This window comes from Danio rerio, chromosome 7 (genome assembly GCF_049306965.1).
Source record: "Danio rerio strain Tuebingen ecotype United States chromosome 7, GRCz12tu, whole genome shotgun sequence".
In the NCBI taxonomy this organism is placed as follows: Eukaryota; Metazoa; Chordata; class Actinopteri; order Cypriniformes; family Danionidae; genus Danio; species Danio rerio.
Genome location: NC_133182.1, coordinates 51842429 through 51986607, shown reverse-complemented (window position 1 = coordinate 51986607; position 144179 = coordinate 51842429). Strand labels below are relative to the sequence as shown.

Sequence of the window (144179 nt, the reverse complement as noted above, 5' to 3'; positions counted from 1 at the left end):
TCATGTATCAACGCTGCATATGCACAAAAACTTTGCGTACGCCCAAAAACTTTGCATACGCCAGTTTTCACGCTCACGTTTGGATTTACTAACGATGAAATTAACATGGGAATGTGCGCAGGTCCACACTAACCTCATGCCTGGCGTACGCACATTTGTTTTGCGTTTCTGTTTTATTTCCATTGACAACTCCTAGAGGCAGTTGTGTTAAATTGCACTCTACAAAGCGTCTTTGAGCCGTGCAATGGCAGCTGTATGAGACTGGTTTATCCGCATGTCTAGCAGGTATATAAGGTTTCCATACCATGCAGTTGACCAGCCAAACATTAAAGCGTAATTTGCAGAGGTCGCCATTTTTCCCAATGTAATCAGAGCAATCTACTGCACACACAGTGCTATAAAGGCACCATCTGAAGACGAATTTGCACACGTGAATCAGAAACATTTCCTTTCAATAAATGTGCAAATAAATTATGATGCACAGACTTATTAATGATTCCTACTTGTCTTCCTCGTGATGAAAGTATAGGCAAAATGTGATATGTAGCGGGGAAAAAAAAGAATGAGTTCATCAGACGCTGGATTCGAACCAGCGAGTTCATGCTTGAAAGGTCAAAACATGTTGCCATGCTTCTAATGCTGAGTTCAGACTGCATGATTTTCAAAGTAGTCGTGTCACAGATGTTTTCACACTGCATGACTATCTGGGCTAGCGCTTCGTCGCTGCTTTGTTTACACTGCAAGATGGATCGGTGACAGGGGGTTTCACACTGCATGACTTTACTATAGGAAGAATCGCCGACAACGTCGTCCAAACTACGTCTCACTGCCAAAAACACGCATTATATCTTTTGTTATTAACTACATAATGAGAAAGAAGCCTTTAATGGGGTAGAACATGTACATATTTGCTCGCCTGGGTTTAAAGGGAATTAGCCATTTCTCCTTAACGTTGATAATAAACTAATTTCTTTCTGTATTAAACGTCAAACAGACACGGTTGCTCCTGTGTCCTGTCAAACCTCCACTGGTTTTTCCTCCATTTCGTGGGTCCAAATAAACCGAAAAAGAGCGCTTTTAACTTCTCCCCCAGCCTCCCGCTGGCCTGCAGCAGTTATACACACACACACACACACACACACACACACACACAAGTGAATGCCGCTCTTTCATTGGCTGTAGGCGATGGCTGATGTTATTTTCAGTCAAAACTCAATTCACACGGCATGATTTGAATCGCCGACAGCTCCAGATATTTAGCACGCCAAATATCTCGCAGGCATCGGCGACTCATCGGCGATTCTCTCAGATCGCGTCGTTGATAGTTTATACTGTGTGATTGTCACTCACGTGCACGAGCACCGATTTGCCTGTGATTTCAGGCATTTGTCGGCGATTTCTAAAAACCTGTCGGCGAGCCGAAATCGGGGCTAAAATCACGCAGTCTGAACTAGGCATTACGCGCTACGACACTCATCCTATCAATGAAGATTCAAAAATGTTCACCTTTACATCACATTTTTTTTATTCTACTCAGTGCGATGTTCAGACCTAACTGTGTTAACGCATCAGCTAAACTCTCCCACTCTATTTTTTTCCTTTGTTAGTAAATTCCAGAGAACAAACTTGCAAATAACACCGTTTTTCTCTGGTCTAACTCCAAAAGCAGCACCTCTAATTTACATTCTGTTCAAAGTTTCTCTTTTGCCATTGCTTTTTCGTTGGGTTTTGCCAAAGTAGAGTCATTAGCATATTCATACTGGGGAGGAGGCAGGGAGGGGTTTTGCGCTCTTACATGTTGCGCTCAGTTTCAAGTTCATCTGGATGTACAAAGAAAATATGCGTGTGATTCGGCGTACACATTGTTTCATACATCTAAATTTTTTACTGCGTACACAATGTTTTAGTGTGATTTCAACGCAAGTCTTCGTACATGAGGCCCCTGGTGTCCTGCAGATTTTAGCTCCAATCCTAATCAAACACACCTGAACAAGCTAATCAAGGTCTTACTTGATTACTTGAAACACCCAGGCAGGTGTGTTGAGGCAAGTTGGAGCAAAACCCTGCTGGACACTAGACCTCCAGGAATGAGATTGGTGACCCCGGCTTTATAACAACAAAGGTTCATTTTAAATAACATAGTCGCATACTAGGTTTAACTCAAATGTTCCTGCATGTGTTGCATATGGAGCTGACATGTTATGTTATTGAATTACATTTATTAATAAGTATTCTTTGATAAATGTTTCATTTAACAAAACATAGGGTTTCTTTGGTGGAGGCCCCATCTATAGCTTGATTCGGAAGCTTTTAGATCCAGCTATGTCTGCCGAGGATAAAGGCAGGGGCAGAACCTTCCCCACTGGTGTCAGGGTTCGGGAAGGATGAGGGAGCGAGGACTCAATTGCAACATAAGATGATTATTAATTAAAATAAAACAAAAAGGACAACAAAAACCACCCGAGGTGGAAAAACATAACTATAGCACAAACAGACAAACAAACTTGGCTGTGCTGGCGAGACAAGACTGGAGCATGAACACAGGGGAAGTATAGACGACGAACTAGCGCAGGACAGCAGACATGAGGAGAATATAAGCAGAAGTAAATTAACACACACACAAACAAATGAACTTAATTAACTAATAATGGGTTAACAAGGAGGGTGGGACTAGACAATAGACGGGAGAGCACATGACACAAAGACACAACATAAGCCATGTGCTCACATAAAACGAGACTAGAACACGCAGCCAATGAGAGAACACAATAACCGCATGTTCGTATAACAAGACAAACACAACACTGAAGCACACAAAAAAAGCACGCGGCCACAATGTAAACACAGAGCCACGTGCTTGGACAACAGACGCAAGACACAAGCACACAATAAATGAAAACACCTTTCCGTCCGCTCATACATATGCAATGCGCATGTTTTATCTCAGCACCAACCTAAACCGAAACCAACTAGATGGAGACGCTGAGAATGAAACAACGCGATGCCGACAGAACAAAACACAAACACGAGTACAAGACCACGTGTCCCAGGCACGCACAGAGCCCACGCGCCCACCACCAAAACAAGAATTTTCCAGACCAGAGTGGCAGAACCCTGACAACTGAACAGGGCCAACCTGGTGGTGGTGGGGAGGATAATGGGTGAACATCTGCATTGGTACCTGCAACCAAATATATGGACAGCTTATATATTTCTTGTGTCTCTTGGCTATTGGTTGGAACTGATTGTGATGAGCAACGAGACATTAGGTCTTCCTGGTAGAACTAGCGCTAAAAGTCACATATTCTAGAAGAAAATGGAGTGAGGATCCCTGATCTGTTGATGTAGGAGGTTCTGGAGCTACAGTGCAGTACATACAGTAGAATAGTCGAAAGAGCACCTTTCTCTTTCCAAAACCCTGCTCACATTGACTACATTTACATGGCATTGGTAATCAAATTGGTTTCCTTAATCTGAACTAGACAATAATATGATTGTGTTTACATGAGTTGCTTTTTGAATGTTCCTTTCATGATCTTGTTTTACATGTTATAGCACATAGATTGATTAACGTCATTGCCTCACCACACTATGCACATTTCCTCCAGAGTTTCATGTAGTTTCAGGTGTTTCATTCTTAATTTGTCTACTTTAACTGCAGGAACTTTCATTCAGGAACATTTTATTCATGCTCCCATGACAAACGAGATATTGGATGTGAGTATGAACTGCTGGAAGTGTCGTTTTAATGGAATTTAATGCCACATGCCATATGGGAAAAAAAACTCCTTCACTGACTCGGTAGGTGCAGAGAATATTGTCAAAGAGCCATGTGTGTATAAACTATCCTGTCACAAAATGAAACACAACGTGAAAATCCTACATGACGGTAATAGTTTGATTGCGGTGTTTACATGTCTGTACTGCACTTTAATAATGCCACTAAAATTAGCACACTCCACATGTCTTAATCTGACTTCCGTTTAGTACGATAATGACCTTAATCTGATTAAATTAATCGGAAATCACTGTTTACATGGAAGACTCTTAATCAAAGGATTGTCTTATTAAAATTGTATTATTGGTGTCCATGTAAATGTACTCATTGTGTGATTTCAACCTTGATTTGGACATCTGAATTTGTATATGCAAAAAACACCTACAATCCTAGGATAAATATGTGGTCTTTGATTGTTGCGTTGGCATATTCACTGACTGCTTAATGACCTTTGCGATCAAATCTTTCCTACATTGAAGGTCTTTCCTGCTGTCTGACTTCAGCTACGACAAAAATCGAACCAAGAACCAATAAGAGCACCAAATTCCATGAGGCTAAGAGTCAACTTCAAATCACTGTGGGGAAATGTAAAACTAGCTTTTTTTCTGGTTTTATTGTCATAGCGTGCTGTGAGAAAAATCAACGCTACAGATTGTTTATGTTTGCTGTGAGGAGTAATTTCAGAATGCAGAATAATAAAAGTGTCACGCATGAATGATGATGTTTGGCGGGTCTTGATTGTCATTCAGTCTGACGCTATGACAGTTTAGATTTTACAGTGCGACATGGGAGTCATGTTCATGCAGTCTAATAAGCTCCAATCATATAGGATTATTAAAAATAGCAGTGTGAGCTGGGCTTAAGTCATCAATGACAAGATTCCAGAGAAGAAAAGGCTGATCTGTGAACCACTGAGAACAGACATGCTAGTACACCAAAGATCTCAAGCCTCATCTATGATAGGAGTATCTGTCCTTTTATTACAAGGAGAAGCTCTCCTTGATAAGAACCCATAGCCACTGAGGCAGGAGGTGCTGGAGCTATAACAGAAGCTTTGAGACTGTAGTCTGAAAGATTGCTGGTTTGAGCCTCAGCCGGGTCAATTGGCATTTCTGTGTGGAGTTTGTATGTTCTCCCCGTGATCTTGTGGGTTTCTTCTGGGTGCTCTGGTTTCCATCACAAGTCCAAAGACATGTGGTATAGGTTAATTGGTTTAGCTAAAATGTCCATAGTGTGTGTGTGTGACTGAGTGTGTATGGATGTTTCCCAGAGAGGGTTGCAGCTGGAAGGGTATCGGTTGTGTAACACATATGGTGGATAAGTTGGCGGTTCAATCCGGTGTGGCGACCCCAGATTAATAAAGGGATTAAGCCGAAAAGAAAATTATTGAATGAATGAATACTTGTAGAAATTCTCCTCGATTTTTTTTTTGTTACATCATTCTATAACATACTGTACTTTTTAGCTTATTCCTCACATCTTCTTCCAAAAACTACATTGAGCCATTTGCATCCTCACATGGCTGGCTTGGACGAATAGCTCATGTGTCTCATACAGTAGATGTGATCTCTTTAATGACGATGACACTACATGCCTGCACACATACACATTCTTCTACAGAATGGGGAATGCAAACAGCCAAGATGGCTAACGCAAGTCATTTTGACAGTTTTTTTTTGGTCTCAGTAACTTGATCTGCAGATACTCTGTTGTTGTTGTTCAGGCTGTCAAGAACTCATGCATTCTTTGAAAGTTTACATGTGGAAATGGCATCTTTGGCACAATAATAGTATTGTTTTCAAAATAGAATCATTTTCTAAAATTGGTGCTATTTTCAAAAACGTGCACTTCGAAAACACTTTGAGATTTTAAAAGTTTGCTTTCCCAAGCTCTCAAAGTGCCACTGTGGTGTAGAAGTTAACTTTATTTCTATCGTTTTTCATATAAAACCGATTGTGTCAAAGATAAACTGGCAATAACAGAAAATCAAGTACAAAGTTTCATCAACATGAAACAAGCTCAGTACATCAGGCAGATACACAGAAATTGTTTTTAAACCGAAACGCCAAAATGCATAAAATGTTTTTAGCTGAAAAATGTGCTGTGTGAATGTCACCCAATTTTGCATTGCTTCTGTGATAAACAGAGCAGATTAAACCAACGTGCAGATGTACAAGTGCTCTCTACTAGTGCTATTCTCGCTGGGTACAGCAGAACAGTCACCCACTCAATGAGCTACTGACAAATTACTGTATGGAAGGGAAATCTAAGATTTGTTCCAAAAAATAAATGACAGTCTGACTGCATGGTACAGTGCATTTTTCCACACTGCGCATCTTTTTTTCTCGTCTGCAGTCATAAAGCAAAAACACATTGGCTGAGCTAACTAAACTTATGTTAGGGGGATCCTAAAACTTAATTGCGCAGCTATTTTTTAATGCAGATTAAAGAAAATGGACATTTCTTCTTCCATATAAGCGTATCAAGGCAGCTGTTGTTTATTCTCGTTCATTAGCCCCTGATGAATAGTTAATTATTTCTCATAAGGAGCAAGTAACCTTGCTTTATATTTCATTGAATATCATAAGAATTGCTATGATGAACTCTGGGAGTAAGTGAACTTCTATACAATCCAGCAAACCAGTGCTTGGGGCTTGAGGATCGTTTCACTCAGTGAAATGGCCTTTCTCTCAGGTCTCTGAGGGCTTATTTACATTCTCTTTTCTTGCCTCGGACGAGTTGAACTGTGATCCCAAGTGTAGATGGATATTAATGATCTCGCAGCATGAAATCCAAAACACGACGGAAAATGATAACAAGACCCAACAAAAGACGCGGCAATGCATAGGGTAATTCAGCTTGGATGTCAACGATAAACATTATTGGTTTTTGCGTGTCAGAAGACGGGTGAATGAGATATGACAGCCGCTGTGGAGGGGTGGATTTTGTCATTTGCATTTATGTTGTGATTCATTATGACTCTCAACGTGAATGTAAATGGCAGTAGCAGGTGCCAGAATCTTAGCAGTGTGAAAAAACAGTTTGCATAGAGATTAATGACATGCAGTACATAATATCAGCCTCACCCTGTGCTCCCCGAACAAGCACAGGTGATAAATGCTTCGAGCGCCAACCTCCATTACTCACGGCAGTATCAGATGTCCATCTCTTCCACTGTGAGAGATGTCATTGTTGACAGCGCCACCATTGTATCTATGTCAGGCACCTCTCTTTGAACCGCCAAATCTTAGTGCAAAGGTGGATCTGTGTCCCACTCCTCTCCTCAAATTGGATTTCGTATACCCCTACTTTGTTCCTATTTAAGCAGCAGGGGTTGATGTCAGATTTCAGGCCTGCTGTTGAAATAAATTCCTTGTCAGCGGAGCTTTTACACCCTGTCATTTGCAAGGATTTATGACGGAAGCTGTTTTGTTGCATGATACATACATTTCTGTTCTGTATCAGGGCACTTAGTGCTTAAGGAGCTTTACAGTTATGGCCTCATACATATTCTATGTAGCGCATGTGTTTTGCTGTTCATTTTCAAACGTCACACAGAGAATGGATTTGTGTATGTTTAAGCAATAAACAATCATAAGCAAGAATGGTGTTGTCATTCTAAAATCATAGGATTTTGATTTAGCTATGCTAATGTTAAGTACATGGGCACTACTGGGTTATATACAGTATATTATGTAATGACAGTTCATATTATTATAGCTTGTTTTGCAGTATATAGGAATCAGCTTATGGCTCGTTTCCACTGACTGATACAGTACGGTACGGTTTGCGTCGGTCACCGTTATCAGGCTTGCATGTCCACTACCAAGGGTTCCCTTTTGGTGGGCGTGATGTTTGACAGAAAGTTTCAGTCGACGTCATTTTTGCGCAAGAAAATGTCTACAGTAAAGCTGTACTGGTCGCATATCATATGAGAAGCACTTCTCACAAAACAGATACACAGAGGGGCACAGAAAAAAATCTGCTTTTCTTTTTGGCTTTGTGGCTGTTCATTAAGACGACAATGAGGTTTGTTTGAGCTCGGGTCGACCATGGCTCGTTATTATATGTATATATAATTGTTCTGTAATTTCTCTGCTCGTTGATTGTGTATTTTAAAAATGGCGGATCCTTTGTTTTCATTCTGGCTTGTTGTGTAAGCGAATGACGTATCTCTGTAAACCAATAGCGTTCAGCTGCATGTCTAGCTCTGCCTTTTTGTACCTTTTCTTATGTTTGGTACACTTTTAAAAGGGTGCTGAAAAAGTGGTATGGTATGGTTCGGTTCGGTAAGCCTTTTGACAGTGGAAACGGCCATAAAAGCGTACTGAGCATAACCGTACCGTACCGTACCACTCAGAGGAAACCAGCCATTATATTGTAATAAAAAAAGGGCACCTATTTTGCACCTTTTTCAAGATTTACGTTAAGTATTTTGTTTCTCCAGAATGTGTCTGTAAAGTTTCAGCTCAAAACATCCATCAGATTATTTATTAGACCTTTTAAAATATAGAATTTTCTTCTCTGAACGCAATGTAGCTGTTTTTTTGTTGCCTGTGCCTTTATTGCAAACGGGCTAGTTCTTCCCACCAACTGTTCCCAAGTGCTTGATAAAGTGTTTCCCCATCTCCTGCAGCGTCAGATAAACAGCACAGTAACAGACATAAAAGAAGCAGATCTCATGTAACATTTGTGAGAAATACTCCTGTAAGAACATTCCCAATGATTATTTGATGTATTTGTTGTGGAGTTAATTCAAGTCTTTCTGCAACCATGAGTCACACACAATGTTGTTACAAATTTCAGGCATACACACAGTGGACACACACACACACACACACACACACACACACACACACACACACACACACACACACACACACACACACACACACACACACACAGAGCGCTTGTTTAACTTTGCACTGCTTTTGCATGGCAAATGGGATACATGGTAATTTCAGCAGATCTTTTAATCCCAGTTGCTTTATGCGCGTCCTGTCTTGTTGATATGATTGTATGTGTTACTACAGAGACATGTTAATACGAAGCTGTCGATCAGTTCGGTGTGTGGGGAAACTGCATTCCTATGTCACGTTGCGGTGAGCCTCAAAATGGGAGAAGTTTGGATCCTAGTTTACGTTAGGAAATTAAAAAAGACTAATTGTTTTTATATCACCCCAGTAAGTGAGCACACTATACCTACACACAGTTCTATCCAAACAGCTTATAAAAGATGATTTTCATCATAGGTGCCTTTAAGTCATAATTAGGTTAACTAGGCAAGTTTGGTATGCAGCCAGACCCTTCTCAAAAATATTTTGGTTTTCATCTACAGTAAAGTACAGTTCAAAGCACTGATGCATGCACACACACAGACACACACAAAGGCTACAGTAATAGAAATAAACATGCAAGCTAATAAGCAGCTAATGAAGCAAGATCTGGTCCAGAAGTGTTCTGTCAAAACTAGTACACTGCTTATTATGATCTTTTGATGACAACTATTTCAAGAGTGTTTATTAATGGTAGTGAGTGTTAATTTAAGATTGTACTAATTCTCAAAGAATTCAAATCAAAATTTACACTAACGAGACACGGTTTGGGTCTAGTGTGGTGGTAAATAAACAAAACAATGTTTACTTTATAAATGACTTCAAGTCGTATGCTTATAAATGTCATTGCTTTGGCCAAGTGAGATGCATGACAAGTGTATATTTTAAAAGGCAAATTTGATTTGTATTGACTGACTCGCTTTCCTGCGGCTTATTCCCTTATTTATTAGGAGTCATTACAGCGGAATGAACCACCAATTACTCTGGCATATGTTTTACACAGCAGATGCCCTTCAACTGACTGAGGGTACAACCCTTAGTGCTGCGAAAATCAGTTCATCAATAGCGCATGTCTTTGAACATGACTGAACATGCAAACTACAAACAGAAATGACATCTGGCCTAGTCAGGATTCAAACCAGCAACCTTCTTGCTATGAGATGACAGTGCTAACCACTGAGCCATCTTAAAAAGATCAGCATAAATACATAATTGTTAATACAGTAGATGCTTTTATAACAGCATTTGCATGGATGCAGAATTTCTACCTTTTCCCCCAGCCTTCCTGTATGTTAGCATTACTCATTTACTCATTACTCAGGCCTGTGCACTTTGCTAAATATTTGTCCCACACAAAATGGTTTCATAATAAATACTTCATTATCTCAGGAAACACTTGTACCAAAGCACGTAGTGCACACTTTCATTGAACAAATACTGTAAGTTTTCCTATCGCCATTGTCTTTACTGCACGCAGAAGTTCGCAGAATGATATTCCCAAACAAAGAGGATGAGGCAATCAGAGGCAGAAATGGAAGCTTAAATGATGTTATATTCATACCTGACATTTACAAATGAATGCAATGGAGAAGTTCCTCTGTAATCTGGAGTGCACAGCAGGTGTTTCTATCTACACAGATGGCAAACACCCACTGTTGTCTCCGTAGTAAAGCCTGGAACAAAAACACTCACAAAGAATGCCAATTCCGGAGGCAACACATCATCAAGAAGCCTTAAAGACACAATATGTGCCAGATAGTCAAAAGAGTCTCCCAGTAGTGCTGGAACTCCTTCTGTAGTCACAAGATTGTCTTTTTCTTTTCCTTTCTTCTTTTTATTTCATAATTCTTTGTCTTAAAACGTCTCAAGTATGGCACATTGCTATATTTGTTGTTCCTTGTGAACTGTTTTCAACCATAAAAAAAGCATATATTCTGTACTGTGGCTGTATGCTGATGTTTGCCATCTGTGACCCAGAAAAAGTGATTGGACTCTGGTTGCAATTAGAGGAGTGAAACTATGAATTAAGCAAAGGACACGGGCCCATTCAGAATGCAAAACTGCTAAACTGAAACTGATACAAATCAATTGTTAGAGCTACACAGCGACCTGTTTTACAGATATGAAGTGGAAATCTTAAATGGGAATGCATAGAGTGTCTAAACTGGGGCATTAGATCAGTTTTTTTAAGACATTTATAAAACTTAAGTGTCCTTTTATACTATTTTACGCTGCTAATAAAATATCTGTTAATTAAAAGGTTGGATATTTTGTGACACGTGGGACATTTTCTCTGCTTTGTTGACTTTTAATTTTGAAAATACAACTGCAATTTGACTTTCATTTACATTATAGTAATTTGAAACTATATAATGTAAAAGAAACAATATATAGAGAATTAACACTGTAAAATAATAGAAAAAGTACTGGCAGTTTATTTTACAACACCATCCCAGACTATATATAACTTCAAACTATTAAAAATATCTATAAAACACACTTTTTCTATCTTTTCAACATCAAAAGGAAATATTAAGGTCCCATAATGTAATTTAAAATTACAAATAATAATAATAATAATAATAATAATAATAATAATAATAATAATAATAATAATAATAATAATAAATAACACAAAATTAAAAATAAACATTAATTTAAATATTCAGGAAATGGGGCAAAAAAAGGACACTTTTAGCCTGGTATATACTGTTTCTTATTAACTGTATAAACATCACATTGTGGGATCTCAGCTACTGTATCAGTCAAGACTTATTAAAAACTTAATGTGTGTAAAACTGCTTCCTAACTACTATATAGTGCACTAAATCAGGTGTCAGTCATTTGTAGTGGTCTAAATTCTGAGTCAACTACGTTATGTTCACAAGATTTTGTCACTTATATCCACTATATATCAAGTTATATATACAGTAAAGTCAGAATTATTAGCCCCCCTGAATTATTAGCCCCCTGTATATTTCTTTCCCCAATTTCTGTTTAATGGAGAAAAGATTTTTTTCAACACATTTCTAAACATAATAGTTTTAATAACTCATCTCTAATAACTGATTTATTTTATCTTTGCCATGATGACAGTAAATAATATTTGACTAGATATTTTTCAAGACACTTCTATACAGCTTATAGTGACATTTAAAGGCCTAACTAGGTATTTAGATTACCTAGACAGGTTAGGGTAATACAGCAAGTTATTGTATGACAATGGTTTGTTCTGTAGACAATTATAAAAAAAATCAAATAAAATAAATAAATAAAAAAACAACAGTGAAAGGGGCTAATAATTTTGACCTTAAAATGGTTTACATTTTTTTTAACTGTTTTTATTCTAGCCGAAATAAAATAAATAAGACTTTCTTCAGAAGAAAAAAATATTATCAGACATACTGTGAAAAATGTCCTTGCTCTGTTAAATATAATTTAAGAAATATTTAAAAAAGAAGAAAAATCAAAAAGGGGGCTAATAATTCTGACTTCAACTGTATATTTTTATGAATTTGAATAATACTTTGTGCATTATTGTATTTATGATTTATAATCATTACTACTACTACTACTACTACTAATAATAATAAATGGGCTTTACTGTTTTTCTTTATTTATAAAAAAAATAAACAAGATAAGCAGGTATTTATTCCCTTCTAAACATTTGAGTTTAGATACAGACAAACAGGATATATTATAGAGAGAGGTTAGTGAATGAGTGAACAAGTAAATGAGAAAGCAGTTTTATAAATATAACTCAGTGTACACAAGCAGACTCGTCCAGTAACATTTTCACAGAGCTGCTGTACATTATATACCAGTGGTCTCAAACTCCTGGAGGGCCACAGATCTGCAGGTTTTTAGCACCAATCACCTCCAACTCATACCTGCTTAATAGTCTCTAGTAGTCTTAAACACCTTGATTAGTTGGATCAGCTGTGATTAAGGTTGGAACAAAACTGTGTATAGCTATGGCCCACCAAGAATTGAGTTTGAGACCTATGTTATATACTGTACATTCATATGTAGAACAGAAATGGTGACTATAGACACTGAAACATTGTGATAAGTGTGCTAAACACACTCTTTCCTCTATCCATCTGACACTTTTTTATAAACACTGCATGTAACAAAGACTCAAGATTCACTTATTTTCTTTTCGGCTTAGTCCCTTTATTAATCAGGGGTCACCTCAGCGGAATGAACCACCAACTTATCTAGCATATGTTTTACACAGTGGATGCCCTTCTAGCTGCAACCCAATACTAGGAAACACCCATACACTCTCACATGCACGCACACACACACTACAATCAGTTTAGCTGGACTGTGGGGGAAACCGGAGTACCCAGAGGAAACCCATACAAACACTGGTAGAACATGTAAACTTCACACAGAAATGCCAACTGACCCAGCCGGGGTTCGAACCAGCAACCTTCTTGCTGTAAGGCAATCGTGCTACCCACTGCGCCACAGTTAAGCCCAGACTCAATAAGATAACTAACTAAAAAAATACATATCACCATTTTGAAATGTATGTTATATCATACAACTTTAAATTAATTATATAGGACTACACTCGACAAGTGTACTGTCCACCCTACTCACACTCTAACTTTTTCTGATTTTGATTGCAGTGTAATAACTTGTACATTTTGTAAAGCTGCTTTGAAATAATAATAATTGTGAAAAGCAAAAAAATACAAATTTTGAAATTGAAATTGAACTAGACAATCACAGTGTTAATTTTTATTATAACTTGTCTAGTAAAAGAAACAAAAAAGAAATTAAAAACAACCATGTGTAAAGTTTCATTGTTTTTAAATTAGCACCATCATGTTCTATGCTCCTATTGTTTATTCAATTGATTGTCATTGTGGGAGAAGCCCCACTGCAGCCCCAAACACTTCTGACACTGGCAAAATATCACTGGAGGTCCAATTTTACCAGCATAATAGTCATTATTATTAGCTGTTTTTGAACATGACTAAAGATAGCAGATTTTGGCCTAGGATTAGAGGAATCACATAGGATTTGCATTATTATTCTAAACACCAACAACATTAATTCTGAAAAAAATGCTGACGTCCTGGACTGACCGGGTCAGATTGAGCCTAATAGACTTTAATGCATATTGGCTCATTCTGAAAACGTAGCCCTATATACTTTTCTGAAGATCGCAAAATATGTAGCCAGAAGTACGTATGGCTGCATTTTGTGATTAAAACAAATGCTACTGGCGCTGTATGACGCCGCTCCTTTTTGCACTTGCCAGTTAACTGCTTACCTCCCACTGTTGCCAGTTTGTCCAGTAGCTCACCATCTACATTGGCGGACTGGAGACACAGAGAGGAGTTAACCATGATGACGAGGTTTGATTCCGGCAAAGAACAGTTCCTGAAAGCAGGTAAGACAAAAACAAAAGCCTAAAAACTAAATTATGTAAAAAAAGGGTGAGAATGTGGTAAAATCTGAAAATGTGTTAATAATCAGGCGACGACTTTTCTTTCTGTGGATTGATTATTAAAACGGTCAGTTGGGTTTAAGGAAGTGGGTTGGCAGGTCAATCAGTGCTTTTGAAAACACTATTGTTTGGGTTTAGGCAGGGCCGGAGCAAGCTGAACTGCCGCTCTAGGCAGAGGACGATCACGCCGCCCTCAACCCCAATGTGAAAACGAAAGTGACCGGTTATGAAAATGAAGTGAAGTGTCGTGGACCTATATTCTGCCGCCCTATGCTCGGATATAACTGAGGACGCGCAGTTGCTGAGGGAGGGAGGTAGGGAGATGTCTCGGATGCTGCCCTCTCTATTCTGCCGCCCTATGCGCGGAAATAACTGAGGACGCGCGGGTGCTCATGGAGGTGTCGCTGACGCTGCCCTCTCTATTCTGTCGCCTATGCGGAAATATATCTGAGGATGCGGGTGGTGAGAGAGGTGTCGCGGACATAACTGAGGACGCCGGTGGTAAGGGGGGTGTTGCGGACACCGCCCTCTCTATACTGCCGCCCTAGGCGGCCGCCTAGGTCGCCTCCATGGACGCGCCGGCTCTGGGTTTAGGGAAGGAGGAGGCCAGGTAGGTTGATGGGCAGTCAGTCAGTCAGTCATTCAGTCAGTCGACTGTTGCCTTTGGTGGATTTACGCGAGAAGAGCAGCACAAATGGCACTCGCAAGAGATTTGGCGATCATATGAATTACAAAAGCTGTAATTGAAAACAAAACAGTACTTTGACTTTTTTTGTTTTTGCACTTTTGTTTTATTTTGTTTATCATTGAACTACTTAATTTTTTTTTTCTCCAGAAAATCTCATACTTTGTTCTAAATTCTTACTGCAAAAATGAGCAAACAGAAACATGCTTACCACATACAACTTTGCTAAACACGGTGCTGCTTTTTGGTCTTGTCTGAATGGGCACAAATCACATGCGTGTGAAACCAGACATAACAAAATCTTGCATCAAAGAATTTTTGGTAAATAAAAAAGTAAATAAAAGTGGTAAATAAAAGTTCATTTATAGACTTTTTAAAAACAAATTCTCGATTTTGCAACTCTAAATATTGTGATATTGTGATTCTTTTATATGATTTCTTTTAAGGGGGCGGCACAGTGGTGCAGTGGGAAGAAGGTGGCTGGTTCGAGCCCCAGCTGGGTCAGTTGACATTTCTGTGTGGAGTTTGCATTTCTCCCCATGTTTGCGTGGGTTTCCTCCACAGTCCAAAGACATACGATATAGGTGAATTGGTTAAGCTAAATTGTCCATAGTGTATGAGTGTGTGTCCTGGTCATCCAAGGGTGCATTTCCCAAACAACAACGTAACTTGCGGCTGAACTATTATAGTATGATGCATCATGAGTGTCATGTAGTGACGAGTGTTTCCCAAAAGCCGTAGCTTCTCTGTTGCAGATCCATCGCTTGAACCACGTTAGTTATGATGTAAAATGTCCATAATGATGCTCTACGGGGTGGTAACAGCTTCTTTAGAGAAGAACCCGATAATTTATTTGTGCAAATTGTTTTTTATACTTACAAGCATTAAAAACAAAAAACAAAACCATGCACTCGTTTTCCATATTTGAAATATATGTAAATGGTGCATTTATCTAATATCATATATAAATAAATAAATAATGAAGTTATTTGTTAGCAAATTTAAAAAATCCTACTTTAATAATATTATTAATAATAATTATGATGAAGATGATGATGATGATTATATTATTATTATTATTATTATTATTATTATTATTATTATTATTATTATTATTATTAAGTAGGATATTGCTTATTTTTTTGAAAAGTCTACTTTTACAATTTGACACATGCAAACCACTGCAGAAATGTTCTAACCATTTGGCCCATTTAATATACAGTATAAATAATTAATAAATAACCTTCTATAAATTAAAAGCATTAATGTATGCTATGTTTTTTGTTTTCACAAGCTTTGGAGACGTAATGTAAATTCAGCTTTTAAGTAATATTGGTTTCATCATAAGCCACGGCTGTGTTCAAAATGGCATCAATGTTTTCAAAGTGCACTGCAAAGGGAGTGCAATTGTAAACATGAAGACATGAAAATACTTGACAAGCAAATTATACCAAAGAGAGATGACTTCGATGTTTTTTTAAAAAATAATTCCAAGTTTAAATGTTAGAATGTTCTAAACAGATAGGTATACTAGGGGCAACTGCAATAGAACGCAGCCAGGAACTATGTTTCTAACTCCAGCTCCAGAGGTGCAAGCATAGAAGTAAGTAAGTAAGTAAGTAAGTAAGTAAGTAAAAGTAAGTAAAAGTAAGTAAAAGTAAGTAAGTAAGTAAGTAAGTAAAAGTAAGTAAGTAAGTAAGTAAGATTTCCTTTTTGAATAGCAGGCTATGTAGGTCAAATTGAATATTGACTAAAAAAATCTGTGTGTGCTTTTCACAACAGATTGATGTGTTGATTCTTTGCATGCATGCTCATGACCTTAAATGAGCTGGTCACAACATGTCAAGAAAAAACATACATTTATTTGTATTTCAGATAGATTGTACAAAGAAATGATCATCTGTGAATGAGAAAATTTATTTCTGTATTGAAATTAATGGGGAAAAACTACTTTTTAGTCTTATATTCTAGTGAAAAGTAAAACAACAACTCGAAACAAAGATATGTTACTATTTAGGGTCCGTAGAGTTGCTGTAGAACATTATGAATGAACATAAAAAAAAAAAAAAAAAAAAATATATATATATATATATATATATATATATATATATATATTTGGCAACATTTTATTTTGATGGTCCATTTGAGTATTAGTAGACTGTCTGCTTAATATCTGCTGATACTGCTCCTTCAACAGACATTTAACTGACTAAGAAACTTTGCAAGTACATGTCAACTTACACTAACCCTTAATCTACATCCAACCTAACATTATACTTATAAGCTAATAAGAAATAGTTGGCATGTAGATGCAGTGTAACTTCAATTCAACAATCAGATGTTTCAAATAAAGTGTGACCATATATATATATATATATATATATATATATATATATATATATATATATATATATATATATATATATATATATATATATATATATATTACATTTCAAAACACATCACCAAGTTAATACTTTGCATGCATGATCATGGCACAAAATGAGAAAAAAAGTCAAGAAATTTCAAGAAAAAGAAACAACTTGAAAATCAAAATCAGGTCAATCTGACCCTGACAGAAAATGCAAGGAATATTACACCTTTTACATAATAATACATTAATAATAACAGATACGGATACTAAAATTTCACAGCTTGTATAAAAGCTGCAAATTATGGTAATTATTGCTTGATGTGCATGATTTCCTGTGTTCAAAAGCATACTTTTTTTTTTTTTTGAAGATGGCTTCATCTCTCTCAAACTAAAGCACTTATCTCTTATAGTAGTTACTTGTATTTATGACCATCATCCTCTCCAGGAGAAATAAAAAGGGCTTTTAGCAGACTGAAGATGCAACTAACACTATCAATGAAACGATTTTGACTAAAGAACTATCATTTTACGTAGCGGCAGCATCAGTGAGTAATTCAGTTTAGATCAAAGCGGGTAAACATGGAGCAAATCTCCCCTTAAAGTTTAGTGGTTGCAGTATTTTGCATACATCTTGAGGACGTAACGCCATCAAATTGAATGAAATGCTCTCATCTTACTTTTCAGACTGCTGTATGAGAAATGCTAATTGCTTTGAACGCCCCCTTGGAGTAATGGGACTTGTAATTACAGTTTAGCACCAGACAGACTCTTCGTGCTAGCTGTTAATTACTCTCTGCTAAAGATGAAGAGACTGAAGATAAGCATTATAATCATAGCCGCTGTTTGAAGAAGGATGTTGTGACTTCAGAGAGCTGGGAACATCAGTTGCCCAAAATGTCTGCCCCCCGGGGTCGCAGAGCAATCTCTGTGGATGTTCCAGGGTGACCCTGGCCACAAAACCCTAGGCGCTCCATAGCAAGCTGCTCAGCAGGAGACCTACAGAATTGTTCACATCAAATAATGCACAAATTGGCATGTCAGTTCCTTAATGAAAGAGGTGGAAAACAGAGCTTGGAATTTATGCGGCTGCAACTCCGAGTTGCTTTGGTTCTCTGGCATCGAGGCTGCCTTTTCTCATTAAATAATAATGCCAAATAAAGTAAAACAAAGCATTCAGGAAGTTGCCTACAAAATGGATCCAGTAAATTGATTTGTTTATTTACCTTGGAATGCTTGATTTTTATTGCTTAGCCACCTTATATTTACTGCTTATTTTTTTCCCGTAGGGAAATAACAATAGGTGCATAACTTTTTAAAGACAGACATGTTGTGAGTTTTTAGGTTGTTTATCAATTGTAGCCGTCAGTTTGCATGACTTCAACTTAGTTTTAAAATCATTGTTTATGGCATAATTTAAGCAGAATAACTTTAAACTTGATTCTGTGTAGAAAATTTCATATAGTGAGAAACACCTGCCCTACAATCAATCTCCCTATACCCAAGTACTTTTACAATTGTGTGTATATCCATATTTTGCAATGAGCTTGAAATAAATGGCAGAATTTCCAGTTTTTTTTTTTATTATTTTACATAACTTACAGTAGTGCTTGAGATGTTTTAAATGACATATTAACATCACAGTCACTTACAGTATCTGCAGAACAGGAAAGTGGTTGCCATTTACACTCAAAAAAATTACGTTGCTGCTTGTTCAAACTGCTTACTTAAAATGAGTTAAAACAATCCAATTCTTAAGTTTTTTTAGGGGACAACTAAATTGTTTTATTTGAATCCAGTTAAACCAAACAATAAAGTTAACTTAATTGATTTGTGTTGGAAAACATTGAGGAATTGTGTGGAACACCTGCAGTTTTACAGTTTACAAAGGACCTTCTGAGGATTTAGAACAAAATAAAATGATGCCTTTTTAAATGTCATAATCATATCTAACATTTTTAATCTGCAGAGTGTGCCTTTACACTAAAAACTTGAATACAATAAAAAGATAATGCATGTAAAAGATGCACTAAAAGATAATAATCAAATAAATAAATAAATAAATAAATAAATAAATAAAATGCCCCTAGCATCATTGTATTGTGCTTTAAATACTCAGCAAGTAATATACAGTATAGTTGTTTCTTCCCTTGGGACATGTAAAAAAAAAAAAAAAAAAAATGCAGCCCGTGTGTTAACACTGTAAAAAAAAAAAACAGCTCTTTAAGTTAAAGTCTTTAGACATAGTTTTGGCTTTAAACCATCATCAGCATCAGCTAAAATAATAAAAGACAGTATTCATTCTGCAGTCCAATGTAGTTTGTCAGTTATCTTTTAAGCAAGGCTTAAAGTCAGCTTAAAGTTTTCCTTTTTTCCTTTAAAGTTTTCCTTTTTTTCCCCTTATCGTGACATTCTGTACATCTGATTGAAAGGGTTTCTCAAATGAGAAAAAATAAATAAAATAAAAATAAAAATTAAACCATTGTCTCCTGTGAATGCAAGGCACAAATGACCCAGCAGGCAAAGGATGTCAGCATAACGTCAGATTGATGTTGTAACCCAGTGGTCACCAACCTTTTGGAAACCCAACTACTTCTTGGGTACCGATTAGTGTGAAGGGCTACCAGTTATTAAATAACACATTTTTCTTAATTTACTTTTAATTATATGTTATTATTAATAATTAATAATATTAATCTATGTGAAGACATTGATCATGTTAATGATTTCTCACAGTAGTTGTCAACAATGATTTAACAAGATAGATAAATATCAATATGCAACACTTCATTTTTCTAAAATAGTTTTTAATTTTTTTTTTAAATATATAACTTAAAGTAATTTTCAAATTTACACCAATGCAAGTGTGATTTAAAAAGAATACCTATAAAAATATAAGATGCAGCTTACTCATATGTGGTGCTATAGTGAGCTATGTTTAGAACAGGCCCATGGGCAACTCATGTGAACCTGGCGGGCTACCTGGTTGGTGACCCCTGTTGTAACCCAACGTTGTTGGGACGATGCAGTTTGTTTCAAGATGAAAATTGGGTTGACATCAGAACTCGATGTCCAACAAACAACCTAATAAACTAAAAATCAACCAAATATTAACGCTTTATGATGTTACAGCTTGATGTTGTGTGGACGCTACCACCATGACATCTATCAGATTTCTATCAGACGTTTTACTTGCCATACCTGATGAATAAATGTCAGTATTTGACATCAATATGATGTTGGTTTAAGATGTTGGATTTTGGTCACTTTCCAACACAATCTAAAATCAACCAAATATCAATGTCATTTTACGTTGCTATTAGACCTCAAAATAACATTGTCCTTATGCTAGACATAGAATTTTGGTCACCTGACGTCACAACCTAACCTAACCTAACCTATAACCTAACCTATAACCTAACCTATAACCTAACCTAACCTAACCTAACCAATCCTAATCTAATATTAAAGTCTTATGATGTTGTGTGCCTGCTGGGGAGAAGCATACTGATAGCCTCAGCATAAAGGTATTCCATGTGACAAGAAGTGAAGAAAAGTCATTTTGAAATTGAAGAAGAAATTTTAAGTTTAAAGATTTAAAGAGTAAAGATTAAGTGGCACAGTAGGTAGTGCTGTTGCCTCACAGCAAGAACGTCGCTGGGTCGCTGGTTCGAGCCTCAGCTGGGTCAGTTGGCGTTTCTGTGTGGAGTTTGCATGTTCTCCCTGCGTTCGGGTGGGTTTACTCCGGGTGTTTTGGTTTCCCCCACAGTCTAAAGACATGCGGTACAGATGAAGTGGGTAGGCTAAATTGTCCGTAGTGTATGAGTGTGAATGTGTGTGTGTGGATGTTTCCCAGAGATGAGTTGCGGCTGAAAGGGCATCCACTGCGTAAAAAAATTAGCTGGATAGGTTGGCGGTTTATTCCGCTGTGGCGGCCCCAGATTAACAAATGGCCTAAGCCGACAAGAAAATGAATGAATGAATGACGTGCACAGGCGGCATGGTGGTTCAGTGGTTAGCACTGTCACTTCTCTGCAAGAAGGTCACTTATTTGAGTCCTTGCTAGGCCATTTGGCATTTCTGTGTGGAGTTTGCATGTTTTCCCTTTGTTCGCTTTGGGTTTCCACCAGGTGAAATTGGCCATAGTGTGTGAATGAGTGTGTATGGATATTTCTCAGTACTGGGTTGTGGCTGGAAGAGCATCAGCTGTGTAAAACAAATGCCAGAATAGTTGGTGGTTCATTCTGCTTTGGCGACACTGATAAACAATGGGCTAGGCCGAAGGAAAATGTATGAATAAATAAAGTGCACAGATTCATTGTTTATAACAAGCATTACTATATAAAAATAAGATGACATGTCTGTTTGCCTGTCTGTCCATCTGCCTGTCTTTAGCATGTATGTTCCTGGTCCCATTGAACTGCAAAAAAGAGAAAATTATCATTTATTAAGTTATCGTACACATTGATGAATTTGGAGTATACCTGCATTTGAGTTGAGTACTGTACATGCAAAGCAACACGAGACTTTTAGTTATCTCTTTAACTTTATAGAGGAATTACCAATCTACGTCACACATGACATCACACGGGTTACTGTTTGCAAAAAAAAGATCGGTTGCAATAGCAAACATATCGTGTTGTGCAGTAGGATGCCAAATTCGTTTTTGATGGCAGCAATGATTTCAGCAAAAACAGTTAAATATGGTGAATTAAACTGCAGACACTGAATGCTTAGAATGAAATGTAAAAATGTTCACCTACCCTGCCTTACAGGTGCAGTTTGCTGTCAGAATGCAGTTGTTTTGCTTGTTGATGGTTACCCAGGCCTTGTATTACCCAGGCCTTGTCCATACCTCAGTTTTTAGCACTACATGGTTTTAAATCATTTCTTGCACATGACCACACAGAACAAAATTGTTGGCATCTAAAGACTTGTAGGTCTTCAACTTCTCTCTTGTAAAATCACAATGAGTTGTATATTTGCGTCTGGATGCTTGGCTATTTAATTTTATCCAATATCCATTGGTAAAGTGCTATTGCAAATAGGCCTGTCAGGCGAACACTGCTCACTTTAACATTATTTTGGCAAATAATTGTGCTTATCACTGGGTGACAAGCTGTTATAATATGCTGAAAGCAATATGTAAATAATATATATTATGTAATCAATATAACTTATTTCTAAGACAACAACAAACTGTACCGCATTGGATGTCATTCCCTCGCTGTAAATAGCTCTCCTGTTTTTTTCTACAACCTCGCTGCACGCCTATCCTGAATGTTTAAAAACCGGTAATTCGTCTATAAGTTAAGATGAGTGTGCCTATTTTCATTTGCACTAGTGAGATCATTAAACATGGTTTAAGTTGCATTAATTGTATCTCCCAGTCTTTCAGTCTCCACCTTGGGTGCACAATTATTTTTGATCAACAACCCATCACCAATTATTTCTTACTTATAACAGAATAAATAGATAAACATATACAACAGGCTTAGATAGGTCTGTAAGTATATTTTATTTAGGATAAACCATGGCTATGACTGCTTCACTGTGTATCACTACACAATATCTTTTGCAACCTTGAAAATCTTCCATGTATTTGCTTATTTGAGAAGGAATACAATGTGTATATATGAAGCTTAGCTATATAAAGAAGTATGTGCTTGTGTGATCTTTAAACGGGAACACATCCTTCCACCTTCAAGAAAAGCAAATGTTCTCATGGCACAGAATAAATGTTTTCTCATTAAAAGACATGTATATATCTGTGTGTGAGGATATATCATATACTGTGCTAAAAATAAATGCCACAGCACATGAGAACAGCTCCAGTCTCTGTTTGCATTCAAGTTCTGTCACACAAGACATTATAGGAACATAAGTTATATGGTCTTGCACTGATACTGGCAGATGTATGAGATTATGGATTTTTGTTTTATTTCAAATAGAGTGCAGGCTTCAGTGTTGTGGTAACAATTGCATAAAGTTCAAGTCAGAATTATTAGCCCCCTTTGATTTTTTTCTTTTCAAAATATTTCCCAAATAATGTTTAACAGGGCAGGGAAATGTTCACAGTATGTCTGATAATATTTTTTTCTTCTGGAGAAATTCTTATTTGTTTTATTTTGGCTAGAATAAACATATATCATAACATTTATGGTCAAAATTATTAGCCCCTTCAAGCTAAATTTTTTTCAATAGTCTACAGAACAAACCATCGTTATACAATAACTTGCCTAATTACCCTAAGCTGCCTAGTCAACCTAGTTAACCTATTTAAGCCTTTAAATGTCACTTTAGGCTGTATAGAAGTGTCTTTAAAAATATCTTGTCAAATATTATTTACTGTCATCATGGCAAAGATAAAAGAAATCAGTTATTAGAAATTAGTTATTAAAACTTTTATGTTTAGAAATGTGCTGAAAATAACTTCAAGTTAAACATAAATTGGGGGAAAAAACGGTGGGGGGGGGGTTAATAATTCTGACTGTTTTTTTTTGTATTTTGCGTAATGAAGCATTCAGCTGTGATTGTATTCAAATTATCGCACTACTTATCATACCTTATTGCTCAAGTTTTTTAAATTATCTATAATGTTATTTCAAAATAGTATATAGATTACTTCATTGATTGGGGATGAGACGGTTCATTAAAAAAAAAAAAAACCCTTAGTTTCTCTTTCTCTTTAGTTGTTTTTTTTTTTTAAAGTCATTTGTTGGGAAAGCGAAGGTTTGGAGTCTTTTGGTATCTGACTGGAATATATGACCACACAGTATGGACATCTGCTGGGTGCAGTGGTCTCTTTCTCTCTGCAATGTAGGCGGAATACATGTAACAACACCAGAATGCCTATATTTTAACAATCAGCTTAGTTTGAGTCTAAAGTGAAAGTACACAAGTGTGGAAGAATTACTTAAGTGACAGTACCTAAAGGTAATGTGATGTCTTATTTACGTCATTTACAGTATTTAAAAAACAAGTTATTCTCAAGGCCATGTATCTAACTTTTGTTGATTAATGATATTTTATGCGGATATTTCTAAATGGTATAAGAGTTACAATTTATTTATAAGTATATTTACATTTATAAAACAATTCTGTCTGGTTCTCGAATCTGATTGGCTGATAGCAGTGCAATATTCTGCAATATGAGAACTTATATTCACTCTGGTGTATTACTCCGCCCAAATACAGTGACAGCAGATCAATAAATTCCCTACGGTTTTACAATTATTGCAGCTATTGGACAACATCGTGTACTTTTGAGACTCTTTTTTAGGTGAGAATGTAGTTGTTTAGATTGCAACTATGCAGTTTATTTATGAGGACAGTGCCTATTTTAAATATTTATAATTTCAAAGATACAGCACATCGGCGGGCATTAGCCTGTCATTGGGCAGAGCAAAAACAGTTGACATTCCGCCAGAAGATTGCGACAGAGACCACATAATAAGAGCTTAAAAGAAAAACAAAACTCAGTGTAATTTCCAACTACAGTACAGCTGATCAAATTTGGTAAGTTACTTTCTAAGTTAACCTTTCTCTTTTGTATGTTGCAGTGTTGTATTTATATCAAAGTAATTGTAGTGTATTAAGTGTAAGATGTTACTCACATACTGTATCAGTAATGTATGCATTTTGTGTTGGTAACTTTTTGTATAACCCTAAGTTACTTTTTGGTTGGCCACAGGTTTTGTTTATAATTTCTCCTGTGCTTATTACTGTGGACTAGAAAAAAAAGAAAGAAAAAATGCCTGCATGTGTTCAGTGTTTTTCCTTATTGTAAACACAACAAAAATCTCGGTTAATTATCGTGATATCCTGATTGCAGAAGAAAAATACTGGGAAATGTCTCTAGACTGATGGCATTTCATGCCGTTCAGCCTTATAATCTTAAAATGTGAGCAAAATCACCTGTTTTGTTATCACTTTAGATATTACCTTAGTTCTGACGTCAGCTGCAGATGCATGAATGGCAGAAGAAAGTAGTTCCTAATACAGAAGGAAGAAAGTAGTTCCTAATACAGAAGGGTTTTTAGACTTTCCGTGTTTGATTTTCTTTATTATATAAACAATAATGCAGAATCAAACCAAACATCATGACAACAGAACCATGATATAAACTGAAGCAGCAATTTTGTCAACCCCCCTACCCCTATGATTAATTATGGAATCATTTCAGATCCAAAATGGGATTAAAACTCCTTGGAAAAAATAAAAATCTTTAAAAAACCAAACAAAAAACAAAAACAACATTTTTGGATTTACTTTATTCGATAAATCTTTAATAACTGTATTTTAATTTCCCAGATTGTTCTTGGTGTTTTTAGGTTGATGAAACCACACCAGTGGACCGAAGTTGTAAAATCTTTCAATCTGAATTAAATGTTTTTGACCACACTTTGTTGTTAGTGTTATTATATTCCTTTGCTGGAAATTAGAACTGAATTCAGAAATAGTTTTGAAACAAATCTTTGCGCTTAACATGCAAAATAATAAAAATAAATATCCAATGCAAATTTGCATTTTTTAGTGAAATACATCTACCACCATTTCCCGAATCTACAGTTGAATGAAAGAGGCTTGTTTGTACAGTATGTAACCTTGTGCAAATGGTCACTCACCAGAAATCATTTTCTGGTGAGTGAGTCATTCAGTTTTTCCATTTACAAAACCTGTCATGTAAGCAAATGCACCCTGGCACAACAAAATGGACTCCTAAAGGGAATGGGAAATGAGACTCTGATTTGTTTAATGTTGTTAATGTTTAATTTATGTTCAAATCACACCCTAACTCATCAAATAAGGACAACCCTGTTAGACCTGAATGCGCCTGGCATGACAACTGTTTTTGCTGTCCTTAAAATAGCAAGATAGATTTAGACCCTCCCTGAGTGCTTGTGCACCATGTGCTTTAGACTTTGGGCTTAGATTGTTAAAATAAGGCACCATTGTTTTTTGTTTTATGTGCAGACAAAAGTATTCTCATACCTTGATAATATTTTCAATAGAAAACTGAAGGCATACGGTTGGCCTGTTTTAAGGATTTATTGTACCCTTCTTTGGTACCTTTCTGGACTTTCTGAACAAGTCGAGCATCTTGCTGTCTATGGAGAACGAGAGAGCTCCGAGATTTAAGTATCTTTATTTGTGTTATGAAGACAAAGGAAGGTCTTGGGGGTTTGGAACAACATGAGAGTAATTAATATTTTTTGGTGAACTAACTCTTTAAATGAATGCTTTATTCAGTTAATGTTCTCTATATGGTTTCAGTTGTTATTTTACATTTGGAAAGTGCTTTGTCAGATTCCTCTATTCATAACAGTTCGCCCCTAGCATAAGCATAAGAATATGAGATGAAGATGAATTGACGTCTAAATGTGTTTGCTAAGGGAGGAGTAAGTGGACTTTCTGGCAGAAGCTAAGCTCTCCGTATTTCATCCCCTCTTTGCTGCCAATCCACCAGAATAGATCATAACGGCAGATAACTATCTCAGCACTATTTAAAAGATAAAGATGCCAAAGTCTGCACAGTGTCTTTTTCAGAAGAACCAGCCATCGCTCAAATGATATGTTTTTGTAATTGATCCATGCAGTAATTGCGGTGATGGGAGATACCGCTACCTGTAAATGTGACGACAGCTTGTGTGAATCACTGAACAGATTAATTATTACAGTTGGCGCTGTGGGCAGACACGCAGACTGCACCTGTATTCATACCCGTCCTCTTCCTGTGCGCTTAATGGCGTTGTCCTGGCAGAATTAATTAACTGATGTACTTCCGTCTGTCAGGAGGCTCCGCACAATTAATCACGTGGCAAACGAGACAATGCTGGGCGCCTATAAATTCAGTTCACAAGTTTCAAGCGCTGCGAGGACCTCAGTCTCAACCCTATGTATAAGATGTCAAGTGGATCATAATTCAGCAGAAGGTGTTGTAAAATCACGTCCGTCTTAAACCAAAATATGCCTCCGGATGTCTGGGGGTCAGTCATCTCTCAATTTGATATCATAGGGTTGTAAAGTGTTCAGTGTGAGACTGCAGCTTTGCTTAATGCAGACCTTTACTTATATCAATAAATTAATGCATTGCAAAGGTCTCTTTTTGGCATCAGAAACAATGACTCAGAGGTTTTTTGGATCCATTAGTGATAAAAAAAAAACTAATTTATTGTGTGTAGAATATATATATATATACATATGCATATTTGTAAATATATATATATATATATATATATATATATATATATATATATATATATATATTTACAAATATGCATATTTTTTGTGCATATGTTTGTCAATAGATGTGGTATATCTATACTGTGCGTCTCTCTTTGAATATCTCTCTATTAATACACTGTAAAACTTTATTAAACGAAATGAATGTAGTTAACTCAAAATTACTGAAAGTTAATTCTACTCATTTGAAAACAGTTTTGAACTGTGTTGAAGGTAATGAGTTAATTAAGTACCTTTTTAACGGGAATAAGTTCACAGTACTCATATGCGTAGGTTTGTTTTTTAACTCAAATGGTTTGCTGCAATAAGTTTCCTCAAGGGTTTGAGTTGCCTTAACTTATTGGGTTTTACAGTACTCGGTTGGTTTGAGTTCTCTCATACTACAACCCAGTACTGGGAAACTCCCATACATTCTCATATTTATTTATTGAAACATATCTCTCATAACATAAAATAATAAAAATTTCAATAAAAATTTCATATATTGAATTATTTATTATTTTATGTTATGAGAGATTTGTTTCAACCGGGGAGATTCTAAAAAAATCGTATATTCTTCACAATTTCTTCTTTCAATTGTGAGTTTACATCTCACAATTCTGTAAAAAAAAAACTTTTCTAAGAATTTTTCACAGTCAGTCAGAATTATTAGCCTCTTCTGAATTATTAGCCCCTTGTTTATTTTTTCCCCCAATTTCTGTTTAACGGAGAACAGTTTTTTTAAACTCATTTCTAAACATAATAGTTTTAATAACTTTTTTCTAATAACTGATTTATTTTATATTTGCCATGATGACAGTAAATAATATTTGACTAGATATTTTTCAAGACACTTCAATACAGCTTAAGTGACATTTAAAGGCGTAACTAGGTTAATTAAGTTAACTAGGCAGGTTAGGGTAATTAGGCAAGTTATTGTATAATGATGGTCTGTTCTGTAGGCTATCGAAAAAAAAAATAGCTTAAAGGGGCTAATATTTTTTTTTATTATTAAAACTGCTTTTATTCAAGCCAAAATAAGACTTTCTCCAGAAGAAAAAATATTATCAGACTTACTGTAAGAATTTCATTGCTCTGTTAAACATAATTTGGGAAAGATAAAAAAAAACATCAAAGGGGGGCTAATAATTCTTATATATATATATATATATATATATATATATATATATATATATATATATATATATATATATATATATATATATATATATATATATATATATATATATATATATGTACTTGAATTAGCCAAGTGCAGTTTAACAGACAACAAGACATTAACACAATATTCATTCATTCATTTTCCTTTAGCTTGGTCCCCGGATACCCTTCCAGCTACAACCCAGTACTGGAAAAGTCCCATACATTCTCATATTAATACACACACTCACAGCAAGTTTTGTTTTTCTAATTCCTCTATACCGTCTTTGGACTGTAGGGGAAACAGGAGCACCTAGAGATAATGCACACTAACACAGGGAGTACATGCTATCCACTGAGCCACTGTACCACCCCACAACCTTACTTTTAGTTTGGCTAGAGTATAAGCAGTTTTAATTTTTTCCAAACAATTTTAAGGTCAATATTATAAGCTCTCTTAATTTTTTTTCTGACGCTGCAGAACAAACCACCTAAATACACTAACTTAACAATTTATGTCTTTAATTTGCTCTTTTCTGTATAAACCTTAATGAATCTCATTGCTAGATTTATTTAAATACTTTTTAAAGAGAAACTCCTACAATGAAATATGCATTATGCATTAAATGTTAGTAATAAAAATACCTGTCAATGTACTTAAAGAAGGGGTTGCATGGGCATAATCTTTTAGTAGATCTGGCAATTAGTTTCTGGAAATGTATCTTGATTTAAGAATGATTAGATTTTTGCACAGAAAATACCGTACAGAAAATAAGTAGAAATAGGCAAAAGGAGATTTTCTTTTTCATTTTAATCCCTGACACCGCACTCGCAAATCTGTTTAAATAAAAGCAAAAGGTCATAGCAGATGTAGTAGAGTACTTCTAAAAATGATTAGTAGTAGCATTATTCTAAATACTGTAGGTTTTCACGAACATGTCTTAATTACAGTAGGTCTTTCTTAACCAGTCTTAAGGCAAGTAAAAGTTCAGTCATATTTCTAACACCCACAAGCAGCTATTTCTAGCTATATAGGTTTTGCTTATATTTGCTTTAAAGGGGAAAGAAAAACATCTATGCAACAGTGACATTACGTGGAAGACATTTCATCTGGAATTAGCAGCATGGTAGCTCAGTGGTTAGCGCTGTCATCTCACAGCAAGAAGGTCACTGGTTCGAGTCCTGGCTGGGCCAGCTGTCATTTCAGTGTGGAGTTTACATGTTCTCCCTGTGTTGATGTGGGCTTCCTCCAGGTGTTCCGGTTTCCTCCAAAGTCCAAACACATGCGCTATAGGTGAATTGAATAGGCTAAATTGTCCGTAGTGCATGAGTGTGTGAATGGAGAGTATAAGGGTGTTTCCCAGTACCGGGTCGCAGCTGGAAGGGCATCTGCTGCATAAAACATATGCTGGATAAGTTGGTGGTTCATTCCGCTGTGGCGACCTCTGATAAATAAGACACTAAGCTGAAGGAAAATTAATAAATGAATGAATTCTAGATAGAATACTTCTAGGTATTATTTAATTTGCTATTTTGAAACATATATATGTATTTTAAACATTTAGCACATTAGCACTTATCAATAAAAAATCTATTTGTTCCCTCGTGAGAATAATACAACACTTGTTGAGTGTCACAGTTGTCACGATCACCAGCGGTCTTTACTCAGATCGCTTGTAAACATGCACAATCGGACTACAAAACAGCCATTTCATGGACTACAACTTCATACATGCACTCCACTCACACACACATGTTCCACATTCTGTCTGCTTGCACACACACCACCAGAGGATGGTCAAAGACTGAATACACACACTATTTAAGCAGCACATACACTCACTCCAGTCACCGAGTTTTGTTAACACTTAGTGACATTACAACGCATATACTTTGTCTTGTTTTCCTGTGGTTTTACTTTCGCCTTCTTAATCTGTTCATCCCTGCCTGCCGCCAGCTATCTGACCTATTGCCTGTTACTTTGACTGTTTATGGATTGCCTGTATACATCTGTTTGCCCCTGTATAGACCACTGCTTACCTGACCTTGCTATTAAACCTGCATGTGGATCCACACCTCTGTTGTCAGTGTCACTTCCCCTGGTTTCAGAAGTAATGAAAAAATGAAAAGTGTTTTTTTTTTTTTTTTAATCAGGGATTTTTGAAAATAGAGGTGGAGGCTCAACTTTATTTGCTAACATTTGTGTAATACATGCATCTGTGAAACAATTCATTCATTTTCTTTTCGGTGTTTATTAATCTGGGGTCGCCACAGCGGAATGAACCACCAACTTATCCAGCATATGCTTTACGCAGCAGATGCCCTTCCAGCTGCAACCCATCTCTGGAAAACATTTATAGACACACATACACTACGGACAATTTAGCTTACCACTTGTCTTTGGACTGTGGGGGAAACCGGAGATCCCAGAGGAATCCCATGCAAACACAGGGAGAACATACAAACTCCACACTGACCCAGCCGAGGCTCATATCAGCGACCTTCTTGCTGTAAGGTGACAGCACTACCTACTGCTTGATTCAATTACATCTAAATTATTAATCAAAATCATTTAAGTTTTCAGTGTTTGAAGGATTTTGAGTGCAATGTATTCTCCTCTACAGTAATCTCTGATTGCATTAACAATGGTATGAACCAATATAGGGGTGGTCAAATGTGGTGTTAATAAAAGTGGTGCTAGTGAGGCCACCAGGAGGTGCTCAACCTGCGGTCTGTGTAGGTTCTAACGCTCCAGTACATTGATGAGGACTCTATGCTGCTCCGATTTTCAGATAAGACTCCTAAATAAAGTCCTGACTCTCTGTGGTTGTTAAAAAAACCCAGGATGTTCTTCGAAAAAGAGTAGGTTTAACCTCGGCATCCTGGCCAAATTTGTCCACTGGCCTCTGTCCATTTAACCATCCCCACATCATAACTGACGTCACCACTCTGTCTTCTCTCCACCAATCAGCTGGTGTGCGGTCTGGCACAAGATGGCTGCTGTCACATCATCCAGGTTGATGCTGCACACTGGTGGTGGATGAGGAGATCCCCCCCAAAAACGTGTAAAGCGCTTTGAGTGTCGAGAAATATGAATGCTACTATAAATGTATATTTATATGAAGTGTTTTATTGATTTTTATTATTATGCAATATACAAATCAGAACAAACTATTTTTCACTCTTTAGATGTGGTGGTCTTACCTCTCCATACATCTTGTTTTTACATCCTTTAGGGGAGATCAAGTGTGAATAATTAATTAACCCTCCTGTAAATCACACCCTGGTTTAAATAAATTTTAATCTAAGGAAACAATAAGTTTCATACATCATTCATTCATTTTCTTATTGGCTTAGTCCTTTTATTTATTAGGAGTCGCCCCAGCGCAATGAACCAACAACTTATCCAGCATGTTTTACACTGCGGATGCCCTTCCAGCCGCAACCTGTACTGGAAAACACTCTCACATTCACACGTACACACTACGGACAATTTAGCTTATTCAATTCACCTATAGCGCATGTCATTGTTTGGTCTGTGGGGGTTTCATACATCATATGAATGTAATATTTAAACAATGAAAACTTTAAGTTGAAGAAAAGGAAGCACAGGTCCATTTTTACAGTATATCTCACACTTTCTATAAAAGCTTGAGCCACAAGGAAGACATGTATTTTAATGATGAAGCATGTTATTATATCTAATAACATATAGGGTATAAAATGTAAGGCTTCCAATGAGGTTAACATATACCTTGAGAACTAATGGCTCTGCTTGACTGTACTCAGTGTGATTCACCAGCTGTTATTTATAGCTTTCTGTATAGAGAATACTGGAATTGCACATTCTGTACTTTAAAAATGAGCATTCATTCAGATCATTTTAAATACTTGGGGGGGAAAAAAAGTCCCAGACTTCACACTTTAGAAAAAAAAAACATTTTATTTACATTTACAGCATGTACCGTATGAACTACAATCTCTGGTGTTTTTTTTTTTCATGGTTAACGCTTAGTTAGCTGTATCCCCATAGCATTATGAATTGATCAGCAAATATGTAGTTTGACAGAAATATTATTGGTTATTTTCAGTAACAGTTCTTGTAGAAATATGTCAATAAAGAGACATTCTCTTGCCAAAAAATCACTTCAGTTCAGCATAGAAATCTAAAATGAGTTACCAGTAACAAACAAATCACAAGAAGAAAAGAAACGAGAATCTGCTTAGTCCAACACTGATTTTCTAGGATTCAATGATCTAGCCTCTGTAACCGGTGCAGTGCTCAGGAACACTGAAGCAGATTGGAACAAGCTATAGCATTCATGTACAGTACAGACCTTCCTCTGAAAACAGAGATTTTCATCATTCTTTTTTTTCCTAACAGCACAATGCTGTTTTTTTTTTTCTTCTAGCGTCCCAATTTATCCCACCTAATATGTACAATAAAAAGGGCAGGATTCTTTTTTTAATTGCATACAAAAAATAATTAATAAAAAAAACACATATGCTGGGAAGCAACAGTTCATCATTTATGAAATGCTTAACATAAGGTTATAATTCATCTTCCATATATGAATGAGGCGAACATAAAAGGCTGGGGTCATAGAATTAAATGTAAAAATAATCACATGAGACTGACTTTGATTTGAAATTTGTCACATTCAGTAGACGACTCGGTTTACTCAATGCGAAAATCTAAGATTACAAGCTTACGTACAAAATGCTGTTTGATGAATTCTTTGCTGGCAAACACATCCATTTCAAATGAAGCTTGTCAGCACGTGTGATGAATTAGAGGTATATTCTTCGTGTACCTTTCTGATGCCTTTGACATATGAACCTATTAGGTTTACTTCAGCAGTTGACTGGTGAGACCAGTATCACATCTTCTTATCATGCTGTCCGAAATGATTAAAACGGGGAGGAGAGAGAGAGAGAGAGACATCACACATCAGGTTTTATCAACTCTGAGAAACAGTTTGAGAAAGCAATACACAAGCCTGGGTGAAAAACAGAGTTTCCTGCTAGAGCATATAAACATATAGAAACACACAATGCATCACGCACATGGACGCACATTCATCATCATAATCATGTTAGGTGAGGTATGCAGTTGCCGGTCCAATGAAACCATTCCAGAAATACGCAACAGAATCGACAAAACACTCAATGATGATGGTAAAATAATTACTGGTATTATGTGGTAGATAAGACTCAAACATACAAAAGCACATGTTCACAGCAAGAACCTGTGGTTTACAAATCACTTCTATTGGAGATACAAATGCAGCTCTCAAAAAAAAAAAAATAAAAAAATAAATAAATAAATAAAAAGGCATGTTTTAAGCACTGGGTTGCACTCTGATTTTGCTCGGTGTGTTTTCCACTAGGTCACTGGTTTCCATGGTGACATTAGCAGGCTATTTTTTTATTTCATTATTCATTTCCTCATAGTCATTTTTTGTAAGAAACCCGCACAGCGTGCAATCTTAGAAATCATATTCCCTCAGCCATTCTGGGTTATTTCAAACAGTATCTTGCGTGTCATGAAAACCGCCCAGTTATATCCAACACACATGTGGCACCCCGACTGTAATTGTGCTACCTTAATGCTCATTGATGTATAAAATCCATCTAATATGTTGGCATTTGCAGCTATAAATAGATTTACAGATTTTTGTGAATAATGCTGAATGCCGAAATGCCATAGAGTATTTTAGATAATGACTTGACTCGAGAACCGTAATTCAAGGCAATTATGCAAACCAATTTTCTGAATGGAAGTCGTGTGTTCAGAACAGTCGCTTCTATAAATACAGGGAATATTTCCTTTCCCACAAGCTGCATTTGGAGAATAATCCAGGCCCTGACAATGAAAGCTTTTCCTTTTTTTGTTGGCTAACAGGATTTTTCATGGGGAAATGTAACCATTTATACACCTCTCTAGAGTTGCCGTATCCATCAGGCCCACCATTCACATCTTAAGAGCTCCATGTGATTTAACGCCTGCTGTTTTCGGGGGCCGGGTTTTGTTTGCAGTCTCCAAAATTGAAAACACACTGGAGAAATGGATGTAATATGCCACGACTAAAAATAAAATCTCATTGATAAGAACGGCAGTTGAACTTAATTCTATACCAGCAGATGGAAATAAACCATTCATTCCCCAGTTTAGAAATAATAAAAAGAGATAACCTTTCTCATGATTTCATAACTTCACATATCTTTAAATAAATAAGATTTGTAAAGACACTTGTTAAAATAATGATACATACACCCTGGCTCTCAATGACGCTGCTGAATGTCTTAATCCACACTGTCATCTTCAAAACTGACAAAGCATTAGTAGAGTTCGTTTCACCCAACGTGGTCAAATTTGCGTCTCCTGTACGTTATCCTTTGAGCTGGCTTGGATTAGTAAAGGTTCATGCACTGAACTATGCAGCGAGCTGAGAGCAGACACGTGGTTATACGCAGTTTTGTAGGAGTTATAGTGGTTGTAATGGTCATGCTCCAGGGGTGGAAGAGTCAGGTGACTCTCCATGGCAGGAACCCTGGTCAGGTCCTCGTGTACGCTGATGATCTCCATGCTGCGACTCGGCCCGTCGTGATCCTGCTGGTGGTGCTGCTTGCGCATCTTGTAGAATATTATGAGCATGACGGCCGCCATGAGCGTGATGGCCACAAAGCAGCCGATGATGATCTTGGTAGTCTTCATCACCTCCTCCAAACCGTTGAGAGCACCATCAATGTCTATTTCCGTCACGGGGATGGTGTACGCTCTCTCGGTGGCAATGGGCGTTCCCCTTGTGGTCGAGGAGGATGCCCAGCCAAAAGAAGGCTGGACGGGTGTCCTGCTCTCCCCATCGATTGGGGTTTCAATTGTCTCTACGGTGACTGTTGTGAAGTAGCTAAAGCCGCTGTTGTCAACTGACGTCACATTGAGGATTGCCGAGGCCGAAGTGTTGCCTAGCATGTTGCTTACATAGCAAGTGTAGGTTCCTGTGTCCTGAAGAGTAACGTTAGTGAAGTTTAGCGTTCCGTCATTTTGGACGTTGATGCGCATCTTGAGTGTCCCATGTGTTATGATGGAGCCATTTGGTGTTAGCCAGCTGACTGAAGTCACTGAATTCGTCCGGCATTTGAGCTCTGCTGCCATTCCTTCAGTCAAATTGAGGTCGACAGGTGGCTCGATGATGACAGGCGCGTAGCACTGAAAGTAGCTCTGGTCTAGCTCGCCGATGTAGCGGCCCTTGAGGCTGGGAGGGGAATTACAGCGGGCGCAGCAGCTGGTGTTGGTCGGTACGGTCTCTCTCAGCCACCAGCTCAGCCAAAGAATATCACAGTTGCAGTTCCAGGGATTGTGATGCAAGTGCACTCTTTGCAGGTGGTGCAAAGGCGTATAGAGATCATGGGGTAAAAAGGTAAGGTTGTTATGAGCCAGGTTGAGCTCCCGCAAAGAGTGCAGGTCGTCAAAGGAGTTGCGCTCTATGGTTTGGACTTGGGCGTGCATCATCCACAGCTTCTGGAGATGAACAAGACCCTTAAAAGAGCTGGGCTGGATGACAGTGAGTTGATTCCCGGACATCTCCAGCTCATCCAGGCGAATCAAGGGCTGTATGTTTGGGACCTCTTTGAGGTTACACATGCCCAGATTTAGGTAGCGAAGGTTACTCAAGCCCTGAAATGCTCCACTCGAGATGTAGGAGAGACGCTTTAGCTCCCCCAAGTCCAGCCGGCGAAGGGAGGGCAAGCGACTGAAGGCATCAGACGGTATGCTCTCGATAGGGTTATTCCTAAGCCACAGCTCTTTTAGTTTAGATAGGTACTCAAAGGCGCCATTGGGGATGGTCGTAAGACGATTGTCAAATAGCTCCAGTGTGTTAAGGCTGGTCAGCCCATTGAAGGCGCCAATCTCAATGTTGCGGATGTGGTTTCTGCTAAGCTGCAGGATCTCAAGGTGCCGTAGATGCTTGAAACTGTCCACTTTGATGACCTGGATTTGATTGTCCTGGAGGTTTAGATACCGTGTGTTAGTGGAAACGCCATCGGGGACATCTTTTAGCCCTCTGCGTGTGCAGATGACCTTGCTAAACTGATTACTGCAGGAACATACGGATGGACAGGTTTGGGCTCGCACCAGTCCAGCGACAACAAGCAACTGCAGGGCTAAAAGCAGGAGAAACAAGGGGTCAAACCAAGCCCCTTTCCATCTAGGACCTCTCAACATCTGGCGCTGATGGAAAGAGGTCATCTTGTTCAACATTCATAATTTAATGCCTGCTGATTTTCTCTCCCCAAACATTTACAGGCAGTCTGAAAAAAAAGAAGAGAAAAATACATCTGTTAGCAAAATATGTCATGTTGAAGTGTCAGCGTAGCATGATGGCAGTCAAACAGAACATCAAATTCTGCTGATCTTCTGCAGTTTATCATAACAAAAAGGAACAAATCCTTCCGTCAAATGGGGCTGTGCGTACATTTCTGATGATGCCGAACAAAAACAAGTATTGCTGTTTAGGCAATTTACATGCAAAATGTACTTTTACAATTTGACTGATGAATTGAGCCTCATTACTGCTATTTAATGCTGTGTAATGAGTCTGCACAATGAAGCACAAACAACAATTCATAGGAATAAGTGATTGAAAGCACTATATTTGTAGCACTATATCTAACAGAGCTTAGTCAGGTATATCTCTTCGGCAAAGCCTAATTTTCTGTCCCTGCTTTCTTGGCTTAATCGAGACATCTTGCAATTAACAGGGGAATTAATACCATTAATTTGAATAGAGAATGATAAAGTTGCTTTATTATTCTAACATATTTTTATATTAAAAAGGTTAAACAATTCCAGTGGAAAACTCTTATTCTAATGCTTAAAATATTATATTTGTATTTATTATGATAAGTGCCATGAGTGTGAAAGTCTCAAAACCGCTCTTTTATGGGATGCACTAAAATGAGATATATGGAAATCTTGTCACAGCAAGCTGTCAGAGGGATGGATTAAGCTGCAGACAGGTCCGTTACAGGGCATATCTGGGAGATAAGGACGTGTGTTTGGCTTGTATATTTGGCGCCATATGCTTGCACATGCTATGAAGATACACGGAAACCGAATTGTCAAAGCTCACAAGAAAAGTGCCATTGCTAGAGCACACACTAAATTAAAAATTCCTTCAGCTTCCAAGTCTCTGCTTTCATTACCTGCTGACGTGTTCTTATGAAAAATAAAATGTCTTATTACCTGCTCTGTTTGCAAATAGTTTTCTATAATCAGTATTCTTATAAATAATGACAGGAAAATAAGGAGAGAGAAAATCTGGATACCTAGATCATTTATAAACTCACTTTTAAACTTTCAGTGTCTCATAAAATTGCTTGTGATAATTTTAAATAAGGGTACATGAATAACCATGTACTAATAGAGATAATTAGTGAAGGCAGGAAAAAAATATGATTAATGAAGAGCTAAACTTAGCTGCGACTGCAAATGGAGTTACTGTACATATGAAGTAACCTTTACTACATATTAGTGCATGCTTGCGCTCTGTATTAATATTCATGTCCATGCATTAATTAATTAATAAAGAAGTTTTTAAAGAGTTTTTAACAAAGTTGAGTTTTAATTAAATGTAAATAATTTCATGGTTACTATGAAATCTGCAGAATCGATCACTGAATCGCACACTATTAGTTTAGCGTTATTTTTGTATTATTGCTGTTAAACAAATGCTATCTAGGGCTCCATGGTATTGGAAAGATCTGTCGTTGCGATATTTTGTTTGGTCACCCTTTATTTTGATGGTCCATTTGTTGAATTTATATTACATTGCATCTACATGCCAACTAATTCTCATTAGACTATAAGTAGACTGTTAGGTTTGTTTAGGGGTAGTGTAAGATGACATGTACTTGCAAAGTTTTTTTATAGTCAGTTAAATGTCTGTTAAAGGAGCATATTAAGCAGATAGTCTACTGATACTCAAATGGATCATTCAAATAAGGCGTTACTTTTTGTTTTGCTGCAATATACATAGCAATATGAATATAATAACACCAGATTATTCGAATGAGTCTATTTCAGGCAATTTAATTTATTTAGACCAACTGGGATAATTAAATCTATTTTTATGCAAAGATATAATAAATTACAAGCATATATAAATATGAAAGAGCAAAAATAAGTCTGCCAGTATCTATCAGGTGTCTATCAGTAATTAAGTACAAATGAAATGTAAAATAACATGGTCATCATTATATAAATAATTTTTAAAAATGCATTTAAGTTTTAATCTTTAATAAACAATCACATTTTCAGATGTGACTATTGTGGATACACACATTGTGATGTCAATGCTCAAATGATATACTTTAGTTCAGCCCTGATGCTAACTGTCATCACCTAGTTTTGGCTATTTATTTTTCCTTCAGTGCCTTCATGTTGTGATTTATGCACAAAAAATGTAGTGAAGAGTGAGTTGCTAATGTGCTCAGGACTGTTTTGACACTGTGGATTAAAAGTAATAATATTATAAATCTTTTCACTTCACCTCAATGTAGTGCCATGTTACACTGCTCTTAATTCAAATTTGCCTGCAGCAGACCCCCTAGTTTTTTTTTTCTCTGAATCCAACACAAAATCAACAAAAAGTCCCACATTTTTGCAATCCTGCAAAATTCTTAATTTAAACGCAAAATAACCGCAAACAGTCTCATAAAATATCAAATTCCAGACCATATAATCAAATTATATTTATATCAGGTTTCAATTAACAGTTTTACATGACTTATAGACACATCGCACGTGATCTATTTAAGTGTCTCTTGAAAAATGACGTCCCACCTGTGTCCTCACAATCCAAACATTACATGGAATTAATTACATAGACAGAATTGTTTTGTAGCCTGTGCAGTAAGAAGACGAAGACGATGAAGCGCTGGAGATTTACATGCAAAGATGCGATTACACATCCTGTAGTGCAAGTTGAGTGAATAACATGGGGGAATTGGACATTTTGTGCATATGACGTGCTTCAGACTACAAAAGAAAGTGGGAGCAAACATCTAACAAACGTGCAATGGAACTAAATATATATATATATATATATATATATATATATATATATATATATATATATATATATATATATATATATATATATATATATATATATATATATATAGTTTTTTATGAGAAAATTTTCAGCAAATTTCTGGAAATTATCACTAAATCAATCATTTTTATTAGTAAAAATCGTGAAAAACTAAGGGGTCTGGTTTAGATGCTTCTAATGTGTCAAGAATATCAAGGTATCAGGAATAAAGTTCTTTACTCTTCTACTAAAGAAAAAAGTCATTAGATTTTGGATGATCCGATTAAAAGTCAAGTCAGTTTTATTGTCAAATATGCTGAACATTCTTGATATACAGCACAGATGAAATTACAGTATTCTCAGCCTACGGTGCAAACAAGCAATATATAAATACATATGCAAAAATAGGTAAGTGAGGTAGTGTGTAGTTGTGTAAAAATTGAATTAAAGCAAACTTCTCCAATAAACATGCACTAAGCACACATCTTTCTATATACACCACCACAAAAAGTAAATCTTAAAAACGTTTAAAAATACATAAACAATCATGAAAAATTTATGTTTGCTGTTTGTTCAAATTTCTTATTTAAAATAAATTGAAACAACACAATTTTAGAGTTTTGGTGGGACAACTTTATTGTTTATGTTTAATACACTTCAATTTTGAAAAAAAAAATACCCTAATATGTTAACTAATACTTATTAATCTGTTAACTTACTAAGTAATAAGTTCTTTCATGTCTCAACACAGGCTGAATGGTGGCTCAGTGGTTAGCACTGTCATCTCACAGCAGGAAGGTCGCTGGTTCGAGTTCCAGCTGTACCAGTTGGCATTTCTGTGAGGAGTTACGTGTTTGTGTAGGTATAGGTGAATTGGGTGAACAAAATTGGCCATATTGTATGAGTGCATGTGTGAATGTGAGAGTGTATTACAGGTGTTTCCCAGTACTGGGTTAAGACTGGAAGGGCATCCGCTGCGTTACACATATGCTGGAATAGTTGGCGGTTCATTCCGCTGTGGCGACCTCTGATAAATCAGAGACTAAGCCGAAGGAAAATGAATGAATGAATGTCCCAACACTTATTGATTGTGTGGAACCCAGCAGTTTTTTACAGTGTATGCAGATGCAAACTTGTCTTTAATGATAATTTACAATTACAAAATAAGGAATATTTATTAGATTAAAATGTCAGCATTATGGTATTGTGGGATACTAATAAGCATCCCATTGATGGAAAGTCATGGAAAGTAGCTATAACTAAACATTTTAAATCAACAACTAAAATCTCAACATGAATGAGACTACATTTGAATAGACTAATGCACGTAAGACACCACACTTGTATCATCCTGTCACTACACAGTATGTCACATAACTGCACATGGAAACATAAACATTTATATAACAGTTTTAAATCATCCATGTTAAAGTCAAAGTCATAGTTCTTCTTATTTATTCTCACGCATGTTTTATTTTCTCCCCACAAGTTAATTAATGCATGAACTATCCAACATGGAGAAGAAGTAGATAAATTGGCCGTTATTTATGTATGATTCCATTAGACCTTTATACTCAAGTTTCTCTCTTGTTCAGTTCATGATTAGTTCCTGCCTTTTCTAATCATTAGTCCATGTTGAACCAAGTGTTTATTCAGGTATTATTACACGATTATTCAAGTACTGTTATTACAAAGTGTTACAGAGATGCTTTCATTTACAAGAGCAAGCTCATAATTGTGACTTTACTCTTAGAATGTCTTTAGCACAGTTGAAAAGTAAATAAAGTATGAGATAGAGAGCTTTGTGATTAGTATGGCATCAAGCGTGGTTGGTTAAAGTTGCATGACTTCAATAATACAAAAACCTCAATGCATGATGTGAATGTTGGTTGATATAACTATTGTATTAGATGGAGTACTGGCAAAAATTATATTATTTTTTGTTTAAAAAACATCTTGAAATCGATTCTTAAAGGCTATGAGTTAATTAATTTCTACATTATGTATTCCAGGGATTTTCTAAGGGTTTTTCGAGAGCACATCAGGGGATGAGCGGTTGGCTGGGCCATATATCAACAGCAAAGTGTTGCTCATTTACATTAGAGTACATTACATGGATGAACACAAAGAAGAAGCAAAATCGTTAAATGACTTTTAAAAATGGTTTAAATAAACTGACAAGTGGTTTTCTGTGGCAGATACACCCAAAGCATTGCGCAGAATGAGATATCCAAGTATGCGAGAGCTGAAATCACTTCACGTTCATGACTTTTTGCAAAAACAAAAAAGTTATACGCAATTGAATCTTACAATATTACTGTCTTAGAAATGTAGTGTTACATGATGCTGTTTTCCTTTTGAGTTACTGCAGAAGAAAACTTGATGGCACAATACATAAGATTTTTTTATTAAAGTATAAAAAAAAACAAACAAAACCACTAGAATAGTGTTATTTAGAGTTATTTCACGCTGCCTCTGATCTGTTTTTGTTTCCCAGAGTGAACAGAAAGTCCATGGCATCTAGTATTTTTTATACCAAGTGTGCCACTTTCATATGTGGTATTAAATCTGCACTTGTTTGATTACTTACAGTATCATTTTTTCAATCACATAACACTAATTTAAGGTTTCAGACTTCGAGATTCACATTATTACAACCCAGGCTCATTCTAAAAAATGTACCGCTGTATAGATTTTTTAAGCAGTTTTTGTTTTCACAAATCCACCAAAAGTAGCTGTGTATGCTTGTAGAGGTCTCAAATTTCTCTCAGGAGTGCCATTTGCACCTGCTCTTCTCACGTAAATCCACCAGAGGCCGCTGTTGACTGACTGAATGACTGACTGATCGACTGACTGACCGATTTTCAGAATTTACCACATTCTCACCTTGTTATTTACTTGTTTATTTTATTTTTTGGCTTTCTGTTTTTGTCTTACCAGCTTTCTGAAACCGTTTTTCTCCGGACTTAAACCGTCAAACCCTAACTGTTTCTCAAGTCCACCTACTGGACAAACTGGTACTGTAACAACAGGAAAGTCATCCATTTTAAAGATTAAATGCAGCCATACGTACCTCTGGCTACATAATATGCGATCTCCAGTAATGTATATAGGGTTGCAATTTCAGAATGAGCCTGTGAAGCATCGGTACTAGCAAAAAAACTATTTATACTTCAGAAAATATACTGTGGTTGTCTGCAGAATCATTATACACAATGTGTGCACAATCAGAAAGTTTACACTGTATAGCTGTTCTTTTGCTTATGTGGGACAGGTCAGTTTAGGACTACGGAAATCTGATATTTACCAATTGGCCACATTTTAAAACATCGACAGATTGCACTATCATGTTTTTCTCTTCTTCTTCATTCTTTTATATCACATTTTACCTGTTTTTATGTTTTGTTTTGTTTTTACGCATTTTTATTATTTGTTTTTATTTTTATTTTACTTGTTTCTTTTATTCTTGTTTATGTAAAGCACTTTGAATTGCCACTGTGTATGAAATGTGCTATATAAATAAACTTGCCTTGCCTTGCCTATCTTTGAATAAACAATAAAGGGTCCACCCAATTTTTTTTTTATTATGTTATTAAAGGGTAGAGCTAACCCAAAGATAAAAAGTCACCCCATCAATTAATGTTTGTTGAATGTAGTAAAGTAGGAATCTTATTTAGAAAGATGGGAATTCCTGCACATAGACTCCCCCTGCACACCATTTCTGACAGTTGGAGGGGCGTGGTTAAGAAATATTTAAATCTACAAGAATACTTTTGTACTAACGTAAGTTTGAAGCAACATAAGGGTGAGTAATCAATAACCCAATTTTCTTTTTTTTTTTCTTTTCTGTTATCTAACACTGTAAATAGCATCACGAAAACAGTTTTTGATCATACAATTAGATAATAGTAAAGTATCAAGAGCCACGACAGTTGTTTAAAAATAGTTTGAATGCTGGTCATTTTTCCCCCCTTTATTTGTAATGAAGTGATGTACAATATGTTTTGTGCATGCTTATTTTAAGAGTATAACAGCCCACTGCTTGGAAAAGTTTATTTTCTTTTAATGAGAGACATATTAACTCATAACACATAACAAAATTGTGCCTGTGTTACTGCTATTATGAACATGTCAAGCAAGATTTTCATGTCAGGCACAGAATTTCACACACAGTATATATTTGTATTTTTATCTTGCAAGCAGACTCACAGTTTACACTGACACTTAATTGTGAAAGCGGTGGGAATTTATGTGCTGGAGCATTAGATGTGCATTGCCTTCACACTACCACTGAAACCACTCACTCTTTGCTGCTTTCACACAATCATGACTTTAAAAATCATCATAAGAACTCTATATGACCCACTCATTTAGTCAATTCACATTTAGGTCATGACCTACTAGTTAAGAAACTGGCTCATCCATGAACATGATTTCTGCTTGAGTCCTGTCAGATGTGAAGACTACATTTCCCGCACTCATTCATGGCATCATAACACTACGCCTTTGACTGTTTTTTTAATATGCGCCTTCTAATGACAAAAACTCATATCTTGTGATTTTTTTTTGTTTTACAACATTTAATTTTGGGTGAAAAGTGTGTCGTAATGCAAGTGTTACTGAACATGTACAGTGTAACATTTTACAAAACATTGATTAGTAATGCCTAGGGCCAGACAATCTGTGGAAATTTTTTGCTGTTTCAGCGAGGAATTTTGGAAAAAATTTGCAGCGTTATGCGGAATGATTTTAGGAGTATTATAACTAAAAACTTAATAAATGAAATAAAAAATAATACCTTTTTAACCTTTAATCAATGTTTACAATGCAATCCCAATTAGATGCACTTATTTGGTAAACAAAGCAAGTCTCTCATATAATATATCTACCAAAAGACAGAAAAAAATACTTTACAAACTGTGTTGTACGCAAATCAAATGAACATTTTCATATTAGTCAATAATTTTACTGAAATTAATTTAATTATATCAATAAAGATACATTTACACAAGTAAATAAATAGACTCGATAATGGGCTAAAAATCTGCAGAGATTCCGTGTGGGCCTAGTAATGCCTACTGCCTTACAACAAAAAGTAATGAATTACTGTAGTTCATGACTCTTCTAGTGTTTTATTCCAAATGCAGGTCATATCCAAAGTAAAAGCAATTTGGAGCTAACAACAGCAGCCTAATAATACACTGTTTAGGACTTTAATATTGGTCAAATAGCAAAAGAATAAAAAATAAAATAGTTGTCTGCTCTTGTTGATTGTGTTCTGTGCAATATTCTGTGCAGAATATTGAATAATCTGCGGATTTATGTGGAATTATTTTGGGTGTATCGAAACGAAAAACTTAACTGTGACACTTTATTTCCATTTGAATATTAGTAGTCTGCAAAAATAAATACATTCAACAGACATTGATTTAACTGACTATAAAAAAACTTTGCAAGTACATGTCAACTTACACTAACCCTCACCCTAACCCCAACCCTAACAGTCTACTTATAATCTAATGAGAATTAGTTAGCATGTTGATGCAATGTAACTTAATTCATCAAACGGACCATCAAAATAAAGAGTGACCAACTTAATGTGTTAAATAACAAATAAGACACTTTGAACTTTTATTTAATGTTTACAATGCAAATCCTATTAGATCCATTTATTTAGTAAACAAAGCAAGTCTCTCATATTATATATCTACTAAAAGACAGAAAACATTACAAACTGTATTGTTAATAAATTATATGAACATTTTCATATTAGTCAATAATATTACTGAAATTATATACATAAAAAAACCTAAATAAATATAAATTTACACTTATTTACACACAACTAAATAAACAGACTCAATGATGGGCTAAATATCCGCGGAATTTCTGCACACGCAGATTCAGTGTGGGCCTAGCCATCGGCTTTGACTGAGAAATTCTGCTATATTTTGTGTCTTTTATATTTATCTGAAATAGAGATGTCCATGGGTTCTATTTTAATGTACACATGCATCTGAAATTAAGCATTTATTATTCATGTTTAGAAATATCAATAGTTATATCAATATTTGTGTTAAATCTATATTCACTGAGCCAGATAAGGAATTGAATTAAATCAAATTAAGAGCTTGTTAATAAGGATCTAATTGAATCGGGACATCTGAATCAACACAAACTTGAGATTTTGTCAGTTCTTGGCTTAAAGTCTGTTGTTAAAAAAATATCTGAATAAAAACTGGTATGTCCTTTATATATATTCTACACTCAAAAAAATAATAATTTTTTGCTGCTTTCTCAAATTACTTATTTAAAATGAGATGAATCAACAATATTTAGGTAAACTTATTGTTTTGTGCAATCTGCTTAAATAAGTAAAAACTATTACGTTAACTTAATTGATTTGGGACGATGCGGTGGCACAGCAAGAAGGTCGCTGGTTCGAGCCTCGGTTGGGTCGGGTAGCGTTTCTTTGTAGAGTTCGCATGTTCTTTCTGCGTTCATGGGTTTCTTCTGGGTGCTCCAGTTTCCACCACAGTTCAAAGACACGCGGTACAGGTGAATTGGAGCTAAATTGTCCATAGTGTATGAGTGTGAATGGGTGTGTATGGATTTTTCCCAGAGATGGGTTGCAGATAGAAGGGTATCCGCTGCATAAAAAAAACATGTGCTAAATAAGTTGGCGGTTCATTCCACTGTGGCAACCCCGGATTAATAAAGGGACTAAGCTGAAAAGAAAATAAATGAATGAATGAATAATCGATTTGTGTTGAGACAATATCAAGGGATAGTTTGAAACCCATCTTTTTTACCATGTACACTGTAACTCATTTAATTTAAATGGATTGAACATAAAACAATTAAGTTGTCGTAAAACAAGTTTCAAGACTTGTTGTTTCAGCTAATTTTTAAAGTAGTTTGAATAAGCAGCAGCAATCATTTTTTGAGTGTATTAGTGATCTTCAACTCCAAATATTTCTGTCTTTTATACACCACCTTCTTTACAGAGTAAAAGTAATGATTTTATTTTGAATAATCTGTCTGTCTTGTGAGTGACGCTCTATTTTGCTGTAAAATGTCTCAGATGTTCTCGCTGTGCATCTGTGTGGCTGATCAGCTTATGAAATTGTTAAAACTGAGGGCCGTGATTGATTTAGTCACAGTGAGACGCTAATCTCACCGGTAGGCAATGAATGTTAGTTAGCAGCAGCATAATTGACACCTTACTGTGCGAAGCTGAGAGAACTTCCAATGGACGCACATTTAATGGCATGCGTGAGGTAATCAGGGCATGTCCTGGCAGGAGCCTCTTTTTCATTACCAAAAATAACCAAGGAATTTACAGAGGAAGCTCACTGATCTCTCGGGTATTGATTGAGTTATTAGCAACAGGCCTGCATCAAATATTGGAGACACGAGAATGACTTTAAAAACCATTTTGCCACATAAATTGCAAATGAGCAAACCATAAGGCATCTTGCATGCTTAATTATTCATGTGTAAGAAATTTACAAACTATTATGCACTTGATTTCAAACCAGTCTCTATATCTGCACTGTAAAACATGGCCGTGAATTAAATGGTAAAAAAAATTATAATTAAAACAGTAAAAATGCTACTGTTAAAGTCTGTAACCTGGTAAACAGTAAGTTTCCTTAATATATAATTTGATCAATTGACTTTCTCAGGATGACACTTCATGACACTTCACTTTTTATGCTTTTTAATAAGTCATGAAATCCCCATCTTTTAGTTCAAGTCTATCTCAGAATTAAAAAAAAAACCTCCATGATGGTCGTGGAATGCTACGAGCAAAGGGTGGAGTGTGCATGGCCGCCAGAGCCGGGGAAAAAAAAGGGGGGAAACAACTGTCAATGCAAAGAAATAAACAGTAATTTAGTGGTCTATTACATACAGTTAAAGTCAGAATTATTAGCCCCCTTGTTTATGTCTTTCCCCAATTTTTGTTTGACAGAAAGATTTTTTCAACACATTTCCAAACATAATAGTTTTAAGAACTCATCTCTAGACATGCTGTGAAAATTTCCTTGCTCTGTTAAACATAATTAGGAAAAAAATAAAAAAAATAAAAACTCAAAGGGGGCTAATAATTTCGACTTCAACTGTATATGATAGGTTATTCACAATTTCATATAATTTATACGCATAACCACAATTTATGTTTCATTATATCATTATAATCATGTTTAAACAAATATTAAAACAAAAATATATACAAAAATTAAAAATCTAAAATATCCATAACATAAATCTGTTAAAATCTTAAAAAAAAAAAAAAAAAAAAACAGTTTGAGAGTTACTTGAACCTTTAACAATGCCATTACTATAGTAAAATAACCAACGAAAATAACCCTATCAGCTCAAAATTCTATCAAAATTCCATTTTTTCCTCATCAGTTATGTACATTAGTAATTAGTTTTATATAAACATCACCGGCATAGATTTGCTGTCATAGTTTTACAGTATGTTACATCTAATGTTGACATCAGATGTTTATACCATTACTTTCAATTTATGTTACTATGATGGTGCTTTGTAGTTGTGTGAATAACACAGAGTGCCTTCTAGATATATGTATGTTAATTGCGATGAACATTGGTTCATCATGGGGCTTTCTCATCACCATATGCTTATGGTTGTGTTTTGGCCTTTTTGACAAAGCATCTGATGTGTAGGTTTTAGTACTTCAAATCATTGGTGTATTAAAGTTCCTGTATGTAAGTTTTTGACTCTTCTAAATCATAAAAATACCATAGTATGTTTGCAGATATTTAAGAAACATGCTAAGTGAGCATTCTTATTTATCTGAAAAAAAACAATGCTAAAGTCAGATATTCTGCTTTTGAAAATGAGCGTTACGTGCTGGAACATCTGTCTTTGTTTTGGTCATTTAACTCGCCCAATACTAGTACTACTACAAAACAGCGTTTTTCATTCATTCAGTCAGGAAGGCCCTCAATATGTGCGTCTATGCAACCTCTGGTGGACAGTAATAGATTCCAAAATGAGACGCAGATTCAGAGTTCCACATGAGATGGTTATTAATTAGCAAATAATATGAATATTACGAACATAAACATTAGATGAGCAGATTACATTGTAACGGTGGAAATGGTAAGGTTTATAATTGATTAATACACATTATTCTTTAACATTATTAAATGCACATGCTGTATCACTGTATGCAGTCAAAGTTCTAAAGACGGCAATCTGGCAACCTGTGCTTGCCTTTGTTTTAAACCAAGTGTGCAATACCTAGTTCAATCACTGGGTGTCACATACTGCACCTTAACACTATAGATGAAGGAAATATGGTAGCTTACCATATCTATTAGACATTTTTTTTTTACAGTGTGTATCGTATGGTAAAATACTGCCAACAACAGTCGCCATTTTGTCTACCTCTTAATTTAACAGATATTTTTTTTCAGTGTGTGTGATTGTGAAAAAGTCTCATTATATACTGGTATTAACTGACAAATATTCAGCGGAAAGAATATCATTAAGAAATCAATATGAATAAAAAAATCTATATAAAATGAAATACAAAGTTTTCAATATATAAAATGTTGGCAATTACCTATAGGAATTGAGCTCTTTTCAGATTCTCAATCACTTAATCAATGACAGCATTTTAATAATCAACAGCAATTTAACAATTATTCAAACACACATGCAAGGCTTGTCCTTGCTCTTTGCTGGAGTTCATGATCTTTGAAAGTAAATTGTTCATCTAATGCATTTAGATAGAATTTTTTCTTCAGTACTCTTTGCAAAGCCAGAATATTCTTTAAGGTCTCCTATGTCAATTCAATTAATTGCTTTGGTGTTCTGCAGAAACTTTATTAACACATGATGAAAAACACAAAAGCGTAAAGATAACACAACAGCAATAAGGTTTAAAGAAACAGATTATTTGAGAAAACTTATTAAAATAAAACGTAACTCTCTCAATTCAGCTTTGAAAATAAGGGTTTCTCAGCTTTTTTGTTACATCTCAAACAGACACCCACTGCTCAAATATGATCGTATTCCACATGAGTTCTTCATTCTAAGCTCATCTGCCATCAAAAAGTGCATCAGAACTTTTTCTGTAATATGATAACTTTAATATTAAACCTAATGTTAAATAAGAATGTGCTTTCTAAGGCTGGCCGCACATTTTTAGAGTTTAAACCAAATTTTGGGCTTAATTTCCACCCTTACTATTGCAAATGACTTTTTGTTCAATGAAAAAGAAGAAAAACGTATAATTATGTTACTGCTTCTGACGGATTTTAGAGCCTCTATATTCTTTACCCATAAATATCAAACATCTTTAACAAACTCTGCACTAGGGATATTCAAGATACTCATTTTATCACATTTGAGCTGATTGGGATTAAACATTATTACTGCATTGTTGTAACATAATGCCATTTTATCAATCACATATTAGTTATCTGATAAAAGGGAAGCAAAATACTATATGCATATTAATATTTTCACAGCAAATTTATTTAGGCCTTAAAACAAATATTTTTGCCTTTCATTTACTTCCATATTATACACATAATGATCTACACCCATGCATGCATGCTTGATATGAACATAGAACACACACTGCTTGATTTTACACACAAAATCCACATTACAGTTACAAGCTAAATAAACAAAGAAATGAATGTTAATTAATTTAAAACCAACATTCGGTAGTCTTCTTACCAGGAGTGCATAATTATATGTTGAGTAATGGCTAGGGCAACAGTTCCTTTTCCAATAATTAATCTACTTAATTCCAAATAATTACCTATTAGTAGATGCTGAGAAACCAACTGTAATAAACTGAAATAAATTCCCCGAATAAAGAATTTGATTAAGCGAAATATTAATTATTGCAGACGAGGAGTTGAAAAGAAAGACTTGAGAAAAGGCTCTTTAAAAGTCAGTATTGGTTTAATTCAATGTCATTCCTCATCATTAATTCAACATATGTTCTGGTTTTGTGTGTGGAATGTTTCTGGAATGTGTATCACTAACTCTGAAGGCAGAGAGATGTTTTTTTTTTTTGTCTGTTTTGTTTAATCCTTTTAAACAAACAGTGTATTTAATGTTTTTTTTTTTTTTTGTATATCACTTTGCATCACAAAATTATTTTGATAGGTTATTTGAACATTTTAAGTCATCATTTAAAGCTGTACTATTTTCCCTTTACACACTTTTAAGTACTTTTGACCAGATATACTTGCATTTTCAATGGGCTATTTTTACAGAAGTGTTTTTAGCCATCGTTACACTTTCGCTGAAGTGAAGTTTTTAAACTAATTTCAAGAGGAGCACGTGATATAATTGACAGCAGCTGGCCACCTATCTACACTCATTAGTTAGCCAATCAGATCTATCCTAACCCACTATAAGTAGCCTAGCTAGACATTACTCCCTTATCTTCGTTTTCCGAAGAAACCCCCCATCCACCCCTTTCTCCTCCTTTTCTCCTTTACAAAAAGGGGAGCTCTCGAGAACCACCTGATCTCGTACTCCCTTCACATGCTCTATGGACCTGGCGGGAGCCCTGGGCTCAACTATCTCCGAGCTCAGGGTTCTCTCCCGGGACAGCATGCCAAACCTGCTTACAGCTGTCAAGCAATATCTAAGTGTGAACTCTTGAAACACTGATGTGACTATTCTCAAAGTCATAAGGTTCGATTTTCAGCATGGATAATGTAATTTAATCAAAATATAGTCAGTTAAATAGACTTAAGCATTCATATAGCTGTTGAAGTGTAAGAAAAGCACAGAAAACCTAATGTGAAAACTGTGGTAAAATAAATGTTCATTTTGTAAAGACATAGCACATAACTATGAAATTTAATAAAGTGCTTCTTGTCTGCTATCAGACCCACGTCATATTGTATCTTTATCAAGCAGTGAAGATAATTGATTTTAAACAAAACAGGAGTGCGTTTAACTGGTGGTTGAACTACCTTAGTACGATGCATCGTTTGGGAAAAGAACGATGTAGTGATGAGTGTTTTCCAAAACCGAAGCTGCTTTGTCGCACATCCATTGTTTGAACCATGTTAGTTATAATTTAAAACATCCATAATGGCGCTCTAAACACAGTGGAGTAACTACTTCTTTAGAGAAGAACCCCATTACTTTTTTTGTGCAAATTATTGTTTTACAGGCACATATATATTTAAAAAAAAATATAATATTAGTTTTGGTAAAAACATCTACTCGTTTTCCATATTAATTGAAATATATGTAAATGCACATATAGGACCAGTATATGTGCCCTTTACAAATGTCATAGAGAATATTCCATATTTTATTCTATAACCACTTAATAACACGTATTATAATTTCATATATAAATTATAGAAATCGAGTTAGGCTAATGGTTGTAATTTACAGTAGGTTATTTATTAAGGAAAGACAAATACATATTTTTATAACAACAATTATTATTATTAGAGGTAATTTATTATTATTGCTATTATTATTATTATAATTATTAGTATTATTTTTATGTAGGATATTGTTTATTTATTTTTACTTTTACAATTTGACAAAGTAAAGCCATTGCAGAAATGTTCTAACCAACAGGCCCATGTCATATACAGTACTGACACATTTCTCAATAAATAATGTATTATGAACTGAAACCATAAACGTATGCTATATATTTTGTTTTCACAAGCTTTGGAGACGAACTGTAAAATCCGCATTTAAATAATAGGTCACCTATAGCTTTTGTCATGACATTTGTCATGGCTGCATTTAAAATGGCATAAATGTTTTCAAAGTGCACTGCGAAGGGAGCGCAATTGTCAAGATGAAGATTGCTAAAAATAAAGTGCAAAAATACTTTGAAAGCAAATTAAGAGAGATTATTTTAATGGTTGTTTTAATCATTCTGAGTTTAAATCTTGGAATGTTTAAAAGAAATAAAACACAGCCAGGAACTATACTTCTAACTACAGCTCTTGAGGTAGAGGTATACAAGTTTGCAACGCTGTTTGCAAATGTTCGTTGGATAGATGAAAACACCAATTCAACGAACTATGTTTGAAATGTTGTAACTTGGACGTTTAGTTGGTTAACATTTATTTTCGAAAATGCACCCCCGATCTTAAAGGCAGTTTAAATTCAACAGAATCACCTGGGCTGGCATATTTAAAAGTAAAGGTACTCATGCTTAAGGTCAGTTGAGTGAAATTGTCTCTCTGTATCAGTACTTTCACTAATTTATATATATATATATATATATATATATATATATATATATATATATATATATATATATATATATATTAGGGGTGTAACGATTTATCGTTGTACGATTTATTGCGATGCAAAAATGTCACAATATGCATCGTGGCGTTATGACGATTTGATTACGATATGACGTCCGTTTTCTCTTATTAGTTGAGCTGTTTGCACGTGAGCTACGTTCCACCTGCTGTCGCAAGTGAGTTCAGATTGCAGCAGCAGTAATGTTAGCAGACCAAGATGAGTGAAGCTGAAATAGAGGATGGCCCATCCTCTCAAAATCAGAATCAGTCATTGCTTTAGACTCGTCCGCTTTTTGACACGCATACTGGGTCAAACATCCTAAGTTTTAAAGTCTTCACAGTGATTTACATACTTTGCACAGCGACAGGGATACCTTCTAATGGTGTTGAAAGAGTCACATACTGTATTTATAAGGTACAATTCACCATAAAATATCTTTCTGTCTTCATATAATGTTCCCGCCGCAAAATCACACATGACGTGAGCTGACCGTGAGCTGTTACTACAGAGGGCGGACTTTGATAGACGGGCGCGTATGGCAAGCCGTTTTAGCATTTAAACCTTTGTTCTGACTATCCATAAATATATTTTGAGATATCTCTAATTATATTTTGACTAGTCATAATTATAATTCGACTAGTCAGAATGACAATTAGAGATATCTGCAATTACAATTGTACTAGTACGAAATCAGATTGGAGATATCTGCAAATATATTATGACTAGTCATATTCCTCCATTGACTTCCATTGAAAAATATTTGCAGATATCTCTAAATGAGTTTTGACTAGTCACAATTGTAATTAGAGATATCTCCAAATGAATTGAATTAAATATAAATTAAATACCTGGAAATGTGGATTTTTTTTGCACACACAAAAAACGCAAGTGACCAAGCAAAGCCTTAAGCTCTTACTGTTAAATTCAATTGAATAGAAAGCTTATTTTTTTGCACCTTTACTTAAATTGTTCCTTAATTTTGTCTCTGTCATTTCAATAATATTTTAAAGAAGTTTTTAAATTGTTTTATTTTCCAGAGACAGGCCTGTTTAATTTATTTTCTTAAAGAAGGTTCAGTTTAACAAGTTGAAACAAAAGAAATACATAAAAAATAGTTTACTTGGTAAAATGTGCATTTCAGTTTACTTTTAAATTTTTATTCCAAATATCGTGATACAAATCGAATCGTGAACATTATATCGTGATACACATTGTATCGTGAGCTGAGTGTATCGTTACACCCCTAATATATATATATATATATATATATATATATATATATATATATATATATATATATATATATATAATTTCTACAACCCTGCTGATATGGTTGTATAGGTTGTTAGAGGTAAGGTTGCATAATAGAGAATGAGAGCAAGTAAGCTTCGCCAACTGGACGTTCTCCAGTCTTTTCCTTTGAAGTCATTTTTGATCACAAGAGTCAATTCTGTAAAATTGCCACTGTCCTTAAAGCATTAGTTCTCCCAAAAATGAAAATTATAGAATGATTTAGTCACAGCAAATGCTGTCTATTGTCTTTTCCATGCTTCTTATACATAAAAAAACGCACCTCAAAAAGAATAAAATAAAGATGACAGACACCATTCATTGGTCATTACACAAAACGTTTATTAAGTTGTATATGCGGGTATTTTTCCAACAAAAACACATGGATTCTCTAAAGGATATCTTTATTCACCCCCAGAGCCCCTTGAGGCGCATTTTATATGGATGGATGTGCTTTATTGGACTACTTTTATACTGCTGATAAAATCAGTCAACTATTGCCATTGTAGCATTGGCAAAGCCCAACATAATTTTTAAAATAACTGGATTGGATTCAGTTAAAAGAAGAAACTCACAAATACCTCAGGTACCTTAAGGGTAGAGAGTAAATCATGGAAAAATTTTAATTTTGGGTGAACTATCCCTTTAAGTCATTTTAAAAAACGGTTTAGATGTGGTTTGTTTGTCCCAAAAGATTGGAAAAAAGATGTTTATTTGCATACGATGAAGGTCTTTCCTCTGATTAAAGCCATTATACCACTTGCAGAATATACGTCCACTCTTCCTCATTACTTTTTTATGTTATTTATCCTTAGTTTAAAAAATAAATACACCGCAAAAATGATCTAAATGATTAACTTACTTTTCTAGCAGGGTTATGTATTTGGTGGTAAATCAGGCAATTAATATTCAGAGAATCTTATAGCTTCTCCTTGGATGCAGTCCTTCGGTACACTCTGTGCTCCCCTGTTTGTTTTCTCAGTAAATCTCTGTTTCCTACATTTAGGACACCAAGGGTCTCCACAAGGACAACAATCGATTCAGTGTTATGGAAGAATACACATCCAAATGCAGTCAAGTCATGGCTGCGTTGTGGCTACAAAGCAGTGAACACCTCAGACTGTAAACAAATGCGCAGCTCATAACGTATACAGCTGAAGTCAGAATTATTAGTCCTTCTGAATTATTGACCCTCTGAATATATTTTCCCCAGTTTCTGTTTAACGCTAAGATTTTTTTCAAGACATTTCTGAACATAATAGTTTTGATAACACATTTTTAATAATTGATTTATTTTATATTTGCCATGATGGCAGTAAATAATATTTTTCATGATACTAGTATTTATTTAAAGGCCTAACTAAGTTAATTGGGTTAAAAAGGCAAGTTTTAGGGTAATTAGGCAAGTCATTTTATAAGGATGGTTTATTCTGTGCACAATCAAGGAAAAAAAAACCCAACTGTTAAAGGGGATAATAATGTTGACCTGAAAACATTTGACCATAAAAAATGCTTTCATTCTAGCCTAATTAAAATGATTAAAGTGCTGTAAGTTTTTGACTCCTCTAAAGCATAAAAATATCATAATATGTTTGTTGAATTACAGAAACATGCTAAGTGAATATTCTTGTTTATCTGAAAAACAAATGCTAATGTCAAATATTCTGTGTTAAAAATGTGTGCAATGTGCTGCAACACCTGTCATTGTTTTGATCATTTAACCCACCCTGCCAGTTTAGCCAATTACATTTCAATTATATTGGTGGAAAATGGTGTATTTCATTACTTTAGTCAGGAAAGCTCTCAAAGTGTGCGTACATGACTGAAATGCAGCCTACAGTGAACAGTAGAAGTCTCCTAAATAAGACGCAGAATTAGGGTGCTTTCACACCTGTGTATCAATTCTCTTGTTCTAAATCAGGGATTAAAATTGTTACATTGTTGCACATTGTTGGTGTGGTTCACTTTCCCACGGCAAAGTTTCTAAACGGACCAAAAGAGCTAAAACACGTGAGAGTAAATTGGTCAGAGTTTTACAGTTTATTTTGTGAGTCCTGCTCAGCTGTCATGCGTTCTTATTTTAATTTAGGACATTGAGCAATAAGACATTATAAGCGAAAAGCTGCACTTTATTTTTGAATGGTGACATCCACAGACACCATCTGCAAATGCCAACCCAAGCTCATTCTGGAAACGTAGCCCCGCGGACGTTTCTGGAGACCGCGATTAGCATGGCCGGAGGTACGTAAGGCCGCGTTTAGTTTTTTTTTTTGGACGGCTTTTGCGAACCTTCGCTCGGGTTTAGGGAAGGAGGAGGAGGAAGAGAAGGGCGGCCGAGTCGACCGATCCGGCGTCTTTTCGCGCGAGAACGGTGCGGGCGCGAACACCGCACTCCAGAGAGGCGCCCAAGATGCGAAAAAGCACGCACAGCGGCCTCTCGCGGATCCGCGAAAACAAAAACCGCTCGAATACGTAGCTCCCGGGACGTAAATCGCGGTCCGCAGAAACGTCCGCGGGGCTACAGTACGTTTCCACAATGAGCCCGGGTTGCCAAATGCAATTCAGAGGTAAGACTTTACATAGCAGTTGGCTTATGCATTATAGGCTTTACATTGGAGAGAAATAACAGATCAACCAAGACTGCAGTTTGGCCAATTGTCCTAATGGATAAACAGCTCTAGTTAATAGTTCAGCATGCTTTCACTTTCGTATTTAACATGACACACACATTTACCGGTAGGAATAACATCCCACCCTACTCATAATTCTCTCTTCATATAGCCATGTTTGCCTATTACATATCCTTAATACACTGTGATATAGCCTGGTTCGGATTGTATTGCTTTCTTACTACAATTGGTTTCAATCGAGCCGAAACCACTTCATTTGGGTGATCTCGGTTGTTTTGGCGCGGATCCGAGCTTGATTGTTGGATTCACATATGTCAAACGAACCGCGCTAACTGGGGAAACACACCAGGTTCTGAAATAAAAGTCTAGGTGTGGAAGCACCCTCAAAGTTTCACATGAGGTAATTATTAATTAGAAAATAATATAATTATTATAAACGCAAACATTAGATAAGCATGTCACATTGTGACCCTGTGTCCTAACAACACGCCATGTGATGAGATTTGCAGTGATAAGCAATTTGGCTGTTTGCACAAGGCGAAACACAACAGAAACTTAAATGCAGCCATTCAGAAGCACAGAATAGTACACTTACTGCACTCCAACGAAATGGTTAGGTTTATAAACTAATTAATACATATTAAACTGCTTTCACATTATTAAGATGCTGAATCACAGTTCTAAAGTTCAATTTCAAATGTTTTATTTTATTTTCAAGATCTAAGTTGAACTATCTGCTGCTGCTTTTATTAGTGTGGCAATAAATGGCATGTAAAATGGCATTCAAACTCACATTATAATAATTTAACACTGAATAAAGCACATGAGGTGTACCTGAGGTTAATTGTCAGTTTTCTGTTGTTCAGTTACAAGAAATAGTATCTGTTTCTAAAATATAAATTTCAGGTGTTGGTTAGGACAAAAACTCCTTTTAATATGGAAAATATTTCTTCTATCACGTGCCTTTGCTTTTATTTAGAACACAACTTAAATCAGTCTTTAGGCTCAACAGTCAGACTGTCAACATACGTCAGTCGGGCAACATACGCTTGTGTGTGTTGTGCAATACCTATATCAACCATTGGGTGTCAAACTTACATCCTGCACCTTTAAGACTTTCTCTTGAAGAAAAAAAAAATATTATAGCAAATACTTTGAAAAATTCCTTGTTCTGTTAAACACAATTAGGGAAATATTTGAAAAAGAATAAAAAACATTACAGGTGGGCCAATAGGACTTCAATTGTACATAAAATGTACATTAAGTATTTACAGCTGGTACTGTATGTCAAGTAAAAAGCGCATACACAACTCCCCTTATGCATTTTTTATCTTTGGGTTATAGAGGCAACCTAAATTCTTTAAGTAATTAACTAAATCTAAATATTACAACACAAAACAATATGGAATGTGCCCTAGCTTATTTGCCCTAGAAGCATAAAAGGACAAACCAAACAACACAGTAAAGTGAGTTCTCAGGAGACATTGTCTTGTCTCCTCAGGACCTGGAAACAATGGCTTACAGAACGGATTTTGCTTATGGGACGCCAGCCAAGGTCTTTACTTAAATGGGGAGACTGTGTTGAAGCCAAGGAGGAGGCTTTACAAATGGAAGCCCTCCATTTAAATTTACAAAGAGACTGAAGTGCTCTATAAGTACATGTCATGTTCACCTTGAGTAGACAATAACATTAAACAATGGGTAAAAAGTGACGTTTCATTCTGAAAGAGTGTGATTTCAAAGTCATTTTGCAAATACGATCCCTCTGCAATTAATTTCACATGCATTAAAATTATTGCAGTGCTCTCGCTCAAGGAAATAAACACAAAATCCTTCACTGCATTAAACAATAATGTGCATAATACAATTCAATTTAGCATTCAAGCTATTAAAAAGAGAGCAATAGACATCTTTCAAATGATCGAAGCCCTGTCTAACTGGTGTGTTTAAACAAGTAAAAAAAATCAATACCTTGCTTGCCTCTAAGAAGGGTTTCTGAAGCAGTTTAGGCAGAGAAAATAGATACAAAATGAGGGAGTAACGCAAATTACTCCCACATAGATCTTCCTCAGCTCTTCAACTTCCTCTGCGCATCTAGTAGGAGTCTTAGTCTGTTTTGTCATTTAGAGAGAAGCGTCTATGGCCAGGTATAATCACCACAATCACTGGATTGTGCCAAAATAACTTATGCTGCCTCCATTATCATAATGACACTGATGAATAATCAGATGAAATGGCCGTAATCACCAACCCCCCCCTCGCTCTTCTCTGGCTGTGTGGGTGGATCAGGCAGCAGGAAGATCTTGTCCATTGATCTAATGTTTCTACCAAAAATGTCTAAAGCCAATATGATGCTAGCAGTAGGGATCCCTTTCAAGATAGTTCAAGCAAAAAATGTTAAACTCAGTCATTATTTACACACCCTGGTGCTGTTCCAATGCTGTACACGACAACATCCAATGTTCTCATTTAATAACCAATGCATATTTGTCTTGTTTTCTAGTATAGCTGGAAAAAGCTAAAAAAAAAAAAAAAAGCTTTTAAACTAAGAGAGATTCAGTAGAGAAGCAAAATGGCATAAGACAGTAAGTCTTTATATTTAAGGTTTATAAAAAAAAAGAGAGAGAGAGAGAGAAAATTTCATGGAAATGTAAAGGAGACTATGCTTTGATCAAAAAAAATAAAATCATCAGAAATTTAGTTTTCCTTTTGAGTTATTTTTTTCTGACCCAGTTGGCATTATATTTCTTGTTTTAAGTTAGAGCTACTCATTCATTCATTCATTAATTCATTTTCTTGTCGGCTTAGTCCCTTTATTAATCTGGGGTCACCACAGCGGAATGAACTGCCAACTTATCCAGCAAGTTTTTACGCAGCGGATGCCCTTCCAGCCACAACCCATCTCTGGGAAACATCCACACACACATTCACACAAACACTCATACACTATGGACAATTTACCCTACCCAATTCACCTGTACTACGTCTTTGGACTGTGAGGGAAACCAGAGCACCCGGAGGAAACCCACGCGAAGGCAGGGAGAACATGCAAACTCCACACAGAAACGCCAACTGAGCCGAGGTTTGAACCAGCGACCTTCTTGCTGTGAGGCAACAGCACTACCTACTGCGCCACTGCCTCGCCTAGAGCTACTCATTTAATGTACATTTTTATTTTTGTTTATTGTATAGCACAATATATGTTTTTCTCTATTTAAGTAAGAGGAAAGGGGAATGGGTGGGGTGTCTGGCGCTGAAGGTGCTAAGAAAATCGTTATTTATTTATTTATTTAGGTGTATTCATTCATTCTAAATATAAACAATAACAAAACAATGACCAAAAATGTTTACATGCAAAGTCAAAGACACACCTTTTTACATTCACTTATAGTAAGCCATATCCAACTGTTTTTATGTAAGATAGTCCACAAGATTTACATTTCCTGACTCCTCTCACTGGATGTTAATAGATAACCAATGTGAATGCTTGGTAAATTTAGCTTAGTTACCTTTGATTAGGCTGTTATTGTGCAGGAATCTATAAAAAGAGCTGTAATATGGATAGGGGTCTGGATGCAGACTTGGTGCAATCTGAGATGCACCCAATGGTTTTTAATAAGCTTATCTAACCCCACCCCTAACAGTGATATCACTAGCTTTATTAAGTACATTGTATCTGACATCACATCACATAGATATGCAGTCTCAGCTTGCTTCATCAAGGCTGCATCCAGATACTATTGGAATTGAAAGAAATGTTGGTTGAACTGGTATTACATGACTCACACTAGTTGACTTTTAATTCCCGAAGCAAATTAATAATGACACAACTTGGAAAACAATATGTTCAGAAGATGTCTTCCTCTGGGATCACCAATTAATTTAGGCTACAAACAATAAAAAATACCTGTAATTTGAGGTGTGTAAACATTAGTAAATCGCTAATTCATTTAAATACTACCCTCCCTTATGTTCAATAAGATCAGACACCAACGTAGCTTTGTCCATGCTTTTTCAGAGGTAGTGTTCACTGCATGGGTTTAGTAAATACAGACAGTACTGTTTTAATGCCAAAGAGACTTGTGCTGGTGCAAGCTGTTTGTAAATCTGGCCCTTAATATCCTTACATTTTATAATCTTTTCTTTGCGATTGTCTGTATAATGGCATTGACAGCATTTAGATGTTGAATAAAAGATGCAAAAGTTCACCCTGGATCGACCAATCGGATTGAGTATGCTACAGCCTATGGGCAATCAAAAGGTTCAGACAGTTTACATAGTTTTTTATTTTATCTTTTATGTTTTATTTTAGGCGATGCGGTGGCACAGATGGTAGTGCTGTCGCCTCACAGCAAGAAGGTCGCTGGTTCGAGCCTTGGCTGGGTCAGTTGGCTTTTCAGTGTGGAGTGTGCATGTTCTACAACATTAGCCACATTTCCACTGTAAAGCTAGAAAGCTATAATAAGATCAGCCAAGACCAGCCAGAGCCTCCAACTTTAAGGCTACAATCAGTTGCCACAATCTGGTATGTTATTCATTCATTTGCCTTCGGCTTAAGCCTGGTTTATACTTTTGTGTCGAGTGACCGGCGTGACCCACTGCGCAAGCAATGCGCGTAGCTGTGCATTTATAGCTCAGCGCGCTGTTTCTGTTGGTCCGCAATAACACTTCCGAAACGCTAGCTGACAGTAGGTGTTTATGTTCCTAGTGTTTTGTTTTGTTTCTGAATGCTACCTTGATGTACAAGCGGCTCAAACTCGTTCATTTTAAGGCTGTAATCGGCAGATGAGCAACAACTTTAATCATAAGGTAAACACAAAACAATAGTCTCGATCCAGAGCTTCTTCACAGGACTCCACAATTGTAAACACTTGCTGCATCGGACTCGTGCATCTCTCACCTCCGCCTACACTCATCAGCGCTACCAAGCCGACTAATCACAGAGCTTGCGCTCCGCATCGTTGCGACATGAAGTTATGTTTTTGAGAGGTGCGCGCCACATGTAGGCTGCCCCATTGCATACGCGTGGGCTTGATGCAGAAGTATAAATGAGCCTTTAGTCCCTTTATTTATCAGGGTCACCAAAGCAGAATGAACCGCCAACTTATCCAGCATATGTTTTACACAGCGAATGTCCTTCCAGCAGCAACCCAATACTGGGAAACATCCACACACTCATTCACACACAGACACTAGCCTACACAGCCATTTTAGCCTATTCAACTCTCCTATATCGTCTATGTGTTTGGACTGTGGGGGAAACCGGAGCACCCAGAGGAAACCCACACCAAAACAGGGAGAACATGCAAACTCCACACAGAAATTCCAACTGACCCAGCCAAAACTCAAACCAGTGACTTTTCTGTGTCGCCCTAATCTGGTATTTATCTTTTTTATTATTCTAGAAGGACACGCACATACAGTATATTTTCTTGCATTTATTTTTCATTATACAGTTCAGTTATGTTTTCTTCCCTCCAAAAGAGCACACATGTAAAAATATTCATGCTCACATTCTTTACAGCGAACAATAATTTTACACTAAGTTACACAATTTGAAAAAGTTATCAAAACAATAAAAAGGACTATATAATGTTTTTTTTTTTGTATTTCTAGCATGTACGTATGACCATTATCATACAGAGCGACAAAATCACACTTTTCCAAAGTTTTCACTGTTTTCCCTAATTACAAATCTGACGCTGATTTTATACAACAGCTCATAAACATGTTTTGTTTTTCAGACACAACACACTGTTTGTTTTCTGCAGACAGAACAAACAGCAGAACTGCTGCATCTACAAGCAACAAAGTGTTTTGTTTCTCAAAGAATCATCACATTTCAGTGAATGAGATGAGTAAGTTATTCCGCTTTTTTGAATGAATTGGTTAAAAGAAAAATTCAAGTAATTAATTTTGACTTTTAGTTTCAGATTTAAAACCAGGCAATTTTTATGAATAACTTTTAGAATCATTTAATTATTCTACATTAAAAAACAGCAATTTCTAAACAAAATCCATGCATTTATAATTACTTTGTAATTACATTCATGCCACATCCGAGCTGCATTAAGCAATATGTTTCATTCAAATATAGATTCATCAACACTGATTTAATTTAAAAGGTAAAACTACTATGGTAGAATTTGCTGAAATTTTACCAACTCACAAGGTGCATTGAAACAAACTATACAAAGATGTAAAAAAGGGGGGATTCATGTACAACTTGTAAAAAAAAGATTTATTAGATAATACCATTGTGTTTCACCTTGAAAGCCTTCCTCAGGGTCATATATATAGTAAAAGTACAATGTCTTTTTTTTTTAAACAAAATGTAATCTAATAATCTGGCAAATGAAGACACAGATGTCACAATAAATGTAAAAATACTGTCAGGCATGTGTAAAGGTAAAGCTCATCCTGTGCAGAGTATAAGCCCTTGCAACTCCAAAAAGCCTTTTTTGGATTCTTTATTTTTTATTTCTACTTCAAAAAATCAATGTTATTACTTACCCTTTATGCCTGTCTGTCTGTTTTACACAATTAGCCAATGAGAGGTACTAAAAAAGAGCATGTGACTAAAGCCAATTAGATCCAACTGTCAGTCAAAGAATCTCATAACTCCGCCCCTTTCCTGACTGACTATGCTCTACATTACTGCTTTTGTGTAAGAAACACTAGTGTGTGTATAAAGTCTCATATTTTAAGCATTTGAGGTCTGAGACTGGACAGGCAGCATGAGCTAGCATTTGACATCTAAGTAAGTCACCACAGCCAATAACATAGCTTTGTGCAAAGACAAGCCTTCCATTTTTTATAAAATGAGATTTCAAATGTATTCATATTCATGTAGAGAATACAAACTTTGTAACCTGTTGATGAAAATGTAATGTGATGCTGCCATTTTTAAGCGGTCATGAGCTGTTAAATAAGGTCCACTTATAACGATCGTATCGATCGTATGATTTTTACTTTCAGAAACATCAAAATCAATAAGTTATATGCGTTTTTCCACCCTGGTTTTGAGGCCAGTGTTGTGATAAATCATGCTATCCATCATTTCACAAGTTCACACTTACAGATATTTGACTGAATGGAATATGTGTATTTGGCGTTCTGTCCAGGGAGTGGACTCTGAGTTCAACACCCTAACTAGGAGAGAGCAAGACAGAGAGAGAGGGAAAGGGGTCCAAAGGCAATGTCTAGTCTGACCTCAGATTGGGTTTGAATGTGTGACGTTGGGATGGCATTGAGACACTTAAAGTTGAGAGAAACATGATGGTAAGACAAGCTTGACTATTTTTAGGGGTTTGGTCTTATACTGATTGGATTGTAGAATTTTTGTCAACAATGAAGCGACGTGGTGGCGCAGTAGGCAGTGCTGTCGCCTCACAGCAAGAAGGTCACTGGTTCGAGCCTCGGCTGGGTCAGTTGGCGTTTCTGTGTGGAGTTTGCATGTTCTCCCCGTGTTTGTGTGGGTTTCCTCTGGGTGCTCCGGTTTCCCCCACAGTCCGAAGACATGTGGCATAGGTGCACTGAGTAGGCTAAATTGTCCGTATGTGTGAATGAGTGTGTATGGATGTTTCCAAGAGATGGATTGCAGCTGGAAGGGCATCCGCTGCGTAAAACATAAGTTGGCGGTTCATTCCGCTGTGGCAACCCCGGATTAATAAAGGGACTAAGCCGAAAAGAAAATGAATGAATAATGTCAATAATGAATAGATCTTGTCAAAAAGATCTGAGAATGCTCCTCTCGGAATTTGGTGATAAAACATCACACTGTGCTGCCAACACTCTAATGTTTGTACACTCTGGGGTTTGGTGCTTTTGGGCAATATTATGGCCTCACATCACACACTGCTCCACATCCAAATGACACTGGTAGCACAATATGATTTACACTACCTGACAAATGTTTTGTCGCCTATCCAAGTTTTAGGAACAACAAATAAAAACTTGACGTCTAGTTGATCATCTGGGCACAGAAGTTGCTTATATGAAAGGCAAAGACCTCAAGATTAAGCTTATTTTACCAAAATAAAATATGATCATGCCTTGATTTTTAATTATTTAATTAGGACAGTAAGGTCTGACTCTGTGTAGACAAAAGTCTTGCCTCCCTTAAGCTTGGAGGACTGCATCCATACATCTCTGCAATGACTCAAGTAACTTATTTATAAAGTCATCTGGAATGGCAAAGACAATGTTTCTGCAGGTTTCCTAGAGTTTATCTTTGTGAAATATTTTCAGTGCCTCCTTCCTCATCTTACCCCAGACATGCTCAAAAATGTTTATTTTTGGTGGCTGGGCTGGCCAATCCGGGAGCACCTTGACCTTTTGCTTTCAGGAACTTTGATTTTGAGACTGAAGTATGACAATGAGCACTATCCTGCTGAAGAACTTGCCCTCTCCTGTGGTTTGTAATGTAATGGGCAGCACAAATGTCTTGATACCTCAGCCTGGTGATGTTGCCATCCACTCTGCAGATCTCTCGCACGCCACAAAACTGAATGCAACCCCAAACCATGATTTTTTTACTGATTTCTGTGAGGATCTTGGGTCCATGCAGGTTCCAATTTGTCTTCTGTAGTATTTGTGATAATTGGGGTGCAGTTCAACTAATGATTAATTGGAAAAATGTCACTTTTCCAAATGATCAACTAGAAGTAAAGTTATTATTTGTTGCTCTTACAACTGGGATCGACAAGAAGTCTTTTGTCAGGTAGTGTCTTTGATTTAGATGTTTTTGAAAAAAATAAACTTCAGACAAGAGTATACAACAACAACAATACTACCACTACTACTTCTACTACTACTACTACTACTACTACCAAAGAGCTTAGAATGACCAAGAGGCGACACTCAATAGAACGTTCCATTGCAACAGCAGCGCCCAGCAACAGTCCCAGATTCCGCCATTTTGGAGGGAAAGCGATCAGCTGTCCATTGGATCTTATTGCTGTTGCGATGGCAAGCAGACGCTTTGTTTTTCATTTATTTATTTAAAAAGTGCATTAAGGCTGAGATACAACCTGAAAGACGACAATAGAACACTTCCTATCACAATCACCAGCACTTTTAATAGTTTATTTTACAGACTTATAATAAGCTGTTGTTCTTTCTGAGTTTTCAATCCAAATGGGCCACCACGCCATCTAGTGGCTGTTTCCCATATTGCACTAGAGTGTCGCCTCTTGGTGATTCTATGCTCTTTGCTACTACTACTAATAATAAAAACAGTACATGCCCTTTTTATTCTCTTTATTATTAATGACATTGAGGTTTACAGTGTGTAAATCTATGTATTATTGATAGGATTTATAGAAAATAAATCAAAAGCTTTCGAGACTATTATTTTGTGGTATTTATTTGTCAATAATCAGTGACCAATTAACAGAGAAGATCCTTTTTTTCAGTTCAGTGTGCACCTGCACCTTAAAAGGTCTGTAAAAAAAGCCCTTTAATCTCTGGCATTATGGCTTAAAGTTATTTCAGTTTCATCTTTAACTGAAAGAAAATTTCCTCTGATTCATTGTTTTATAATGATGATTTAATGTTACTTCAAAACTTCGACTTTGAGGTCATTTGTGATGTAAACAGCGTCCAAACATAAACTCATAAACCCCCAGGCTTCAAAGTCCAGATCTGATGACAGTTCAAGTCGAATCACCCAGAAAAGAGATTTCTATGGCCTGGTCATTAATCACAGCCCTTACACAGACAATTTTCTCTTTTTTCTGCAAAGAACATTTTAGATTGGGATGAGCTAATCCTTTAAAGCATTTTGCTTACACTGATCTACAATTATCAAGCTCCTAATAATATGTTAATGTAATTACTACTGATATTTGCTCATTCCATTAGTCTTTTAATATCACTAGTAATAGTACCAGCCTGATGAACTTGTTAAAGGAACTACCACAGAATTGCTATTAGCTCAGTCCAGATTCCCTCGGGCCTTCAGCTGAGAGCAACTTTCAAGAGTTTGGAATCTACAGAAATAAACACAGCCACAAACACACGGAGAATCGCTCGCAATTTAATTGTTTTTCCTCTGGCCTATTAAATCAAGAAAATGAAATTGCAATCATTACTTGTAAGCATGTTAGCAACTCTCACTAGGGAAATTATGACCTTCCGCAGTTAATTTAGTCACCTATTTATATTCACAGCAAAAGAGAACTCAGATCTTCTAATGAACAACACTCGACCGTGCAACATTACAGGGAAACTCAGAGTTATAGATGAGTTACAGATATTGACTTAAATCAAATCCACTGTCCATATTTATTGCCGGTTGCTAAATCATTAAAGGACCTCATGCCGATAGTCAGTTTTATGGTCCTGCGATGGCATTAAATATTGACCGGAATCATTTAACCATGAGATATGGCATGTACCGTCCTACCAAAAGCTATTTGGATTTGCAGGAGAACAGATGCAGTGCTGTATTAAGCATGTGAGTGCAAAATTGAAGCAGAGGCAGGGATCTGTGGGGGTAATTCATGGCCTGTGGGATGTGCACCCCCGTGTTTTCTGACGTCGTGAGGGCCTTGTTAGCAAAAATATTGGTGCACTTTTAAACTGTCAGGATTTCTGCCAAAACCGCATCCCACAGCTCTGCAGCAGGTTAGAGAAAAAAACAACGCTGGTTAGGGAAGAGCTAAATCTCCAGCTCGATCATTTTCATGCACTCAAAACGTAACGGCATTATAAAAAATGAAGCCGAAGCACGTATAGCACTGTTGCGCCAGTTAACACAGTTACAGAAAGCAGCTCTCCACAAATTGATGTCGCTCCGAAAATCTCTATCTAGCTATTCTGAGCACACTATGTGGGAAACATCAGGACTTTGATCAGATTTGCTCATATAATGACATTAGTCATCTTCATCACAATAGACCCTAGCAGATAATCTTTCAGAGAGGAAGTGTTTGAGCGACTTGTATGTGGCTCTTCAACCACATCCCTGGGAGAAAATCCATATTGTAATGGGCTAAGTTGTTGAGTAAGAATACAATTACAAGACAAAGAGAGTCTTGGCAGGAGTGCTGGAAATACACAGCTGGAGGGATGGGGATCTTGCATATTCTCAGTGCGTTTTGAACATTTTTTTTCTTAGTGAACCATTCACAGCTTGCTTTTCTCTGTGTACCAACCGAAAAAGTTAAAACAATGTATAAAAGCGCAGAGAAAGGTTGAGGGGAAATTAGTTACACTTACACCCGCTTTGTTTCCCCCCGCTGTTAATTCAAAGCACTTGTGATATCTGTAGTGACAGAGCTCTTCTTCCAGACTGTGCAAGTAGAGCGATCGCTGCTGCTCCCGGCCCTTCAGTTTACTTCAGTGTTCAAATTGAAAATCAGGGAGGCAGAGTGCTGACCGTGCTAAAACACAGCAGACAGCAATCTTTAAAAGCGCACTGCACTGACCCCTCGATGCAATATAAACGAATCCAGAATCACAGGGACTGTACCTCATGAAATATGAAATGTAAAATCAAGAGTCACCTTTCAGCAAGAGCACCTACAGTATTCTAAACCTCACAATGTGCCTGTGAACACAAAATATGCTGTACAATGAGAATCACCTATACTCTATATATGCGTGTGTGTGTGTGTGTGTGTCTTTATTTAAACCTAAAATATTTTTGCACTGGAAAAAGTTAAAAATTACTAAAATTTCAATGATTTCACACAATTCTAGGTCACTAATGGATTAAGTTATCTATAGCTCAAGATGCTCTTTATGAGGAGGTCAGACAGTTCAAGTATGAATGCTATTTAAAAAAAAAGCAAAAAAGCAATCTTCTACGCTTTTAGTATTTATTAAGCCAAAATAAAGACATTGAAAAACATACTTTTTTTCACTAATTAAAGTTTTTAAAATATTTTTTAAATAAAATAAGGATTATGTAAACAAAAAAGAAAAGAAAAAAGATAGACTTTTAGTACCACTAGCTTAACCTAGTAATCTACTGTAGATCAGAAGTTCTCAAACGTTTCATGCCAAGACCCCCTGAATACAATGCCAGTGACTCGCGACCCACTATCCTCAGAGGTGGTTATGAATATACAAAACGTTGTGCACAATGTCACCCACCCACCAATAGGCCTACATGCATATAAACATGAGCATATTGACATATGTACACGCACCGGCAACTTTAATAGGCACTGCTCAATAAGGCACATTTCTAATTAGCCAATCATACGACACAATGCGTTTGGTCATGTAGACATGGTCAAGACGATCTGCTGCAGTTTAAACCGAGCATCAGAATGGGGAACAAAGGTGATTTAAGTGACTTTGAAGTCATTTAAGTGAAGATTAAAGTGACTTTCAGAAACTGCTGATCTACTGGGATTTTCACGCACAGCCCTCTATAGGGCTTACAGAGAATGGTCTGAAAAAGAGAAAATATCCAGTGAGCAGCAGTTCTGTGGGCGCAAATGCCTTGTTGATGCCAGAGGTCAGAGGAAAATGGCCAGACTCATTCCCACTGATAGATGGCAACAGTAACTCAAATAACCACTCGTTTAAAACTGAGGTCTGCAAAAGAGCATCTCTGAACGTACAACACGTCCAACCTTGAGGCAGATGGGCTACAGCAGCAGAAGACTAAACTGGGTGCAACTCCTGTCAGCTAAGAACAGGGAACTGAGGCTACAGTTTACACAGGCTGACCAAAATTGGACAATAGAAGATTGGAAAAACATTGCCTGATTGTCTGATGAGTTTCAATTTCTGCTGCCACATTTGGATGATAGGGTCAGAATTTGGCGTAAAAAACATGAAAGCATGGATCCATCCTGCCTTGTATCAATGGCTCAGGCTGTTGGTGGCGGTGTAATGGTGTGGGGATATTTTCTTCGCACACTTTGGGCCCATTGGTACCAATTGAGCACTGTGTCTACGCCACAGCCTACCTGAGTACTGTTGCTGACCATGTCCATCCCTTTATGACCACATTGTACAGATCTTTTGATGGCTACCAGCAGGATAACGCACCATGTCATAAAGCGCGAATCATCACAGACCGGTTTCTTAAACATGAAAATGAATTCACAATATATATATCAACCAATTTTTATAGTAATTGATTCATTAGTTTAATTTCAACATTACCCTCACCTCATGAGATGAATAGTGCCTCGCAGGTTGGAGCACATCAAGCTCATTGTTGGTTTAATTTTGGATTCCACCACTCTGAGATTACCCTCCTTGTTCAGTCATAATCTGTACTTGAATGTACATGAGTCCCAAAATGGTGTTGGCAAGTGGTGTTGTAAAATCAATCTGTTGCAACTGATGCTGTGTCATGTATCTAATGTAATTCCAAAAAAGTGAAAGACTGATATTTATACTTGCATTTTGTTTTTCAATAGTAACTATTATCTATTTTTTCTCTTTTATGAGTTATGAATAAAATAAGGTAATTTCAATTGTTTAATACAATTTATAGATTTATAGAAATCACCTAGCCACCCTTTCCCATTACCTACTCCTACCCCTACTTTGAGAACCACTGATCTACATTATGTAATAAAATAAGCAAAATAAATAAACACTTGTAATTATATTACATAATATTCAAAATACTCCTAATCAGATCATGGTTACTTATTGATAGCATGCCTGTATATTGTTTTATATTTACAAAACTGTGTTCTTATAATATTTTTATTTTTTATATCTGATGTTCTATTTTGACAGAAATTATTTCTTTCATTTTTACAGTTATCTCCTTCACAAGTTTGAGAAAACACTGTGTAATGTAATGTTTAATTCACTAGGGGCTCTACTTTAATGATCTAGGTGCAAAGTCTAAAGCGCAGGGTGCAAAAGCATTAAGAGCATGACCGAATCCACTTTTTCTATTTTAAGGATGTAATATACGGTCTGCGCCCTAGTGCATGGTCTAACAGGGCTGTGCTTATTCTTTTAATAAGTTATTGGTGTGTTTTGAGCATAACGTGCATTCAACCAATCAGACTCTCATCTCTAATTCCCTTTAAGAGTCAGTTGGATCGTGCCATGGCACATTTGCTATTTATATGGCAGACTTTGTGTAAAAACTGAATGCTTCACTAGTGAGAAAACAGTTAAACTGATTATCTGCAGCGCAAGGATAAAGAATAAGCCTCCTCCATTCGGCCACTATACTTTCTCCTTAATTTACTTTAACTCTTTACTTCACTCCTTTACTTTCGTAGAGGAGGAAATGGTGGAAACTTACTCCACTGAAGACATCCATCAGCCTACATATTTAATTTAGTTTTTTAAGTGCAAAGATTCAGCTCTAATTTCCAGGAAATAAATAAATGAACAATAATAATGAAGTGTTTTATGAAGTTATATCAAAACTAAACCCTATTTTTATGCCCCATATGGTGATATACGTCTCCAAAACCTGACGGGTGGACAAATATAAACTTGTTTTTATGAAAACAAATATAAATATCCATATAGTAAATAATACTTTTAATAATAATAACAACAATATACAAATTGTCATGAATAAACTGAAAAAGCCCCCTGGGGTGAAGAAGGCATGGAGGCTGTGTTTTTTATATTTATGTAGTAAATGATAATTTTTGTAACATTCAAATCTTTTAATTGTTTTCATATGTAAATATATTTGTGTGTTGCTGTTCACCCTGTGTGTATTAAGCAATGTATAAGTGTTTAGACCTGCATAGGTGCATAACTGTTGTGCGTTGCGCTGGACTTTAGACCAGCTTTCAGTTGGTCTGTTGCGCAGTCTCTTTCAGTTTCTCAAAATAGCAAGACACCAACAATGCGCCTTATCACACCTCCATGCGCCGGGTGTATAATAGGTCCCTTTATGTTGTTAATGACAAAAGATGGAGTATATTTCCTATTGGTTTATATTTTAGATTTCTCTCACTCTCACTCACTCACTTTCCTTCAGCTTATTTCATTCTCTACCAGGGGTCGTCACAGAAGAATGAACCAGCAATTATACTGGCACATTTTACCTGTGGATGCCATTCCTGAGGCAACCCAGTATTGAGAGAGCATTTAAAATTAATTGTAAAACTACTATATACAGTATATATTTTAGTTATTTCTAGATAATCTACCCAGCAGTGACACTGAGTCCACATTATAGAGTAATACTCTGTCTGATATGCTTTATTATATTATGATTAATAATAAGGGAACAACATTTTGCTGAGCTGGTGGTTAATGCATATAAATAAGTGCTATCTCATTTGTACATTTTTATACAATCTGCAAAATAACGCTTATGAAATTGTATAATTTCACTCACACAAAAAATATAGCATTGATGCATCAATGACTTAAGCTGATTATATAAAGTCAGAACTGACATCATACAAACTGCCATGAGATGGTAGGTTTGTTTATATAATGGTTGAGTTTAGGATTAGAAATGGACCTCCAAGCTTACTATTTAAACAGTTGTATGCTATCATACAATTCACATAGTGGATGCATGGATTCATGTAAAAGCTTTTTCCCTCCAGTCTTGCTGCCTTACATGTGTACAGGTACGTTTTACACATGAAACGTTCAGTGTGGAAGTGCAAATCGTTGCCATGGTAACTGAAAGTGACACTCACTTGTAATAGTGAAAGAAAAGATTATATTATATTATATTATATTATATTATATTATATTATATTATATTATATTATATTATATTATATTATATTATATTATATTAATTATATTGCTATCACTAAATATTGAGTATAAGAAAATTCTGAATGCCCATTCATCTCAGACCTATTATGGGCACACATGCACTGTTTCTTTTATACTGACACTCCATTGTCACAGACATACCACTACATATGGCTCAGTTTAAATATTTAGCTATAGAAAAATACATTTTAGAACCTCAAAGTGTTCAGCCAGCACTAATACACACCAAGTGAAACTCAACCTAGCAGTGGGTTACACAAAAATTGACCCAACATGCAGTATAGATATAAACTAGCCAGTTTCAGATCATGATATGCAAAAATGTGCCTTTGACTCTCTTTTGTAACGGCTAAAATAAAAACGATTAATTATTAATCACCCAACTAAAAAGACAAGCCAAAAAAAAAAAAAAAAAAATTCAAAGACATCTAAAGCCAGGGCTAAAATGTATGATCCGCTCTGCTCTGCTGTGGCCCCTGTTTGATGCTTGTATGCTTTAAGAACAAGGGGGCGGGTGGAGCAAAGCACAGTATGTATTAAGGTTTTTCAGAGAACCGTGCCATGTTTTGCTGCAGTGAATGCAGACTTTCCTCTTTCAAGTTGCTGTGATTTTAATTCAACGACTGGACCCCACATTGTGTCCAGACTGTTGCACAGCAGTTGTGAGTCAGAGCTTACGCTCACTCCGTCTCTCTCTGTCTGTCTCTCTGCTCATTGCTGTCTCTCTTTCTCTCACGCAGACAGCCTGCTTAGGAATAATTCATAGCTTTGCATTAGAGCCTCTACAGTTACTACTGAACAATTGTGAAAGCAAATTGATACAGTTGTTTACAGTTTTTTATGGCCTGTGTCTTCCAAATGGGGGTTTTAATAATGGCTGAGATCAACCAAGTTCAATTCGCCTTCGAAGTGCTTGTCATAGTTTGCTGCTAAATCTATTGCACAGCCAGTCCATAAAGCATCTCTCTGGCAATGAGAGAGAGATAGCGTCAAGAGTATACAGCATGACTGTTTTCATCTCGCATCAAAAGGAATGTGTATTACAATGCTGCATGGCACAGTAACTTATGTAAACACCTGGAGTCCTTCTCCTACACTTGATACATATTCAGTGCCTTGCTTGTAGGCATGTCACGACTGTTATATAGACTTATCACGATATATTTTAAAATTTGGGTCAAATGTATTCAAAACCAGCAGGGTGATGCTTTTTTAATTACATTTTTAACCCAAGAGTAACCCAAACTAATTTTGGTTGAAACAACTCAGAATATTTACAATGTCTTATTGTGGCATTGCTCCGTCAGACAAAGCAAGTTATTTTAATGTTTTGCTATGATTACAGCATGTTTGTAGCGTACATAGAGTTGTATATAGTAGAGCTGTGTATGGTTAGAGGGTGGCATGGTGGCTCAGTGGTTAGCACTGTTGCCTCAAAGCAAAAAAGTCTCTGGTTTGAGTCCCGGTTGCATCAGTTAGTGTTTTTGTGTGAGTTTGCATGTTCTCCCCATGTTTGTGTTTCCTCCAGGTGCTCTGGTTTCCCCCACAGTCCAAAGAAATGTGCTATAAGTGAACTGGGTAAACAAAATTGGTCATAATGTATGAGTGCGTGTGTGACTGCGTGAATGTGAGAGTGTATGGGTGTTTCCCAGTACTGGGTTTCAGTTGGCAGGTCATCCACGGTGTAAAACATATGCTGCTTGGCTGTTTTTTCCGCTGTGGCGGCCCTTAATAAATAAGAGCATAACCGAAGGATAATTAATTTATGGTCAGCATTACTGCCATCTACTAGAAAACAAATCAGTTTTCGAATAAATCCACAATCTAAAATCCACAGCTTTGGTGCCAGGTATTTACATGAATAAATCCAGTCATGTAAATAAAGCCAGTCCCTGAGAAATAATAATTCCCTGTTGGTAATTTTCCATGGTTGCATTCACACGATCTGAACTGCAATATGAAGATTGTCAAGAAAATTGACAACTGGAAGATGGAGGATGCTGTGATCGAGTAGTGGTTAGGGTTGTCACGATAATGGAGTTTGGTACCAATCGATACTGGAATTTAAAAAAACATCTATTTTCCACTAAAATTTGAGCACTGTTGAGCATGTTCTTAAACAGAGTTGATTTGCTGTTGTGTTCACATGCTCAACAGAAATGACTGTGATTGGCCATGAAGGTCATCCGAACACCAAACTCACCGCTATTTACTGCATGTAACTACAGTACAGATACAGGCGTTTTAAAGCCGCAATTGGTACGAATTCCAGTATCACACAACCCTAGTTATGGTTCTGTTGTATTGTGGGTTTTGTAATAATTTGTAAATATTGATGATTCATATGAATGAAAAAATCTAACAGGAGGGCTAAGAGAAATAATCCTTTCAGTTTAAGGGCTCTATTTTGACATACAATGCACAAAGTGCAGGGCACAAACACTTTCAGGGCGTGTTAGAATCCACTTTTGCTAATATAAGGATGGCAAAATCCGCTTTTTGCGGGTGGTCTAAAAGGGTTGAGCTTATTTTTTTAGTTTTAGGTGTGTTTTGAGAATAAACCAATCAGAGTCTCATCTCCCATTCCATTTAAGAGCCAGTTGTGTAGCGCCATTTGCTATTTACATGACTTTGTAATTGGAAAAACTGAGTGTTTCACTAGTAGGAAAATAGTTAAACAGAGCATCTACCGCGCAAGAATGACAGATAAGGCCTCTCAATATCTACTTTCAGTTTCGCTCTCATGGATAGGGAAACCTTGTACGCACAGACATCAATTATCCTATAAAAAATTAATTTCTTTTCTTAAGCACAAATATTTGTTTTAAAACTATTAAAACTACTAAATTCAGTTCTAATTTCCAGCAAACAAATAAATGAACAATAATAACGAAGTGTGTTCAAAAACCTGAGTTATATCCAAATACACATGCTGTGCCCCATATGGTCTGAAACCTGACAGGTGGGCAAATCTAAGCTTGTTTTTGATAAAACAAATATAAATATGCATATAATAAATAATACTGCTAATAATAATAACATTATACAAAAGCAAATTGTCATGAATAAACTAAAAAAGCCCCCCGAGATGAAGAAGTCATGAAAGGTTGGTTTTTAAATTTATGTAGGCTAGAAAATAATATGTTTTTTAATATTTTAATCCTTTATATTTATGTCCTATATATATATATATATATATATATATATATATATATATATATATATATATATATATCCTTATATATATATATATATATATATATATATATATATATATATATATATTTTTTTTTTTTTTTTTTTAAACAAAGAAGGACATATTTTGAACAATATTGGAAACAACTAACAACTGATATTTCGTCACCTTGGAATTATAAGGTTCTATCTGTGTTCTGAATGATTTTGATATATTGAGCTTCAAAGTTTTTGCATTCCATAGCAAAAATTATGTGTAACATTTGTTTTTAAATAAAAAGTCTTAAAATGTAAACAACTTCCTATAATAAAAAAAATCCCGTAATGTAAATAGGTTGTCATTTAATAAGAATATGTCAATACCTTAATTTTGACAAAAATCACAGATAGAACGTTGTAATTCTAAGGTGACAATATAGTCGGAAAAAACAAATACTATGTAAATTAATGGAAACAGGTTTCCTGCTTTCCAACAACGGAGAGTAAATAATGACAAAACAAAATTATTATTATGGGTGAACTATTCATTTAAGTTAAATATACTTTTTCCAATAGTTAACTGAAAAAGTTTATTCATACAGTGCAAAAAGTCTTTAAACGGCTGCTGTCGTTTAGCAATAAACATTCTTGGTCAATGGTTTTGCATATTTTCATAATCAAACCTAATCATGTGTTATTTTTTGGCTAAAGCCCTATTTGGACAGTAATTGTGTCTGCATGGCCCCTTGGTTGTGATCAACTGAGATGGGCTCTTATTATAAAGGAAGCTGAATTTGTAAACGTTGCTGTATGTAATTCATTCTGAATTTGAATAAGCTTTGTTTTTCATGCTGCTAGAAGAATACATCCATGTACAGATTGCTGTATTTCGGGAGTGACATCTCCATATAACGTTGTGTATAGTAATACACCTTTACTTACACTTGTCAATTTGTATATTTGCATTCACTATTTACTTCTATTTTTAAAAGATATACATTATCTGTTTTTTGTCCTGTCACTGTAATTCTGCTGCACTGAAGAAGCTTCTGTCATGAAAGCAAATTCCTTGTATGTGAGAACATAACTGGCAATAAAGCTCTTTCTGATTCTGATATACAGTAGATGTGATATTTAATGATAACAATGAGTGGAACATAAAATGTCAAAGCAACACACTCACACACTAATATCAGAAAAACCCTCAGTGAGTTGAATCTGCAACAGCATTTGACTTGGTTACTTTGTTAATATATAATTGTACATAATTGTATTGTAAACGCTGTAAATGTACAATGCATGCAAATTAGAGTACTGAAAAGTATTGTATGGTGCTTCATAGTGGTCAAAAATCATTTACAAAATGTCTTAATCCCTCTTTGTAAACTGTCTTAACTGGCTTGATAGGACAAAAATATCATTAACCACAAATATTTCTGTGACTTTATTGATTAAACAACAAAAAGTGTTTATCATGAGCAGTTTTGTACTCGATTAATAAAAGACTAAAATCTCGAAAAACTGCTAATCAGGTATAAAATCTCACAACACTGCTACCATAAATGTTATAGCTGAAATCACACGAAAACCAGTTAATGTGCATGCTAGACTGTATAAAAAAAGTCTCTTATACCTAAAATGCCTGATTTTTTATCCCTGTAGTCGGTATGTTTCGATAAGTGGTTCATCCCTTTCTCCCTGTCCTGACTCTGAGAAGATGAGAGCAGGTGCAAAGACCTTGAGAGTTCCAAAAACTTAGCTGTCATTAGGACTGAGCTTCAACATGTTCACTACCGCTGTCTAGTGCGTCTCATAAGTGAAATGTCACTCCAGTTACATTTAAACAAATCTGCTGTAACGTTTCTTGAGTATGCAACTTCTGAATCTTTAAAAGAGTGCAAGATTTGAAAGTTGTGGGGGAAGAAGGGTTTTTTTCAAAATAAAAATGCTGTCATCTTACTCATTTTTAAACCTAATTGGTTATCTGACCTTATTCAATGAAAGATAACTGATAGAACTTATATTTTTAGGGCCTATTTTGCTTTATACAACAAAAGTTTTTGCAGCCCAGTGTTGATTTAGATGGCACAGACTTTCAAAATATCTTATTTTGTGTTCTGCAAAAGAAATAAAAATGTTATTATATGAACAAAACAGAATATAATTTAACTTTTTTTGTCAAGGAAATAAATTATATTTTTCAAGGATGCATTGCATTGATGAACAGTGACAATTAAGACTGTAAAATGTTATTTTTTCAAATTAATGCTGTTTTTTAAACTGTTTTTAACTTTTGATAGTACATAAGATTCTTGAGCAGAAAATCAAGCATTTTTGATTGATAACTTAAAAAAAATGTCACTGAAGAAGACTGGAGTAAATAAGTAATAAAAAAATCTGCTTTGTCATGATCAGTGTTGGGGAAAGTTACTTTTGAAAGTACTGCATTACAATATTGAGTTACTCCCCCTCCAAAACCAACACAAATAAAATATTACAGTTACATTATTTTTCAGTTACTTTTGCATTACTTTTCCTTACCTGGCTGAGGTTTGAACTTTGATCTCATTCAGAACTTGCGGGTGTTTTTTTTTTATTTTTATTTTTTTTACTTTTTTATAGAGAAGTTCTGCATTTAACAACCACCCACAGTATATAACCTACACCTTCATTTACCTTTAAGAAAAGTAGGATAAAATTATATTTTGAGAACTTTCTGAGCCCAGAGCTATTCAGACTGTATATACAGATTAATGAAAGCATGAAAAGTATTGTGTTTGCTTTGTACGTTTTGGGTTATTAGTTAAATTTTTAAATCACTGTCCATTGAGATAAAGATTGCAATAAGAGTATTAACATGAAATAATGCATATTAAGGCTTTAATGTATTCTTAATATAGATTTTAAACCTTTAAAATGTTTAGTAACAAAATGAACAGTAAGACGATAAAAATTTCCCAAATCAAAATAAATCTTTGAGCTATATATATTCTTCACGTGGCCTTACCAAATGTGTAAATCGTTTCCAAATAGAGAAAAAAAATCTTACTATATTATAAAACCTTTTTACAGTGGGCAGTGGCTGCATCTCCTCAATAATAAAAACAGTAACCATTTTTTTTGTTTAGTCGAAATAACCGTTTTACCTAGAGAACATGAACTGATGTCAATCATTTGTTGTTTAGCTGGAGGTAGAGTGCGGGTGTAGTGATTTGTATCCGTTTTATTTTTTTTTTATTATTTATTCAATGTCGTATTTCTTGCAGTTGACAAGATTTTTACTTACACATTATCTATACTTAACAACAATCCACTTCTTTGCTTCGATGAGTTCAAAATAACAAGAATCTGGATATACTCAATATGGATATACCCCCTCTGACTCAAATTAAACCAATATCATTTATATATATATATATATATATATATATATATATATATATATATATATATATATATATATAAACTATAAATATATATATATTACTATACTAGTTACTAGTACACTGACTCAGCTGTTGTGAAAAAGGAGACCTGATGATGATGATGATGATGATGATGATGAGTGCGAGCTGAATGTCTGTTCCCTTGCAGTCTCTCATTGAGTGTGTGATTCAACCTGACTAAGACATTTTTGTTCAGAAACATATTTTTTAAAAAGCCAATTCAGCAAGGTAAAAAGTGACTCTCATTACATTTTTTTAAAGTAACTCAAATAATAATACTTATTTTTAAAAGTAGCGTGTTACTACTTTTACTACGCGTTAGAGTGGTTAAATGTACAATGTAGCATTTAGCAATATTACAGTTTTGACTGTATTTTAATCACTTAAATGTGGCCTTGATGAGCATGAGTGCATTCCATGGGCATTACTCCAATTATATCAAGCCTAATTTTTTCAAAGGTGATAGATTTGAAATATAAGTGTGATGTTTCAGTAGTGGAGCATAAAGTTCCCTAGAGTGACACTTCCTAATGAATCTAAGAATGTGTTCACACTTGTCAAGTTAAGTCAAGTCACCTTCAAATCTATAGTGCTTTACACAATACAGCTTGTAAAAGAAATTACAGAGAAACAAAAAGCTAAATACTCCATTCGTTCATTAATCTTCTTTTCGGCTTAGTCCCTTTATTACACAGGGGTCGCCACAGCAGAATGAACTGCCAACAGCAAATGTTTTGCACAGCAGATATCCTTCCAGCTGCAACTCATAACTGAGAAAACAACCATACACTCACATTCACAAGCATATAGCACATGTGTTTGTACCAACCCAGGCTCATTCTGAAAACGTAGTCACGTGGACGTTTCTGATGACAGTGAAATATTTGTGCAGTTTTTGTTTTTGAAAATCCACAAGAGGTCACAGTGTGTGCTCTTTCGCATCTCAAATTTCTCTCGCGAGTTCTACTTGCGCCCACAATGTTCTTGCGTAAACCCAGCAGAGGCTGATGTCAACCGAACGTCTGTCTGACTGACTGAATGGCAGACTGGGCGACCAGCCAATCGACTGAACCACCCTCCTTCTTCCCTAAACAATTTTATCGATTAACCCACCAACCCGCTTACCTCCCTTAACCCAACCAGCAATTCCAGAAAAAGGAAAGCCCTCGTCTGATTTTTACCATGTTTTAGGATTTTATCACATTCTCACTGGAACTGCTCTTCCCCGGACTCAAACGTGGTTGTCAACGTCATGGTCATCTCCTCTCTGCGTCCTAAGTCAGCCAGCGTACATGACGAGCCAACTGGACAAACTGGTTGCAGCGGGAAACCCCTCCACACGAAGGTAAGTGGTCAGCTGGTAAGCGCGAAAAGGAACGGCATCATACCGCCCCGTAGCTTTCACTTAAATAAATAAAATGCAGCCATACGCACCTCCGGCTACATAATTCGGAGTCCTCAGAAATGTCCACCGGAATTTGTTTTCAGAATGAGCATGTGTTGGTTTGGACTGTGGGGGAAACCAGAGCACCCGGGGAAAACCCATGCCAACACGGGGGGGACATGCAAACTCCACACAGAAATGACAACTAACCTTGCCGAGGCATGAATAAGCGACCTTCTTGCTGTGAGGCGACATCGCTACCCACTGCGCCACCCTTAATATTACAAGTATTATTGAAAAGATACAGTAGTCCTGTATGAGAACAATATTATGTTGCATATAATTGTTGCAACTTATGATATATAATCCTGGGTTTGCTTCGTTTAGATACTTTTGGTTCATGCATATTGCATTCATGTTTCAGTCACACAAAAGTTCAATTGGAAGCCCTTGTTTGGTGCACCCCAGGGTTGGATGAACAGAGTCTGTTTTAATCGAACCAAACCTGCCAAGTGTGAACACACCCTATGTTAGTCAAAAAGAGTCATTAGCCTTACTTCACTATCCTTTCAATATCTCCTAAATCCACATTTTTCCGGGAAGCTAATGTGACATATCCATTCTGTCTTCCTCTTAAACTGAGCTCAAGAGACAGATGAAGATAAAGCCGAATAGAGAGTCAGGAGACTGAGGGAAACTGAGTGATAGTGGTGCATTAAAAGGCAGAGCACATACAGTGCAGAACCACATTCATTATTCATTAGCTAAGTTTCCATGCGTAGTAATTAAAATACAAAATAAAAGAAATCAAAAGAAATCAATTTAGCAGACGATTCTACTCTAAAAAAAATCATTACTGGCATTAGATTCATAGGTTGCCTGAATGTGCATCTGAGTTTTAGCTGCATTCAAAGGAATTAATCGATGTTGATGTGTGTCACTATACAGACACAGCGAATCTGCTAGATACAGTGTTGCCATGAGAACTTGGTGCATCTGCTTAAATTAAACTTGGCGAATGCAAGAAGGCAAAAAATAGAGCAAACAAAAAGACTGAGGAAAAAGGCAGCACCGGCCTGACCCTCCTGGTTGGGCATAAATGAAGGAGCCACAGCTAGCATGGTGCTCATCCCATGCATACAGATTGCATTACACAGCCAATCCACTCAAAGAGCCTTTGCTCCTCTAATGCACTGACATGCCTTAGTGTGTGGAAGTGGGCAGTTTTGCTCAGTTAAGTGGTCTCTCGTGGTCGATTAATACAAGGGAGACTGTTTTACTCATCAACCACCATGCTCAATATTGATGAAGGCTCCGTTAGCGAAACGCTAACCACTGTCATTATCACACCTTCTACTGTTCCTCTCTGAAAACATCTCTTCTTCTATTGACTGGTGGTGGATGAAGCCAAGCCTGTATTTAAGGCTTCAAATGAGATGGGCTGCTGGATGATGACAATCTACTTGATTAATTTAGCGACGTATGGAACGCCCTCATTTGTTTGCACCTCTGTCAGCAGGGGGATTATCCGGCTGGACACTCAGCATCCATTTACGGGAATGAGATGTGTCTGAGGCGCCGCCTCTGCTGAGGTATCCATCACCGACACGCTGCTGTCACATACAAAAAACATGAATTACAATGCGAGCTTCTGCTGCATGCGCATTCGAGCAGCAACCCGAGTGAAGGGGACGTGCAATAGCTTCTGGTGGAGGAACGCGGTGTGAAAACACACTCATTCAGCACACCTACATGTTCCCGTGAGCTATGCTTTTCACTGCTCAAAACAAATATATCCGCCTAGTCATTAACCTTAATGACTGCACAACACAGACAATGCAAAAGAGACCAGGGGAGGCAAACAGTGGTAACCATTACTTTCCCTGCTTGAGATGACAATAGAAGCAGCTGAGGGCCTCCAAGCTATAATCTGACTGTGGCCGTGTAGTCTCCTCCGTCATTAGTATTGACTCTGCATGAAGCCTGGCCAATTGAAGCACTCAGCTGCAAGCATGCCGGCACACATAAATCCAGTGTGTTTCAAGGCCCTGAGTGGCTCTAGGAGGAGACCCGGCACATTACCTCCGTTCTTTCCATTTTCCAATTTTTATAAAACAACTGGAATATTTGTACAGTTAGTGACAGAAACTGCACATTAGAGCAGCTTGGGATAAAGTAGATTCTGATGCAAGGATGCTCTTGCAGTATTTTAGAAGAACAATTATAAAATGGATCCTCGTCCAAATAAGATGCTAGATCTTAAGCGGCTTTCATTAAAAGACAAAACAATAAAGGCACACCTTTAAAATCTACCAAATGACTACAAACTAACTACATTCTCAATTATAGATCAGCTCAATAGCCTTAACATAGTCTAAGCTGCAATTATAATCTATTGCTTGTTAGCAAAACGCAGTAACTCCCCTAAATCAATTCATTGATGCTCTTAAACAAGTGTGTCAGTAAATTGGCCAGGGCCATACTTGTCTAAATTAATTAATTTATTTTCTTTTTGGCTTAGTCTTTTTATTAATCAGGAGTCATCACAGCGGAATGAACCACCAACTAGGGTTGGGTGAAGTCGACCAATTTGGCATCGTACGATGTCTAATGTGAAACATTGCAATGGACGATAGTATCGTCATTGTAGGTGGCGGCGGTGAATTATTTAGGAATTATTAATTAATTCATAAAGAATTAATTATTTGTAGCCTACTGTTTCAACTAACTGACCCGCATCGTCTTTGCTTTATAACCCATAACCAAATCCTAAATAAATAAAGATAAGTTATACACAATTTAGCATGTCAATCATTTTTTCCACGGAGCTCTGGCATGAATAGGCAGAGAGATCTGTGTTGTTATAATGGCGTTGACAAACTTGGTTGGTAAAAAGGTGCACAACCAACAGGAACCAACCAACAGTTTCTGAGGTTTTAATTTTCATTTTAAAACTAAGACGTATAAGTGTAAACGGCCTAAGTGTGAATTTTTTGTGAGTGGTTTGCTGCTTTGAAGGAGGCGGGGTGGAGGATCGCGATGCTGGCTCAGCATTGTGATGCTACCGGCCATCGGTAAGCCCAAATACCGCCTACTTATCCAGCATATGTTATTACACAGCAGATGCCCTTCCAGCTGCAGCCCAGTACTGGGAAACACCTTTCATTCTCACATGCGCACACACACACTACAGCCAATTTAGCTTACTCAATTTACCTATAGTGCAAGTCTTTGGACTGTGGGGGAAACTGGAGCACCTGGAGGAAACCCATGCAAACCCAGGGAGAACTTGCAAACTTCACACAAAAATACCAACTGACCCAGCCAGGGCTCGAACCAGTGACCTTCTTGCTGTGAGGCGACATTGCTACCCACTGCGCCTTACTGGTCTAAATATTTAGTGTTTTTGTTTGCTTTTTGATGTGTGTATTTAATTTTGGAAATATTTGGAATCCAGGAGGAATTTCTGCGTGTATTTTGCATGTTCTTCCTGTGCTTTGGTTTTTCCACACAGTTCGAAGACATGCAGTACAGGTGAAACTAAATTGCCTGTAGTGTATGAGTTTGTGTATGAATGAAAAACTGTGTGGGGGGTGTTTCCCAGCAAAAAAAGGATTCACGTGTTGCACTCTCAGGGCTTAGTATCTCTCAGGAAGAATAATAAAGCAAATACTAAGTCGATGGAAAGTGAGTGAGATTTCCCATTCTTAAATATGGAAATAAATGAATCTGGCACACTGTAAAACCCAATAAGTTAAAGTAACCCAAATTATTTGAGGAAACTGATAGCTACAACCATTTAAGTTCAAAAACTAATCCTAATGAGTACTGTGAACTTAATACATTTGAGTAAACGAAACAATTTGAGCAATAAAGTAAATCCTAATAAATGAAGAGAACTCAAACCAACCGAGTACTTTAAAACTCAAACTGTTTGAGAAAACCAACATTGAGTTCAAAACTCTTTTCAAATGAGTATTTTGAGTTAACTACACTCATTTAATTTGATAAAATTGACTGTTGGGTTTTGCAGTGCAGACAAGAAACTAATGATTCAGAGATCTTTGTATTTTGAGGAGAGAAAAACCTCCACTGGGTATTGAGCCCATGAAAATGAAATAAAACTAAAATCATTTTCATTTGCCAAAAAATAGTTTGAACCTTTTAAAACACAATTTAAAGGCTTTGAAGTTTAAAGATTTATAATCCTTCGGGCAAATTTATAGGATGCTGAAATGGCAATATTATCACCTAAATCAAATGTGTCACACTGACACAGAATGCTTTTATTTAAATTTTTTTACCGCACTCATTTCTCAACAGACACTGGCTCAATGAAGTGTCTGCTGAGATGCCAAGCTGTTTTGATCTATATCTGCCACTGCCATCATATTAGGAAAGTATGTTGGTTGGCAAATGTTTTTATTGTGGAACAGTTTCGACCCCGGACCCTGTCACAACACTGTGTACTCTAGGAAGTCTGTGATTTATCAGCCTCAAAGACATGGATCTCTTTGACACACTTCTGTTTGTGAATCCAGGCCAACAGATCTGAGAGGCTTGAAAAAGCCAACTGCCTTCAAGTTCCTCTCCCATATCCGAAATATGCTGAGAGTGGGAGAAGACAACCTCTAGGGGGAGGGGAGGGTGGCTGTTTGAAAAGGGGTTCCGATATAATGAGCAACCCAGATTTGTACTGCGCCTTCCACGGCGGTGATGACAAACATACAGTGCAATCAAGGCAACGTGATATTTATAAGCTGAGCTGAGCTGAGAACACCTCCCTCTCTGTCTCCAATGACTAATCTCACTCAACAGTACAATTTATGCCATTTGGCTCGTCTGTAGGATATAGTGTTGACATAGGATTTCTGAATTAACAACCAACACACGGAGGCTGTCGCTATTGTGTGACGGCACAATCTCTACGACTGAAGGCTGAGTATTTCGAATGCATAGACATTTATTACAGTTAGCGAGGCCTGAGGGCACGAGAGTCAATTTTCATTGAAATGAGAGGTTTGCTTAATAAGCTGCTCAATGCACATATCTCCATATGAGTTGATGCGCACAAACCCTAACCTCTCCATTCCCATGCAACACCCTGGCTTCTCTCCAGTGCACCAAATGTCTCCTTTTTTCATCCGCGTATGGCATTAGACATCTGCTGCAGAACTAAAACCAGTGCAGCTTGTTCGTTTCATCATTCATCTGAAGCCATTTGGGCTGCATCCTGTTCCCCTAGACCTATCTTTTGCTTACGTAATTCGCTTTCACGTTGCGATGGCCACAGGCAGACTAATTATAAATCACTGACTGATATCCACATCAACAACTGATTCATTGCACCGTCACAGACGGTAAAGAATCTCAAATGTGTTCAAGCTAAAAACATCAATATCAGTTCACACAGCTCCGCGGGTCTATAAATGAAGCTGTTTTGGATGGATCTAATTGTTAGCTTGTGTCACTATGCAGGGTAGCTCATTATGTTCACGCTTGATGAATTTTGCTATGGCTCCGAGAGGGATTTGAACCCGTGACCCCAATATTGCTCTGCAGGCAAGTAGGCAATGAGCAAGGAAACCAGGTTAGGCCATTCCAGGAGCACATTCACCTCGGCGCGGTCTAAATTGTTAAGGGAGATCTACTGTGACAACCAACATACTGCAGGTAATAAACCACGGTATCTTTGCTCCAGTACAAATTCGCAGAAGAGTAATGTGAACAGGCGTTCACAGAGGCCACATGACCCAGCAACAGCCCTTGGTGATTCCAGAATTATCATCAGCAAGAATCTGCCACAAGAGACCTTATTAAACATAAACATAAAGCCTGAATAAAACACATAAAACCAGAGGGTTTTTCGCAGCTCAGTCTTCCTGGGCACTAGATCAGATACGAGGATTGTTAAAAGTTACAGGATAAGCAAAGCTTTACAAGCTTGTGCCTTAGTCTTGTTTGCAATATTTCTACAACAATGATTGTTTTATTTATTCATTCATTCATTTTCGTTTTGCCTTAGTTCCTTTATTAGTCTGGGGTTGCCACAGCAGAATGAACTGCCAACGTATCCAGCATATGTTTTACGCAGCGGATGCCAACACTGGGAAACACCTACTCTTGCATTCACACACATACACTACAGCTAATTTAGTTTATTTAATTCACCTGTACCACATGTGTATGGACTGTGGGGGAAACTGGAGCACCCGGAAGAAACCCACGTGAATATGGGGAGAACATGCAAACTTCACACAGAAATGCCAACTGACGATCGTGAGCTGATCACGCTTCCCACTGCCTCATCGTGATGCCTATTATTTCATTTTTTCAGCACAAAAGTAGTATTAACATCATTTAAAAATCCAGTAAATGGTTAAACATTTATTTTGTCTTTCATGCACCTCTTGTTATAGAAAGCAGCTGTAAGGGTGTGTGTAGATTTTTAAAAAAGTTATACTGTCCTATATTGTGACTGTCTCAGGCATAGTTCAATAAATTATGCTTATGGGTTAAAAAACTATATTCATTTATTTCCTTTTCGGCTTAGTCCTTTTATTAATCTAGGGTCGCCACAGTGGAATGAACCACCAACTTATCCAGCACGTTTTTTTTTTTGTTTGCAGCGAATGGCCTACCGAATGGCTACCTACTTCGCCCCCACATTGCCCTAATATATATATATATATATAAACTGTAAAGTCTTTTTACAAGTGGTTATTTTACTAAATGACAATCTTTTTTTTTCATCCATATATTTTTAAAAACATAGGAACTTGATACCTGTTTGCATAGGTGTAATTTAATTTACTGGTAGGAGAGGACAATAAATATAACATTTCTCTTGAGCAATTTTAAAGGGGACACAAATAATAAAGTAACATTTTACTAAACGATATGTCCCCACAGTGAAAAACTTCGCTTCTATCATTATTATTGTTTAGGGAAGGGATCTGTGGGTCAGTTGGTCAGTCAGAGACAGCAAAGAAAGCTGGTGAGAGATGGGTCTTTTCTCATTAATGTTTCGCTTGATTTGACATGCTTGTCATATACAATAAAAACAAGGAATTCCAAAAAGTTTTTAACATTTTATTTAAAATTATGACCCTAATTAAAGTCCCTTAAGAATCCAAACTAACCATATGGTTTTGTTAGCTCACATTGCTAGTTTTGTAGTAAACAATTCATCCGTGCATGTCCTTAAGAAAAATAAATAGTTTGCCCCTTTAATCTTTAATTGAAATCTGAAAATGCAGTTCCTGATTGTTTTTTAGTTTTATTCTCAGATTATGGGATTTTGAGGTATTGATCGTAGCTAACATATTTAACCACAGTTTTGACAAAAAACAGGAATGGTGAGCATCATCTGTTAGGTTGTAATAACTCTTCTAAAACCTCTTTTCTTGGTCTTTCTGAATGAAATGCCTACATCCATTTAGCCAATGGTAAATAAAACAAACCATGCCTACTGTTAGCTCATTTAATATTCTGCTTCTCTAGGAACTGCGTCACAATATGAAAAAAACAAAACAAATGCAGCTTCAATTGACTGTAAAAACAGAAGATTTTATTATACAAAAAATACAGAGGGGTTATTTTATTTATTATTTTTTTTTACAGTGGGTTTTTAGCACAGTGGACTTTTGGTAAATGCTGAACAATATGGTAACTGTGGCCATTAATGCTAAGTTAACATTATGCCAGTTGTCAGAAATAAAATAATGGATGGGAAATGGCTTTGGCGTGTTTAGTTCCAGTGCAATATTCAACAAGCTATTGTAAACAAGCTAACGTTAACTAGATGAGTGATATTTTAATTGCTAATATAGCAGATTTATGACATCGGTAATCAACATTTTTGCCACAACTAATTTATGAATGAGTCTGCATGATCTACATAAAAGAGAATCACTTTATTTCATGTAGCATAATGTGGGTATTTATATAGCACATTTATCATGTATGGCCACACACCCAAAGTGCTTCTCAATCTTGAAGGGGGGGGGGGGGGGGGGGGGGGGGGGGGGGGGGGGGATGTTGGTCTCTCCACACCACCACCAGTGTGCAGCATTCACTTGGATCATGCGACGGCAGCCACAGGACAACAGCGCCAGAGTGCTCACCACACACCAGCTCTAGGTGGAGTGGAGAGATAGTGATAAAGCCAATTCAGTAGATGGGGATGATTGGGAGGCCATGATGGATAAGGGCGGAGAGGGAATCTGGCCAGGACACCAGGGATACACCCCTACTCTTTACAAGAAGTGCCATGGGATTTTTAATGACCACAGAGAGTCAGGATCTCAGTTTAACGTCTCATCCGAAAGACGTTTATTAATTATTGTTATAAAGTGTCATAAAATATGCTGCTATATTAATGTGCATATGGCACTTCCGGCCGGCCATGTATCCGGACCAGACTTTACTAGGAAAGCAGGCAGTGGGCCAAAGCACTGTGAGGAAGGGGAGGGGGAACACAGTTGTTTCGAAATGCATTTTTGCATTTGTTTTTGTTCTACTTACACAATTATTTTAAGTATACATACTTATATTTTCACAATAGATTTAAAATAAATAAATAATAAATCAATATACATCCCTCAGGACTTACGCCCATGCCTTTTTGTTACTGAAAGCCATGTTCTGTGGTAAAGTAAATGCAAATTTTAAATTGCCAATTCAACAAAAAAACTTGAATTAGTTAAAAGACTCCATTCAAGACCATTTGACTGAACTTCGATGCCCATAATGTGCACCTGTTAAGTCTCTTTTTTTGGAACCACTTTAAAATTGTTAAGTATCACCCTTTGTGTGACACCACTTTTTAATGAAAATGTCCAACAAGTCTCACAAGTCATGGATAAAAAATCCTAATTTCATATAAAATAAATAGCACCATATGAAGCTAAGTTGCTAAAATTAGGGTTAAAATGCTATCTGCATATTATTAAAAGTGTTTTTTTTTCTGAATATTTGATGCTTTTCTTAATTTATGATGGTGTACAGATTTTGTTTTTAAAAGACAAAGCACATATGATCAGTAACCACAAAATAGGAATGAGACGTTTGTTCTTGTAGATTTAGCCATGGTTGACACAAGCATGAACGCATCTAACAAGAGCTATCGATTCTACAGTAATGGTCCAAAGGTCAAACATTTTAGCTAAAGAGGATGTACGACATTATCCCACTTAAAATTCCATCATTGTACTATTGTTACTTGAAATTCAGCTGGGACAAAGCAACAGGAACGCCGCACGATTAATAAAACACCATTTTTAAAGAGAACGCCAGTGTGGCTGTGTGTTTGGCACACGCTGCTGGCTGGATTATGTCTTGTCTAACAGCACTTCCTCTGACCCGAGAACAGTACACCAGCAGTGCGGTCATTCATTCGCCTCACTGCATTAACACTGAGGCAATAAGAGAATAAATTGCATTTGCAAATGTGCTGGAGCACAATCCTTCTCGTTTTAGCAACTTCTGCAGTTTTAGAAGAAGCAAGTCCGCACGATCCCTTCAGTCTATGTCATTAAACTTTTTAATTTTGCACAGCCTGACCCACATTAGAGATGGTCTTTATGAAGCATCAGGTTGAGCAGAAGCATTTCAACTGCTTCATTTTTCTCTAAATGGCAGAGATTACTGAGGTTAATGGGTGTGATATTGGCTAAATGCTCTCGTTTACAGGCATCTTCGTGCCTTGGGGGAACTGAATGGTATCTGGCATTTTTTTGGCTCAGCACACACATTCAATACATTAACACTCATCCTCATGACAGCACACCAGTGCCTGCATTACACACTGAACCTTGTTTCTTTGAACTACTTGTGATGTATCATCAATCAAAACAGAGCTTGGGGATTAAGAATGTCCAGCCTAAGAATTAATTTCAAGTCACGGTCTTAGAAAAGAGTAAGGTTTCTCAAAAGGAAGGTTTGTTCATGGCGATATTTTACTGGTCTTACTCCATTATTGCAAACTGCAAATTAATATGATTTTTTTTTTCAAACAGTGACCCCAATGGATGTTTGATTTTAATCACACTTTTAATTTTAGAGAATTCATTTTCTCTAAAACACTGTAATTGAGCTATTTGATGCTTTCATTTAAGCTGGCTAAGATGATTATGGTCCACAGTGGACTGAAAATGCTCAGAACATCTGTCATGGATTATTTGCAGTGAAAGGCAAGTTAAATCCATCTAGTATATGTATCTAACGCAGAGAATCTTTATTATATCTACAGGCATTAGCTTGTCAAATATTATTGCTGTTTTGTTATTATTGTAATTCTTTCTTCTTAAGAACTTAAGCCAAGCAGTGCTTGGAGGAAAATGTGTATTGAAGGCATCCATTAAAACATAAAACATGCATTAGCCCCTTTATTGAATACTTCTTTGACTGAACACAACTACAATATACTACAATATTAGCTAATACTTTGCTATAAAAATACTGGGTTGTTTGAAAATATAATAAACCCATGTTTTAGGTTAAAAACCTAATAGTAAATTTTAAAAAAAGTTTATATTTTACATAATTTTGGTTAAAAAAAATTTTTGTTGTTGTTGAGTGTTTAGCATTTTACTTCTCAGTATTCAGGCTTACACTGATGGTTACTAAATTAGTTTTGGTCAACAAAACAACAACACCAAGTTATTTTAAGTTGGAACTTTACTGCAGTGTCCTTTCTAATTTTATTGACCAAAATGATCTGTGATTTTTGTCACAAATGTACACACTAGAAACTCTGGGTTGTTTTAACTCAACTTTGTGTCAAATATGAACAGTAACATTTTTTTTTTTGGAATTAAATTTGGTAACACTTTAATTTGATGGTCCATTTGAGTATTAGTAGACTGTCTGCTTAATATCTGTTGATGCTGCTCCTTCAATAGACATTTAACTGACTATAAGAAAGTTTGCAAGTACATGTCAACTTACAGTAACCCTAACCCTTAACCCCAACCTAATAGTCTACTTATAGTCTAATGAGAATTAGTTGGCATGCAGATGCAATGTAACTTAAATTCAACAAACGGGCCATCGAAATAAAGCGTGACCTTAAATTTTAACCCAGCTTTTGGATTTGTCCCAAAATTGGGTTTAAAACAACTATGCATTTTAAGAGTGTAGATTTATAGTAGATCATTTGTTTCACTTAGAATATCATAATTACACAGTTTAATGCTACTGATGCCCACTAAATCTATTTTTATAGCATTCATGATGTTTTTTCAGCCATAAACAGGACTGGTTTTCAGCACCTTCCCAAAAAAGACAGCTCCTCAATCCTCAACCACCACTGGTGAAGCAACAGCCCACGAACCCATGAATCATCCATCATAAATTACGTAAGCTCCCTCAAAAACCAATACATGGCTCAGAAGCTTTTCCAATGAATCAGACTTCTTATAGTGTCCATTACAGCACCTCTCTACCTAGGGAACTTCTGAAATCTTGTGAGGGTTGAATGTTAAATGCAGATTAGCACCTGGGTGAACTGCCAGCCTTCCCAAGCCACCGGGAGTTCTTTTCCTAATCGCAAATTAATTATAAAACGAGTTATGATGCAATGTGTTAACTAATAACCTTTCCTTGTGCAGTATTCAGGAAGCTTTAAAAGTCACCGGGGTCTATTAGAAGCAATGAGAAACAGTTGTGTCGACCATCATGGATACACTGCCTCTTTCCCCTTGTCTCTTTAGAGCATAGCAATGCACATGTGAACAGAATATGAATGACCCAACGCCATATTCTAGCAAAAGTAATGGTAAGTAGAGCAGCAGGGAAAGCAAAAAGACAGCTGAATAAATATACGACAATCTACCACACCACAGCTATAGAAATAATGCAAATATCCCTCTGCAGCACAGACAGGCAAGCAGGCAGAGATAGATAGATAGATAGATAGATAGATAGATAGATAGATAGATAGATAGATAGATAGATAGATAGATAGATAGATAGATAGATAGATAGATAGATAGATAGATAGATATTTAAAAACATATACATCAAATGCATCAATTCAGCGCTAACTTGCTGAGAAAATAGATTCGCTTTGAAACAGATTTGCACAGAACGGTTAGATTAGGCTACGGTTCCTTACCCATTTCTGTCAGGAAACGCATGCTGTGAGGCGAAATCAGTAAATGGGAGCATCACTGCAGCCCTCACAAAACCCAGTTCATGTAGAATCCATGCACGATGTACGGAGATGCAAGTAAGAGCAGCGCGCTCTAAAGCGCTCGGTGAGCTTTGACAAAGCAAAGCAGGTGCAAAAAAAGGGGGAGGGGGGCTGGAAGAGAACAAATCTTTTACAAAATCTGTAAGAAAAAAAAAGAATAAATCTAACACCGGTGATATATTTTGATGGACGCAAAAAATAAGTCTAAGATCCACATCCGGGAAGGAAATGTCTAAACCACATGGGTTTTCATCAGCCTCCCTTTGGGTAAAATCCAAGAGAGTTAGTAGTACTTGGTAGGCTTCACTGATCGAGATGCGCCCTTAAAAGGCACTGCCATAAACCGCCGTGCTCTTCAAATCTTGCCCACATCCAGCACCGCAGTCCATAGATGTGCCATAACGTGCTGACTCCGCCGAATGCTGTTGAATGTGTTACAGCAGCATCACCTTGAGTCTGCTTCCTCTCGCCTTGATCATTACTCGTGAGCGATGTCCACTGCAGAGCCTCCTCAAAGTTGAACCGTCGCCTCGACTGAATACTTGAGCCTCAACAACCAATTATAAGGTTTTAATTGTAGTTGCTAAGGTGTCTTCTGGCGTTTAATGTTAGCGTATTTAACTTAACTCGTTCCCTTGGTGAATCTCAGCTCACCACCGTCTGGGCTCATTTACAGCGACGTTTGTTTGGCGCTGCAGTTTCTGCTTCTTCGTTGTGCTTACAAATCGCTGTTGCGCCGGGCAGCTCTGTGTTTCGTCAGAAAATGTAAATAGAAAGTGTAAGCACACTAAAAGAGGCTCCGTCTGTGAAAATGTGGCTGAGGAGAAGGGAATATTTGCAGCGACTGACGGATGCTGTATTACACCTGACACTGCGCGTTTGAAACGCATCTGTTGCTGAATGATGCGCATCACCGTGCGCGCGCGCGCAGTCTTACTAAAGTAAAAATAAGGCAAAAGAACAGAGTGAAAGCCTTATTTAATCTTGGCTATATTAATAAGTATGGACTCTCTCCCTTTCTCCCTCGCTCCCTTTTTTGGCACAAATTGATGTGGGATTGCCACCTACCGGCATGCATCGCCCTCTCGATATTCCTGTTTTCTGCCAACCATCACCAGGATAACAGTACATCTCAAAATTTTACACGTGTGGAAAGCAATGTTGTGATTTTTTGAATTCTTTCTTTCCTATCTTTAAAAATAGCAGATTTAGTCTTTTTTGTCTTTATGTCATCTTTTTTGACAAGGTAGCCTACTACTGTATGCTGATTAATTCAGAATTTATAATGATGATAATAACAATAATAATAATCATTATTATTATTATTCATTCGTTTTCTTTTCGGCCTATAGTCCCTTTATTAATTTCTGGTGGCCACAGTGGAATGAACCGCCAACTTATCCAGCATGTTATTTACGCAGCGGATGCCCTTCCAGCCGCAGCCCAACACTGGGAAACATCCATACACTCTCTCACACACAAACACTACGGACAATTTAGGTTACCCAGTTCACCTGTACCGCATGTGTTTAGACTTGTGGGGTAAACCAGAGCACGCGGAGGAAACCCATGCCAACACAGAGAGAACATGCAAACTCTGCATGGAAATGCCAACTGACCCAGCCAGGGCTCGAACCAGCAACCTTCTTGCTGTGAGGCGATTGTGCTACCCACTACGCCACCTTGCAGCCTAACCTTTATGACTGAGTAGAACGAGGCTAAAGGCTGGAATAAAAGGCTGCTTAGATGCAATTTTCCTCTTGAAACACTACCTGGCAACAAAAAACTAATCTTTCCTAATCAGTTCTGTGTAGCCTAGCGGTTGGAAATTGCTTTCTATAAGGAATAGATTTGCATCGGATGTACAAAGAGGGTCCATTTATTTGTGAAAAACACTGAAATTGTTTTTATAACTGAATTCATAATAATTCAGAATGAAGTGCTTATAAAATCCAAGACATTGAAAGAAATTACATAATGGATTAAAGGGATGTGTTTTGATGAAGCTGTAAGCTATTGTAATTTTTTTAACACTTTAATTTACCTGACATCATGAAAATGACCAGTGTTTAGTATTTTTACATTGATGACAGATTCAATGGCAAAGGCAAATGCTCTTAAGAATGATCTAGAACGCTTTGTATTGTTGCGATATATTATGAAAATTATATTTATGCTAATATGAGATATATTGTAGCAGTCATAGAGCATGGATGCTCTCCAAATAAGTTGTAATAGCCTACTTGTAGTAGTGCTAAAGCATTATATCACCATTGTGGAAAATCCTGGTTTAACTTTGACCAAGTGGTTCATTTATAGTAATCCACTGGTCCAGATGACTGATTGACTGATTGATTAGTAAGGCTGACATCACCCTCGTCTGAAAAAGTCTAGCAGAGTCAGCATATCAGCATGTCCCAATGCTCAATCATTTAGATCAGCAAATTTACAGCAAAATAATTTTGCATTGTTTAAAAACCCAAACTTAATTTAAAGGGATAGTTCACCCAAATCATTTACTCACCTTTCACTTGTTCAAAACCTATTTGAGTGTCTTTCTTCAGTTGAATACACAATAAGTTTGGAAAATGCTGGTTGCTGGGACCAATTCATTCATTCATTCATTCATTCATTCATTCATTCATTTTCTTTTTGGCTTAGTCCCTTTATTAATCAGGGGTTGCTACTGCGAAATGAAGCGCCAACTTATCCAGCACATGTTCTACGCAGCAAACGCCCTTCCAGCTGAAACCCATCACATGGAAAACACCCATACACTCTCATTTACCCATACATTACAGACAATTTAGCGTAGACAGTTCACCTATAGCACAGAAACCCTTTAACTAGCGACCTTCTTGCTGTGAGATGACATCGCTGTCCACTGCACCACCAGACCGACAGGAACCATTTGACTTTGTATTTTCTTTTCCTACTATGGAAGTCAATGGGTCTTATGCAACTAGCATTCTTCAAAATATCTTCTTGAGTGTTTTCATGAGAAGACAGAAACTCATAAATGTTTAAATCCCCATGATGGAGAATACATAATGAGATTATATTTTTTATTAACCATTGCTTCAATACAACTACTTTTGACATTGTTTTTATTACTCTATTACAAATACAGCAAACGTCCATCATATACCTGACCATACACTAAAAGCTGTATTTTATTGTGCTATGGTCTGTACATCAGCCTTCAGTTTAATCCGTGCAATATACTGTTCACCCTACTCCACTATTCTGTGATCTAATGAAAGGAGAGTTACTGATAGCACTCTCTTTATCACCATTATGGCTTAGAGTAAAGCACTCAGCCATAGCTAACTGGGGGTGACTGTCACTGCAATTAATGTAAATAGAAAAACCACTATACCGCCACTCCAAACTTTTACAACACAGAAAACACAGTTGCATATGCAGCACACGCTGTAGGTTTATACAATGTGACCCTGCGAGATTGAATAAGGTTGAATAACCTTTTGCTGTTGTTGGGTTTTGTCTACTGTTGTATGTTTTAAAATGATAGCTGAAAATTTGGCCATCATTTACTCCTGCTCTTGTTCCAAACTTGCTTAAATTTCTTTCTTTTGCTAAACAGAAAATACGAGATTTTAAAGCTGGAAACTTGAGGGTGAGAAAATAGTAAGTGAAATTTCAGTTTTTGGATGAACGATCTCTTTAAGTTTTCAGTAGAAGGGGTAACTTTTTCATCCAGGTATGTTGTAAAATCCCAATGGCATATTTCCTTTTTCCATGATGCAACCCAACGCTGATGTTAAACTATAAAGAGATTTAACGCATCAGCTTACAGCAAACTCAGATACACAGAACAAAATCAATGATGAAAAATAAAGGAAATGTTTTTTTTTTTATGATCATTCTGTTGAAACTCAACATTTTGTTGACTACAGTTGCAACTTAATACGTTAATGATTTATTGAGTTAGCTGACAAGTCAACAATGTATAAAGGAAACCACCAAACTATAGTGTAAACAAAATAAGAGCTATACCATACACTCTCAGAAATAAAGGTACATAAGCTGTCACTGGGGTGGTACCTTTTCAAAAGGTACGAATTTGTAAAGGGTCCATATTGGTACCTCAAAAGTATAAATTAGTACCTAAAAATGTTAAAAAAGGTACCACCCCAGTGACAGCTTGCATACCTTTATTTCTGAAAGTGTACCAGGTAAACAGTATATTTAAAACTATGGTAATTCTACTAACGTTTTAAAATGTAATTTATGTTACAAACATGCATTTTAATCCTGTTTTAGGGTGAACTGAAAGCTTTTAGATGAGAGCATCTGAAACAACACCACCACCACCAACAACAACAAAAAATGGCCAGTGCTGTTATAGCTGCTGACTTCCAAATCCAATTTGGCCTACATCTGATCGGAAAGTCTACACTATCAATCTGTAATGACTTTACAAATTCTGGCAAAATCCCAAAGAATGCTGTTAAAGGGTTTGGGTCTATTGGTAAGGGGAAAAAAAGCAGAAAGGCACCTGAAGACTTACCACCAGATATAATATCTGACAACTGTTCTCTCTGCACTACGTTGAACTGATTGGTAGCAGATTTTATGTTTACAGATTTAGGATTTACAGTAAAAAAAAAAAAAATAATAAAATCAATAACACAATGATAATACATCAACAAAAGAAGGATTATAATCTGTTTTGTACAGGTAGTGAGGAAAAAGGCCACATGATGAATCAAAGATCATCATAAACAGCTTTTTTCAAAACTTAATGACACCTGTACTATACTGTACATGTACATAGCAGATTTCTTCCAACTTTAAACCATTTAACTTATTTCTCATTTTAAAACTACATATAACATCATGCACCACACTCACACACCAGGCCCAGGTCACCCTCTGGGTACACACAGACAGCTGAAGCTCATCATCATGACTGATTATTAGGACTATATATACTACACACAATCACTCATCCAGGGCTGAGTCTTCTGTAATGATGACTTGAATGTTAATTACAATCCAGGCTCATTCTGAAAATCTCTATATACATTTCCGGAGATCACCAATTACATCCCAATAGCAAATTTATTTATTTTTTTGCAGTTTTTGTTTTTGCGAATCCACCAGAGGCCGCTGTGTTTGCTTTCCGGGATCTCAAATTTCTCTCACGAGTGCCATTCGCGCCTGTTGTGTTCGTGTAAACTCACCAGAGGCCACTGCTGACTGACTGACTAATCGACTGACCCACCCTCCTCCCTTCTTAACCCCAATCAACTGTATTGATTGACCCACCCACCCACTTACCTAAACCTAACTAACAATTTTCAAAAGCAATCCAGAAAAAGAAAAGCCCTGGTCTGAATTTTACCACATTCTCACCCAGGTATTTACTTGTTTATTTAATTTTTTTTGTCTTCTGTTTTTGTCTTACCTACTTTCTGGAATTGTTCTTCACCGGACTGGAACCCTGCCATCGTGGTCAACTCCTCACTGTGTCTCAATTCCACCAACGTACATGGTGAGCTAACAGGACAATCCGGTTACAGCGGGAAAGCTGTCCATTTGATGGTAAGCAGTCAGCTGGAAACGGCGAAAAGGAACGGCGTCATTTCGCCCCGTAACGTTGATTTTAAAAACAAAATGCAGCCATACATACTTCCAATTTCCAATCTCCAGAAACAGATACAGGGCTATATTTTAGAATGAGCCTATGTTGTTTAATTAAGATGAATCAGACAGGTAAATAAAGGAGCAAACTGAAGCATACAGGTAATCCAAAAGAGTAGTCGTTAAAACAGGCAAAGAGATCAAGGAAGATGGCAAAACAATGCAAACAGTAAAGAAACACAGGGTCAAAAACACGGTAAGGCATGATAAGTAAACAATTTAAAATGTACACTCTGGAAACAAGACTCAGTCTTAGATGAGTGAGCGTGTGTAGTATATATAGTCCCAATAATCAGTCATGACGAGCTTTGGCTGTGTGTGTAATCAGAGGTTGAGCTGGACCAGGTGTGTGAATGCAGGGAGGGATGTAGTTCAGTAGCATGACAGGGAGTGTCGTCCAGCAATTAATAACGGCTACATCGTTGGTGATCATAACATCTTCATTGTTTGTCAAACTTTTCTTTTCGTAAAAATATAATTCTTATAGTTTTTTTTCCTAGTAGTTTTTGCAATTTAGTTTACAACCTACCCTGGTGTTTTTCCATTTTCTTCAGTTAATAACACAGCTTCTATTAAAACAAACAACTGAGCAGTGTGTTTGTAGCAATGTTTTCTTGAGGATTGAGTTAAATAGTTTTCCTTCCCAGCATTCGCACCCAGTGAAACCAGTGGGTGACTGTCGGTTTACAGCAAACCTCATCACCTCTTATGCTCCTGTTGCTTTTTCATTTGCTGATAATATTTCATAGACAGGGCTAGCTATAGGTAGGATGTTTTTGCTGGTTCTGCTGCCAGTGAAGACTGTGGGGAAAAATGCTGCCTCGACTACTATGGTTCATCTGCTTTGCAAATAACCTTTTTTTTGTGGAGGTGGGAGATGGGCTCTCTAATACCTAAAGTAGAGGGAAAAGACTATGCCGCATAAAGAAAGCTCAAATGAAATTTATCAATAAGATTGTGCTTTAAATTGATAACACCTTCATATTCAAAACGCTGGGTTATTTTGCTTTCTTTGAATCCGTTTTCTGAAGCTCAGCAGTTTATGCAGAGGTTGACAGGACGCATGAATTTATTTTCTGATAAAATTGTATGGGGTGAGAAAATGCTACAGCGGGTACACTGTGTTGTGATTTTAATTTCTTATATGGTGCAATGCAGTTGGTCAGATGTGGACGAGCAGTTATAGGTGGATAGATTGTAAAATTTGCTCTAAAACCTGTCCTGTTTTTCAGCAGTTGCGTGTTTGGTAGTAAACTCTCCAGCATTCTTGTACCATTAATTCTTGGGATTTTTACACTACACCTCACACATCTGCAGCTCAGCATCAGCAAGCCTGCATCCAGAAACCTTTCAGCTTTCTTGGACAGACTTCAAGAAGACAAAAGAATGAAAAAAAGGAGCTATGGCTATAGCTTTAAATTTTTAATCCTGCTGTCCCACCCCTATTGTTTTTTTTTTCCTGTCTCACTTTAATATTAAATGACTTATACCTCAATGTAGAATATCCATATAATAAAGATCATACAGTGAGCAGAGATGTGGCAGCTAGCACTGAATTATATGATACCAAAACATATCATTGAAAGATACAACTTAAAGATTAACTTTGTGAAGAGCGCCTTTTTCCCCTCTAAACGAATGCATAAAATTGGAATCAGAGGAAGAGACCATTAAAGGATGAAGTATTTAGTTTTATTCTGAATCGGACTCCATAAAATTACCATTAGTGTAATAATTCTTAGGGTTATATAAGAGAAACCTTTCTCCAGAATGAAGTGTGGCAAATGATAGGACTTCATCTAATGCTTAACGACGCTGTGCCATTTTGGCCAGGAGCTGGAAAGACCGAATAATGTGCAGGTCAAATAATGAGTCATAACTAACCCAAACCAGTAGGAATTTGTGAGTGAGCAATGTTAAGTTCGCTTCAGATTTTCACTGTCACTACTGTAAAACGAGATCTTGTTGTATGTGATTGACATTAATAACATAATAGCAACTTTGCAAAAACGTGATGCTAAACATGCTAGCAACTTTCTATTAGCATATTGTGCACAGTAAATGGTAACAATGTGGTAGCAAAGTGATTAAACATTCTAGGTAGGATAGTACACATACAGTATGACAGGTATATTTGGTCTTTATACCATCGGTTAGTGTACAAGTTCTCTTATCCGTTAGGTGTTTCATAGACATATATCGGATGAGCAAACACTCTAATAATATCCAAACAAACTTCAGATGTAAACTTGCTAACTCCCAGGGCTGTTTGAAGTTGATATTTGGCCGCACCCTATTGGTTTTCGTAACATCTAGTTTTTATGAAGTGAGTTCTTAACACAACACTCAACCCTCAACCTGGAGGACCAGGACACACACACTCACACTACAGACAATTTAGGTTATCCAATTTACCTACAGCACTTTGGGAGAAACGGGAGCACCCAACTGACCCAGCCGGGGCTCAAACCAGTGATCTTCTTGCTGTGAGGCGACAGCGCTACCTTCTGCGCCACCGTGTCGCCCCAGATGATGCACTGTACATATGGAATCAGGTATGCAACTGATATGCTAAATTATGTTAGCTGCTTATTAAAATGTGCGAGTAATGTGCTAATTCTGTTCTCTGATAGACTGTAAGACCTTCAAAATCTTGCAACTTTCAAGTTGTAAACCAGCTTGAAATTTCACACTGCTACAAATTGGAAATCTTTAAATGTCAAGCTTTCTAAAACTACTTCAAACTTGCTCAAGCCAACATTTGAATTTATTCTCTTGACAAACCTTCCAATTTGACTGCACCTTGCTGTAAGTATAGTGAAAAATTAAATCGTTTTAATCATGAATGCATTTATCACAAAACTTCTAATGATTTCTATTACAAATTTAATTAAAACATTACTATTCACCATTAAGACCAGTACATTTTAATAGTTTCTAGATTGCTTTGGGACATATCTAAATAGAATGTAAAAGTTTTAACATAACTACAAAAAGAAGGGATTTAAAAACCAGTAGAGAACCATTGTGACCAATAGATTTTTTCATTAAAACCATTATAAATCCTATTATAACTATTACAAAACTGGGCTTCAGACAAATAATGTGGGCAATTGTATAATATTATATAAAAAATCAATTAAAACAAAAATGTTTTTGTTAAAGAGTATAATTTAACCATGAGGAATAATTGTTTTGATGCCTTCTACTGTATATAGCTCTCATGCTTGCTTAGCTTTCTCTGCATGCTCTTATTAACGCTAGCAGTGATTTATCACCTGAAGCAATGTTTCGGACTCTTTAGTGAAGCTGAAAGAATTCAACAGATTATGCCTCAGACAGTCTAGTTTAGTGAAATTGTGCAATTCCTTATTCCACCAACAACAAGTTTATAATCCAAAAAAGGACAAAGAATTAATTTTGATGTGTCATTATATTATAATATGTGTAAGGACATAATTCAATTTAAAGTATATATTTTCCCTAATAAGATAAATTTATCAATTTAATTATTTGAAATGTAATGGTCACACTTTATGTTGATGGTCCGTTTGTTGAATTTAAGCTACATTGCATTTACATGCCAACTAATTCTCATTGGATTATAAGTAGACCGTAAGGTTAGGGTTGGGGTTGGGGTTAGTGTAAGTAACTCAGTTACATGTCTGTTGTAGGAGCAGTATCAATATATATTAAGCATACAGTCTACTAATACTCACATGGACCATCAAAATAAAGTGTTACCCATGTGGATTTAATTCTAGTGTGCTCATTGACTTAAATAAATGAACAAACATCAAACTATAACACCTCTTTGAGTTTAAAGGACTCCTATTTTGCCCCTCTTTTGTTTAAGTTCTTTTGTTGTTTTACAAGATGTAAAATAAGTATTTGGTGTCTCCAGAAAGTGTCTCCGAAATTTCAGTTTAAAATACTCATCAGATAATTTATTAAAACTGTGTTGAAAATGTCAATTTTAAGAGGGTGCTCAGTGCAGAGACACACAGGCAGAGATGGAGCTCCAGCTTTCCCTCACTAGGACACAGAGTCCAACTTACTGTGCTTTATTAATGTCTACACCTGCCACAACCCCAAACCAACCCCTTACAGTAACCTGTTGTGTTTTATTAATGTCCACACCAGGGGTGCTCAGTCCTGTTTCTGGAGATCTGCCCTCCTGCAGAGTTCAGCTGCAACTTTGATTAAACACACCTGTCTTTAATTACCAGGTGATCCTTCAGATCCTACTTAGTTGGTTTAGTAGTGTTTGATAAGAGTTTAAGCTGAACTCTGCAGGAAAGATAGTATCCAGAAACAGGAGTGGGCAGCCCCAATCAGTTATTTTGTTAATGCCTACATCTATCCCAAGCCTCAGTGATGTCACTTGCAGAGTCCAGCTCCTTTTTAGGTCAGTGGGAATTGTAGCTTTTTCTTCAGCCTGTGCCTTTAAATGCAAATGAGCTGGTTTTCACAACATAAAGTTTGGGTATGACAGCTTCTTCAGCGTCACACACAATAACAGACACAGACATCAAGTCAAACACTGCTGAAGCAGAGAGCCACAAAACAGTAAAGCCCAGTTTACACTATATGTTTTCGATTTAAAATGCATAGGTTTTGCTACGATTACGCCTTCCATTCCCACTACGTTGGAGTTTTCGAGCTTTGAAAACTGAGCTTTTTGAAAATGTCGAAAAGCCTTTTTCGTTTTAAAATGCTGCTGCTCATTCTCAGTGTGGATGGGGGAAAACTGAGACATATGAAAATGGAGGGAGGGCTGAAGACATTCGCGTTTCTGATTGTTTTTTTTTTCCTCAATATTACATGCACAAAGTTCATTCTTGCACCCTTTCCTAAAGTTCAGACTTCACAAGTTTGATATGGAAAACAAACTCCAGAGACATGTCAGGTAAATCTACAAAGGGAACAGTGTACTTTATAACGTCATTCACATCACCCTGGCTACAATGTTTTAATATCTTAAAAATAAAATAAAAAAATAATAGTAGGAACTGCCTATTTTCATTTTGATATTAACAATTTAACAGACACCAAAATTGCTGACGCATCGTGTAGCCGCATATTTAATTGACTGTCATCTTCACTGGATGCATATTTATTACAAAGCGGAGCCTATAACATTACTGGCTCCTTTCATTTTCATTAAAAACAAAAACCTACCCTATTTTTTTTGCTGAATATCAGTTTTCATAATCAATATTATAAAAATATAACGTACAATAAGTTTACACAATATAGGAAACGAAGGCATTCAATCAGTCAAATATGCAGAGTCAGTGTATGTGGTTGCATTAATTATCATATTAACTTATCTTTGCACTCAGCCAAAACACATTACCCTGAGAAAATAATAAGTAATAAATTCAAAATACCAAAAATGTTGTTAGATAGAGACAAGATGAATTAAATATCACGTTTAACAACCATAGTGAGATTAGATACAGTGGTATATCTTTGATGAACTGTCTGACATGCGCTGCTCTCACCTGGGGATGTGTGCTCAAAGCACGCGCTGACTGCCTGGAACTTAGACCTGCGCATATGCTGCAGCACATGGCAGAGTTTGTGTGGTCACATGATTTGTGTTTTCAGCAATGTAGTGTGGACGGAGATCTTTTTCAGAAACACCTGGTAAAACACAAGTGTGGACGTGGATCATTTTTAATTCTAAAACGCCATTTTAAAACAAAAATATGTTAGTGTAAACAGGGCCTAAGACTGAACCAGGAAGTTTTTTAATGGTTATATGATGTATTTGTTGTGAAGTTTATTCAGCCTTTCTGCAACAATAAATGAGCCACACACAAATGCCCTTACAAATTCACTGCACACACACACACACACACACACACACGCACACATGCACACTATAACGCTTAACACATTGCACAGTTTTTATCCTTCTACTCGCAAGAAAGCAGGTAACTATATGCTGCTGTATTGACACACATTATAGCTATTGTACAAAAAAAAAGGACATTTAACATCTTAAATTTTAAACTCCTGTTGTGTGATTGAAGCATCCTCGTTTATAGTTGTCTACTAACATGCAGCTTAGCAATTATGATTAGCAATTTTGCTGTCTTTTCTTTTATTAAACATGCACTTGTTTTTTTAATTTTTTTTATCCAGATTTAGTTTTAGAATATTTTTTTTAAAATTATTTAAAAAGGTTGTTGTGTTTATATCATTCTAATATGGTTGTGTACACAATATTCTACACATTTCTGTCCAAACAGTTTCCAAAAGTTGATTTTGCATGATAGGCCCCTTTAATACTGATTCAGTTCCATCAATACAATTTCTTTTTGCATTAATCTGTGAGTTGTTAAAGTATACTATTCACCTCTAAAATAATAAGAAAAAAAATCCAATCTATATATTCACTAATTCATTTATCATAATCACATCAGTTTATAAGTAACATAAAAATTGGCATGGAAAATATGCCACATAAAAGTAATACTGCAGCACTGGCATAGGCATTTCACTTACAGTAATAGTGCAATGAAAGATTGGCCACTGGCCCTGACATTAAAAATAATCACCTGGGTAAAAGAGAGAGGTCTCAATCGACGGCAAAATCCTGAGAACTCTAGAACTGCGCTCATTTAACTTAAAATCATATATGCTGAGTAAAGAGTTTCAGCTTTGTTTCTTTTTTCTTTTGAAACAAAACTTCTGATGTGATGCCTCGTAGGAATTACTTTGGAAATTAGCTATGACCCATGCTAAGCTAAAGTTGGTTGAAGTGGATAAGTCTGAAATTAATTATATTCCCTACTAGACTTGGCTGACTTTTTCAGTGGAGAATAAAACCCTCTTCCCTTTATACGTCTCCTCTTATAATAAGCTATTAACTCGCCAGATGAGCGCTCATGATTATGTAAAATTAACATGTTAGCCATTTTTGGCGCTTAGAAAAAAAGGTAACTCTGTTCTCTAATGATGATGAAGAGTGATTGATTTTTCAATAGCTGAGGAAATCACTTTGCATGATGGTGTTCCTCTTTAGACATTAAATTGACTATTTTGCCCTAGCTACTTGTCAACTGCAATCCATCTGAGTGTGGGTAGACTGTTTGCTTAATATTTTTCTGGTTCCCCAAAATACATGAGAGAGAGAGAGAGAGAGAGAGAGAGAGAGAGAGAGAGAGAGAGAGAGAGAGAGAGAGAGAAAGAGAGAGAGAGAAAGAGAGAGAGAGATTCAAATGCTATGTATATATGCAAAAAACCTTTAAGAATGTACAATTACATGATACTTACAAATAAATATTTAGAACATTTTCAGAGTCAGCATGACAGATACACTGATTTATACCCCATTTGTAATTAAACTTTGCCACATCATTTACCATTTTGTAAAACCCATACTCTACATTAATGCGAGATTTTATTAGTCCTTTTAATATTAAAAAAGCGAGAGAGAGAGAGAGAGAGAGAGAGAGAGAGAGAGAGAGATTCAAATGCTCTGTATATATGCAAAAAACCTTTAAGAATGTATCAGGATACACCAGACTATACAATAAAATATAACCAAAAAAACTTTAAGGTTTTTTGGCTATATTTTGTTGTATAGTTTGGTGTATCCTGGTTATTTCTGTTCTTTATTAAAATTTGTGATGTAATATTATGGTTTATTTTTTATGTTTTTGGATTATCAGTTGAAATATCTAAGCTAAATTTATGAATGAGTGTGTATGTATGTATGTATTCATATGTATATATGTATATGTGTATATGAATGATTGTGTATGTATGTATACAAATGTATGTATGTCTATGTGGACATATATGGATATCATGTGATCCAGAAGTGTACAAAAAGAAGCACCTGATTGTGATGAATACTGTCTGATGAAGAGTGGCTAGAAATGTTACACGTTTTGTGTCAGCTTTTTTAATTTATAAAATTTGTATATTTGGAGCTTTGGTGTTGCCACCTTTGATGAGTATAACTTGCACCTTATGCGTTTTTTGGCTGAGCACCCAGTTAAGAGGGATGTGCGTGCTTTTGTATAAAATTTTCCAAAAGTTATTGGACAATTGGCTTCTAAGATGTTCTATGGCCAGGTGTGTGTTATTCCAGTTATGAAATAGTTTGATAACAAGCAGGAAATATTCATGGGCCAATGACATGACAACGTTGAAATGGTCACATTGAAAGCGGTCACATTAGAGTTTGAGCATGCGAAATTCTGTTGTGCGGAGCAGCGAAAAGGGGCGGGATTAAACAAGCTTGTTAGACATTATTAAAAGCGAGCGATTGCTCCAAGTTTTAATGTTCTGTCAAGAGATGTCATGTTTCGATCCTCGATTGATCTCATGCAGTCAAGTGATGTGATTTCGCAGGTCAGAGTTCACCAGGGTTGAACTTTGCACCGCAGAAACCTGCGAAACTTGACGCATGACCCTGACCATATATATAGCAAACAAGATCCTAGTTTACCAAATGTAATAGCAAAATAATGTATTACTTGCTATCCATTAACTATCCATTGCTTACTATCATTACCATTATTATCCACATTAAGTGATTTATGAACAAAGCCTAAACAACAAGCCCAAAGATCCTTATAAGTGTATATGTCAACTGTACTATCCATAGCTAACTATCCATTACCATCATTAACTCCATTAAATGATTTATGAACAAAACAACAAGCCCAAAGATGCTTAAGTGTGAATGGCAACACTTCAAAAGCACAGTCTGCAACCAATCCTTTATGAAAATTAACCATGGTTAACCGTCATCCAAATAAAACCAAAACACCATAGTTATTCATTCATTTTCTTGTCGGCTTAGTCCCTTTATTAATCCGGGGTCGCCACAGTGGAATGAACCGCCAACTTATCCAGCAAGTTTTTACGCAGCGGATGCCCCTCCAGCCGCAACCCATCTCTGGGAAACATCCACACACACACACTTATACACTACAGACAATTAAGCCTACCCAATTCACCTGTACCGTATGTCTTTGGACTGTGGGGGAAACCGGAGCACCCTAAGGAAACCCGATCAAAGGCAGGGAGAACATGCAAACTCCACACAGAAACACCAACTGAGCCGAGGTTCAACCCAGCGACCTTCTTGCTGTAAGGCGACAGCACTACCTACTGCGCCACTGCCTCGCCCTACCATAGTTATTGTGGAAAACAATGTAACCAAATTAGCCACACTCTCAGAAACATAAGCTGTCACTGGTGGTGTCTTTTCAAAAAGGTACACATGTGTGCCTAAAGGGTCCATTATAATATCTTAAAGGTACCTATTAGTAACTAAAAAGTATAATAGCACACCATTTGACATATAATTATGGTACTACAGAATTTCTGGTACACTAGACTAGTAACAGTTTAACCATGGTATCTGTAGTAAATGCAAAGTTACTTATAATTATTAAAATGTCCCGAAATCAAAGCCCAACCTAAAATATACTGGTATTGAAGTGTCTACTTCAGGTTTACAGCAGCCCTGAACAGCATGAAAACAGCAGCCACGTTCAGCATATTAGCACTGAGCGATGCAGCAAATCAAAAGAACCAAACACTTCATCTATAATTCATTCAAAGGCGAAGTACATCCTTCTCAAAAAAGTTTAGGGTAAAGTTGCGCTGAGGTGGAAGAGGAATGCCAATCCGTTGTGGTTCATCAAAACAGTGCAAATATTTAGCAGCTTGATTAAAACCTAAAAAGAATTTCAAAATGTTTTTTTTTTTATATAAACCAGTGCAGAATTTTAAGCGCAGGGCTTATTGCTGTAATCTTATCCTCATGGATTGCTGGATCTAACACACTGTGGACCCTAGAGGGCCTTTCTGTTCATTTTGCTGAACCAGAGTGTTTTGCATATTCACTGCCTACATTGCGTAATGAACTTTAGGACATTTTGAAGTCTGATTTTGAAGTTGCTCATTTCAGAATTTTTCTCCATCTTGCGTTTGGTGGATTTCTGAAAAATAAAACTAAAAACAAATGTTATTTTTAGATTTAACTATATTTGATAATGTGTATAGTGTAAAGTTTAAATGTAAGGTTTTGGTGTTTGTATTTTACTTAATCTCATTGGGTTGGCTGAATTGATTTGAATTTACAGTATAGAACATAACAGTGTTTGCTGTTAACTGAAGTGTTGCAATTTTGGCATCTAATCTTAATCAGAGAAAGTTACAGTACAGTAAATTTCTTTGTGAGTTGTTCTTTACAATAACCACATCCAAATGATGTTGAACCAAACTGAAGCGGTTAGTTGTACTTTTTTGATAGTTTTGTCCAATCCGTTCTTCTGAATTTAAGCATTGGTGACCTCTCTACTGGAGCATGAAGATGAAATGAACTAAATGAAATGACAAGAAAAGAAGCAAAGAAAGCAGTATTTACTGTAGCTTTTGTCTACAGTCAGCAGGCTCTCTATTGCAATAATGCTCGTCTTGCTTTCCTTAGAGACTCTTGTGAAATTAAAGCAACTTTAAAGAGAAAAGCAAACATTCTATCTCTTTATTCCAATACTTGATTTGTTCTGTTTGATTTGAAAAGTAATAGACTTCACAAACCCCTTTCTATTCAAATGGGTAGCCAGTGTATTACTGAACAAGTGGGCTGTGAAACTGATGTTTCACACATGGGAACAGCTCTCTGGTCATCTTTTAAAATTATTCTAGTCTGTTTTTTATACAGGGAAAATTGTGTTTTTTGATCTTAACATAGAGAGATGTTTTTATCTTAGGATTTCTAATGCTTAATTGCTTCTTTTACTGTATGTATATGAGCCAGCTTGATCTCACGAGGAAGTGTACATGTTTTACATTTATTAGTTCATTGGCGAATTCGCATGAACTCATACGAGTTCATTAATTTCTTCATTCATTTTCCTTCGGCTAATTCCCTTTATTAATCAGGGGTCGCCACAGCAGAATGAACCACCAACTATTCCAGCATATGTTTTACACAGCGGATGCCCTTCCAGCTACAACCTAGTACTGGGAAACACCCATGCACTCTCACATTCACACTCACACATCATGGTCAATTTAGCTTATTCAATTCACCTATAGCAAATATCTTTGGACTGTGGGAGAAACCCCCAGTGGAAACATACGCTAACACAAGGAGAGCACAAACACTAGCCGGGACTCGAACCAGTGACCTTCTTGCTGTAAGGCAACAGTGCTACCTACTGAGCCACCATGCCACCCATACAAGTTCACTAATATTAAAACGTACAATTTTTAAAAGCAGGCATGGCACCAAACCCACCCCTGAATCCAAACTGTAAAAAACTCTAAGCTCCACACAACTCCTTTATGTTGTCCCAACACAAATCAAGTTAAGTTTTCTTAATATTTTTTTCAAATTAAAGTGGATTGAACACAGAACAAATTATGCTGTCCTACTAAAAATTAAGAATTGTGTTTTCAACTCATTTTAAATAAGTAGATTAAACAAGCAGCAAAAATAATTTATTGAGTGCAGCTATCATTGGGTTGGAGCAAATCATCGGAATTGTACCGTATGTATGACATTGTACAAATTCAAACAAATGAGACACTAAATTAAAAAAAAAGATATAAATTGCTGTGAGATAGGACTGTTCAAAACATTATGTTTAGCTTTAACTTCCTGATATATTTAAAAAAAAAAATATTTAACACAATTATTCAAGTGAAAGGCAAATTAAAAAAACAAACCTATATGGTATTAAAGAATTCAGAGACAGTAAGGATGAAAGTATCTGTATATTTGATGTTCTTTATTTTACTCACAAAGAAAGAGGTTTATTTATTTTTTTTTGAGGTTTTATGTTTATTTTTTTGTTGAAAATGAATTAATTTAATAATATAAAATATATATATATATATATATATATATATATATATATATATATATATATATATATATATATATATATATATATATATATATATATATATATATATATATTTTGTTTTGCTCGACTGAAAATCATTATTGTAAATATTTTAGTATGAAACCATGTAAATTGTGAATCAGTAATTGTTAATGTCATAGCCGTAAATAAAGAATAAAGCATATATTCACACAAATACACAAAGCTTGCAATGCTAAAATGCTAAAAAAAGTAATAACTATTTAAATAGTTTAATAATTTTACATATTTATATATTTGATAATAATAATAATAATAATAAAGTAATAATCAGTAAAAAAAAAAAAAAAAAAAAAAAAAACATGGTTAAAATGTAGGGCCCTAACTACTTAGCATTTACTTATTATTGCATATCACTGAAAAAAAAATTCAAAGATTTTTTTAAGCTAAGTGGTTGTAAACAATTTTGTAAACAAACAAATTTGTTTGTTTAAATTCAGGTGGCACAGTGGGTAATATCACGGCTGGGTCAGTTGGCATTTCTCTATGAAGTTTGCATGCTTTCCTCTTGTTGGCGTGGGTTTCCTCTGGGTGCTCCGGTTTCCCCCACAAGTCTAAAGACATGCAGTATAGGTAAATTGAATAAATAGTGTTGTGAATTGAATTTGCCATAGTGTATGTGTGTAAAAGAATGTATATGGGTGTTTTCCAGTAATGGAAGGGCATCTGCTGTGTAAAACATATGCTGGATAAAGTGGTGGTTCATTTCACTGTGGTGACCCCTGATTAATAAAGAGACTAAGCTGAAAAGAAAATGAATGATTGTTTAAATTCAACCCATATAAATTGTTTGCAAAATTTTGCAGAATTCTTTTTTTTATCCATTCATTTATTTTATTTTCTTTTTTTTATACACTTTACGCAGTCGATGCCCTTCCAGCTGCAACCCATCACTGGGAAACATCCATACACACTCATACACTTTGGAAAATTTAGCCTACCCAATTAACCTGTACCGCATGTATTTGGTCTGTCCAAAGACATGTGAATGAATGAATGTGATTGAGTGTGTATGGATGTTTTCCAGGGATGGGTTACAGTTGGAAGGGCATCCGCAGCATAAAAAACATATGCTGGATAAGTTCACAGTTCGTTCCGCTGTGGAGACCCCAGATTAATAAAGAGACCAAGCCGAAAAGAAAATGAATGAATGAATGAATGAATGAAAGCATTTAAGAAAGGCATCCACTTTGTAAAACAAAAGCTGGAATAGTTGGCGGTTCATTCCGCTGTGGCAATCCTTGATAAATAAGGGACTAAGCCGAAGAAAAATTAATGAATGAACATTTTATTGGTTATATATTAGTAATGGTATAATAATGACATATTTTAGTTCAACTATTAACTTTAGAAAGAGTTCAACCTTACATTCAAGAGTTCACCCTTAGCAATGATGATTGATTTTGAAGCGTGTTTGACATGGGAGAGAGCCCTGAGCTCGTGAGATCCTCGAGACCAAAAATGGTGCCATATAAGCTACTGTACCTACCAGCATGAAACACATATTCTGTGGTACAGTGTTTGAGGGAGTTTTGCAGTTGTTAGTGAGATTTGTACTGGTATGGTGGTTTACTTGTGGAGCACCTCGAGCCATCAGATTCCCCTGCACTGAATACTAAACAAAGTTCTTCCACAAGTAACTGCTAGTAACCGATGTGTAGCTTTGAACTAAAACAAAAGAGAAAGAAAACCTGTGGTGGAGTTGGGCGAGTTCTACTTTGTTTCTCAAATCAATAGCATTTTCTGCGTTGAAGAACAGAAGTTAGCTAGTCCTGAACATGTGGGTTTCCTTCAAATACAATTTCATCAGCAAAGGACATACAATAACACAACAAAGCCCTTGAAGAAATCCACAAGGCTTCTCCGGCCCACTAAATAGACTGGAAAAATAAATCATTCAAATCTTTACCTCAGGGCATGGATCATTCTTCGGACTCTTCTCTCTTTCTTTCTCCGTCTCAGCCATACAGGTACAGTAGCCCATGAAACTTTCATCTGGGATGGTGCCTTTTATCAGTCGTGTCCCCAGGCTATGAAGGCATACCAGATGGTGACTAGAATCAAAGAACACTTCTCCAAAAAAAAAAGAAAAAGAGAAAAAAAGCCAGTCCTCTGGTGACACAGCCTTACAACTCAAGATAACAAGAGCTGCTGCTACTCAGAATTACGCTTGTCATAAGATATTCCCATTTGAGCATGCGAAGAGAAAAAAAATGAGATGTGAAAGAAAGAAACCTAGCAAACTGATCCATGGAATATAGTCCAGTCTTTGGGATGAAGTTACCTTGCGACACTATAGAAAGCCACAGCTCTCTGAGAATCACTTCACAGATAAATGACACAGCGCAGCATTGCATTTCTTCCCCAAATTTCCAAACGTCTCCATCAGCCCCTTTCTATCTCTGTCTGTGGCTCTCGCTCTCGCTCTGACTCAAGAACATGTGAGGACACGAGGGGACAGTCTAGACTACAAATCAGATCTGTGGCCCATATGTCTCAAAAACAACCAAGACTTCTTTTCTTCCAGCCATCTTGCATTATGTCAGTAAAATAATCTGTTAGCCTATTTGCAAATAAAATTGAATTAGGATATTTAGACTTTTTTTGTTTTGTTAAGCAGATTCCAAAAAAAAAAAAAAAATGATGTGAGGTGCCCAATTTAGCACACATAGTCTATTTTTATACTACAGATGGCACATACTGTAGGTGCTAATTAGCCCACTGGATTTCATGAACCCTCAGATGAGGGAGCATCCAGAACCACTGAGCCTAAAAAATGTGCTTCTTTTTTCAATTAACAGACAATTTGTTTTTATTTTAACACTCCTTGTATGGCTATTCAATTTTTCACCTTGACAAAACTATATAGGGCTTGCTTCGACACAATATTTCTGATTAAATACCTTTAGCACATCCTTCTGATTATAATTCAAATAAGAACACTAAATAGGTTCATCATTCAGTTTTCAATAACTAACACTATAGATAACACTGACTACGATTACATGGACATCAGTAATCGAATCCTTTGCCTTAATCTGAATAAGACAATAATATGTTGAAGGGGTTTACGCGAGTTGCTTTTTGAATGTTCCTTTCATGATCCCGTTTTACATGTTATAGCACTTCACGAGTTCCCACTCACAGATATGTGACTGAATAGACTATTTGTATTTGGTGTGCTGTTCGGGGAGAGGGCTCTGAGCTCAGAAAGACACCCTAACTTTTGTTATTCCTCTTATCTAGATAGGGTCTAAGCTCAGTGTCTAGCCTGACTCCAGAGCGCTCCCCATCAGATTTAAGTAGGTATCGGGTTTAATAATGTGTGGAGTTGGGGTGGTGGAATGGATGCTATAGTTGAGAGAAAACTTAGGTATGACTTGTTTGACTATTCATAGGGGTTTGGTCTTGAGCTGATTGGATAATAGAATGATTGTCTGTGATGAATTAGCCTCGCCAAAGACTGATCATGCTCCTCCCGAAATTTGTTTATAAAGACATTACATAATTCAACTAACGTCATTGCGTCACCACTCTATCCCCATTTTTTTCCAGAGTTTCATGTTATTTTGGGACTTTCATTATTAATTGGTCGACTTTAGCTGCAGTTTGGCACTTTCACTTTCATTCACGAACATTTCATGCATGCCCCCTCCATGGCAAATGAGGTATTGAATGTGAGTATGAACTGCTGGAAGGGTGTTGTTTTAATGGAATTTGATACTGCACGCCGTATAGGGAAAAACATCCGCAATTTGTGATGCAGGTTTCTGTGGTCCTTCACTTAAGCAGAGAATAGTGTCAAACAGCCATGTGTTTATGGAATTTCTTGTCACAAAATGTGGCAAAATCCTACATGACAGTAATAGTTTGATTGCCGTGTTTACATGTCTTTATTGATCTTCAATAATGCCAGTAAAATCAGCATACTCCACATGTCTTAACTCCTTTTCTGTTTAGTTCCATTATGACCTTAATCAAATTAAAATATTCAAAAATCACTGTTTACATGGTAGACCCCTAATCAGAGTATTGTATAATCGTAATAAAATTGGATTATTGATGTCCATGTAAATGTACTCACTGAATAACACTAAGACATATAATTAAATGGTTTGTTCTTTGATGGAATCAAAACAGAGCAAAAAGTAGCATATGCTTGTATGAAGTTTGTTTTTAATTAACAAATCTTAATAATATTAAAGGGGACCTATCATTCCTCTTTTTACAAGATGTAGCCTAAGTGTGTATATGAGGTTTCAGCACAAAATACCCAACAAATATTATTTATTTATTTTATCTCTTTAAAACTGCCCCTTTTAGGCTTTGATGCAAATTGTGCAATTTTAATTACTATCCCTTTAAATTCAAATCACATTGTGCTTTTTTCAAAACCCTACAAATGCCAGCGCATCAGCATAGTAGCAGATTCAAAACAGGATTAATGTTAACTCTGTGAAATACATACAAATATTTGAATCTTTTTGGCTCGAGACTTCTGGTCTTCTGGTCTGGTCTTATTTATTTCCATTCATTTTTAGATGTTAAAAATAGCTCGTTCTGCTGATTAATGTTGCAAACTGACATCTTATTACTGTGGATGATTCTGCTTTGTCTGTATAATCATGCAAACACTTGTTTGTGGAGCAAGTAGTCTGAATCGGAAGTTCTAAAACAATTGCAAAAATGAGTGCACTTCCGCATTAAAGAATAAGGTCAATAACTCCACATTTATAATCCTCTTAATCAATCAAATTGTTTCTTCAGACTGTTTTATTGACTTGTGATTATAAAAAAAAGGTCACACTTTACTTTGATGGTCTGTTTGTTACATTTTAGTTACACTGCATCTGCATGCCAACTAATTATCATTAGAGTATAAGTAGACTGTTAGGTTGGGGTTGAGGTTTGGGTTAGTGTAAGTTCACATGTACTTGTCACCCTGCAGCCCAAGACTGGTTACTCACTGAAGCTAAGCAGGGCTGAGCCTGGTCAGTACCTGGATGGGAGACCACTAGGGAACACTTGGTTGCTGTTGGAAGTGGTGTTAGTGAGGCCAGCAGGGGGCGCTCAACCTGTGGTCTGTGTGAGTCCTAATGCCCTAGTAAAAGTGAAGGGGACACTACACTGTCAGTGGGCGCCGTCTTTCGGATGAGACGTTAAACCGAAGTCCTGACTCTCTGTGGTCATTAACAATCCCATGGCACTTCGCGGGAAAGAGCAGGGGTGTAACCCCGGTGTCCTGGCCAAAGTCCCTCTATCGGCCCTCACGATCATGGCCTCCCAATCATCCCCTTCCACCGAGATGGCTCTATCACTGTCTCTCCTCTCCACCAATAGCTGGTGTGTGGTGAGCGCACTGGCGTCGCTGTCCTGTGGCAGCCGTCTTATCATCCAAGTGGATGATGAACACTGGTGGTGGTGTGGAGAGACCCCCCCTCATGATTGTGAAGCGCTTTGGGTGTATGGCCATACACAATAAATGCGCTATATACATACACATTACATTACATTACTAATACTCAAATGAACCATCAAAATAAAGTGTTACCTAATAAATATAATAAATAATTTTTTGCCATTAAAGGCTGGCTATATTCACATACTGTTGACACACAACTGTGGTTAAACCCTTTCTAAAAGTGACTTTTGCATATTAGGTCCCCTTCAAAGAAAAAAAAAACATACAGCAGTTCATGACCCCTTTAATTTTAACCAAACAAAATATACAGTACTAAATACTAAATTACAGTAAGCTGAACGTGTCATAGTCAAAATGGAGGGGTAAAATTGAAGAACACAGTCAAAGCAAAACATAAATAAAAAAAAACCTACAGTAATATCAATAATGGAAAGGGCAGGGGTGGTTAAATTTGGTCCTGAGAGCTACCTATAGGTACCTGTAGGCTAACGTTTAATGAACTGCTCTTGTGATCGAAAGGTTGCAGGTTCGAATCCCTGTTCCAGCAGGGATTGTAGGTGGTGGGAGTGAATAAGCAGCATTCTCTTCCACCTTCAATGAGTCCTTGAGCAAGGTACTGAACCCCCAACTGCTCCCCTGGCAGCCCACTGCTCCAGGTGTGTGTTCACGGGCGTAAGTCTCTTTGGATAAAAGCATCTGCTAAATGCGTAGGTGTAAATGTACAAATGTAAGCTATACAGTCTTGCAGAATTTCACTCCAAACATAAATCAAACAAACCTGAACAAGATAATTAAGGTGTAACTAATAAGGTACTACAAACCAGAAAAGCAAGTTGGTGTTTATTTGTTTATGTATTTTTATCAACATTGTTAACAATTTTTGTAAATTACTCAGTATTTAACAGTAATATGAACTGTATTGTACTATAGGACAGTTATGCGGTATGTTACTGTATTTAAAAGTTGTATTGCAAAAATTACTATATATTTTACAGTAAATATACACAATACTGTAAATACATGAAAAAAAGGTTACTGTAAATGTAAATACAGTACTTTTGCTGTAATTGACTTACAGTTAGTTACTGGCAAACAGCCACCAGTAAGTTATTGTAGATTCTACACTTTTTAACAATTTTAGCGCTCCATATTATCAAACCCTGAGAACTGTGGTGAAGATTCTACGAGGCAAGACCACGAGAAGTGTCAGGTGCTAAAACAATAAACTTTCTGATCGGAGTAGAAGATCAGGAAAACAGCTGTTTTATTTAAATCATCCTGAGCCCCCCTTCCTGACCTTTACTTACTTTCTCCACAAGAGCAGCTCACTCACATTCCAAACAAAATGTCTAAGTTTTTAATGTGGTGTATCTTGTAGCTCTATATTCATGTTTGGTATCATTTTAAATGTCTCTGTGTGATTGGTAAAATTGGAAAAAAAAAGTCTCAGTTTCACTGTAATATTTCACAATTTCACTTGTATATGTTGATTTATTTTTCGGCTTCACGGTTCACACCTCAAACTCACTACCAGGCAAGGGTCTTTGTGAAGCTTTGGTGTCTTGAATTTATGGCTGTTTGGTCTGAGTTGGGTCTTTAAGGGGAAGGTGTGAGATAGCTCATTGGATTCTTATATGCAAGATGTCTTGTTGCAGCGTTGTGAGTCTTTGAGCTTTTTCATTGAAAATATGAAACATACCATCTCTTTTGCTGAATATCAGTTTTAATAATCAATAATGGCCCTTATAAAAGTATACCGTACAATAAGTTTATACATTATAGGAAATAAAGTCAAGCAATCAGTCAATATACAGATTGTTTGTGGTTACATTAATTATTAACTTACCTTTGCGCTCAGCAAAAACACGTTACCTGAGAACAAGTAACAGATTCAAAAGACCAAAGTCGGGGAATATGTTGTTAGATATGGACAACAAGATGAAATAAATATCATGTTTAACAAATATAGTGAGATAAGATCCAAAGGTAGATCTTTAATGGACAGTCCGACAAGCACAGCTCTCATCTGGCTATCTGGATCGTTTTCATTCTAAAAACGTCATTTTAAATCTAAAACGTACTAGTGTAAATGGGGCCTCATATGCTTCAATGTATTTAATCTATTCTCTTTATCTAACTTTTGGATTTATCTTTGAGTAATTGATGTTGTACATTTCTGAATTAGCTGAGATTACATGGAGGCTGGTGCTACCTTGTTCTTTGTATATGATTTCCAAACAAAGCGCACAACACTGTTTGGAGCAGTCGGCTGATCAGTGCGGAGACTGTTTGATTTCTGGTTATTGCTGATTGAGCAAGTTGTAAAGAAATTACTAAATTAACTACACTTTTAGTAAGAGTGAGCAGAAGGCAACCAAACTATTTGGGTATTAGTTAACCCTGCATCCTCTGACTAACAGAATGTCGAGATCCTGTCAGTAAGAATGTACGCAAATCCCTGGGAGTGGAACTCTAAGTGGCGTTTGGTCCTTAATGAATAGTATGGGATCAGATATAAATCAAAACTCTATAAATTGAGTCATAAATGATGAATGTGATCCTTTCTTACAATTAGAAATACAGTCTATATTTGACGGTCACTTAAAATTGGAGTCAGATTAAATTCGGGGCTGAAAAACAAATATAAATAAATTCTAATAAATAACAGAATTATTTTCAGAAGCACTAGAAAAGGCTTACAGGCATTTAACCTTCAACCATGCTGTTAGTTTTGTCATTGGGCTAATAGATGGTCTTCTACACTGTGAAGGTCGGATCAAAACCACACAGAACTGTGGCTCTCCAGGATCAGAGTTGGCTTCACTGTCTTATTGAGAGCTTTGGCACATTCCTAACCCTAACATCACTCTTCCTCTCAGAAGAATACTGTACTTCTCTTCTGCACACAATGTCTGTCCTTAACCAACTACCACTTCAAGAATGTGTAAGTGGCCCATAAATGGATTAGACTCCAAGATGAAACTCTGATCCACCACTGCGACTGATCGCTTAGTATTTGAACTCGCTGGCCTTTCCTTTGGCCTCTTTTGAAATAATAAGAATCCTATGTGATATGCTCATCCATCACGGTATGGAGTGGCTGGAGGAGAGACTCCCCGGCTGAGCTCAGTGCTGGATGATGGATGTCCTCCTTCTTGGCCTCTTGAAAGCCCGGAGACTCTGTCAGGTCCTCCCACTGCCATCGCGCCTAAATCAAGACGCAGGCACCCATTCTTCCCCCCCATTTCCCCTCGGTCTGGACAGGGAAGGACGGGCTGTTGACGGAAGGCTCTTTCATCAGTTTGATCAGACCTGATGGTGACACAGTTCAAGATAAATGGCATGGACATAAACTGATCAGATTTGGAATCCAGCTCATCTGATCCAACACATCTGATGGAACCTAGCACACCTTCAGCGCCTCAGAACAGCCATACATTATTATGACAAGCTTGTCATCGATCTTTTTAAATATGACTATTGTTTTGACTTTCAAATGATTTTACGAGTTATATTAAAGAGCTTGAGAGTGGCCTGTGGAGCACTGAGAGTTATGTGGAAGGAAATTACTCAGTACAAATGAAAACACATTACCGTTCACATCAAAAACTACAACTGGAAGCTGTAACAATATTTATAAGCACATGCTGCAGTTGTTGTTGTCTGGTGCTGATAAAAGAGTTTTGCTCTTTAAACAAGGATGAATTCTTATTTTAGTCATTTATCATTCATCAGGATAAAAACACTTGTTTGATAGTGCTTCCAACAAGATTGTTTCTCTGTAGGAATTGCTTTTCACTGTTAACAATTTTCTTTAGAATCTACAGCAGGGGTTACCAACATGGTGCCCGCGAGCACCAGGTAGCCAGCATGGATCATGAGTTGCCCACGGGTCTGTTCTAAAAATATCTCACCATATCGCTACTTACCAGTAAGCTGTATCTAACATTTTTTGTAGCTGTTATTTTTACTGTTAAAGTCAGAATTATTCATCTCCCTTTGATTTTTGTCTTAAATATTTCTCAAATTATGTTTAACAGAGCAAGGACATTTTCACAGATAATATAATAATATTGTTTCTTCTGGAAAAAGTCCTATTTGTTCTTTTGGCTAGAATACAAGCAGTTTTTAATTTTTTAAAAAACATTTTAAGATCAAAATTATTAGCCCTTTTGAGCTTTTTTTGAGTATACAGAACAAACCATCATTATACAACAACTTGCCTAATTACCCTAATCTGCCTAGTTAACCTAATTAACCTAGTTAAGACTTTAAATGTCACTTTAAGCTGAATACTAGTATCCTGAAAAACATCTAGTAAAATATTATGTGCTGTCATCATGAAAAAGATAAAATAAATCAGTTATCAGAAAAGAGAATTTAAAACTACAATGAATATAAATATGTTGAAAAAGTCCTCCCTCTGTTAAACAGAAATTGGGCTAATACTTCAGGTGGCTAATAATTCTGACTTCAACTGATTATCAAAATTGCATTGCTGTAAATTTTAAAATGACATTATGTTATATTAAAAAAAACAAGGGGAGGAAACCATGATGAGATGATTTATCCCCGAAAACATGGCAGAAAAAAGAAAGAAAACAAATCATTTTCACATTGAATAGAAGGAGGAGTTCTTTTTTTACTTCATTTGTGGGGCAACGGCCAAGCAGCACAATGTTGAGAGACATTTCAGAACATGTCATGCAAGCTATCATGCTAACTACTCACCGGTCAGTGCACTACAAATTGAAAAAGCCCGCAAATTAAAGGAAGGTTTGTGCAAACAGCAGCCTTTTTTTAAAAGACTGGTGAAAAAAAAAAGCAACTGAAGCTACATTTAGAGCAACACATATCTTGATCAAGAAAAACAAGGCATTTTCAGTTAGAAAGGCAAAACTGTGCCTAAAGATGAGATCGGATGTAATCTACTCTCTCCAACATCCAACTTGAGGCATATACAATGGTTAGAATAGTGTCAGCTATGTTCAAAATGCTGTGCGACCCCAGATAAATATAGGGACTAAGCTGAAGAAAAAATAAATGAATGAATATATAGAAATAAAGTGTTGCATATTGATATTTATTACGGATTTACATTTATTTACAGATGCTTTACAAAAATTGCCTGTAGGACGTCAAAGTTGAAATGTAAGGGCTCATGGAAGCAGCTTAAAGGCAGAGAAAAGTCTTTGACAGCTTGCAACTTCATCTGGTACTTTCACTGAGTGCGTTTACATGGACACCAATACTCTGCTTTTATGATTAAGCTAATGCTGATTAAAAGTCTACCATGTAAGCAGCAGTTTTTGATTACCTGAAAAGATCACACAGGAGTCCTGAAATGCGGAGGTTTTTCTTCCGTTCGCCATGGTGTATCAAATTCCATTAAAACATCCTGAATGAAAATATACTGAATGAAAGTGAACTCCTGAACTGCAGTTAAAGTCTAAAAATGTAAAAATTAAACATTCGAAATTGCATAAAACTCTGGATGAAACGCAGGATAGCCTAGTGATGCGACATTAATTGTTTTATACTGAAACTTTCCTTCTAAAAGCACGTTCTTGGTCATATTAAAAAAAATTCTTTGCACGTTCAACACATGAAAGCTGCACTGGCGCTCAAGGCAAATGGCTATTACGCCATGTAGCTGATGAAAGTGAGGACCGGGGGTATCGCTCACTATTCTACTGCCCAAGGTGGCCACCTAGATCGCCTTAATGCAACGCCGTCCATGAACATATGTCGGGCAGGACAGAAAATTAAAAAAACTGCAACTGCTTTATTTGCGTTATTTTTTTTAATGCGTTAAATATGTCAAAATAATCACATGTGTTATTGCATTAATTTTGACGGCCCTAAAAAAAACAAAAAAGAAAACAGATCCCTTTCACAATAAAAAGATAAGATTGTTCAGAAAGGTGGCATACTTAAGCATACAATCATGAATTGGCATTTCAACATTACCCAAACTGTATAACAACTGAAAAATCTTACAATTAAAAATATCAAAAATACATTAACATACACAGTCATTATTGTCTACATTGAAAATTAAAAACTGATTCAGCACAATATTTACGGTAAACTCGACCAACAGTATGTTAAAGAAAAGATCTAATAGCTAATTCATCCATCCTAGGGCAAGCCATTTAAGTCTGTGAATCCAAAACACTTCTCATTTCAATAGTTTCAAAAGTTTGTCGCAACACAGCCTCTTTCTGAAAACGTACATACATACTTATATACATTTCTGGAAATCATGAATTATTTAACCAGAAGCATTTATGGCTGCATTTAGTCTTTAAAATCAACACTAGGGAGTGGTAGGATGCTATTAGTTTTCAGTCGGTGGGTCAGTCGATCAGTCAGTCAGTCAGTCAGTCAACCACATCCTCTAGTGTATTTACGTGAGAACAGCTTGCGCGAATGTCATTCAAGAGAAATTTTAGATCTGAAAAAGCATACACATTGGACGCAGATTAGCGAAAACAAATACAGCAAGAAAACGTAACTCCTAGGGCGTCTTTTGCTCTCTTTGCTATAAATGTATATAGCGGTACGTAATCAGAATGAGCCTGGGTTCTTAATTTATGTCCTCTCCGTGACCCAAATACTTATTCTAATCCTTCTATTACTTTTATATATTCTAATTGTTTGATGTCATGTTATAGTTTTAGTTATGGTTGGTGTAAACATGTTACATGTGCATGGACATATATCTATTTATAGCAAAAAATATGTGCCCCACACATTATCCTTACAATGCTATGGTGTAAAATGATTTACTGTGGCCTACATTGGAACAAGTACATTCAGAAGTAATTGAATATATGTTGTGGAAATGCACCATTTTATTGCAGTGTTAAGCGGGTATTACAAATCTACAATCTGAAGAAAAATGCCTGTGGAATAATGTCCCAAAGTTATGAGAAATTCATAGACTCATTTAAGCAATCTCTGTCTTAGCCTTCAGCGCACAACATAAACAGCCCGGCCTGTTCCAGCGTCTTTTAGCAGTTCACAGAAACACAGCATGGTGCTTTATAGCTGCTTTCGCTTGACTCCTGTTAACGGCCCTTATTTCAAACAGCTCTGAGTTTCAAAATTAAATGAAATGCATGAGTCCAAAACCCCTAGATTTTCCCATGTGTATAAGAAACGTTTATATGTGCTCTTGGTGAACTTATCCTTTTTTGTTTTTGGTTTATGTGCTGTATATTTTTCTGTCAAAATCTGTCAGGTGCATCACAATTCTTGTATTTATGCACTAATATCTTATGTCATTTTTTTTTTTTTTGTGTATAAACAGGGCAAGAAATAGGTTCTGAAAAGTCTCAATGAAACACACACTTATCGGCCACTTTATTAGGTACACCTTAAAGTACCGGGTTGGACCCCCTTTTGCCTTCAGAACTGCCTTAGTTCTTTGTAGCATAGATTCAAAAAGTTACTGGAAATATTTATCAGAGATTTTGGTCCAGATTTGTCTGCTGCACATCCATGATGTGAATCTCCCATTCCCCCACATTCCAAAGGTGCTCTGTTGGATTGGGATCTGGTGACTGTGGAGGCCATTTAAATACAGTGAACTCATTGTCATGTTTAAGAAACCAGTCTGAGATGAATCATACTTTATGACATGATGCGTTATTATGCTGGAAGTAGCCATCAGAAGATAAGTACACTGTGGTCATAAAGACATGGACATGGTTAGCAACAATAATCAGGTAGGCTGTAGCGTTGTACGCTCAATTGGTACTAATGGGCCCCAAGTGTGCCAGGAAAATATTCCCACCCAAGGCAGAATGAATCCATGCTTTCATGCTGTTCGCAGTCAAATAGTGACCCTTCATCTGAATTTCGCATTAGACCATGCAATGTTTTTCCAATCTTCTAAAGTCTAATTTTAGTGAGCCTGTGAGAACTGTAGCCTCAGTTTCCTGTTCCTAGATGACAAGAGTGGCACCCGTTGTGGTCTTCTGCTGCTGTAGCCCATGTGCCTCAAGGTTTGACATGTTGTACATTCAGAGATGCTCTTCTGCATACCTCAGTTGTAACAAGTGTTTATTTGAGTTACTGGAACCAGTCTGGCCATTATCCTCTGACCTCTGGGATCAACAAGGCATCTGCGTCCACAGAACTTCCGCTCACTGGATATTTTTTTTGTTTTCGGACCATTCTCTGTAAACCCTAGAGTTGGTTGTGCATGAAAATCCCACTTTATAAGGAGTTTCTGAAATAGTCAGACCAGCCTATCTTGCACCAACAACCATGCCATGTTCAAAGTCCCATAAATCCCTTCTTCCCCATTCTGATGCTTGGTTTGAACTGCAGTAGATACTCTTGATCATGTCTACAGTTGCTTCCATGTGACTGACTAATAAGAAATTTGCGTTAGTAGAGTGTAAGGTAAAAGAGTCCTTTTTCCTGCTATCATGACATACATCTACTTGAAATGGTCCTGAAATTAGAAAAAATAGGGTGGTGCATGATTTTATGCTTTGGAAACTAATTGGATTGTTGAAAGATGGGTGTAGTTAGTAGTAGTAGTAGTAGAAGAAGAAGAAGAAGAAGAAGAAGAAGAAGAAGAAGATGATGAAAAAGGAGTCTGAACAGAAACGAGACAACCTCTGACAGCCCAGTCTTAAATGCATTCTATGAGACCAAAAGTGAAGAAAAGGGTTGCCACAGTGGAATGAACTGCCAATTACTCTGGTACATGTTTCATGCCATTATACACACATAAAAAAAGTAACTTTTGATTTTATTGCACCTTTAAATTAGCAGAAGAACCAACACAAAACACACATCACTTGCCAGGTAGGATGCAACCACTTCTGAAAGCCACTTAAGAGTCAGAGAACCTTGTTAAAGTTGTATCAAATTCTGAAGTGCTAAAAACTGGCCATTCCTGAGGGCCCATAGGAGTGGAAGATTTTGAAAGAGTACAAGTGATGGACACTTTTCCTGACATGATTGTTTGTGAATGTTTATTTCTGCAAATGATGCAGAAGTGTTTCAAGGAACAGTTTTTTGGTCCCTACATCATCCCTTTAAGAGGTCACTCTGGAGAGTAAACCCTTCAAAAGCGATAAGTGAGGGCATGGGGATGAGCCCTTCAGAGTGGAACGCAGTCAGAGAGTGGAATGTTGGACACTTCATGCACTCAGTTGTCGCAGATTTTCTTACAAGCCAGATGGTGAGAGACTATCAGACTGCTGAATGAAAAATAGCCATATAAAATTTATACAGTAGACAGTAGAGAATGTAGTGCAAGGCGTCAAATGCATTATTTATTTGTATTTAATTCTGAATATACCTTAAAGGCATGTTCATACTAAGAATTATAACTAAATTGAAGCATAACAATAAGTATAAGGGTAATGACAAATATAGCTGCAAGCAGCCATTAAGCAGCAGAACAAGCAGAAGAGGTTTTAAGCAAAATGCATGAAAGCTGTTGGAAGGGCTTCCGCTGCATAATACATAGAGTAATTGGTGGTTCATTCCACTGTGGCGACAAATCAGGGACTAAGCTGAAGGATGTAAGTATTTAAAAGTCCATATTCAATTAGCAGTCCAGAGGCAAAATAATCCTCAAGCTTGGCAGGAAGGATCAGAAGTCGAGCAATGAGTAGCTGAAGAGATTTTAAGAATATCTTTTGCAAAATATTAGAAAACCTCAAAAGCATCAAGTTTAATAATAGTTTATAACTGGTTTATAATTATCATAACAAGATTGATGATGTGTGGTCAATGTGATGTGACAAGGAAACATGAAAGTTTACTGTCAAAAAATAAAAAATGTTGTTGAGATAAAGATAATAATACAGTTTGGCATCAATACAGCAAATGTTAGGGCATCATTCGAATGTCAAAAATCTAACTTTTTGTTAGTAGTCTCCTCCATTTTTTTATTTCATTGTAACTTTTGATTAGGTCTCCAGTGTCATACCACTATTTCTGAGTATTTCTCAAGTATGAAAACTTTTGCCAAATTAATTTGCATGGTATTTAAGAATGAATGGAGATCTGATGGGGAACAAATTGGAGCCAATTTTGCTGAAAATTTTGACAAACCATCACGACAAGTTCAAAAGAATATGTTTTATGCACTATTATAATTAGTGGAAAAACCAAACTTTACAACTTATTCAACTCAATTGCCATGAGACACAGGGGCGCCCCCAAGGCCACCCCTCGGTAAACTCTGGCCACCCCTGTGGCCGCCCCTTTGGCCACCCCAATATAATTTTGCGGTTGACATTATTGATTTAAATGAACTTATAAATTCCCAATATTTAAATAAATAAATAAATAAATAAATAAATAAATAAATAAATAAATAAATAAATAAATAAATAAATAAATAAATAAATAAATAAATAAAATGCAGTCACTAAATTATTGTTGGTGTTACTGACGTAGCTCTCCCCCTCTGGTTCAATGCTGGTGAAAGCAAACTGACGCATGCGCGCAGAAAACCATTCCCGCCGCCTCACGCACTCCTGTGTGAATCCCGGTTGGTTGTTTGCATGCACGCCGACAAAATAGGCACCGCTCATGCGCCGTGAAACCGGAGTAACAGCCTTTTGTGCAGAGGTGTCGGCACGCAGCGAGTTTTGAAAGTCGACTAAAGTTTATATAATATGATGATGATGATGATGATGTTACTTTCACTAAGCATGCCTTTAAAGCAGAAAGGAGGGATAATGAGTCAGGGAGGTAAGACTTCATAACATGATTTCTCAGCCATGATCTGGTCTAAGACCACAGATAATTCTATAATACATTTTTTGTATTCTTTAGAATTGTCATAATTAATTTTCATGCAAAAGGTTTCTTAAGTGATCTTGGCATATCACTCCAGTTGTTGTTTTCCAGTAATATTTAGGACTGATTTCTGTTATTTATTTAGAATAATAATTGTATATTAATATTAATTGTATTTATTTAGAATAAATATAAATAAAATGTTATATTTATTGAATAACAAATCTAACAATTCAAGAGAGGTGGGGGGTGTACAGGGTGGTTCGCCCAGGGTGTCATTTAAACTAAAACCACCACTACCCTCCCCGATCGTCGTTGACAGCACACACACACACACCTTCAATAGACAGCAATGGCTATTTAATATTTACCTTAAGGTTGGGTTTACCAGTTGGGTTTACGGCTAGACCTTCAAGATGCGAAAAAGCGTGCACGGCAGTCTCTCGCGAATTCGCAAAAACTAAAACTGCACAATTATGTAACTCCTGGGACTTATTTCGCGGTCTCCAGAAATGTCCACGACTACAATCTTAGAATGAGCCTGGGCTGAACAATTTAGCTACAAATTCATATTTATCAGTCAAACCACTGTAAACAGCCACAATCTTCAGCAGCGCTGCAGTGTTACTCTATGCGGACACTTTCCCTTTGTTCTACGACAGAGGCCCAGTGCGTGCTAATGACTAGATGTGACGCTTCCTGGAGACGTGAAGCTGATCTGCAAATCACAGCACATTATGTTATCTGACCAATCAAAGCCTCTTAAGGGCGGGCTTTTGGAGGAACTAGGAAATATGACAGTGGTTTTCATGATAGCTGAGTAGTTGTATGTAAGTAATTGAACAAATAAACAATAACATGATTTTTTTACAAATGAAGCATGAGTACACATTTCTTTGCATCTTAGAAACACAACCAAGTCTAAAAATACACTCTGGACCACCCTTTAATGTAGATTTGAGACTGTAGAGGACTGAGGTATATATATTTTTACTGGACTTGTTTAACACATGACAATTGTTCATCTGATGAAGAGACTTTTTTTTTTTTTTTAGCAGGAAATCAATAAAATAGTTTTGAAAGTAAACTCCATAAACAAGTTTTCAAAGTTGCAAAAGCAACTAATGTGATCTAGGATTTTTATACAGTGAACGCCTTTGTAAAGACTGTAAATCCATGAAGGATACAGCCTGGTTTTCATCCACGTAAAATTCAATATGGCATCTACCCTGACTAAGGTCTTTTCAGCCTCAGGGTATTGTTTTAAACCTCTCTTTAGGGGCTCTGCAGTAATGGACAGATGCTATAATTTTCTCATTCTGTCCTCACGGCAATATAACATCATTTTCTATGGGTTCAGTTCGGCCGAGGGAATCTGAGACTCCATCAGATTTAGGATTTACAAATTATCTTAATACGATTCGTAGGTGCTAACCTGTTCTGTGACATCCCATCAAACCAGAAAACACAGATGTTATTCATTATCTGCTGTGCCCTGGTGAAATTACCCAATGTTACCTTGGTGTGTGAACATCTCCATAAGGTCTCTCTGAACAGAACGTTTGTTTTAGAACTGAGACTGGGGAATAATATTCTCAGAGGCTTTCCAGGCCCGAGGGACATTCAGTCACTCATCACCAAAATCATATGCAGTGTGATCTCATTTGCGTTATCTCAGTCTTATTATTACGGTGGACTCTGGAAGGTGTCTGCTGCCCGGAGACAGAAATTTTGTCCCTACAGAGTGGAAACACCTTCCTAAGCTAATTGACAAACACATTGTTCTCAGCGGGAGAGAACAGACCGCAGGCTGAATAAAGGAAGGATGGAAATGATTGTTACACATCAAGCACTGTAGTGCATCACTAGCGATAGGTGTGTCTGAATAGATATCACTGTCTTTTCTCAAGATGCTGTTTGGATGGCTGCAATCACTGTATCTTTGAGATCAAATTTTATGTTTGGAGTGTTGTCTGTGCAGTCAAGAAGAAAGAGGAGAGGTAATATTGGTGATGAAATTTTGCAATCCTTACTGAAAAAAATGCTTGCTATCAGTATACTTTTCTTTTACAGTTCATTTTTAATTATGCAACAAGAATCAGTCCAAGGCACTCGAGTAAAGTGAAAAAATTAAAAAGCCTTTATTCACATGGCTAAATCTCTAAAAACCTACGCGTTTCGGCAGGAGTCTGCCTTCATCAGGGTAACAGTGATCAGGTGTGTCTAGAGTCTCTTTTGAGTACTACGGTCACATGACTCATTTAAACATCTCAAATAGCACTCAAATAATTTAACAAGCAAACTCTACTACCATCATAAAATCGGCATAGATGCACATACACCCACTTGCATTTGTGGGAAAAGAGAGAAGAAGAAGTAAAAAAAAAAAAAAAAAATATATATACATATACACATACACATACATACATACATATATACACATATATATATATATATATATATACATATACATATACATACACATATACGTACACATACACATACATACATACATATACATACATATACACATACATACACACATATATACACATACACACACATATACATATATATGGAAAATACATACATACATATAAACACATACTTCAATGTATAATGACGATCTGTAAAGCATCAATAGAGAAACTCATTTATTCATTCATTTTCTTATCGGCTTAATCCCTTTATTAATCCGGGGTCGCCACGGCAGAATGAACCGCCAACCAGCTACTTTCCACGCAGCGGATACCCCTCCAGCCGCAACCCATTTCTGGGAAACTATAGAAAAACTGTTTTACAAAAAAGAAGAGAAATCTAATTCACCATTCAAACCTGGAAATCTGGTTGCTTTTAATGTATATATCCAAAAAGTCTCTCTCTGTTTTAATCTTTTTATCCTTTCTCCTCCTCTTGTAGAATTATAAATATGTTCAATACCAACTATTTTTAATGAACTTGGATTGCCATGACCTTGATTTTTATAATGTAGAGCCATAGGATATTGTGGATTACAGGTACGAATCGCATATTTATGCTCCGCTAATCTCAACTTTAGTTTTCTCTTAGTCATTCCTACATAAAAACAACCACAAGGACATTCCAGTCGATAAACAACAAAAGTAGTATTGCAATTAATAAATGAATTGATCTTAAATTCACGGCCCGAAGAAGGATCTCTAAATATGTTCGTCTTGAGCATGTTTTCACAATGGTTGCAATTACCACATCTGTAGTTCCCTGTTGTTTGATTTAACCATGTATTAGTTTTCTTAGTAGAAAGATGGCTTCTCACAAGTTTATCTTTAATAGTTGGAGCTTTTCGAAAGACTACAGAGGGGGACACAGGTAAAATTTCCCTAAGATGGGGGTCACTCATCAAAATATTCCAATTATTTTTTATAATTCTCTTTATTGTATTTGCCTCGGTACTGTATTGTGTGACGAAATAAACAGAACTTTCTGACTGGTTCAATCTGGGTCTTTTTATTAATAATTCATCTCTGTTGCTATCTTTTGCTTTATTACAAGATTTATAAATTACTCTGTTTTTATAACCCCGTTGTTTCAATCTGTGAACCATGTCTTGTGATTTGATCTCAAAATCTTCTTCTTTGTCGCAAATTCTTTTCAATCTCTGAAATTGTCCAAAAGGAATATTTTCGATCAGCCATGGAGGATGGAAACTATCTGCTCTCAGGATTGTATTTCTATCTGTTTCTTTTCTAAAAATGGTGGTGTGTAATTTTCCTGTAGTATCTTTAAAAATGTTTAAGTCCAAAAAATTTATTTGAGTGAATGAGAAATCCAAACTGAATCTCAGATTTGCATTAGTATTATTTAAAAAAGCATGAAATTGCCTCAAATCTGCCTCCAATCCAGACCATATCAGAATAACATCATCTATATATCTACCCCACCACACAATGCTACTCAAATAAGGATTTGATTCAGAATATACAAATCTCTCTTCCCATAATCCCAAAAATAGATTTGCATAATTTGGGGCAAAACAAGCTCCCATAGCTGTTCCCTTAATCTGTTTATAAAGTTGATCTTGAAACAAGAAAACATTATTTTTCAATGTCCATTTAGCCAGCTGTACAATAAAACATGTTGGTGTTTTTTTTTGGCGATGGTCTCTTTTCTAGATAGTATAACAATGCTTCTAGACCTTCTCTATGATCTATATTTGTATATAATGATTAAACATCCATAGTTGCCAGTATACAGGTTTTATCACATTGCATATTTTTAATAGTATTTAGTACTTGAGTCGTGTCCTGAATGTAAGAGGGCAGATCTTTAACAATAGGTTTTATAAAATAGTCCACAAATTTTGAGGCAGGTTCTGTGATCGATTCATTCCCACTAATTATAGGTCTGCCGGGTGGATTTTCTAAACTTTTATGTATTTTAGGCAGCATATAGAAAGTAGGGATTCTAGATTCTTTTGACCACAAAAATTCAAACTCATTCTGTGTAATCCATTCTTCGGTTTTAGCAAATGTCAGTATTTTCATCAGTTCCGTTTTTATCTTTTCTGCCGGATCGAATTTCAAAGGTTGATAATACTCACAGTTCTGTAGTTGTCGTAAGGCTTCTTTGATATACTCATCTCTGCCCCATACCACGGCACCACCTTTGTCCGCTCTTTTAATAATAAGATTGTCATTATTTGATAACCAGTCCAAAGCGTTAATCTCGTCTTTTGAAAGATTAAAATGTTTTTTCTTTTTTGAGGCAAAAATATTATCCATGTATGTGTATGTGTATATATGTGTGTATGTATGTGTATATGTATGTATATGTATGTATGTATGTGTATGTATATGTGTATGTATATGTATATGTATATATATGTGTGTATATATGTATATATGTATGTGTATATGTATGTATATATATATATATATATATATATATATATATATATATATATATATATATATATATATATATATATATATATATATATATATACATTTTTTTTTCTTCTTCTCTCTTTTCCCACAAATGCAAGTGGGTGTATGTGCATCTATGCCGATTTTATGATGGTAGTAGAGTTTGCTTGTTAAATTATTTGAGTGCTATTTGAGATGTTTAAATGAGTCATGTGACCGTAGTACTCAAAAGAGACTCTAGACACACCTGATCACTGTTACCCTGATGAAGGCAGACTCCTGCCGAAACGCGTAGGTTTTTAGAGATTTAGCCATGTGAATAAAGGCTTTTTAATTTTTTCACTTTACTCGAGTGCCTTGGACTGATTCTTGTTGCAGATTTGATGAATCCCTTACCCAAAGAGCACCGACCTTACATTCAAACTTACCCCAGAGCGCTTTTTTTTTTTCTTTTTTCATTTTTAATTATTGTGGTACTACTTTGTAAAATGTCTGAGTGCAAAACTTTAAATTGATTATTCTTGCAATTCTACAAGTCATTCTTTCAAAATCTGATGTCAGGGTTTCATTGCAGACATTTTCATTCCACATAATCATTAGCCCCTTTTCACACATACAGTATAAAATTACAGGCAATCTTCCAGAAAGGGATTATGTGTGAACAGGCCCTTTTTGAAAATACAGATAATACCGGAAATTTTCCGGAAAAAGTAGTCAAAAAAAGAAAAAAGAGTGCATTTATGTTTAGAACGCTCTGATGTGAGATGTTCAGTCCAGCCAATCAGAACATTCAGATGCATTCACATCCATGCTGTTTATGAAAATAAAAGCCTTGAATATTATTCCAGATACATTTAGCTGCTTGATGTTAGTCAGATAACGTTTCTATGTTCTTTCTTAATGCCAACTGTGGGAAAAATTATCGATAAAATGCCTATAATAAACCGCTGTTTGTTTACCTTCAAGCTCTGCTTCAGTTGCTTGAGGCGTGTGCACGTGAAGTGAAGGAGTGTTCTGGTGAGCACCAGCAGATACACAAATTATGTACATCTTGACATTTGATAATGCTTCCTCATATGTTTCATCAAAGCACATTAGTATACATATCTAATATAGTATATCTACAGTTTACATCAAAGCACATTAATAGAAAATAGTAATGTAGTAAAATATGTAAACATTTAGCTGTGGTTTGTGCTTCTGCCTTTGGGTATCTCCAGCTTACATGAGTGCTGAAGCTTTAAATACAAGTGAAACCATCAACCAAAGCCCAACCTCTTCTATGTTTACAAATACGCACAGCCATTTGGAGGCCATTTCTGGTTAATGATATCAGAATTTACCGGTATTTTGGAATGGATGTGTGAAAGGTCTTTTTCGCAATATTTCCGGGATGTCTTGCCTGTGTGAACAGCGCTTTTTTGAATATACCGGTAAAATCATTGTGGAAATTTTCCAGATACTTACCCGTATCACTGTATGAAAGGGGCTTTTGTTTCAGACCACAAGATCTTTGTGATGTGTATTGAGAACATTTGGTTTAATCCCCAAAACACCGAAGTGACATGTTTTTTCAATGTAGTATTTTTAACAAGTTAATTCATTAGTAAACAAAACAGGGTACAAGATTCACCTCTGTGGTAAAAAAAAATCCAATATACATATAAAAAAAGTTTTTTACAACATGATCAAAAATCATTCTTTTTTTTTTTTTTTTGGAATGAACCGCCAACTTATCAAGCACATTTTTACGCAGGGGATGCCCTTCCAGCCGCAACCCAACTCTGGGAAACATTCACACACACTCATTCACAAACACACTACAGACAATTTAGCCTACCTAATTTACCTATACCGCATGTCTTTGGACTGTGGGGGAAACTGAAGCACCCAGAGGAAACCCATGCGAACGCAGGGAGAACATGCAAACTCCACACAGAAACGCCAACTGAACTGACCCAGCTGAGGCTCGAACTAGCGACCTTCTTGCTGTGAGGCGACAGCACTACCTACTGTGCTACTGCATTGCCTTAACAGTTATTAAATGAAGCAAATAGCATAGATATAAATAAAATAGATAGAGAAAAAAAATCTATCAGTTGTAAGAAGTGACTGTGACAACAATGATAGTAATGTAATGATAATGTCAGTAGAAAGAAAGAAAGAAAGAAAGAAAGAAAGAAAGAAAGAAAGAAAGAAAGAAAGAAAGAAAGAAAGAAAGAAAGAAAGAAAGAAAGAAAGAAAGAAAGATAGTTTGAGTTTCAATGCTGGAGACTCATACCTGAAATTGCTTAGGTCCCAAAAAAAGTCTGCCCCTGCACAGGACACCAGTGCTACATAAATTAGTCTTAAATACAAACAACACTGGACTTAAAAGCTATTTAAGAGATTTCAGAAGGGGGTAAATTGACTTGAGTTGAGGGCTTTAGCAGCCTGTGGGAAGAAACTGTTGAGTGGTCTAGCCGAGCATACACTAATATATTCAACTTCATGGAAATGCAAATCAAAACTTTGATAGTAACAGCTTTATGAAACGCAGTTACTGTCAAAACACTAGATTTATTTTGTGAAGTGAATATAAAAATGCATCTATATAATGCATGTCTTTTATGAGTGTACTATTAGTATACTTCATTCAAACTAAAAAATAAAGCATACTTTTATGTACTTCTCAGAAATATATTTAAAGGGGACCTATTAGGCTGCTTTTTGCAAAATGTAAATAAGTCTATAATATCCAAAGAGTGTGTATGTGAATTTTCAGCTCAAAGTACACCATAAATAATGTTGTATAACTCTTTGAAACTGCCTCTTTTAGGCTTTGATCCAAATTGTGGTATTCCGGTAACTGTTGTTTTAAATTAAAAAGAGATTATACTTTCAGCCCTATTATGAAAAAGAGGCAGAGCTAAAAAAATGCCCAAGCGTTAGCACTGCAGCAGATTCAAAACGGCTGCTTCTCACTTAGCCCAGGTCAATGAGGGATAATGAGATTAATGAAGGAGAAATGTTCACTAATGGGTGGAGCTTTCCCCTCCAATGACATGTACAAGTGAGAATGTCTATCTAGCAATCTAGTCTGATTATAACAAACATTATTAATTAAGTTTTACCATCAGAGGCTGGCTATATTCACAGACTGTTCCCACACAACTGTGTTGAAAAGGGATATTTGCATTAGTGGTCCGCTTTAATATTGAACACATACACTACCTGACAAAAGTCTTGTCGCCTAACCTAGTTTAGAAACAACAGATAATAACTTGACTTAGTTGATCATTTGGTATCAGAAGTGACTTTAAAGGTGTCAAAGGCCCCTAGATTACACTTAGTTTTACCAAAATAAAATATGATCATGCCTTGATTTTTAATGATTTCATTAGGACAGCAAGCTCTGACTTTGCTTAGACAAAAGTATTATCACTTCACAGAAATAATAACCAGTATAGAATATAAAGTCATGCTGCAGTGGAAAATGAATGAATATTGTGTATGACTCCCATGAGCTTGGAGGGCTGCATCCATACATCTCCTCAGTGACTCAAATAATTCATTAATAAAGTCATCTGGAATGGCAGAGAAAGTGTTCTTGCAGGACTCGCAGAGTTCATCAAGATTCTTTTGGTTCATCTTCAATGCCTCCTCCATCTTACCCCAGACCTGCTCAATAATGTTTATGTCTGGTGACTAGGCTGGCCAGGCCTGGAGCACCTTGACCTTCTTTGCTTTCAGGAACCTTGGTGTGGAGGCTGAAGTATGTGAAGGAGCGCAATCCAGCTGAAGAATTTGCCCTCTGCTGTGGTTTGTAATGTAATGGGCAGCATAAATGTCTTAATACTTTTAAGACTTTTGTCAGGTAGTGGATACCTTTTTTTTTAAGGTTCGAGTCTCAGCACCGTCAGTAATTGTTGATGGGATGTATCCATTATTGTTTGTGCAGATCGGTTAAAGGAGATTGCCAAATTTTAAGCATGGAAACATTTTTTTTACAAATAAAAAATTTAACAAAATAAACTTATTGGTACCACTTGATATAAGGCGGCCCTAACTTTTACTTGTATATTTACAAGGGTATTAGTTTAGTATATTTGCAAGTATAGCACTTGAACACAGATGACAATACCTACTTAAAACATACATAAGTAATACAATAAACTTGTCTCATACATCTTTTTTATATAAGGAATTCTCACTTTTGGGTGAATTCAGTATGTTACATAAATCTAGTTTATTCCTTTTTGGTGCATAAAATGTTATCTATACCAGATGGATGCCAAAGGAGGCTTTGTGATAAAAGTGCGAGCGTGAAATTGGCGAAAATTAGATTCAAGTCTGCTTTTGAAACAAAAGCATAGAGATATCAGCGATAAGATGTGATTCATTAAATCAGGGTGTCATCTACTATATCATTCTGAAATTGCCACAATCATAATGTTCAAAAGTCTGACTCAACCTGACATCTGTAGACTTCTATAAATCTATTTAGTGTCTTGTCTGCTGTGAACCATAACTATCTGTCACTGGATCTCCCTCCTGCCATTTGCCTGGGGAATGAAAGGCACCTTTACTCTTTTTTTTTCTCTCCTCCCTTCACAGAGATTCACAGAGAGACTGCTATAAATTTCACAAAAATGCACATTCAACACAGTGCAGGCGTAGATGGGAAGAACGTGAACTCACCAGACAGATGGGTGACGCTGCAGTCCTGGTTCGCATGCTGAAGAGAGGCAAACTGATTCATGTATTTATCATTTCCTCTCACTTTGCTGATAAATGTGTTTATGACAGGCTGTGAGAGACGGCAGGCATGATGGTGATCGGTGAGTGTCACCGCTGAGAGGCAGAATGTGCCACCGTCACATCAATATGTGTACATCATTATGATGGCAGTACATACACAACCCCCCATTGTTTGCTGTTTTTGGTGATTTATTAGACAGTGTTTGTTGTCTAGATGCCTAAAGATTTATTGCAAAGTCTTGTACTTCAGTATTATTAATTGTATACAGTTAGAAATACAACATTTGCTGACATAAAAAAAAATTGTTATACGCTAAATATGCATTACAGCTAAATTTTAATTAAAAGTTTACAGTCTTTTCCCTTTTTACTGTTTAATTAAGTTCTGTATACATACAGTAATTTATTAGGGTGGACTTCTTATTCTAAAACAATTAACTTGTGGAGGGCAAAGTACACAAATCAGAGAGTTGAGTAAAAATACAAAGACCCTAAAAAAGTTTGTCCTTTTCAATATTAGTTGAGTCAAAGTGCGAAAGTGCTTGATTTTTAATTGACATAAGTGTTAAAAGAAAAAGTAGAGTGACATGGTGGCTAAGTGGTTAACACTGTCTCCTCACAGCAGGAAGGTCACTGGTTCGAGTCCCGGCTGGGTCAGTTGTCATTTCTATGTGTAGTTTGCATGTTCTTTTTTTTCCTCTGGGTGCTCCATTCCCCCTACAGTCCAAAGACATGCGGTACAGGTGAATTGGATAAACTAAATTGGCCATAGTGAATGAGTGGGTATGGATGTTTCCCAGTGATGGGTCGCAGCTGGAAGGGCATCCGCTGTGTAAAACATATGCTGGATAAGTTGGCGGTTCATTCCGCTGTGGCGACACCTGATAAATAAAGGGACTACTCTGCAGGAAAATGAATTAAAAGTACTAAATAATAAATAATTTGATAAATGTTAATTTTGCAAGGTGAAATACCTAAACTTGTCATACTCTAATAACCACCCTTTAATGATTGATGATGATTTAAATGAAAACATGTGAAGCCACATTCACATGTTGAAGCACATTTAGATCAGTTTGTAAAATCAGTGAATCATTTACTGGAGACTCATTTTAAATTAATCACTTCAATCAACGAGTTGTGGACTTGCAAATAGATCTGTAGACTCAAGCTGCGGTCAGACTGCACTTTTCTCCCCATAGACTTCCATTCATACGCACGCAAATGTGTCAGACCGGAAACGCAAGCTTGTGCGAAAAGTTTCACAGTTCGATGCATTGGAAAAATCAAGCCAATTTACATGTTAACTGATAAAAATCTGCTTGTTTAACACCACTATCTTGTCTACTCCAATTGCTCCCCTTTAAAAGTACTTTTTACGCAGCTACATTTAAAAAAGGTTAAAAGTGTAATATATTGTTTTGGAAAGTAGAGAAGTAAAAGTTTCCTAAAATTAATATAATAATAAGGTTCAACTTTAAAGTTTATCTCTAGGGGTTAAATATAGGTAACATTTGAAGTGACCCAGATTGTGGTGAGTCGGTGGCAAAATAGCAAAACGACAACCAAATAATGCAAAAATAAGTTAATTTATTTACAAAAGTGGAAATTCAAACAGCAAAATATTATATACAAGTTGGAATCTCACAAAATAAAATAAATCAATGTATGTTATGAATGGGTAAAAGAGAATTAAGTGGCGCCAAATAAACAAAAGCAATATAAAAATATCCCAAAACTAGCTGAAAATTTACCCTCTACGCTACCTAATAGAAAATAAACAATCAAAACATCTTCATTGTTTACACACTATATACTATACTACTTTTCTAACCAAAGATACGTCGAAAACTTGCAGCGAGTGGTGCTCACTTCTAAATTAATGTGTTTAGACAGTGGAGTTTTCCGCGTTGTGAGTTGTGTGTCATCTAAACTCCTAGATTCCATGGGGAATTCGGACACCAATGATCAGGGCACGTCAAATACGCACATACAAGATGGTAACAACAATCAAAAGTGAAAGGAGAACAAAAATTCAAACTCTGAAGTCACATCAACAAAATAACTGACAACACTAGCCAAAACACACACAAAAAGAAAGCGCACACACACACACACACTCAAGTAAAACATACAGGCTCAAACATATGGTCGTAACAAATAATAATGATAATATATAATTCTTAAAATATGTACACTGTGAATATCTGTTAATTAACAGTTTCTTTATTTTTGTGATTCACAAGTGTTTTCTGTTTATTTAAGTTGTAATGTTAGACACTGGCAATGGAGTTGAGGATCCACGTGCAAATTTTATTAACAAAGAATAGTCATGTAGGCAGTGGTCAAACACAGGAGCAAATAGTAGCATACAGGTTATCTATAATCATAGTCGATAAACCGGCAAGTGGTCGGTGCAGGCGGCAAAGAATAATAAAGAGAAAGCAGGCAAGGATCAAACCCTGAATGAGTAGATTGGATAAACGCTTTGAGATGCTAAAAACAGTGAAGAACAAGGCTCAGCCATGTGTGTGTGTGTGTGTGTGTGTGTGTGATGTTTAAATAGTCCAAGATATAAGTCATTGATGAGTCACCAGCCATGTGTGGAATCAGTGTCAAACAGGAACCGGTGTGTGTGAGGTGTATGCTGGAAGTTTTGGTTGGTAATGTATATTTAAAAGTGAAGGTTCTCTAGGGATCTGCAGTAGCTAGATCGCTGGAGACGGTAACAACGATTGTGAATTGCATCTTGGGACCTTAATCTCTGCTCTGTCAACTTTTGATGTTGAAAATTCAAGTCTATGGTTTGACAAAGTGATTTTTATTGATATTTTAATAGTTTAAAATAATATAATTAATAAGAAATGTGTGTAAAAAACATAAAATGTCCTGGCAGTTTATTAAATGGTTTTTGCAGCATAATATACAACACCACCAACTTTTCAAGGTTTAAAATTGTTGGAAGAAAGATCAAGGTCCCATAATGCAATTCAAAAGCATAAATAAAAGGTGAAAAAATGCAATTCACTTGAAATTTAAGAACTGACAACCTTATATTAATTAAAGGAGAGAATTATCTAAATTATAGCCACTTTTATTATTTGCTGTTTCTTGCTGCAAATTCTGGTGACACTAATGTGTGAAGACGTTCCCTCATTCCCTGTGATTTTTTGCACCTCGCATGCAGAAGAGAGAGACAACACTGATACACATATAAATAAGTCATTGGGTTCATTAGGTTCAGCTATGTAAAATGTTTGCTTTTTTCTGAACTGTGTGACTAAGGATGTTTGTGAACATGATAAAGCACTAAACGCTGAACTGTCAACTACATTCTGTAGCATTTTGTGCTTGTTTATCATATTTTAGCTAGATCTAGCAGCAGTAATGGGTCCCTAGTTCCTCTGTCCCTATGATCTTACGCAGTTTAAAATATTTTTTTTACATAAATGCGCTTGTCAATATCTGTATTTTTCAGAGAATCAGTTTAGTTGTCCGTCCTCTAAATTACTGAACTGTGTGAAATGAACATGATTAAATGCCAGATATTATAAACAATATGCCAATGAATATCACAATGTGTACAGAACATTACAGAAATTGTGATGACTGATATTGTGGTAACCATAACAACACTCTCTTTTAAGATGGATTTTTATCTTAAAAAACTTAGGATTTGTTAGGGTCAGTTGTGCCTATATTCTGTTTGTGTTATTAAGAATGTACAGAAAAAAAATATATATTTTGACTTGTTAGTGTTGCCAGATCAAAAAAAAAAAAAAAAACAAAAAAAAAAAAAACCTTGGAAATTAGTTATACAGTATAACAACATATAATGATCTGATTTATCAATGCCAGAAACTGAACATTTATAATATATATATATATATATATATATATATATATATATATATATATATATATATATATATATATATATATATATATATATATATATATACACACACACACACACACACACACACCTTGTGTCCAGTCTTGTGAAACCATTGCTCATTCACCAATGTCATTTTAGAGCTAGTATTTGAGTATTGGAGGGGGAATAGAGTATAAAGTCGGTACTATTAAAAAAAAAAAAAAATCATTATTTTTGTTTTTTATGTGTCCATGTGTGAAATTCATGTAGCACTACTTGATTAAAGCCATTCATAATGTTTCTACACATATATTTTTGTTGCAACAGCTTTTGAAAGCGCTCATTCTGCCCAAGTGCCTATTCAGGTCGTGCAAAGAGTTACAACTAACAGCATCACTCGAGCAGTGTGTAGGTGGTTGATGTAGCTTCCACTTCCTGAAAATGTCACTAGCATAGTCTATTGGGATATCTAAATACTCACATTTACATGTATGCATTTGCCAGATGCTTTTATTCAAAGCAACTTTGCATCCAAGCTTGATATGCCATCAGTTCCATGTTTCCTGGGAACTGAACTCATGATCTTGCATCCCTTTGCTTTACTTTGCCTCAGATGTTTTTTTTTTTTTTTTTTTTTGTATTTAATTTTGTTCCATTATATTCACATTTATTCATCTTTGTTAACGTTACTTAATGTGGCTCAAGTTAAATAACTTTAGTTTATGTTAGTTCATGGTAACTCATGCTGCATTTGGATTTTATTAATGCATTAGTTAATGTTGAATTACAATTGATAAATGCATTACAAGATTATTCATATTTAGGTCTTGTTAGTAAAAACAATAACTAATGGACCACTATTCTTACGTTTTAACAATAGCTAAAACATTTTGACCAAAGACATGCCTGACAAAGACATGCGGTACTGGTGAATTGGGTACGCAAAAAAAAAAAAATAATAATAATAAAAAATAATAATAATAATAAAAAAAATGTCCGTAGTTTATGAGTGTGAATGAGTGTATCAAATCAAATCATTTTTATAGTCACATCATTAGCAGAATGTGTGCTGTGATTAGTGAAAAGCTTAGGTGCTAATAGTGCAAAATACAGATAATGCAAATACAACAACAGTGCAAAATACAGACAGTGCAAAATACAACAACACAACAACAGCATACTCCCAAAAAAAAACAACAAAAAAAAAAAAAACAGGGCAGTATAAAACTGGCAGTGTTGACAGTGATATTCAATTCAATTCAGCTTTATTTGTATAGCGCTTTTACAATGTAGATTGTGTCAAAGCAGCTTCACATAAATGGTCATAGTAACTGGAACAGTGTGGTTCAGGTTTTAGTGTTTTAAGTTCAGTTCAGTTCAGTTTACCTCAGTTCAGTGTGATTTAATCATTACTGAGAGTTCAAACACTGAAGAGCAAATTCATCGATGCGTAGCTCTACCAATCCTGAACCATGCGAGGCAGTGGCGACAGCAGAGAGTGAAAAAAACCTTCACCTGATGGGAGTGAAGAAAAAAAACCTTGAGGGAACCAGACTCAGTTGGGCACGACCATTTTAATTTCTCCGTTGGCCAAAAGTCTTGTGCAGAGCTTCATTCGCCGTGGTTTAGGCTGGAAGATGGCCTCAGCGAAGACTTGTCTGTCCCTGGAGCGTCGCTGGTACAATGAATAGGTGTACACATAATTGTAGGCAGTATTGTTTAAAGCATGAACTGGTTAAAGTGCAGTGCATGCTTCATATTGATGGTGTGCAGTGAGGGTATGGAAGAGTTTGTGTGGGTTGTGTTAAGTGTTCATCAGCCTGATGGGTAGCAGAGAGAAAAGTCTATGGCTTGGGTGGCTGGAGTCGCTGATAATTCTCTTGGTTTTCCTTATGCACCGCCTGGTGTAGATGTCCTGGAGGGAGGGAAGCTCACCTACTACGTGTTCAGCAGTTCGCACAATCCAATATAGGCCTTTGCGATTGCTGCAGGTGCTGTTTCCATACCAGGTGGTGATACAGCCAGTCAGGACGCTCTCCACAATGCAGGTGCAGAACGAGCCAAGGATGTGGGGGCTCATTCCAAACCTCCTGAGACGCCTGAGGAAGAAGAGGCGTTGTTGTGCCTTCCTCAGTGTGGAGGAGGTAATGTTGTTTATTGGTATGGGTTTCCCAGTGATGGGCTGCAGCTGGAAGGGCATCAGCTGCGTAAAACATATGCTGGTTAAGTTGGCCGTTCATTCCACTGTGGTGACCCCAGATTAATAAAGGGACTAAGCCGAAAAGAAAATGAATGAATGAAAGAATGAATAAATGAAAGAACATAAAATGGCGATTAAATTTAAATGATTTGACAAAATTGATAATTTTCTTACATCTTATCTGAATACAGACATTTAAATTTATAATTAAAGCATTTAAAAGTGTGAAGTAGGCCAGCAAAAAGCATGTCCTCTCGGGTAAAGCTGTAGGGTTCTTGGCATGGTGTCTCATAGAAAAGCATATGGCCAACATATGGTGCAGGCAGAAGAAAACTGCACTGTTTAGCCTGAACACAAGTAAACCAGGTCAAATCACAGACCTATTGCTCAGCAGTCACCTCTATTTATACAGCTGCTCTGAAACACTACAGAAATGTGAAAGCCAATTGTGTTCTGACTGCTAGTGTTTTGTAGTTAAGCCTGATAGAAAGTTATTGTTGTGAGGCAGTCTTAATGAACTCTGTAGAGGCTCTATTTGTTCAGCGTTCTCATTACGGAGAGCAAAACTGGACCATTTTCAAGAAGGCTTTTACCTGTATTCTGGCATACTTCTCTCTTATAACACTTAAACGCTGCCAATAAATATACTGTATATCTTGACCTATCCTTGGCATACCGATAAGTCTGTGTAAATGTGGGTGATAAAATGCAGGATGAAAAATTGCATTTCCAGGTTTAGCCTTATTTTAATCTCAATAAATATTTTCTGTAGTTGTAGACCATAGATGAACATACAGAAACAGCTGTTGGAAGAACATCCAGTCCTGCTTGATAACACACACACACACACACACACACGCACACACGCAGACACACACACACACACACACACTGCAAAAAATGCTTTTCTTGCTTAGATTTTTTGTCTTGTTTCTAGTCTAAATATCTAAAATTTCTTATATCAAGAAGCATTTTTTTAGACAAGCAAAACATATTGCCTTGTTTTGAGAAATAATATGCCAATATTAAGTCAGTTTTTCCTTAAAACAAGCAAAATAATCTGCCAATGAGGTAAGCAAATTAATCTTGTTTTTTCTTTTGACGTAAGATTATTTTGCTTACCCCATTGGCAGATTATTTTGCTTGTTTTAAGAAAAAAACTGACTTAATAATGGCATAATATTTCTCAAAACAAGACTATATGTTTTGCTTGTTTAGAAAATTCTTCTTGATTTAGGAATTTTTAGATATTTGGACTAGAAACAAGACAAAAAATCTAAGTAAGAAAAGCATTTTTTGCAGTGCACACACACACACACACACACACACACACACACACACACACACACACACACACACACACACACACACACACACACACACACACAAAATTATTTTACAGTGTACTAAGTTCATGTTGTATTGTAAAACACATTTGCTGCAGCTGAGGTGTGTAATGGATAGGGTTGAGGACATCCAAAAACGAAAGTTTTACTCAGTTTACTCACCCTTAGGTGGATACAAACCTTTATGAGTCTTTTAATTTTTATTTTGTGGTCAGCAGAAGAAACTCATAAAGGTTTTAAACTACTTTAGGTTGAGTAAACATAGTACATTTTCATTTCTGTGTAAGGGTTAACTTTGTAAGTATAATAAATGCTGTTAAAGAATTGATATTACTGCAGATGAAATTACCTGCATCTAAAATATGAGTAAGCTACAGAATATGCTGTAAAAATCAGTCAGAAAACAGATTGTGTTTTGGACCAAAATTACTATTTTTCATATAATTGAGCTGGGTATGTTTCCACAATGAGTTGGATCCTGTTATGAAACACTTGTAAAGATCCTCCACGAATTGTTTTTAAACAATTTCATACATTATTTTCTATACAGTGTATACATATAGTCTATACCAGGGATTGGC

At 36.3% G+C, this 144179-nt stretch overlaps 1 protein-coding gene and 1 long non-coding RNA gene across 3 annotated transcripts in view; both read right to left on the bottom strand.

Annotated features, from left to right (window-relative positions):
- Positions 1-32444: 32444 nt before the first annotated feature.
- lrrc4cb (leucine rich repeat containing 4C, genome duplicate b) lies at positions 32445-112740 on the bottom strand. 2 transcript variants are annotated; one of them, XM_073907310.1, is made up of 2 exons: positions 112240-112740; positions 32445-36837 (listed from the first exon to the last, which is right to left on the bottom strand). In XM_073907310.1, the coding sequence occupies exon 2, from the start codon at positions 36785-36787 to the stop codon at positions 34892-34894; it is 1896 nt and encodes a 631-aa protein (XP_073763411.1). In that variant the 5' UTR covers positions 36788-36837; positions 112240-112740; the 3' UTR covers positions 32445-34891. The 2 variants fall into 2 exon arrangements, with proteins under 2 accessions (XP_073763411.1, XP_005166545.1); XM_005166488.6 differs by lacking the exon at positions 112240-112740 and adding an exon at positions 92659-92809.
- A 28546-nt stretch (positions 112741-141286) lies between these two features.
- LOC141375442 (uncharacterized) overlaps positions 141287-144179 on the bottom strand; it is an 8882-nt gene continuing 5989 nt past the window's right edge. The window contains exon 3 of the long non-coding RNA XR_012383501.1: positions 141287-142324. This is a non-coding gene — a long non-coding RNA (uncharacterized lncRNA). The remainder of the gene's footprint in view (positions 142325-144179) is intronic.

What these genes read in the sequence shown, in the direction of transcription:
- lrrc4cb (XM_073907310.1), bottom strand. Translation starts at nt 36,787, where the DNA reads ATGTTGAACAAGATGACCTCTTTCCATCAGCGCCAGATGTTGAGAGGT.